This window comes from Dipteris shenzhenensis, chromosome 9 (assembly GCF_047967505.1).
Source record: "Dipteris shenzhenensis isolate YYH24624 ecotype China chromosome 9, Dip_SZ_1.0, whole genome shotgun sequence".
Classification (NCBI taxonomy): domain Eukaryota; kingdom Viridiplantae; phylum Streptophyta; class Polypodiopsida; order Gleicheniales; family Dipteridaceae; genus Dipteris; species Dipteris shenzhenensis.
Genome location: NC_141604.1, coordinates 45590954 through 45735132, shown reverse-complemented (window position 1 = coordinate 45735132; position 144179 = coordinate 45590954). Strand labels below are relative to the sequence as shown.

The 144179-nt window shown below is 42.7% G+C and overlaps 1 protein-coding gene across 2 annotated transcripts; it reads left to right on the top strand.

The window, feature by feature from the left end:
* Positions 1–37636: 37636 nt before the first annotated feature.
* Positions 37637–129006, top strand: LOC147898718 (two pore calcium channel protein 1-like). 2 transcript variants are annotated; one of them, XM_087379358.1, is made up of 14 exons: positions 37637–37944; positions 45323–45466; positions 45729–45836; positions 45987–46079; positions 65979–66106; positions 66466–66526; positions 73182–73442; positions 120569–120708; positions 120821–121094; positions 121225–121279; positions 121379–121535; positions 127378–128087; positions 128215–128385; positions 128581–129006. In XM_087379358.1, exons 1-12 carry the CDS (start codon positions 37651–37653, stop codon positions 127976–127978), a joined length of 2316 nt encoding a protein of 771 aa, XP_087235484.1. In that variant the 5' UTR covers positions 37637–37650; the 3' UTR covers positions 127979–128087; positions 128215–128385; positions 128581–129006. The 2 variants fall into 2 exon arrangements, with proteins under 2 accessions (XP_087235484.1, XP_087235485.1); XM_087379359.1 differs by lacking the exons at positions 65979–66106; positions 66466–66526; positions 73182–73442.
* Positions 129007–144179: the final 15173 nt, after the last annotated feature.

Here is a 144179-nt window from a genome sequence, read left to right as displayed (position 1 = left end):
AGAAGATTAACAAGAGGTGCAAAAGTGCATGCATCTTGGTTCACATCCATAGTTTGAATGCCTTGCATTCTCAACATGCTTTTTTGGTAAAATTTTTAAATCGATTCATTTTGGTGAGCTACTATAGCTATGAATTTCTTGAGAGAAGGATTAAAAATTTCGGTATTCTAAAACCTACAAGAACTAATCAAGTTCAAAATAATCACTTTTGGAGGAGAAGGACTAGTTGTGGATTGTTTCTTCATTTGAATGGTTTGGGGGAGTATGGATTGCAATTTTGTAGCATAACGCAAGGAAAATCTTAATGCAAGAAATGTAGCCATGCTAAATAAGACCTGTTTGACGGTATGCAAGAAAACTCTTGATTTCTCTACACACTTTGGTGGGAATAATAATTTTATCCATGTTTGTAACTATAATTTGATCTTGACCATCAATGGATTATTGCTCATCATAGCAAGTAACAAAAATATTTGTTGGCTACAAGGTGATGATGAACTTCCATTATTGCTTAAGATCAATGTAGTTACAAATTGATTCATAGAAATTCATGGTAGGTAGGTTGACAAACTATGCTTTTAGTTCATATCTTAGTATTTTTATTTCATTGAACATCACGTAACTAGACGAGGATTAAAACCATATCAAGGAATACTAGAGATAAGTAAGGATTATTTACACAAACTTATTGAATATCTTTTTGACTTTATCATGCCCAGTTTATCTTAACACCTCGCTCATCCTCATGAATTAAAGAATAATTGCCAATCGACAATTTGCTTAGAAAGAGGATTCTTTCCCATGAACCATAGATACTATTTCCTTCAAACCACCACATATACTATTTCCTTCTGACCACATCTTTAAAAAATTTCACCAAATTGTATCCACTGCTATTTCTAGTTTTGCAAATTCTTTAAAGCATTTTATAGTGGCCTTCATAGGTGCAGATAGAATAAGAGTTAAATGCCTAAACCCTAAAACCTAAACCCTATATCATATATCCTATACCCTAGACCCTAAACTCTATACACTAAAACTCAACACCCTAAACTATAAACCCTAAATCCTATATCCTAAACCCTAAACCCTAAACCACATATCCTAAATTCTAAAGCCTATACCCTATATGCTAATACCCTAAAACCTAAACTCTATACACTAAACCCTATACCCTACACTTGAAACTGTTTCTCGCCATGCGTCATGCGTGAGTGTCAAAAAATATGCATTGCAGTGCATCTATCATATGTGCATACCTTTGATGGGTATGAAAATTTGCATAAGCCTCAATCATATCCACTTTAATTCTCATGCCAATCATGATACCGATTCGATATCATTTGCATGGTTGGTCATGTATTTTTCATTATTTCTCACTGCGCATCATACATGAGTGTCAAAAGTATGCATCACAGTGCTTCTATCATATTTTCATGTCTCTATTGGGCATGATACTTTGCACCAATGTTAATACAACCTACTTTAGTACCCTTGAAAAGTATCATACCAATCATTGTTGGGCATGCATGTTTCCTTGTTTCTCAACATGTGCCATGCATGAGTGTCAAGAAATGCACATCAGAGTGCCTCTATTGTATGTGTGCATCTCCAATTGGTATGAAAATTTGCACAAGATTTAATCATACCTACTTTAGGACACTTGCAAAGCAACATATTGATTGGATATTACTTGCATGGTTGGGCATGGATTTTTCATTATTTCTCACCATACATCATGCATGAGTGTCAAGACATAGACCAGGGTGGCTCTAGCATATGAGTATGTCTCCGACAGGTATGAAAATTTTCACAACCCTTAATAATACCAACTTTAAGGCCCATGCAAAGCATCATACCTTCAGATATCATTTGCATGGTTGGGTGTGTATTTTTAATTATTTCTTACCGCTCATCATGCATGAGTATCAAAAGTATGCATCGCGGTGCTTCTATCATATTTACCTATCTTTGTTGGGTATGAAACTAGTGTTAATCACACCTAATTAAATGCTTGTATAGATTATCATACTTACTGGATATCATTTGGATTGTTGGGCATGCATATTTCCTTGTTTCTTGCCATGAGTCATGCATGAGCATCAAAACTATGCATAGCGGTGCTTCTATCATAACGTGACACACAATGTTGAGGGAGAAAGGAGCAGAATTACAAAGAGTAATGTACATGAGGAACAAAAATGGACAGACAGAGGCATCGAGAGAAAGCGAATCTAGGCAATCCTCAAAACCAAGTAAAGAGAATTAAAGTGATAAATGAAGCGATTATGGCCAATGCATTGGGATGTAAGTGTTGTCATTGACTTTCTCGACATGAAGAAATGTAGAGAAAATGTGTGGCAAAGGAGGAAGTGAAAGAAATGGATACCTTCTCATAAGATTCTCTTTCTTTCTTAAAAATGATAAGAAAAGGCAAAGTCTAGGACAAAAGATCAGCCCTCTCATAAATGGGAAGAGGATTTACAATAATGCATATTGCATTACTAGAGTATCACAGGGCACACATTAGGATTTAGTAAGGAGTTAAATTTAGCATTCAAGAGAACATAGGAAGGTCCAAAATAAGAAGCACAATTGTAATGGTAGTAGCAATTTTGAAAGACTTCATAGAAAAAAATGCTTTCCCTCAACCCCATTTATCTATCAAACTTCTTAATGGTGAAGAGGTCATTAAGAAGCACTTTCCAATGAGATTGAGGAAAAAAGAAGTATTTGACACTATTAGATATGAATTAAGGAAAAGATAGAATCATGTAGCTTCTTCTCATCCTTTGTATACTATTTGGTAGAAGAACTTTGGACATTTTAAAATCCCAAAGAGGCAAAAATGTCAATCTACAATGAGTGTGATGATTTAAGACGATCAATTAAGAGTGCACCCGGTCCATAGCAAAGGGAATCATACAAAAAGAAGCAACAATATCATCATGGTTGGATTTGTTCGAAATTCAAGATAGAAATATGCATTTTGGAACGAGCAAGCTATTTTGCATCCAGTCAGTACTTTCTAAAGATACATTTATATGGAGTGTTATTGCATGGATTTAAGTTCTTCACAGATGTACGGATTGATTCCTTGCATCCACACGATAGCAACCAAGCTATTACATCCACTATGCATGCAATTCATAGTGTATGTGTAGAGAAAGGTCACCTACCATCAACTTTGAGGATACAAGTAAATAATTGATGGGGAGCAAACAAGGATGTTTTCATGTTCTCTTTTGCTCGATGCTCATTGCTCATCAAATCTTCATTGAGATTAAAGTTGTATTTTTGTATGTTGGACTTAGACATAAGGATATCGATTAGGTTTTTAGCACAATCTCAAGAGAGATGAACTGCAAGGATGTGCAGACAATGGATGACTTGATAAGAAGATGTGGGAGGCAAATTGGTGGCCATAAGGAAAGTACAGTATAATCCAAGCTTAAAAGAATGCATGATTAGATCAACTCTATTTGACCTTTCCTACAAAAGGGTGGTGATGCTCTAAAAGGTCATAGCAATCCACATTACCTTTGCTTTTTAAAAAAGATCAAAAACCAATAAGACAATGGCAATACTATTTTCTTGATACAAAATGGGAGTGTGAAGATCCTAAAAATCTCTTAACTTCAACTCCAAGCAAGGAAATGCATCTAAAACATTAAAAGAATTTGGACTCAAAAAGGGCCCTATAAGGGAACCCTTGGGCTGGTGACATGGAAGAATAAGGTGAATAAAACCCAATAGAATATTGTATGGTGGAGGGCAATAGAATATCGGAAGTGGCTTGACTTCTCTATTTCTTTATTCAATGGCCCAAACAATGAGGTGGAGCACCCACTTGCTGCCTCAACTCTCCCATCACGTTTTTTAACTGTAACCAAACTAAGAAACCTAGTTTCTCAACCAAACTTGAACCATTTGACCTGAAACCAAATCCTCCCATCCAACTACCACACTCCTTTAATTCTCTCTCATTCCTCTTGCTTCCCCCTCATTTCTGAGCACCATTTCGAATTTTTCTTTGCTCCAGCCCTCTTTTCAAATTTCTTGCTGGCTCTTGAGCAGGAAACTTCTTTCTCTATTCTCCCTCTCATGGGATGGACTCTCATGCCAAAATCTCATCACTTCTCTTCTCTACTTGTATTTCCCTCCCATTTCAATCTCATTCTTTCAAAACGTTTAAGATATTTGAATGAGATTCAACCTACCTTCTTCTTTCTCTATTTTGGGTGCTTCTCCTTCAAATCTTGCCACTTACTCTCTCATCTGAGATTCTCCCATGATTTGAAATCAATTCATTCAAGAAAACAAGGCAATCAATGTCCTGAGCGAGCCATGAATGATGCAAGGTGTTTGAATCTTAGAAGGAGCTACTGGACGAGATTCTTAGAGAAAGGATCAAGAAGATTGACTTTCAGGCATTGCAGTTGCTGATGCATGAGAATCAATCTTTCTTTTTCCCATCTCTCAATACTAGTTACTTTATATGCTGCAATCTCTAAGCGTGCATGATTTTGAACCATTTGTGAAGGTTTGGGGTCCATCCAGACACCTTGTATGGAGGTTCAGGTGAGATAATCTTTGGAACACTGCAACACAGTGATTATGATGAGATTTGTTTGTTAATGATGTAACTTTGAAGAGACAATTAGGTTCGTAGTTCATTTTGTGTAGTTGTGTTGTTTTGTTTTATTTCATGGTTTGAAAACGTTGAAAAATTTGTTTGTTTTGTAAGAAATTCCATGAGAAATGAGTCTTTTTCACTCTTACTATCAATGGTTTTCTACAGAATATTGCTTGAAATAGATTTTGAGATGTTTGGGAGCATATAATTTGTTTTGAAGAAAGAACCATCAACTTCATCAATCCTGGAACACATTTGGGACCACTGGGAGGGACAAGTTTGATCACATTTTTCTTTCAAAGTTTCTTGCTCCAAGAATCAGGTACTGTTTATTCATGTAGTTTTAGAATGTTTTTAGTTTTCAACTCAAATCAGGGTCTATCAGAGCAACTTGCATGGAGATTCAGGTGAGAAAACCTTTAGAACAATGTAAGACAATAAAAATAATGAGATTTTATGATGCAACTTTGAAGAAGCAGTTAATTTATAGTTTGTTTTGGTAATTTTGTTGTTTTCTTTTAATACATGATTTAAAGAGGAAGAAATATTTTTTTGTTTTAAAAGATACACTCTTATTATTGAGTTTTTTTTAGAGAAGATGGTTAGAAATAGATTTGGAGGTGTTTGGAAGCATATAATTAGTATTGGAGAAAAATCCATAAATTTCAGCATCCTAGATTACAAGAGGGACCATTGAGGAGGCTAAGTTTAATCACGTTTTTTCTTCAAAGATCCGTGTGAGGTATTGTTCATTCACATAGTTTAATAGTGTTTGATGATAAGTAAATGTTTTTTTGAATTTATAGATTTCAATCGTTAGATTTTGCATGCAATTGGGGTTTTTATTTTTGCTTGGTTTGATACTTTTCTAAAACATGTCATGTTTGTATATTATTTATTGATGTCAATGCTATATTATTTTAGGTGGAAAGTGCATGAAATCATGCAAGCTGCTCAGAATAAAAAAAAGGTGGATATCCATTTTCAAATAGATGTAGAGAATACACCATTTTTAAAGAGGAATGAATCCTCCTTAGCAAGTGGAAGTGATTTAGTAGCTCTTCGAAATCAAGGAAAAGCACATATGGATTTCTAGTTAGAAGGGAAAATACATCCAGAAGATCCACAAACTGGTTAGACTTCTCAATTCCATGGATTGACCAACTTAATAAAGTTCCTCTATAAAGGTGAGAATGGTTTGTTAGGATATTGTCGAAGGTTGATTGGTCATGGGGCAAGTAGCCTTCACAGCCAATATCAATCTTTGCTTAATGAAAGAGACAAAAGGATTGCAATGTTGGAGGCTTGGAATCAACATTTGGTATCATCTATGCAAGCGACAAGTGTTCAAATGTCTGCATATGATGGCATAGAGAAGAAAAATCAAGAATTACAGAGGTAAAGGTTCAAACATTAGAAGCTCAATTGGGAGAGAGCACTACAAATGCAATTCACTTACAGATGCAAAACACAGCTCTGAAGGATGAGATCAAGAAGTTAGAGAAAACATTATCATTCATGAAGGATACTCTAATGGGTCCAAGCCTACGTAAGAGCAAATTGTGTCCAATGGATGAAATATCCAAGAAAAGTGGTCACTGGAAGCGTTGAGTGAGAGCTTGTAGGAGTGTTTTAGAACTCATGTCTATCCATGATGAACACTATGGTGCTATGGGTGAAGTGTTTACAAAAAGAATGTTGGAGTCTGTTATACAACATCCAAAATTCAAAAGTCTAAAATCAGAGATAACATCTGAGTCAATGAACAAAGTTGTGGAGCATTTCAATGCAACTAGTGTACAGGGAGTTTGTGATATTGCAAGGATAAGTACAAGGGCATATCGGCTCATATTTAAGAGCTTAAAAATAGCATGTCTTTCTGTGGGAGCAAAAGTTAAAGCCCTGCTTCTTATACTGAATGATGTTGATAAGGCCAGGCATGCACTCAATTTGGGTGTACTTGATTTAGTCGGTGAGCCCCAGTGGTAGGGGCATGTGTAAGGGGCAAGTGGCAGGGAAAGTGTGACAGTGGCAGGATGTCCTAGGTTCAAAATCATAACATTTGGTTGGGTTTTGTACGCTAAACCCTCAATCTTATTTTTCATTCCCTAAAGCAACCACGTCCATCATTTTCATGCCAAAAACCCCCTGGAAACCCTAAATTCGACATCATGCGACTAGGGACTCTGGTCGCATGATGTCGAATTTAGGGTTTCCAGGGGGTTTTTAGCTTGAAAATGATGGACATGGTTGCTAGGGTGTCAGAGGCCTCCCAAATTTGATTTAGGGAATGAAAAATAAGATGTGGATGTCTTGGGTTTAAAAGTCATAAAATTTGCTTGGGTTTTCTACTCTAACTCCTATTTTTTATTCCTTGCCAGTTGAAGAAAAAGCAATGATTTTTGTTCCTAAAATGGAACCTAGAATTATACTGATGATTTTGAATCACATGATGAAGTTGGCAAAGTTACATACCTTTTTTGCCTCATCATGGAGTGCGTCAACTACTACAGTGTCCAACTGGACTCCCTTTTGTGGTTGATCTTGAACTTCATGTTGGCTTGAGGTGCCAGCTTCTTCATCTCTGTCCCTGAACAATTCCCTCTTCAAACTCATGAACTGCTCATTGGACATGTCATACTCTGGTGCGGCATCCTTGATTGCCTTCTGTGTTAGTGGATTGCCTCCAGATTGGTGAGGCTCGAATCATGAAAGCATGCAATCTCATCGATTGCTGGATTCACTGGAGCATCAAAGTCAATGACATCATCAAAAGTGTCATTCGAGAGCCGATAGAGCACCTCGTCCTCTTGGAGACCGATTTCTTCCATCACTTCCAATAGGGTATGGTATTCCTCACCCTCAATCTTGATTGGATCAATCGAAGCAAGGTGTGGCTTGCTTGCTACCTCATCTGGATTATAGGTAGAGGATGGATATACAAAGTCGGATATGAAGATAAGATGTCCTCGCTTTCAACTTGCTCCTCAGCTAGGCTAATAGTATGCTCCTCAGGTTCCAAGTCTAGGTTTAGGTCATCTCCTCCACCACTTGTTGATGGACTTGCTCCACCACTTGTGGATGCAGGACCCTCGGGCTACTCGCCAACATCCTCATCAAACTTGCTAGTCACAAGGAGAACGGTAAGGGCTGCATCTCTCTTGATCAAATGAATTGGGGAAGATGAATCATCCTCGATGGGAATAGCGTACTCACAGAGAGAGAGAGGGACATTATCCATGGCCCTACCTAGTGTCTTCTTGAAGTTAGCACTCTGGTCAAAAGAGCTCAAAATATCCAACGAAACCCATTGGTGAGGGGAGTTAGCAATCACGGCAGATTGCCCATGGATAAGTCTAACAAAAATTTGAAGAGAGGGATTATTAGCAGGATAAACCTGATCTGTAGAGGCATGGGAATCAGTGGATGAAATCCACTAGTCAAAAGCCTCTCTAGGGGAAGCCATGAGTGTAGGAGGATGCTTGAGAAGACGAAAGAGGAGGCTGTGGAATGCAAGGTTACTCAAGAGTGGGAAACTGAAAATGTGAAAATGACCTTAGAAGTGTACTTTATAAATGGACATTGCCCTTAAAAATGCTCTTAATTACAATATTTTTATATTTATTGTTTTTCTTTGGAAAGCCTCTCTCTCTCTCTCTCTCTCTCTCTCTCTCTCTCTCTCTCCTTAGCTATCTCCCTCTCCTCTTTCTCACTCTCTCCCTCCCTCTCTCTCTCTCTCTCATAGACCCGCAAGGTCTTATGAGGATGTTAATATATCTTTCTTTCTTTCCCTTCCTTTGTGTCCCTCATTGCTCTCTCTCTCTCTCTCTCTCTCTCTCTCTCTCTCTCTCTCTCTCTCTCTGACACTCGATGATCATCTTGTTGCCATGTTGCCCTTAGCTATCTATGTCATGGACATTGATTTTACATATACACTTTTTGTATTTTGTTAGCAGCTCCACCCTTTGGATCAGTTGTATATGGGTTTTTTTTCAATCTCATAGTCTCTCAAAGACCTTAATTAACTTCCTTATTTTTCTCTTTCTCAACTTAGAGGTGCAAATGAATCAATGCAATCTTAACTCTCTCTCTCTTCCCATTCTCTACCTCTCTCTCTCTATCCCACTCTCCATCTCTCTCTTTCTGTCCCCGTCTCCATTGTCATGGACATTGATTTCATGTATACAGTTTTTGTATTTTGTTAGCGAATCCACCCTTTGGATCAGTTGTATCCGGGTTTTTTTTTTCAATCTCTTAGTCTCTCAAAGACCTTAATTAACTTTCGTATTTTTCTCTTTCTCAACTTAGAGGTGTAAATGAATAAATGCAATCTTAACTCTCTCTGTCTCCCTTTGTATCCCTCCCCCTCCCTCTATCTCTAAGAGGCCCTTTGTGTCCCTGACTACTCTCTCTCCCTCTCTCTCTCTATTCATACATCTAACTCTGTCTCATGGCCAGGTGCATTATTTGTGTCGCTTATTGTACTCTCAACTTCTCTCTCTCTCTCTCTCTCTCTCTCTCTCTCTCTCTCTCTCTCTCTCTCTCTTGCATGCTCTAATTGCTATCTATCTCGAGATCACACACTCTCTGTCTTGCACAATACAGATATACAAATATCCACACAAATTTAAAATTACAAATATTTATCGCTTTATCATTCATAGACCATAGAGAGCCATCAATCTAGAGGTGCATACTTAATTTAAAAAATCTTAACAATAAATGAAATAACACTTTGTATTATATATGATTTCTATTCATACATGTAACAATGCCTCATTGCCAAGTGCATTGTTGAAGCACTAAGGATCCAAGAAACTGGATATCATATGAAATACCTGCCATCATGTCTCTACTATCTCTAGAGTATGGGGGGGGCAACAATTCTTACAAATGATACTTGTCTCATCCCTATATCTAACTTTGCGATTATCAAGTCTAAAATAATAGTCTTGGGGAGGGCTTGCTATTGCCAACTGTAATTCTTCCCTAATAAATCGCATGGTCCACTCCTCTTCCAATTCCAACATTAGATCAGGATGTCCTTGCCGATAAATTGATACCTCGATAATAGGTTTGTGAGTCCCATTGTGCAAATCATCATCCATTGCTTCCCATTGAAGGTTCTTCCATCTAAACCTTCTATATGTGAAAGTCATGCAGAGATTTTGCCTTCCAATGAAATACCTGCAAAATTTGGGATCTATTAATACATAGTATCCTTATCATTTTTTATACAAACAAGAACTGTAAGATTTGCTCACCAAAAAGTCAAATCTAAAGTGTTCAATCGACATTGTACTAAATCTTCGGCATGACATGTTCTTGTTGTCCATCCATTGTCAATAGCTCAGATGGCCAGTCCATTTCTAAGCTCTTGCAAGTGTAAGTAATCTTTGTTTTCCTGAATTGCCTACAACTTGCAAAGAAATCAACAAAGCATGGAAATGGAAGAAACCAGCTCAACCTAGCATTTCTTCCACCAATAGTTAGCTTCATAGCATTTCTCACATCATTAAACATTCTATTTCTATATGATTCACTTATCTCCATGCTTGGAAGCAGCCATTCTAGACTATCAAAAGAGGGCAAGGGAAGAGATTGTAATCTACCATACTGTCCCTCTTTATCTAGCACAATGAAAATTGAGTCATAGAAGAAGATCTTGTCCTTTTTTAATTATGATGGTGTGCAACCTTCATACTGAAGACTCCCGATCTCAACATGGAGGACATGCAACACCCCAGTTACGCATGCTGTAGGCTCCCACTCTTTGTAAGTAGATGGATATAAGTTTGTAAAACAAATACAAGGCATAAGACAGTAGTATCAACGTCCCCAAATAAATGCAAATACTCTAAAAAGAAAATGAAGTACTAATACACTTTGAAAAACTTACAATTGGGCCTACGATATGGTGGAATCTTTCATTCGGATGCACATATATGTTTGCATGGGTAAAGACATGCTAAATATATACTTGTGTCACTATGTTACTGCCAGGAGAAATTTCAAAATATAAGATCCTTCCCTTCCAATGTTTGGAGATGTCCATTGCATCCTTCCGACCCACTTTGTAGCACCCACGATTAGTGGGTTGCATTGTGATCCAAGAATATTTCTTGTAGAGCTGAGGAATCCATTCCTCATGCCCATCCTTAACATTCTTCAATACAACAGACTATAAACTACTTTTGTATCTTTCATTTTCTACTTCCATAGTTTCTGCCCTTATACCATATGATTAAAATTAGCTCTTTCTACTTCCAAAGACCCTCCAAATTTATGTCTTCTATTCTCTCTTTCTCTTTCTTTGCAAGTCTCTCTCTCTCTCTCTCTCTCTCTCTCTCTCTCTCTCTCTCTCTCTCTCTTTGTCTCTCTCTCTCCCCCCCCTCCTTCCTTCTCTCCTTTAACTAAACCTCTCACAAAAACAAGCAAAATATTATTACAAAAAACATAGAATACTTTTCTCTCTCAGTCTGTCTTCCAAGGTACCCCTCACACAAGCAAACATCAAATTTTTTTGAAATACTTAGTTACGATATGCTCTCTTCTTGCTCTGTTTCTCCACAAACAAAGAAAACATTATCAATATCATATCATTCTCTCTCTCCCTCCCAAAACTCTTTGATTAGGATCTCTTTTTCTTCCTTCTTTCTCAAATACTTCTAAAACCTAGCAGTTTGAAATAGAATCTATGTCTCTCTCCCTCATTGCAAGCGACGCTTATGACAAGCCGGTTCCTCCAACGCTTCTCCAACGATGAGCGACTCTCAACGCCATAGTAGCCGTGCGACCAAATAGCTCCAATAGGCAGTGGCCCGCATTCATTGACCTCACAGCCGGCCTCCTTCAAGCATTTGTGACTAACCACCTCCTTCCTGTGCTTCACGGATGGGCAACCTTTGCACCGACAACACCAACGAGCCTGCTAGAATGTGTGTATTGACAACCATAATGTTCATCCGCAAAGTGATCTAGCTCGTAGAGCTCAGAGATAGCCGGAATCGTTACACAGCCCACGCACAGCTACGCCATCAACAAGCTACCACCAACAGCCTCAACTTCTCACCGTGCTCCAATGCCATCCTCCAAACGGGTGCCTTCAGAATCTTCTAAAGCTCCTACACCTCCAGAAGCCTGCTTGTTGGCAGCAACAAACCGGCCAGCCAAAGAGAAGCATAAGCTCCCCTTCGACCTCCTAGCTTTACCCACCATATTACAAAGGTCCCCAAACTGCGCCTCTCGACGGCTACCCCGAACGACACACACAGAGACTACACAGCGCCAAGCTCCCACTGCACACATCGTCGCGACCTCAACTGTGACCTCAATGACCCAAGCTACAGCCTGTCAACAACTTCTGACGAGCGCCAACTTGACCTTAGCTCCAGCAACCCTCGAATTTGCAGGTCCTTTGCATCGCGAATGATGTTGCAGCCTCTCCAAAAGCAATGCAGATTTGAGCCGACCTTTAACCTTTGGAAAATGTTCTAAGCCATTGGAAATGCCACATAGGATTGGTTGAGGTTGATTGATTTAGTTAAGTTTGGTGATTAGTTTAAGAATTGACATGTGGCTGAAGATAGAATTTGACCCAAGATAAGTTTTACCCTGGTTAGCCAAGGTGTGGTCAACAAACAAATAAGGTTGGTCAAACTAATTGTGGTTAAGCTAACCCATAGTTAATGCTTAGGGTTAGGTTAATGCCACATCATCATGCCACCTAAGCACAATCCCTTTGTAAGCACAATCCTGCAAGCATCATATGAATGCCTATAACACATCATAAGGCCACCTTCTTCTTCAGAGAATCTTCGACAAGCTGTAACTTAAGCCGTAACTTGCAATCCATGAAGAATTTGGACACGCTCCAAAAAGGAAAAGTGATCGTCTTTTTGAGCTCTACGCTGTCAGATCAGAATCATTGTATGCAATTAGACACTGCCAATATTGAAAGAAATCAATTGGTAAGACCTTTGCAACAAATGACAAATCAAAGCATGAATGCACATAAGTATGCCAAAAGCACAAGTGCATGAGATGACCATAGCACGAAGCATGGCATCCACACATAAAGCATCAAAGCACATGGAAGAACAAAGCATCATGCATGAAGCTACACAAGGAAGAAGATTGCAGATTGTAGAACCAACATGTCAACTACATAGCATCGTCATCAAGCCATGAGCCAACAGGTGACATCAATGGAATGTATTGAGAAACAAAAACCTTGCCAACCTTGCCTATATTTTGTAATCAAACCTGACCACCTGAGAGTAGCTATGAAAGCACCCAGGGGAGGTATTGACATGTAAAAGCCACACTTGACCACCTTAAGTAGAATGCATGCACTAAGGGGAGGTGATGGATTTGTAACTCACATCTGACCACCTTGCAGTGGCCAAACAAAGGATCATGGCACCAAGGGGAGGTGTTGAGAGATATGGTGCCATGAGCACATAGATTAAAGGGCAAAGGTATGTGATAAGGAATGTATTAAAGTAGCCACCCTAAGATGTGGACTACATGATGTGGAGATGTGGATTGAGGATATCCACAAGGAGAGATGTGGATGAGAGGATCCCACATGGTTGACTATTCAAAGGGCACTCTCTATATAAGAGGCCTATCATGTATTGTTGAACACACATTGGAATAGATTGAGGGTTTCATACTTCCTGTCTCTTTCCCATGGCTTTTCATATTTGGTTTGATCCTCCATGATCTTTATGCTCATTAGGTGATAGATTAGGCTAGTATGATCCGCACTTTGACAGCTAGATGTACTTCAATCATTGTAAAGGTGGAATTCAATCATTGTGTATGCCATGGGTGTTACCTATTGCCTCGAGCATAAGTCAGAATTCAATTATTATAAAGGTAAAATTTATCATTAGAAAGGCTGTGGGTTATACCAATCACTTCGAGTGTCAGACTCCTTTGTACAAAGGCTCATTGAGCATTTTTATTCTTGTAAATGTACATCAATGTATAATTACAAGTGTAGCTCTAGCTATTCTTTGGAATCAGAAAGATTTTTCCATGTGCTTCTCTATTTAAATGTCTTAAAAATTTTGTGTATATTGTGAGTGCCATTATTTTTTAAATTGAAGTTTAAATACTAAGAGACTCTTGTCTATAGGGAAAAAAAGGAGAAAAAAGACACAAGGAAAGAGGGAAAAAGGAAAAAAAACTCGCCCGCAGTTTATGTTCCATCAACTATTTTTTGTTTGTTGTTTATTTTAAATAAAATATTTTATTTAAGAAAAAAGAGATTGATCTTCCATGGATTTAATTAATTTATTTTATTTAAAATATTAATTAATAAAAACTTTACCTTTTCCAAGGAGGATTCTTAAAAATAAAATTTAAATGAAGACTTCTCAAATACTGACTAAGGAAGAAATTATGTTTGCTAGTTTTTGCATTATTATTGTAATGATAGTGTGAGAAAATAATTTTTTAAAGGGAGACAATAGTGCCAGAAAGTTAACTTTTGATTTGGGAAGGATTTTGGGCTTTCTATAAAAAGGGGAAAATTTTTCCAAAATTATTGAATACAGTTTTATATGAATTGGTATCGATAACAGAGATCCAAATTGAGTCTAATGTCATAGAAGCTCCTTTGCCAGAAAATACAATTTTGCTTTTAATTCCTTCAAAGGTTGTCCATAGTGAGATCCAAAGCTGGCTGCCTTTAGCTTTGCAAGGTTCAGATTTACAAATAGCTGACAACATAGGGTACTTTTTCCACTTCTCAGAGGTCTTAGGGAGTTGACATTCCTTATGAGGATTTGAGCCCAATCCTCAAGAGGTTGTATGATTGCTTTAATTATCCAAGTTTAGGAGAGTTTCAGAGAATCCTGTTCTATATCAATAACACCTAAGCCCTTCTTGCTTGAGTTTGATACATAAGTCCCATCTGACCTTGGCTATCTTGCCACCCAAAGAAAAGATCTACAAATTTTCATTAACCTGTCAATTCCAGTTCTAGAAGGGGACCAAGAGTTGAGCTAGAAAATGATAATAGGGTATATCGAGTGGTTGAGAACAGTTCTTCTTCCAACCAGACTAGCTTGGAACCCTCTCCATTTCTCAATCTTGTTTTGGAATATGTTCAAGAACCAATCCCATCTCTGTTTGAGGGAAATGTCAAACCCCATGGGGATACCCAATAATCTAAAGACTGTGCCATGTTTGATTCTCTGGCAGCCCATGTCTTCCAAAAAAGCCTGTTCATCCCTTTTGAGAGTTGCATATCCAGTTTTGAAGTGATTGATTTTGGACGCAGAAGCTTTACAAAATATCTCTAAGGACTCCATAGCCTCTTTGATATCCTGGGTATCATTCATGAGGGTTAAGTTTGTATCATCAGCAAACTATTGGCTTATAAGGTGCTTGTGCCAAAGGGTAGCTCAATGCCTTTCACCTTTCCTTCTGGGCTCTGATGCTATAGAAGCCACACTAAAGAGTCTGTAGCAATTGCAAAAAGTAGAGGAGCAATAGAGAACCCCTGTCTTATAGACCTTTTAAGAACAAAGGTTTGACTCATGATCCCATTAACACAAATCTTGGATGTAGCATTAGTGCAAAGGAGTTTGATATAAGAGATGAACAGGGGGCCAAGGCCCATATCCGCCAAAGTCTGAATGATGAAGTCCCATTCAAGTCTATCATATGCTTTGTCAAAGTCAACCTTCAGAAAGCATATGTCTTGTTTTGTTTCTCAGGCATACTCACATCCCTCCCAAATATTGATGATGGCTTCAAGAAGATGTATGCCCTTTATGAAGCCTTTCTGCTCTGGGAGTATCCACTTGGCCATTCTATTCTTAACTCTCAAAGTCAGTGCTTTAGCAAAAAATTTATAGCTGCAGTTAAGCATAGTGAGAGGTCTCTAGTTTCTTAGCTCAACCTTATCTCCTTCCTTAGGAATAAGTTTAATCACACCCCCATTAATATGAGTAGGTAGATTCCCATTTCTTACACTCTCTTGCCATAACAGTAGGAGGTAGAAACCAACAGTGGGCTAGAATTTTTTGTAGAATTCATGACCAAGGCCAAAGTCACATTTGAGAAGGATTGGCTTGTGATCTGAGAGAAAAAGAGAGGAGAAGACCTGAGTCTGAAGAGAGCTAGTCTGTCTTACTAGTTCTTGAGAAGCATAGATCCTATCCAATCTAGCCTCTCTTCTGTTGGCTCCAACTTGACTATTGGACCAAGTGAAGGTACCTCTCATCCCCATGTCCATCAATGTGTTGCTATGATAGTGCTCTATTTATGAACTATGAGGATTTGGAAGTGTGATGCAATGGCCTGCTGTGCTAATATTTGTTGGAGGTTTAAAAATGCAGCTCCCATTTTTTTGATGCAGTCAGTAGTGTCACTGCTCTCATCATTTGCTTTTTTTACTATGTCATGGAATGCCTTGGTTATTGTGTTGTCTACATTCGTGAGGTATGATGTGCAGTATGCGGCTATTGCATATGGATCTAGTATAAATTGAGCATCAATATTTGCAGCCCATAATGGTGCTGTAATTTGGGAAATGGATTCATCTAAGCATCCGATGGCTTTATTTTCAAGAACAACGTTGGTCGCTTGAAGTTGGATCACAAAGATAAGATGTATTCTAATTTGGAAAGTTGCAATTTCTCTAACAATTTCTCTAAGCTTTGCAATGGACTAGGGATTGTATCATTCAGCTCCTCTTATACTTTACTGAGGGTGATATTATCGTAACAAAGTTTTTGCTCTAGAGGTTGTAGGAGAGTTGTTTTGTCCATCAATGACAATGGGAAATGGAATCTGCATATTGCTCTCCCCTTTTTCTAACATGCAGGCGTATGCCTGTGACATTGTACTACCTATAATGATTCAAGGAGTAACGTGAGGTCGTAGCATATGTATTGGTCAATGAAATTTGTAACAGCTTCATCTGGTTTCTCGTTATAAGTAGAGGCATTTCTAATACACAACAAACCATGGTCGTGCTCACTCCCACGATTTTGAAACTCGATTGCAAAGTAAATTTCTTATGCTTGCCCAAAAAATTGCTAAGATTTTAAGAGTTTCCTCAAAGCTCTAATGCAATGGTCATAATAACATGCACATTATAGGATCATCACGCATAAGTTGGTGGATCGGGTTGTCATCGATAGCACCGTGCTAGATTGGGTGCAATTTTTTCAATGCATTTGTCAATGCTACCCAGTTACTTTCTCCGCTTGTGAATGTCATGAAGAATGTTGGGGGAACCAGCTAGCACATCATCATAAATAATTGTTTACATTGACGCTGTAAGTAGTGCGGAGATGTTCTAATGATTTCAAGCTCACGATAACCCACATCTGATTGCAAAAGAAAATCTAGGTTGGGTTTTGTTTTAACATATGCGGCTGTTATAGCTCCACCATGCAATTGTGCTTTTCGCATCCACATCCACATTGAGATAGCAATGAAATGAATTAATATTTTGATCGATTTAAAGAAAAATTTTTGAATGTTCGTTGCAAAATGTTGGTCCTCTTGCATTATCTCCCATTGCGCAACTTTTTGGTAGCTTAGGAGTTGAACGTGTGCTAGTGTCTTGGTTCGCCAAAGAACAACGTTGGGTAATTTAACTCCTCATAGTATTTGTCTTTATATATACCTAAAGGTTTCTTGTTCTTACTAGGAGCAATTGCTGTGACACTTGAGGCTCTATCGGAAATTTCATTTGCATCTACGTACCCATGTACTAGCATATCTGTAAAGGGATCATCAATTTCATCATCTTGCTCTAAAGCTATTTGATTTTCTGTAAGCACTTGTTGTGTGTCATCACTATTTTGTTGGGCCTGTGCTTTGAGCTGGAAATGTGGGAGCCAAAGGCGGGATATTGTCACACCTTCTTGCTCATACAAGGATGTTTTGGCAAGCTACTTCGGTGCCTTCATAAAAACATTAGGGTGGAGATTGCCACTTACATACATGGTATGGTATTCTAGCTTCCTCATCACAATTCCTATGGGCCAATTATCATGGAAGCATAGTTTGAACACTCTCAATGTCAATGGTGACATTTATAATGCTACCCTTCAAAAAATATTGGCCAAAGTGCAAGTAGTGGCATATATGGCCGAATGCGCTTGCAGCGTAACTAGCCTTTCTTCAAGATCTCAAAGCATTTGCACCTCTTGGATTTGGTCATTTAGTTTCATATGCATAGGTGATGCCAAAGTGGGAATTCCACCTTGGTCGATTTGCTGCTTGCACTTGGAACAGATAGCACTATCACACACCACTATGCGCTCCTCTAGTATGTTAATAGTTTCTAGTAATAGCGCAATGTTTTTTGATACTGCTTATTTAGTTTGAACTTAAAAAATATCCTACTGCAGCAACAAGGTTGTGTGGGTGTGTCAGAAATGAGACCAATGAAAACTTGTATAGCTTTGTTGTTATCTACCCCTGGCCCCTTTCTTTTCCTTTTTTTTAAAAGCACATCAAACCCAATTTATATTATAGGTATTTAGATGCCGAGTCAACTAAGCAACCAATCGACCTGGTATTTTGTGCTACTTTGAAAAAGCTAGCCATTTTAGCCTGTAGCAATGAGGGTGTGATAGATGCAAGAAGCAACATTTTTGTGTCCTTGACTATTCTGCAATCTACAGGTGTGGTAGGTAGCTGCTGCTATTGCATAGTTTCTAATGAAGGCTAATCTATAGTTGCATTAACGGCACATTGTCTCCTTAAGTATCTTACGTGGTTTAAATTTTTTTGTAAAGGAACATAAGAAGCACCAAAAGAATTTAAAAATTGCCTACCGATGTTAGTTGCCCTTGCGGTAGACTTTTCTTCCAACATTTTTCTATCAAGCAATTTTGCTCTGCTGACCAGACATGCCGTTCGCTACTCTTTAAGGTTTGTCTAGTAGCTATTGCATCTATAAGTTTGGGTTCATTATGGTAGCCTGAGCATCATTTGTGGATGCAAGCTTGGTTTGGATAATGGGTTCAAAATTTGGTGCATGCAAGGGGTTGTCATCATACAGAATGTGTAGTGGAGAAGTGCCAAAATGTTGGCCATGCTTGATACAAATTTTCTTTTTTAACAACGAACAACATAAATAGGCCTTTGCAAAAAAACAATAGCCCATAAAATAATGAATTCACCCCCCCAAAGACCACCCTGTGCTGTTGGCTTGCTCATGCGTGTTGAATACTCATCATAGTTTTGCACATCGTGTAGTGAATGGAGAGTATTGGGTAACAAGTGTGTTTCCAAGCATTGTATTGCCTGCTCCTCATTACCATGCAGGAAAGTAAGAAATTACTACACAACTTCTTTCCAAAGTTCACTGGATGTTAGCTGTATTTTAAGCAAATATTTTATTATATTGAACAAGCAATCACCAGGTGTATACTTGAAAGCCAGTGCATGATCTAGATTTTGTTTGAAATTGTTTGAAAAGCACATCATCAAATGGTACATGGATTAACTACCGCATTGTTTTTAATTTATTTCCGAATCGCGAGGCCAACATCTATAGTAGTTGAAGAAGGTGCTTCCCTGCTTTCAATGATAGGCTCAAAGTGCAATGCATTTTCATCGTATAGAATTTGCAATGGCATTGCACTGAAGTGGCTACCATATCTTGCATAAACTTTTTTACACAATAGTGACCATACATGAATAGGCCTTTGCAAAAAGGACGACAAGTGCTTGAAATCTATGGATCTGATAAGGTGTGATCTGATAAGGTTTTAAGAGCTTGAAATCTGTGGACGTAGTACTGAGCAATAGTGAAAAGGTCTGATCTGATAAAGTTCCAATGTAGATGTTAAAGTTGTCAAACTCCGTGGCCATCACATTGCTTTGGAAGGTTTTCAAGCAGCCAAGCAAGAGTTCCCATAGCCTCTCAATAGCAGAGCTGAGAACATGATGAAGAACATGGTGGGCCATACATGCCAAACCATTGTAAAAATATTTGTTTTAGTCTTGCTTGTAGTCTAGCTTGTAGTCTGCAAATGTTTGGAGTGCATCGAAGTCACAAAACCCTATCTTAGAATCAAAAAAATTTTCCACAGTTGAGTCCAAGAGGGCATCTTTAACATGTAGAGTTCTTCCTCTCATTTGAGCCTTTCACAATCAAACCTAGGTGGATGAGAGTGCTTGGTGAACCAAAATTCTTTTTGTTTTGGAGAATTTTTTTTCTATTGATATAGCATATCATCATCCTTATTGGTCACATCCCATTGAACTATTTCTTGATAGAAAGTGCATATAGGGGTGTTGTAAATACATGTATACCTATAGAACAATGTAGGGAATGGAAACTCTTCACACAAAAGGAGCAACAACAATGGGCTTGTCTTTAAAGTTGGCTATGTGCTGGCTGGTATATATCCCATGCACCAAAATGTCTATTTGGACATCTTTTTGCAACGTGTTGTTTAGGTTGTCTTTAGTCTCAAGATCTTGTGCTGCTTCCAATGCTTGCAAATTGCATGTGTGTTGTATCCAAAGTAGGTTTAGTTGTACTTTCTTTTTCTTGAATAAAGGGCTTTCAAGAAATTAGGCCTAATAACGCCAGTCATGTAGTTATGTGTATATTACAATCTTCACTTTGTTGTAACCACGGCAATGCATCATGCAACCAAAAATCTAGGGACTAGCTGTTGCACTTACCAATGTCTACCAGAGCATTTTTAATGATTCTCCATAGTCTTTATGGCCCTTCATATGCCACCTCATGAATTTGGGAAAAGGGAATTCAAATTGCAAGAAATCAAGCCTCAATATCATTCACCATGGATGTATAATTGATGTTGGGTGCCAAAGGCACATTTTGGGTGCAAAATTTGGGGACTTTGTTTTGTTTCAATTGTTTCCTATAGGAAGAGCATACAATATTTTGTTTCAAGGGTACGTGGTTCATGATTACACCATGTTTTTGTCAATTATATTTTTTGTTAGAATTTAATGTCTTTCTTTTGCAAGAAAATGTTAAAGACCCTCAAGAAACACAAGGGTACTCAAGAAAGCTCTCAATTTTTCTTGCATACAATGATTGTTGTTTGTTAGAAGTCGTTTTTCATTTCTTGGACCCACTTTTTGGTTGCACATGATGGGTTGTTTCTTTCAATTAGATTTTGAATTTGATGCACTACAAGAAGCGAGAAAGGAGAACAAAGCATCTCGAGCACATTCACTTTGTTTATAATAGCTTACAATGTGTACCACTTGTGAAGATACTTGGCATTGTATTTACTTGCAATCTCTCTTGATGTCAACATATGGAAAGTTTTGACTATATCAAGTTGTTCATCGTCTTCTATTGGCCACATAATGTATGTGAGCTTTTATTAACTGCAACTAAGGGAACTATAATCAAAGATGCACAAGTTTTGACTAGTGAAAGGTTGTGAATAGAGGCTGCTTTGCACTAGGCCCCACCTTAAAGACTTTGCAAATGTCGAGTGTGATTGAATTCAACTTAAATAATTTGTTGTTGAATGTAGATGAGAACTTACTAAAACAATTAAAAAGCAAGGCCCTAGAAGTTGAACTTGTAGCTACCAAGCATGTTATCTCTTCTCATGGTAGAGGTTGCAAATGTGCACAATCTAATTGGTTAGAAAGCACATTCCAAGGAGTAGTGTATTGGTGTGAGGCAACCATGATATCATGGTAAATAATATCAAGAAATGAATCATAAATAGTTGTTGCGAGAAATTCTAGCAAGCATATTAGAACATCCATATTGGATGGATTGTTCTTGTTGAATCCTTGTTTTATTTGAAGACCATAAGCATGAAGGTCATATTTAAATCCATACATGTCAAATAAAACTCCACCTTAGGAAAGACACTATCTTCTTTCATGCTTTTGATTTTATTACTTCTTCGAGCTTTGAAAAAGAGTTCATGGTGCAAGCTTTTTGTTTCATTTAAAACTTGAGAAATAACTGCTTCTGAAGGAAATCCATACTTTGATATCATTGCAAAATACCAAGGCAAAGTTGTACTTCAAATGAAGTCTTCTCATCAAGCGTTTTCTTCAAAGGCTATCACAAAACTCAAAATATTAATTGTTAAACTATCACTTGGCTTTCTGTCCAAGAGAATTTTGTGATTTCCAATGAGACTGTCCACATGGAAATGCAGAATTACAGACTCGAGCTTCAAAAGGTTGTCGATATGCACACCCCATCTCTAAACAGATATCTCATTGCCCTCCTTCAATAAGATTTTCCCAAGAGGAGACTTGCACAATACTTTGCACAGTGTCACAAGAGCAGCAATATGGTCATGCATGGCCATGGTTGACAAGCGAACCTCCACATGTGTCACAAAGATTCTCGATGAGCTGAGCATTAAAAACTGTGAAGTGCAGCATACTTGAAACTTGTTGACAAAGAAAATATTTTGCAATAAGTAAGATAACACAAAAGTTGTTTGAAAAAAAGAAGAAAAGGCAAGTACCTTGGGCCTGTAGCCAAAGCTTGAAAACTGGGCTCACGAATGTATTCTTTAAGTCTTTCCTTCCGGTTCCTCCTCAAGGACGTCCTCAAGAATGATAAAGTGAAATAGGCCAAGTGTATTCTTTGCATGCATGAATGATACATTCTTCAAGACCTACATGACAATTCCATTGTCTATGTACTTTTGAGTCGATCTACATAACTATTTTTCATTTATTCATGACAAAAAGATGCACGCAAAACAAATTGGAGTAAACATTTCAATGGAGAAGTGGCAAAAAATGTTGGTTTCTTGTGAACTTGTACTTACCACAGCTCGATCTTCATTTCATGGGCCATCAATAATGATGATCTGGTAAGAAGAAGGGTCATTTGTGTCAAGTTTGATTATTACAAAAGCTATGGTGCCCATTAATAAACAAATTGACTTCATTGACGATGTGGCCAATGGAACATAGCAAACTAATAGTTGTTTTGCAATGAAAGACAATGGGTGCCCTAAAAGGCTCTGCCTTTATGATGGTTTCCATTGTGTCTAAATGCAACAAGAATTTTCATGTCCCACCTTCTCCTACTCCTTTTTTAGCAACAATGCCACCCTATACTCTCTTAAAAGAATCCAATTGCAAGGCACCTTTGAATTGGTGAATGTACCCTTGCAGAATAACTAGTGTGATAGTTTCATAACACCCATTGTGTGTCACATCAACTCAATTGTATGTTGGGTAACATGGGTCACAACCTTGTATGTGTTGTACTTTACAAGGTGCTTACCCTCAAATGCAAAGTGGTGGTGAATGAAGTCAAACAAGTCTTTGATACCAACCAAGGGGAGATAATTTGGGTTAGAAAACTTATTGTTGGCTAGTACCAAAATATTAAATTGAGTTGTAGGCCACAGTGTGCAAAGGGATTTCTTCAATGTTTCTTTCCTCATTTCGTTCTTTTGTTATAGATGTACTTTTACTTGCTATAATGCAAGGTTGCAAGTGAAATGAGAAAATATCCACTACTTGCAATGCATATGCTTATCTTATTGAGTAGAACAAACGAATGCAAATTTCTAAAATATTCACTCCTCAATCCAACTGAAATACAAAGGAAATCTTATCTACCTCTCTCTCTCTCTCTCTCTCTCTCTCTCTCTCTCTCTCTCTCTTCCTTTTTCAAGGAATAAAAAACTAAACCCTTCTTCTAATTTCCTAGGTAAAGGATAGATACAACTACTTTTCTATGATGTCCTTCCATTATTTTACTAGTGTGGTAGCATAACAGGACATAAAAGTGTCCTTTTGATTTTTTGGCAAAAAAATCACTTCTTTATGTAATGTGTTTTTTGACAAGTCCCTCTCTTGAGCATAAGGTAGACTCATGTTACTTTTTAATTTTAGTAGGAGCACAAAAAACCATTACATATGATTACAAAATGCTCACAAATATATGGTAGCACAGCGTTTTATGTAGGCAATATTCAAATTTAAAACTTTGTCTAGCATGCTTGAAAATAAAAATGATTCCAATGAGCTAGCATTTTTTACAAAGTTTTTATAATTATATCAAACACCTAAGGGTGAAAAACGTTTGTTAAAAAATAATTTTGGCAAGATTGGTTTAGCAAATAACAAGAGTGGTTAGCCTAATGGGTTGCATCGTGAGTCGTATTCATAAATACGCATTTCTTTATATACTACCTATAATACCCAAAATTTGTCATATCTTAACAATACTAGCATAGTAAAAAGCCACCACATCACAATAGAGTCTACAATTCAAAGAGCTTAAGTACTCTTAATCTCAATGATTTGTGACTTAAGTCTTGCTTTTATAGTTTTAAGGTATCCTATATGTAAGTGCTATACATATAAGTATTTCTTATTTGTATAACTCCTTCTTGATTAGAGTCACTCTATAAGTATAATTTACACATTTGAAGGTTCTTGTAATATTAGTTAACCCTTACATCTTGAAAATAATATAAATTACAACACAATGAACAATAAAAATAAGGTTCTAATTTGGTGTTCTACATGATATTAGGTCCCCTATCATGGACAAGGAGCTAGCAATGATGCTAAAGGAGCTTGAAGATCAAAGAGCCAAAAGGGACAAACGGCTCTGCAGCATGCAGAACACATTGAACATTGAAAAAGACCAGATGATGGAGGAACTGAAAGGGAGAATGCAGAAACGAAAGCGGTGATGCAGCAGCTGTGATAGAGCTTCAAGGCCAGGAAGGATGGGGCAGAGAGTAGCCGAGGTAGAGAAGACAATGAGCCAGCTCTCCAGGCCAGGAAGGATGCAGAGAGCAGCCACAGTGGAGCAAGTTGCAGTAGCCACAGTGGAGCAAGTTGCAGCAGCCACAGTGGGGGTGGTTATTTTGAAACACTATTGGAAGTTCAAAGAGTAAGCTACAAGGCCCTGCAACAAGATTACGATAGGGTTGTGGACGAGCTTGCAATGGCTTTTGAAAGTTTTAAAAGGTAGTCCATCATCGTGAGAGATTTCCAAACTAGAGTGGAAGTCTTGGAAATAGCCCATGTTGATGTTTTTGAGCAATTTAAGCAGCTTCAACACATGCTAAGGGATTTAGATGAAGCTATTGCACAGAGCAAGCAAAGAGTGGAGGAGATGAAGGAGAACATCTGCAGCCTTAGGATGAGGGAGGAAAGAAGCAACTTCATCATGTATAGAGCAAGACTATGGTATTGATGGTCACAATAATTAAATTGGATGCCTATCCTGCTATGCAGTAGGGTCTAAAATGCATGATCTGCCATACCCCCATCATAGATGACTACATGATCCGATGGCTTGTGTGCTACCACCCTGTGAAGGTTTTTTGCTTTGGGGTGTTTGTGCATGCAAGGTCGCTATGTAGAGAATGTCATTTGCCATTGCCCAAGTCATGGATAGGTCAAATGTGCCTGCTTACTACAGCTATCTATGATGAGAAAATAGATGTTGAAACTCAATTTGCCATTTGGGCACAAATGTAAAAGACAAAGAGCTCAAACTAAAGAAGGCCAAGGCCAAGCCTGAGCCTGTGACTGTGAGGAAAAGGAGCCTAAAGGGAGGAGCCAGCCCCCTTCAGGAAAAGAGCAAGAAAGGCCGAACCTACAACCAGCAAGCTCAAAGCAAGGAATGAGGAAGCGACATGGAGGGGCCAGGCCCTTGAAGGAAGGGACTAGCCCCCTTCTTGAAAGGAGCAAGGAGGGTCAAGCCTACAAGCAGGGAGCTCAAAAAGGCAACCTGCTCAAAGCAATGTGGAACCAACCCCCTGAAGGAAAGGAGTTTTTGAGATGTAATCTGAAGGAAAGGAGTATTTGAGATGTAATCTGTGTAATTTGTGTGTAATCTATTGAATTAGTAGGTAGGTAGCACTATGCAATCAAATGCGGTTTTGGGCTATGGTTCAGCCACGTCATAATTCAAGAACATCAATTCAATGGATTTTCTATAATTAAACCTAATTGCCATCGACGATTCAAAAAGGAGGTTGCTCTCAATGTTCTCATCGGAACCTTGCGAAGCTTCCTTGAATCTCTTCTTCCCGTCACTGGTGGGATCCTACTCTTTAGTCTTGCCTCTTCTGGCCAACCATCCTCCCAGATTCTCTCTTGGTTTGCCCTATCTTATGCTGCAACTTTCCTTTTGTGCATTCAAAAACAATCTAATGTTGGATTCCATTTTGGAAATCGTTCATCTTGGGAACAAATTTTTTGTTCTTCACAAGCTTTTGTCAGAGAAACCATCGGCCGTTAACTTCGCTCTTGATGTTTCAAAATGCACCATGAGTTCAAGAAAGAGCACGATCTAATATTGCCTCTCAAACTCATCTCATATCTATTCGACAACTCCCCACGAGATCAATGCTACTGTATTAGATTTGAAGGCAAGGTTAAATGTGCATGGTGTTTGCTTCACGATCATTTTCCTAATCATTTATTGATTGACTCCGTATGATTAACCTGTTGTTTTCTCGATGCCTCTTCTTCAAACTGTGCACAGCTTCTTTGCCTAAACTTGGAATTTGAATAGGTCAAACTCTAGACTTCAGTCAAGGATGAGACAATCCGTTTTGCGGGTACCGTGGCTCACTGAGTTTTTGGTTACTTAATGGAGTACAGGATGATTCTTCCTCCATCTCAATACATCTAGTTTTTGGCAACTTGCAGCAAATTAAAACAAAGAGTGGACGTACAACTTTCATCTACTTGCATGGAGCGATTGATTCGGACTATCAACTTGTTTCTCTATCAATGGTGAGGAGGATCTAAAGCCCAGACCTGCCCTATGAATTGTTTTGGGAGGAATGCGTACAAGCTTTCGTCTCGATGGCCATTGACGAAGACACAGAAACTGTAGTGCATAACATTTGCTGCGTTAGCCCTATTGGCTAGCTTAATCTTTTTAAAAAAAATTCAGTCATGTTACTTTTTAGTTCTCACTTAGAATGACCTTCAAGATTGCTAAAGTTGATGGTTGCACAAAGTTTGCACGGAATCCCTTTCACTCTTTCAAAATTCAAACAAGCTTCTTACTAAGCTCTTTTTCTTACTACGGCTGTTACTAAAAGATGCCGATGCGTGGACATTGCTTTTCCCAAACTTGGAGACATATAACAACGTATCTATCTCTAACTATCTTGTAGTAGACCAAGAATTTGATCTGTTGTAGCAACTTGAAAACTTGTTAATAGGATGGAAATGTCCTCCCAAGGTAAGTCTAGAACTCAAAGAGGGTGAAGCTTTTGGCAAACTTGACAATAGTGCACAATCTAATATACTTGTCACTTCATGAGAGGTGCATCTCCTTCATCAACAAAATGAAGTCACTAGCACACGTCTCAACTGTTGTCACAAGGTGAGGCCTCTTGCTCAAGCATCTGCAATTGCATTCTCCTTAACAAGGATATACTCAATATCAAGTGTTGATAAGATTGAGTGAGAAGACAGCACAAGGATTGATGATCCATGCTAATCCAAAATTCCAATTTCCACTCTGAATCCTGATCAAATAGCATTGCCCCTTTTTATTGAAGCACATACACCATCGCAAGAAGTTCTTGGTCGTTAGTGTTGTATCGAATCTCAATACGACAAAGCTAGGGAGTACACTATTTTTATTATGTCACTCATGCATCCATGGCATGGTAATAGCTTTGCCGGTTCATCATCATGAGCATATGGGAGTTCATGTGTGGGTGTCTCTTTCACCGCACTGTATCTCGCAATCAATTATTGGTGGGCATTGGTTAGCTATGGACATTTGATTCCTTGCCAAGAATTGATTGGGAAAGCAATGCGTTTAGCAATTTCTAGGCAAGACAATAGATAATCGGCAGAACTACGAGAGCAACTATGCTTCAAGGTCCAGCACAAAGTAGGACTAAAGACCGATCAATAAAGGATGTATCATGACACGACTATGAGCATGGGACATAATCAACAAGGGCCTAGAGGCCACTTAGTGTGGGCTTTAGTAGAGAGTAGCAGGATAGTCGGGCTTCATATCATTTTGGCATAGCAAGTTGATCAAGATAGCAATCATTGAGCAAAATTGGGATAACATATCTAGGCAAGCAGCAATCGTTGATGGGCTCGGAGCATGCCAATGACCAACATAAAAAACTTGATGGAGATGTTTAGTTGGCCGATGATGACGGCAATCTCATTCGAAAAATGTGATGAGACCATGTGGAAAAAACTTATGCACAGACAAACATATGAAATGATAATTTGAATGATTTACATATAGATTGTACTCCTAATCACATTGTGTAAGAGTTGGGGAGCATTTGCTTCGATGCTGGAGTTGTTGGAGATGACTCAATGTTTTCTAGCCCAAGCTCTTCTTCTTCTTGGCATCTTGGGATTGTTCCTCCCTCGTAAAAACTACTCTTGTTCTTCTTCTTCTTCAATGCATGGAGGAAATACGCATAACTTAAAGCTTGGATTGGCCATAGCAAATTGTTATGTAATAGGATTGCGTGGATGACATAAGCCCTAAGCCCATGTTTTTGGTAGGACGATTGAGAAAAAGTTGGACCTTGGAGTGCAAGTAATGAAATGATTGCTCGTCAAATAAGGTATAGGCGTTCACAAACTGCTCGTCAATGAAGGTCCCTGTGACATGAGAATAAGATTATACATCTCCAACCTAAAAATCTTGGTTCCATGATGCTAAGCCGCTGATTGTTGATGTAAATGGTTGCTCAAGAAGAAGCATATCCATGGGATGACCAAAGCTTTTCCAACTATCGAGATCAAGAGAAGACAATCCATTACACAAAGTGAAGGTATCTCATCAAATCTTGCTTGGGGATGAAAACAATTCTATGTGCCAAATTAAAAGTGGAATCCAATTATGTAGCATACAATTTAAGGCTCACTTTCCAATGCAATATACAAAGTACTATGTTCAAAGTACAAAGTGCAAATGCAAAATGCTATGTGTCAAGTGCAATGTGCAATGCGCAATTTACCCAAGGAAGGGCACGTTCTTTAGTCTTATAATTTTTGGAGAGAAAATGTGCTGACTCTTCCCCCACATGAATGTGTGGTTAAGTTTATTTGTTTATGGGTTGGATACAAAGTGCTATGTGCTAAATGAAAAGTGTTCTGTGCTCAATGCTAAGTGCAAATTCTAAATGCAAAGTGCTATGTACGAAATTCAAAGTGCTATATGCAGATTCCCAACTAAAATGCAGTTAGTTGATCAATGCATGTTCAATGTGCTACAGTTTTACTAAATCCTCAACTTCTTTCTCGACCTAGCTGCCTGCCCAGATCTAGTTAATTTTCTCCATAGTTTACTTGTTTGGAAATGTATCTATTTTATGACAACACTTTGCAGCAATGCAATTCATTCTAGTATAATAGCACTGGTTGGTTGCAGCTCAGAGGTTGGTTGTGCACTAGGATATTAACTGCCACCATTAGGGCAGTAGTTTGCTTCTATTATTACAAGGATCTTAACTTAACTCCACCACCAGTGTAGTGGTTTGCCACCAATTGGTTGCACACTAGGAATATAACTACCACCAACGTGGTGGTTTGCTTCTATTATTATTATTACAAGACAAGATGAATGGCCATACAATTCATTTGTTAGGAATTGTGGATTAGCTATGGGATTTCATATTTCTCAATGTAAGTGCAATTGTTAAGATATATATATATATATACATATAATAACATTTGTATATGTATATATATGCAATATTATAATATTTCCGAAGTGACTAAAGTGATGTTTCTCAGCTATGTGACTAGATACATGCCAAGGATCATAATGTGAGACGAAAGATTTCGATTAAATGGAGTTGAAGATTTGAAATAAAGTGGTTGGATAATGCTAATGAGAGGAAATGTCGCTATGCTAATGGTCACTTAGCATGGCAAGAGAACGCTTTGAGTCTAGAAAGTGTACAGGCATGCCAAGGACCGTAATGTCAAATCAAATATCTACATATATCTATATGTCTGTATATATCCAATTTTATGGATGAAGTGCTGTCGTTATGAGGCTCTAAAGTGATCAAAGTGATGTTGTACAAAGCTCCAAAGTTGTCAAAGTGATCCTTTTCCAAGACACGGACCATAATGTTAGACAAAACATTTTGAATATCTATATACATCTATATTAACTACCACCAGCGCGAAGGTTTGCTTCAGTCTACTCGCACATTATCTCTGCATATCTTTGCTAGGTTTCAACATGCTGATAGAGAAGACTACCCACCTCAGTCGAATGATCAAAAGTGGACATGTTAGATTGTATGACAGAAGAATGAGAAGGCTGGACTCAATGAACTCTCCCCCTGTTTAAGTGCAGTGCAGACGCAACTAAGAGCCCATTATGAAATCTACTCCCAAAACTCTGTACACCAATCCACCTACTGCAAATCTATGGCATACCCAAAAGACTTTAGAATGTTGATTTCTATCTAATAATAATGTTGGATGACCTCCTCGCAGCAGACCCGGAGATGAGGGAGGAGGACATGCTTTGTAACTGGCTATTTGATATGGAGGCAGCAAATACGTTGAATATTCATTTCCATGGCTATCATTTTTCCTATTTCTTTAAGGTACTTGTCAAGCTCATGATGTATGTTTCTTTTGGTAGGACATGGCTACAAGCAGGCATAGAGTAGCAAGCAATTGGTAAGAAGAGTGTGTGGTGAGGTCTACAATAGTGCATCATACTGGCCTAAAGAGCTGGGAGATGCTTGCTATAGAGAGGTTGATAAGATAGTTGGGAGTTTGAAATTTCCTTGAGCCGCAAAACGCCGTCATATTTTTGAAAAAGTAAAAGTCTTCCAAGCATTTCTTGGACTTGTGAACTTTCTCGAACTGCCATCATCCATGATCTATGGTGCTTGTAATACCTGATTTTGTGTCAACCTGCTTCCATGTTAATACTTAAATGTTTTAAGTAGCCCGATGGTTGAAATCTGGCAGTTAAAAAGAGGACATTTTCACATCCCTGTATTTTTGCAAGATGTCAACATATGATTTTTTTGGCCCAAAAGATGAGTTTTTAACATCCCTACATCTTTTTATTGTCAAATATAAATGGCATAATGTTACATATCAAATCAAATAACAAGGCATGATTTAGATCAATATCATGCCTTTTTGCACTATCTAAAAAAATTGTGCGCATCAAAATATGAATTTTGTGAAATTCTATCCAATTTTTTGCACCAAGTTTAAAGCAAGGTTTCCCATAATGGGGAGCGAGAAGACACTGTCTATTTTGGCAAAAAAAAAACCAAATTTTAAATTCCTCTAGCTTTTAATTGCACTCTGGGGATCACTCTTCATAAACCCATAAAGCATGTGCAAGCAAGCATGTATTAAAACTTACCCCTATTCTTGTAATTTACATTTTGTCATGTAAATGGTTGAACCCATGTATGTGTTTACATTTTAAAATATATACATATATAAATTACATTAAGTTGCTATTTTATAAATCCCCTCATGCACAGAAACAACATGTAAGTCCCCCCACTCAAAAATACCCCTCAATGCACAAAAGTGGTATGTTACATGTTTATGAGTGACCCCCTAGGATAATTGCCAAACCCAAATGGGGTCATGTTACAATAGTCCTTAACTTTAGACTACTCAATTTCAAGAAATGTGACACACAACCATTTTGAATACTTTATACTTCAAGCAATTATTTTATAAAAAACTTAGATTCTTTCTTTGCTTGCTTGATTTTCCAATCACTTCAACTAATTGTCGCTTGCTTTTTTGGGCTTGTTCGCTTTTTCTCGCTCGCTCTATTGACTGCCTCCACTCACTTCATGGAACAATTTCAACCATCATGCCACTTCCACTTTCACTTCACTTGTGGAGAGCCATGTTACAGCATCATAGGCATCATTGAGTTTTTCTTGAGGCCATGTTAATTAGTGTTTAAACAAAGCTTGCTCAATAATAGCACCACATCCATCATGTTCACCCCTGCAATGGCTAGACCCTAAGAAATTCCACATCATGTCTAGACCAGTCAAGGATTTGAACCTTGAGACAAAGTAGAATCCATGGGCTGATTTAATTGAGAGGCACCACCATCTGACCACACCCAATGTTGTTTTATATTTTCTACATGGGGATTTTTCTTTTTCAGCCATTTCCAATGCAGTAGAAAAGCATGCTGCACAAATAAGGTGTCATGTTCCCTATCATCTAAAATGTAGAAATGGTATATGCGTTGCATTGACCTGGACTCCTATGAGTCAGTAATCAGCAGATTGGCATGAGTCATAGAAGAATCAAGCAAATGATTGTATGTGATATGCACAAGAATTGTTATCTGCTTCTTGTAAGAGTGAGCACTTTGTATCTCATCTTGTTCTTGAAATGAATAATTTTCAGCAAAATCTATGACAAAGACTATAGTGTCATGGGGAAAAGTGGCAAGGCACGTCTTCCCTCATTTCATTTGGATAGACATGAAATTCTTCTTTTTCAGCTTCAGACTGCATTGCTTGAATTTGCCACAAATGCATTCAATGTGGTGCCACTCACGGTCTCCCTTTGAACAAACCACTGGCTCCCACAGAGTCCTTAGGCTACAAAACCTGCTCTCCCTTGCAATACATGATGAGGATCCAAGTGGCCTAGAGACCGCATATTCATCGGGGAGACATGGGCATCAATCCCCATGGAGCGATGCTCCAACACAACCAGATATCAAGTCATTCATAGCTTGCCAGGCCAAGTCAAATTCTATGTGTGTTTTGCAATAACAAACATTCTTGTCTTTGAGTTTCCTAATGTACCGGGGCTTACGATACTCAAAGTTCCTCTACCCAATTGAAATGTGAGGATTCTAATCCATAAACTTGAGATACAACTCCGTCTGTTGACCCAACATACGGGAACAATAGAACAGTGAGCCCTCTTTTAAATGGAACAACAGTATAGTGAGCCCCCTTTTGGAAAAAAAACGCAGTCTAATTAAAGTATATAATGAAGCAAAATAATTTTCAACCACTATGTTGGTTTAGGACAGTCACAAATTCAATCACTGAGTTGGTTTAGGACAGTCAACCACTGGGCTGGCTTAGAACACATTTAGGACAGTCGCAATTTCAACTACCGGGCGGGTTTAGGACAGCAGTCATAGTTTCAACCATCAGGCTGGTTTAGGATAGTCACAATTTCAATCCCCGGGCTGGTTTAGGACACGTTTAGGACAGCCAACCACCAGGCTAGTTTAGGACACATGTATGATAGTCACAATTTCAACTACCAAGCTGGTTTAGAACAGTCACAATTTTAACTAACGGTCTCAACTTCACATATTAGACAATAACAAGTATATTTCTTTTCATTTCTGAATTTCACAACAATATATTGGTTTTCATTTTTGAATTTCACAATTTCAATCAATAACTAATGTTTGTCTTGAACTAGCACTGGGCTAGTTTAGGACAATCACATTAAGTCCAAGCCATCCCGGTCTAGAAATTAAGTGGTATATGACCCGAAAAGTAGGAAATTAAATTTAACTAATTTAAGTACTAAGAAACACAGTAATTTCAACCAGTGGGACCATCAACAACTACTGTCTGTTTAACCACGTTGGTTCAGGAGGACAATCACATAATTGGTGATTGAGATGAAGCAGCCACGTTTGCATGATGTTCCAACCATTGGGCTGGTTTAGTAAAATAATAATATATTGCTTTTTTGTTGCGAAAATATATTGATGTTAATTTTTGCTCAACTACGCCATCGGGTTGGTCAACAACTAATATCTGTTCAACCATGCTAGTTCAAGACAGTCACATAACTGGTGATTAAACTAAACCAACCACGATTTAACTAATGTGTGTTCAACCATGTTGGTTTAGGACAATCACATAACTGGTGATATGAGCTGAAGCAGCCACGATTGCGTGATGTTCCAACCATCGGGCCGGTTTAGTAAAATAACAATATATTGCTTTTCTGTTGCAAAATATATTGCTGTTAATTTCTACTCAACCATGCCATCGGGCTGATCAACAACTATTGTTTGTTCAACCACACTGGTTTAAGACAATCACATAATGGTGATTGAGCTAAACTAGCCACGATTTAACTAATGTCTGTTCAACCACGATGGTTCAAGACAAGCACATAACTGGTGATTGAGCTCAACATGCCACCGGGCTGGTCTCAACAACTAATGTTTATTCAACCATGCTGATTCAAGACAATCACATAACTGGTGATTAAGCTGAACTAGCCTATGGTTGCATGATGTTCCAACCACCGGGCTAGTTTAGGACAATCACATTTAGTCCAAGCCTGGTTTAAGAAATGAAACAAGTAAGCTATCCCAAATCTCAATCACAAAAAACCACCGAGCTGGCACCACTAACCTGCATTGTATCAAGCATGTGTATGATGCGCCCTCAAACACCTTGCATCCCATCCGCTTTTTAGAGATGTCCTTTCTATTTGGAGAAACTCTCATATTTTTGTGCCAAAACATATTTTTGGGATCGAGATGATCGTGCACTGCTGGAGCCACGTTAGTCCTTCTGATTGACAACATTTTCAACATTGTATGCCCAAGACGTTTTTCCTTTGTTTCAAGGGACACCAACATAGCTAATGCCACCCTCTTTACGACTAGTTGATCTAAGCTGTGCACCCCTTTCACTTTCTGTAGGCCATTTCTCAAGTTAGAGAGCATCACCACTTGGGTATGCATCTCCCGAGGTGTTGGTAGGGTTGTTACCCTACAAACTTTAGGGTGAACTTGTGAAGACTCGAGACTGGTATTAACCTAAATGGCCTGATGTTGTTGCCTCAAATGCTCCCACCAATCGTGATACCAGAGCTCATGTTCTTCGCTCCGATGGCAATAATCGAATGCATACATCTACAACTGCTTCCTATTGTTGCTCTACAAGGAGTCTTCTTTCTTCTCGTTGTTTCTCCCTTCGTAAATGTTGCAAAAGTGTCTTCCGTTGCCGTTTCAATACCGTGCCATTTTGCTTTCCTCGACCTGCAATCTGTTCCTTGTGCCTTGACTAGGCTTTTCATATTGTCTCTCTCACATTCTCTATTTGCTTCTCTTGCAAGCCTAAATTTTCAATCCGTTTTGGTTTTCAACAAATAAAAAAAAGTTATGAAGCGTGCCCTCAAATGGGTGTGCATCACTTTAGCACAACATTGGAGGCCCGTTAATCCATGCCTAATGTTCTCATTTACATGTGCTCTTGGGTTGAGGAGAAGCTCGCGTAGTGTACTCTTGAATGATTACTTGGTTGCATGTATGTACAAAACAACAATTTGATGTTTTTGAATAAATTGCTATATCCTTTAGTCTTCAGGATGCATGCTTCACATGCAACATAGCACTTGTAATGCTTTAACGGTCTCATTCCATATCCTTATTCCATAATTTTTTGGTCTCATGTTCAATTTGGAATGTGTACTACAACTTGAAGACAAAGTTTACCGAATTTTATTGAGTAATGCATAAGTTATGGGTCATGCAAGATGCCTATATACAAAAAATTCCCTGAACCTCACCAAAAATGGCTACACCCGAGCAAACAATGACCCTAAAACAATGGACCCATCAAGCACTGACATCTTGTTTGCTAATATTATCAGCAAATATGCACAGTGCAAACCATCACTTGCACCCATATTCCTCACATGCTTCGCTAGTGAACATGCACACAATCCAAAATAAGAAATCACCCAAGATTTTTCATTTGAACAACTACGACCAAGAGAACCAGCTATGTCTCCTTTACTTACTATATGGCATGACTTCTACATCCATGAACAATAGAATTAAGCAAACTAGAAAACAATTCAACAAAGGCATGCCTGCTAACATCTCCATCAAACACTGCAAGCAACTTGGCTTCAACATCATAGTGTGATTCACCGACAAGAAAGAGTGCTCATGTATTTAACCTTGGAAAAGAGATGGAGCAACACATCCAAACAAACTGATTTCACCAACCTCTACAACTAACGTACAAAATTATGCCAAACAAACAATACATCTCATCATCAATAAGGAAGATAAACTCTGAATACTGCATGCTACTAGAAGACATATTGCTCAAAATATGTACAACATCTGCATGTTGTCTACATTTGTTCTTGTATGGTAGTGTAGGCACATGTAAAACCTTCACCTCTATTGCTCCTAGTCCAAGCTCTCCTTTGTCGGTACTCCCATTGTCAAGCATTAGATGCAAACTTGCTAAGAGCACTGCTAGCATACATTGGAAAAGAAGCCTACAACATAGGAGGCACAACCTTACACTTAGCCCTACATTTGCCTCTCATGACGCCTAATTACAGAAGTCTCTCACTTAAAAAATTGCAAACACTATCCACCATGTATAGAAACTTGGAACTATTAGTGTTTGACAAAGTTTCATTGATAGGCCAAAACACATTCAATGTTGTAGTCATGCGTATGCATGAAATCAAACACAACCATCTATTATAGATGTTCTTCTTTGTAGTGACTTGTGTCAAGCTAGCCCAACCAAGGACTCTTGGATCTTCTTGGAGCATCCAGCAATGCCACCTTCTTTTTGGAGAAACCATGTGTGATACTATGAACTCAAACAACTAATGAGCCAAACCAATAGTGTTTCTTGGAAATTTTGAACTCAAACAATTAATACTATGAACTCAAAACAACTAATGAGCCGATGTTTCTTCGAACTTTTGAACAAGATTCACATTGGTGAACACACAAAACAATGACATCGCTCGCCATCGTCGCGGGTTCAAGTCTTCTATTAGCGATGGGTGGGGCGGGGCTTTGGGCACCCCCCTTTTTGCACGTCAAATGATGCCCCTCCATGTGGACACACTAGCGGACTCCACTTCCCTAACTTGGGCGGGCGGCAGAGTGTAACCACCCTAATATTCAGCAAGCCTCAAAAATATTCATCAAGGCTATATGAAAAAACAAAAAAAATTCACCTTTTTGCTTGCTATGCATAGAAAGCCACTTTCATCTATTCTAGGATTGCATTGCAACACGCTCTTTATTGAGGAGTATTCGACACTAGCTCCATAAGGCACAAATTTTCATTCGATTCAAGTGGAAGCATGCATTACTTACTAACAAAGGCAATATTACGGAGCTCCATGTCCAAGTGTGGCAACTTATTAGAACCACTGTCATACACCTTATTTGGAAGCAGAGGAACTTGATTGTATTTCATCATGTCAAACTACCAGGCAATTTCTACTTGCTTGTTAAACCTAAGCTTAGCCTAAGTTGTTAGAAATTCTAGAGTTCTTAGTCTTAGATCTAGTGAATTGAAAATTGCATCTAGGGCGCTAACCTTAGCTGAAACAATTATATTTTCTTCTTTTTATGAATTTCTTTCTTAATATAAATTTCCATCTTTTCCTCAAAAAAGAAAAGGGAAATTTTGCATCAATTTATATGCTTTTGTTGTTTTGTTGGCCTCAATGTTTGAGAGGCATTTTGTGTCATCACAAATTTGAGTGCTATTATCAAGCATAGTATATAGCAGTGAATGATCTGACCAATGTTCCCACAAAAAAAAAAAAGAATGATCTGACCAATGTATGAAGTTCATTTTGCATGCTCTATTGTCAATCGATAGGACCATTATCGTGTTCTAGAATTGCCTCGCGTGGTGAATTCACGGATGTTGAGGGTGCGTGGGAGAAGCGTAAGCATTTTTAATCTTTATCCTGATCTTGATTTTGACGTGTGATTTGTGGGCAGCTGAGCATTGTGGACACTGTTAAAATTCTAGCATGGGTATTTGAATTTTGAATCATTTCCGTCAAGACATGGGTATTTGAATTTTGAATCATTTCCGTCACAAGCTGGGATTGGATCATCGTTGACTGATTCCAGCATCGACGTGCAATCATTCTCTACAAAACTCTCAGCTGAGATGCTCTAGTCATCAATTCTCACGAGATTCCAATTTTCCATTCAATCATTCTCTGGGATTCATTGCTCTACAAAACTCTCAGCTTAAATTCATCCATGGATCATGATGGTTTCCTCTGCTTCCGCAGTCTCAATCCCGTCCAACTTATTCAGACTTGCCGCTTTTGGCTCTAACCTATGTCATTGTAGCTTGTTGAATCAAACATTTTTCCTTTTTCAATCTGAAAATTACAACATCTCGCTCTCGACTTGCCTGCCTATCATGCTCCCAGTCCCGATCCCTGAAAACCATACCCACGAGCCCAGCATAATCGAGCCTTTCCTTCCTCAATCCTCTCCCTCTGATGAAGACTCCTTGCCATTGCATTTCCACAAGGCTGCTGCACTTGTTTATCAGGTTTTCAAGCAGCTTCATCAGTCTTGTTTCTTTACAGATCATCGTATACTGTTGCTTATCGTTGTACTTAGTATCCCACATCTTCGTCGATACATTTTCGCAGATAAGGTTTGAAATGAGGGAGAATCAATGAAACCCGAGTCCGAACGAGACATGTGTTGGCGTTTCAGATGCTCCGAAATATGTTTCAAACATTTAAGCGTAGAACTTGTATTTGAAAAAAGTTTAACATGTTTCAACTCGTGCAGACTTGAGACGAGAACTTATCTCGGAGAAGACGCTTACCGTAGGGACCAGCAATTGCAGAAGCGAGTCTTAATTGTTTGCTAGATAAGCTCTATTGCATCTGCTACATAGACACAGGTAGAATGCAGGGAAGGAATGAGCGCCGGTCTATTACGTTTTCATAGGTTCCTAGATCAAATATATATTCGCCGAGTCACATTGGTGCTCTACAGTTATAGACGTGACGCGCTAACCATTGTTACTGAGTCCCATTTGGAGCTACTAGCTTTGGAAGAACACCAAGCCGAAGGTGATATCCTCAGATTTAGAGACGAGCAGAGAAAAATAATACATTAGTGCGTGAATTTTGCAAATTTGGGTCCCTGAACATGGCAGGACCCCTTCGAGTGCACTATTTACCTATCATTACGGAGCGAACTGGCAAAAAGGCAGGAGTTTTTGAGGGGTGCTGATGCTTGATACCTCTGTGATAGCATTGCGTTATAGATACCACGTTAGAGAAAGCTGTGCCTCGCTGAAAATAGGGGTCACAGGCACACGGTGTCTCCGGATGCTTAACAAAGAATATGGGAATGCCTTTCTACAGGCTGGGCTGATAGGTTTGTCATGCCCTCGACCTGCGGTTGATTTGTGATACAAAAGCACACCTTCGGGCTGCTCGATATCAGAGTGTCCCTACCTGCTTTGGAGTGGCATTTGTCCTGGAGCGATTCCCTGAGATGTCAGCATTGCAATCATCCCTGAGTGTTGTTTTTACCCAGCACCTTTGCTGGAAGTGTTAGCTCTCCCGTGAGCAGTTCTTCCCATGCTTGTGGATGATTAAAGTCTGAGTTCTCTTTCTCTCCTCTGTGTGTTGGGATATGGGAGATGAGGGACTAGAGGGTTGGAATTAATAGTAGATCAGAGAGCGGGATCGACCTGGCTGTGTGAAGAACTGGAATTTTAAGAATGCAAATGTGTGTAATGTATGCAGAAATTTGACGTTGATTGGGCTCTCCAATGGGGGAAGAATGCCCTCGTGAGAATACTTGTTTCCTGTTTGACCTACATGCAAGGAGGGAGAGAGAGAGAGAGAGAGTTTATTAAAGTCTTCGTGGGTCTATGAGACTATGAAAAACCTGGTACAAACAAGCTGTGGTGGTGGAGCTACTAAACGAGCATCCACACCAATGCAAAATGTAGAATGGTAGTACTAAGTCCTAGTACAACATAGTCATGTCGGTGGTCGACTACATATCAATCTCATCATCATCATCATCATCATCATCATCATCAGGACATCAGGGTGGATGAGGCAACAGGGGCATGAAATCGGTGATAGAGTGTTGTCGGCCACTCACAGGTGCAGCCCTGGCACGTCTCGTGGTCATAGCTCTGCGTCTAACCAGGGCTACCGTGACCCCTGTCGGCCGGGCTGTGACTCTAAACAGGGAGGGGATGTCCCCAAGTGTGATATGTGTATCAACCCTCTGTTTGATTTGTTGGGTCATTGGCTCCGGGTTGGGGGTCCATGTGATCTGGCTGAAAAAACTCCGTGATAGAGCTCTGAGAGGGAGCAGCCAAGGAAAAAGTATGCTCCTGTCTCCGTGCTCGAAGTATCCTCTCGCGGTGTCTGAGTACCATAAACATCGTTGGTCTGGATAGGAGAGGAATCGGGCCAAAATCCCATAGCTATCTCTGAAGAGGCAGTAGAAACGCCCTCGGATCTCATCGTTAATAGGACACCTGAAGATGAATTGCTCCTTTGTCTCAACCTCTTGCATGTCACATAATGTGCATATGTGCCTCTTCCTGGGTAGTCGCTCTGCTTTGCTGCTCTTGATACGAAGTCTATGTGAAGAGACTTGGAACTGCCCAAATACGTGATGACCTGAAATGCAGCATCTAGCTGTAATGGGGGTGACCAAAACTCAGTTTGAATGATCTGGTGAGGAACGGATGGCTTACCATGAATCATCTATGATAACATGAGAACTTGTAGCCGCTCCACACGGGCCCACTCTATATTCGACAAGTCTGGCCCCAACATGGGTTGCCGTACATCCTCGTTGGACGGACCAAGGAATCAAAAAGCAATCCCTTGGTCTGTGGATCCTGAAAGTGCGAGCAGAAGCACTGTCTCTCTAGTCTGGCCAATGAAGCATATCCTCTGCTCAAGCGTGCCTACATCGCGGGTCTCATAGTGAAGATGGGTCCGGAAAAGACAACCCCAAGATAAGTTTATGATGAAACTATCTCAACAGGTGACCCATCAAATGCGAACTGCTCCTGGCGCATGACGGCTCGAGATTTATTGAAGATCATAACCTTGGTTTTACCCAGCTTGACCTTCAAATCGTGAGACTCACAAAAGGACTGTAGTGCGTCAAGGTGTCTCTGGAGCCCCTCTGCTGAGGAAGACAAGAGAGCCATGTCATCTGCATAAAGCAATATCCGGATCAACGTGTCTGCAAGACAACAACCTACCCCCCCCTATGTTTGCATCACTATCTCAAGCTCGTCAATGTAGAGGCCAAACAAGGTAGGTGATAATGGACACCCTTGTTTGACCCCGGTAGTGCTCATGATCTCGTCTGTCCACCCAGATCCTGCCTGGACTCTACTTGAAACTCTCCTGTAAAGTGCCATGACAGCCCAAATGATCTCCTGGTCGTAACCCAAACCTTGTAGGTGCCGCATGAGGCGGGCTCTCGGAACCGTGTAAATTCTTTGCGGAAATCCACAAAGTAACAGTGAACCCTCTGCTTCCGTGCCCTCGCCTCCTCGATGATACATATGAGCGTGAGAATGTGGTCCATGGTTCCATGATCACGCCGGAATTCGGCCTGTCTTGCTGCTCTAAGTCCTCGACACTCCGCAAATCTGTCGACCTTGGAATCAAGTACTGATGCGTAAATCTTGGACATGACATGTCCAATCATAATGGTCCTGTAGTTCTCCAAGCTCATGGGATCCCCTGCCTTGTGGATGGGTGAGATAGTGTTAATGGTCCAGGTGTGTGGAAACCCCAAACAAATAGCTTCATTAAAGAGCTTTGCTAAGATCGGGGCTAGGAGGTTAATCCCATATGCAATGAACTCAGTGCATAGTCCCTCATGATTCTTCGCTCAGCCATTATGAAGTTTCATTATTGCATCCTTTACCCCCCCCCTAGTGAAGAGGGTGTAGGATGTGGGGTGTGGCATATGTGAGAGGTTAGGGACTGGTTGATTTGGGATATCATAAAGTGTGCGTGCATAATCAAACCAGACCTGAGTGTCAGTGAGTGGTGAGGGGGACCGTCCCTCTAGAAATCTCCGCCAAAAGTCTTTAGAGTTGTTACTGAATAAAATATTCAGTAGCTCCTCCTCGTTCCAGCGAACAAAGTCTAGTTTCTTTCTGCGTACTAGTTGATGGTACTCGCGTAGCATCTCTGGTTCGCTCGGAAGACTGTTTTTGGTTTCGAATCTGAGCTGACGGCGTAAAGCCTTACACTCATCATCGTACCAGCTATTATAGGGTATGGTCCCAGGGGGTAGTGGGCGGGTGGAGCGGGTGGTGTAGGGGAAAGCGTGAAGGGCAGCCTCGTGTAGTGAGCGGGTGACCAGGGGGCTGCACGATCCTCTAATAGGGGTATGAAGTCAATATAGGCGAGAAGTATGTACAGACGGCTAGAGTAAAGAAGTATTATGGCGGTATCTCTTCAAATTGCTCATATGAAAGACATTGTTCATGCGCGAGTGGGCTGGTAATCTCAAGTTATATGCCTGAGATCCCTCTTTTGGATATAAGGCTTCTGAAATCTGAAATGGACCATAAAACTTCAGTGCTAGCTTGACATGTCTCATACTTTCCTTCATGAGTTGATCCTTCTTTTATCAATCTTAAGAAAGACCCAATCATCCTTGTCATAATACACTTCTTTTCTCTTCTTATTGGCAACCTGGGCCTTCTTGATATGTTTTTTTTTTTACTGCTTAATAACCTATGACATATCTTTAGCAAACTGGTCAGCAGCAAAAATCCGCTTCCCCAAATGTGTTACTGAGTGGGTAAAGATTGTCCATACGTGATTTCGAATGGGGCTTTCTTGGTGGAAGTGTGCACAGTTTGATTATAAGCGAACTCTAATACGGGTAAGAATTCTGGCCATCTTCTAGGTTGGTCATGAATGTAAGCTCGAAGTAACGTGATTATGGCTTGATTGGCATTTTTACTTTGACCATCCTCTTGAGGATGGAAGGCTGTAGTAAATTTCAGTTTGGCTCCAAGGTTTTCAAATAAGGATGTCCAAAAGGTACCAATGAAATGGCATTATTATCGGAGATAATTGATTTTGCAACCCATGTAACCTAAAGATTTCCCTAATAAATAACCTTGCTGTTTGAGGAGTGGATAACTCGTTTTTATAGGGGATAAAATGGGCTTGCTTACTAAGCCTGTCTATAATGGTGAAAATCTGCTTAAATTGACCAGCCTTGGACACAAAATCCATAGCAATATGTTCCACCTTTCATAGGGAATAGGTAAAGGCGGCAAAAGACCGACATTCTTGTTTGTCTCAGATTTAATGCGCTGGCATACATCACATTGTTGAACGCCGGCTAAAGCTTACGAGCGAAGTTTAGGCCCATAAAAGTACCTCTCAATATTATCAATGGTCCCTCTAATGCCTCTACGTCCAGAAGATGGACTTGCATGTAAGTCACTCATTGTTGCCACTTTAGCCCTAGTATGGCCTTGTAGGCTAGTTAGGGCCAGTTAGTCCTAGCTAGGCTTCTTAGGACATTTAGTCCTAAGTCACTCAGGACAGTTAGTCCTAAGTTGTTTGCGTCATATATTTACCACTATTATACTTTACCAGTATCCATTTGCATGTTGTTTGCTACCTTGCATTTCAGCTCTCTTCCATTGCTCCCCGTTTCCAACAGTGGTATCAGAGCGGGTTCTTGCTCCCGCCTGCTCTCCCCCCGTGCACATCTTCCCTTTTTGCTTTAGTTCAATCAGCTTGACCCGTTTATTTGCAGCAGAAGCAGCTCAACTTGGATCAGTTCAGTCCCGACCTCCTGTTCCAGAACCACCCGTGACCTTCAGCAAGATTTTCATCGCCAGTCCACCTATGTAGCTGTTGTTCCAGCTCCGGTCACCTGTGCCAGCTTGGAAATACTCCATTGACTGTTTACGGTGCCGCCAATTGACGTGGCTGCTCAAATTACCTCTTCCAGCGGTCTGTTTACTGATGCGACCAGTGCCTACCCTCTGTTCTGCATTTGCACCTGACCCTTGACTGTTTTTGAGCTTTGAAGCTGCCAAAACGTCTTCAAAATTTGCTGCAGACCATTTCGTATAGGGGCAACACCCCTTGCATCGTTTTGACCAGTCTTAGATATGTCTGTACACCTTCGTACAGCCATACAAAATCGCTGATGAGCCCCATCTGTACAATCACAACTATCAATTGTGCCATTTTTTGATAGACCTGCTTCAGGTTGTGCTGTTCGTACAGTCTATACGGCCTTTTTGGAGACCGCCAGCTTCTAACAATTGCCACTACTGGTTCAAAGTTTGCCACAGCGATTGTTAAGCATTTGGTTTGGTTTTGGGGCACATTGGCTTAGTTTACAGTGACATTTGCAGTCAAGATTGGGACATTTTTGAGACATTGACGGGTACAATTGCATTTGAGGCTTTGCTTGAATTTGCTAAGCGTAACTCATACAAGCCACTGTGGGCTGAGGCAAAGGGCTCGCTAGGGCCCTTGCTAAATGCTATACTAAGAAACTCAAAACTAATACTCAAACTCAAAAACTCAGAAATCTTGAGATGACAAGAAATGTAATAGAGTGCCGACGCCCAGTATGGGTATGGCAGCTCTAGATCGAGCACTTGCCGGTTTATGGAGTTTTAGCGTGGTGAGCTGGAGGCCTGGGGGTTGAAGGCAAGTCCGCATGCCCGGGTCCGTCAAGGTCCTGGTATCTTCTCCGCCTTCTTGGTTTCATTTGGTTCAGAGGGTTCACACTTGCAGTGGCACCGAATAAATAAGGTGGGGGGAAAAAGTTCTCCATGAGATGTCTGGTGGGTGTAAGTGCCTACACAGCAAAGACGGCTCTCAAAACAAAACAAAAGTGCCATTATGATCCTAGTACCATGGCAGCTCTTTGGTGGGATGCGAAGATATCACGTATCTAACTCTATCGGGTTGTCTGTCGCTGAGGTGGGGGGCATGGTCTCTGTGATCTCTGTATCCAATGAGCCATATTGAGGGTCTCTGACGGTCCCCTGTGACCAGAGCTGAGATAGGCTGAGCCTCCATTATGCGTGCTTTGGTCGACCTCTGCATCGTGGGAGGAGAGAGGTTGAGAGAGAGAGAGAGAGAGAGATGTGTAAAGTCTATATGTGGACAATAAAATCTTTATAATAGTTAACCTAATTAAAATTTGAATGCTAAGTATACATTATCACAGTTGAATCAGAGAAGTTATCAGTTACGGCATTACGTACAAATTTCTTAACACCTAATATTTCACATCAATCACGGGCATAGGCACACAGATTATCCTCCCAACCAACCTCGATGGTAGCAAGCTGTCAAGAAGATTACGTTACGAGAAAGCTTCTGCTTGCCAAATCCCAACGAACCCCAATTCCCTAGATGGATCTAGTATGCCACATGTCTTCATTCTAAGGTACCTCCTAAATGCATCATTTACCCCTCTCTTGGGGTATCATTGAATCATTTGCCCCTTGGCACATTCAATGCATTTAGACCCTTTAGCCTTAGATCCACCTAGTCTAGTGCCATATCACCCTCACCAAGGACCTTGACTTTAATTCCTTTCTAATCATTTACGTAAAGCTCAACAAATATAATACAAACATTGATCCTTTAAAGGAAAATGTCGACCGACCCTTCCGAGGTCATGTTACCTCGACTTGAGCGTAACATACGGTCATCTTTGTATCCCTCTCTTTCTGTGTTCGATGGCATTCTTTATAAGCTGCCCAGTTTTTAACAGTTCTCCCAGAAGGTTTGGAGGTTTATTTGGTCTGTTTTGAGAGTCGCAAAGAGATTTCCCTTCATGAACTTCAAATAACTGCTCGAAATATTTGAGCGTTTCATGTGAAAGGATTTGTGCTTTTGTTCTTACTGCAGTCAATGTCAGGCCATCACATGCCCCCTGAGGTTATCGAAAGCGAAGACTACGAGACAGCAAAACGAGCATTCCTGTTATACAACCGCTTCAGCCCAATCAGGATACTTGTCATCATTATTTTAATTGTGCTACCTCTTTTCCAAGTAAGTGTGCACAAAACAGAACAATATCTCCCTCTTAAATGTGATTCTGAGTGCATGGATGGCACAGAGAGAGAGAGAGAGAGAGAGAGAGCGAGAGAGTGGGAGAGAGATGAAGACCACCAGTTTCTCGTTATGTTTTATGTTGATACAACAATTAAAGCAGAGAGAGTTGAAAAGTACCAGGTTTTTTTAAATATTTTGTGTTGACACAACAAGTAACGCAGTTATAGCCGTTTTGCCTAAATCTATACTTACTGCACAGGAGCCACTTTGGTATAAAAGACAAATGTCCAATCACAGTGAAGATATAGAAAGATTTCCAGTCAGTGGCATTCACTATCTATCTGCACCTATTTTGCTTGTTATTCAGGTATGTTTATATAAGATTTCGTTCTTTAGGATGGTACAGATTTCAAGTGTGCAGTGTATGTGGCTTGCAAGCAGGGATTTAAGAAAACTGCATTGTTTTGTATTCGATATACTGTAATTCCGAGCTATGTTTTACTGATTCGATTCACAGGTTTTTTGCTTCATCCCCTTGACATGGTCCATAATCCTACAGTTCAAATTCTTAGGTTTGAAGACATGGAAAAATAAGGTGTCCATCTACAAGGTATGCCATTTCAACCCATGTCTGTGTGTGTGCACGCATATTTTGTAAAGATCTTAGGTTGGACGCATCTTTGGAAGTGTTAGAGCAATCAAGGTGAACACTGGTAAAGTCTGGGATGTAAGGAAACAATGGCAGCACACTAGACATGATGCCCTCCCATAAATTATGCACACACAAAATTGAATTGCTGCATGGAATGCTAATCACTGGCTACAAAATCACATACTGTAAATGCAGTAACTAAGCTGCTTACACACACGCTGAAGCATATATGCAACATCCTCAATGGAGGGGGTGTGAGGGAGAAGCCTTTGTGTGGCTTCACGCAAGATCTAGGGCTTCAGGTCTCGTATGTGGTGGCATTGACAGGGTGTGCCCGATCAGAGCTCTTTAACACAGATCCATAGCTGAGAATCTATCACTTGATTGGCTTCCCTAGAGTGAGTAGAATATTCCTATGTGACACGTGGCAAGAAAGGTGCTATGTGTGACACCCATTTCATCATGGATATATGTGAGGGATTCACACCTTATCCTCTCTAAATCTCTAACCATTACCATTGACATGAGATCATGGGTCATCTAACCTGGGGAGCTGTGCATGGGGTATTCTCCCTATCCTTCTCTAGACCCATATCTAGAAGGAAAGAGATTTGTGTGAAGCCGATCGAGTGGTGGGAGACATATGGCTACTCCACTTCTTGAGTGCAAGCTTCGACTCTCAAGCTTTTGTCTCGAGTGAGACACGTGTCTTGAGTCCTTTCTAGTTCAAATTTAAAAAATGTACTGATTTGTAATACTTCATTGAAGTTCCTCTACCAATTTTTAATACCTCATTGAATATCCTCTACCAATCTTTAATTATCTTGTAATACTTCACTGATTTGTAATACCTCATTGAATATCCTCTACCAATCTTTTATTCTCTTGCAACCTGCTGTAATTCTCTTGAGCCTTCCTAGTTTCAAAATTTAAAAATGCAATGATTTGTAGTACTTCGTTAAATATCCTCTACCAACTTTAATTCTCTTGTAACCTGCTGTAATTTGTAATTTGTGCCTCATATTTCTCAATTGGAACCAAAACAAGTGTGCAGCAAGAGCATGTGACACACTTTGGGGGGTCAAATCCATTTGTCATTATATTGCAAAGAATAGTCTCAAAGAATGGGACAAGCAGTTACAAACATCAGCAGATATCATTATATGACAAGAAGGCAGGATAGTCGAGATCCTGTGCAGGGAGACAATGATAAAATGATTGTCGTAGTAGTGATGCTCTGAAGAACTAGTATTTAGACAGAGAGGGATCACCAAAGACCTAATTATTGCGATCCTTTCATAGGGTCCATTGTACCCAAAAACGAACCTAGTAAAAAAGAAGATCACATCCCTGCCTTATTGGATGAAGACCAAACAGCTAGAGTTTGTTGCCAAAGCACGCATTGGGGAAACCAGCCTGAAGCCGCTGCTGTAGCAGAATCAGGAAATCATGAGACTTTGGGAAATGCCACACACACACCCACACACACTTTTTTTTTTGTAAAAGAAATTTTGCTTTAAGAAAGCATTTACATTCATAGCTGTCCCAAAGTGGGACAGTTACTACTCATGACTAAAAGCAGTAATAAACAACTTCCACTGGACCTGAGTAAGGTCTGCAAGGGAATTAGCATTCTGTAAAGACCGAAGCAAAGAAGCTTGAAAGTATGCGAAGAAATTCACTGAAGAGTGCTCATACAATTGGATGGTACGAGCACGATACAATGACAAAAGAGCCCAATATTAACACCAGGAGAAGAAATGATCATACTCTTGGATGGGAGCATACCTTCCAAACAACCAAAAATGCTTCCCAAAGGAAGTGGATGGAAAAGGAGCTCGTAGCCTTGTCATCAATCTGAAAAAGAAATATCGTGCAAGAGGACAGGTCCAAAACAGATGCAAGACGGTCTCTCGTGCATGAGAGCATGTGGGGCAAGTCGACGAAGCAATGTGCCTGGTGGCCAAGAAAGATCCGACCAGTAGATCCCCAACCAAACAGTTCCATAGGAAGACTCTTTGCTTGAGATGGAGTTTTCTGCTCTAGATGCGCCGAAGAGAAGTTCTCTACCAAGAAAGGGACTTATTCAGATGCCGAAAGTGATTGCCATGGTCCTGAATCCAAGGCCGTGGAAGCAAGAAGTGATGTGCTTTGGAGAGAGAGTGTTAATGCTGGTCCGAGGCAGGGGGAAGAGAAAGAGGTGCTGCTGCTGCTCCAGAGGTGAAGAGAGGGAAGGAGGGAGGCTGGCTGCACCAAGATGGGGGAGGGAAGAGGGATGCTGCATCAAGGAGGGAGTAGGGACAGAATTGGACGTGGGAATTTGTGTCGAATGAGGAAGGGGAGGCCCTTCTTTTATAGGCCCAACCCACAATCTGCCCAAGATGGCAAGTTTTGGGAGCTGGGCTGGCCCAATTTGGCATCTTTTTCAGCCCACCAAATGGTAGGCTGACCCCTACACTTGCCCCCTCCTATTGCCAACTGGTTGGGTGTTGAGGCCCACCTCTCACCCATGTGGCCATCACTCTGGGGAGTAACAGCAATATAAGAGTGGAGGCCGTTTTGTAACTGTTCACAGTCTAGAGTAGTGGCCTTGTCTAGTGAATGATGTCAGAAATTCGACTGTTGTCGGAATATGTTATAAGCAACATGTTGTCTCCTTTTTGGAGAGAGTTGTATGCTGTAAGCTGGGAATACAAACTAGTTGCAAGCCTTTGTCTTTTTAAAATGTTGTTTCGTCTCTCTGAATGCGCATTTCTGATTTGTCTCTTTTCGACTTTAGTCAGACGTGAATTCGACTGTGGTAGTTCCATTACTAGAAGTGGATGTGTTGTGGTGTTTTTCTCCCTTTTGAAGACACCAGTAACACTATTGGTGATCCTCTACTGTGTTCGAACTCCCAACCGGTTGCTGCTACATAGCAATTGTGCAAAAGAATGACAATAGTACGATTCAAAACGACTCGAGCAGCAAGAAACCAACAATAGTGACACCTTGAATGAATACAATCAACAGCGGAGTGTCTGCAGAAAGGCTACTTCAATACAAAACAAAGACGACACAGTAGCTCGACAAATTGGTGCATTCATGACACGAATTCATACGAAAATCCAAGTTCCAGCGGACTACGGTAGGAGATAGATTATGACTTTCTGCTAGCAAGAGCTCACGAAAAGAACACGCTCAAGAGTCTCTAGCAACCTCTGAACAAGTCAGAAGATTTGCGACGAGGTGCAAACGACTACAAAGCCTGTTCTCGGATTGGGTCTTCAACAGAAGTGGATCAACGTCGGACTGGTTTTGACTGGACAAAGCGACAGAAGGTTGTTTTGAAGAAGTTCATCAATAAAATCAAGATCAATACGATTACATCGACAACAAAGTACTACACAAGCTTTCAAATTATCAAGCTCCATCGACATTACAAGCAACTTAGTGGGCAAGACTGCATAATCCAGTGACATTAGTTCTCCTTCTCTTTTCTTTAATGGCGGATATCTCGGCTCATGTCAGATAGATTTTAGGAACCATTGTCACCAAGACGAATAGGATACGTCTACATCACACGTAATCGAGCTTGTGTTGAAGCAACGACTCAAACTGACTAGGATCAACACGATATATTCCACGATCCAGATTACACACCAAGTGGAACAAGCTCGCCTGACAGCTAACTCCACAACATTGAATTATATGAAGCTCGTGCTGAACTCAGAATGTTGATGATATCTACACCGACAGAGGAATTCCTCAAAAGAACTCTTGCAACCAATATAACAACAAGTGTTCAAGATGTCCAGTATAAAGAGGGCCAATGGGTGTATTTACGCATTATCAAGCAACGATTGAAGCAGGTGGGCAAGCGATGCCCTAAGCTATCCTTCAGGAGCTTCGGACCATTCCCTATTATTCAAAAGATCAACGATGTCTCAATGAAGTTACGCCTACCAAACTGTTGGACTATGCACAACGTGTTCCATGTAGCTTGGTTGAAGCCATATTTTGGACCTCCTCTTTCAGAGATTTCCGACGAGCAACAACCTGAAGTTCGTGATGAAGCCGAAGTTTTGCAGCCAGAACAGATCCTTCTTCATAAATTCAAGCATCGGTCAGGACGCAGGATCCGGGAGTTTTAAACCAAGTTCCGTGATCGAGGTACCCATGAAGCAGTGTGGTTGGACGAAGATTTTTTCCAGGAGTTTCCCCAAATATTGGCAGACTACTTGGAAGCAATGAACCTACCACCAAGTTAAGAAGGAGGGAATGTCACATGCACCCCTGCACTTGCATGCAAGGTGACACACTGGCTACATCGACAAGTGCATTATAGTTCCAATATAGGAGATTTTGTCGTATGCTGTGACCCCTTTGTGAGCCCTTGTCCAAGGACAATCAGGCACAAGCTACATAGGTCAGTCTCTCAGCCTTAGGTCAAGTTAGTAGTCAGTTCTTGACCACTGGTACCCACTGGAGAACAGTAGGTTAAGTATTTCCATCTTATAGTTTAGGTCTTAGCCTAGGTTAGGAGTCCCTTTAGGGTCCCCAAAGGCTGGACAGGTAAGCAGGGAAGCAGGCTGCCCAAAAAATCCCCTGGCAAATGAGCCAGGGAGGGCTTTTTATAGGCTGGTTGTAGGCCAACCAGTCTGTAAAACAGACTGAGTCGGTCTGTTTACAGACTGGGTTGGCTCAGTCCAGCCCTATAAAAGGGCCCCTTGGCTGCCCTGTTTTCTCATTCAGTTTGCTCCTGCCTTCAGTTCTCCTACAGCTCCACTTCAGCCTCCTGTGTAGCCCCTGAGATCCTCAGATCTGGCCCTGCTCTAGCCTCGGTCCCTTGGCCATCAGTTCAGCCTGATCTGAAGGTGACCACGCAGCACAACAGTCGGAGGTTTGGACCAGCAAACGGAGAGAGGTTTGGGACACTGTTTCCTCAGCTTTCTCAGCTCTCTTTTATAGTTTACACAGCTCACTCTCAGCTCTATATTTCAGTCATCTCCTCTCAATTCTCTCATAGGATCTATCACTTCTAGTTTTCACTCTCACTCTTGCAGTAACCCTCCATTCTGGTAGGCAGCACAAGCCTCTTCCTTGCCTTGCAGAAGCGTCCTACATCATCAGTGTGGACAGCATCAAGGTCTCGGTACTAGTCGGCGTTGCCTCTCAGGTCTTTGGGTCTGCTATACGTGTGCACAGTGAGCTCTTCAGAAGCGCATTGCGTGCTCTTTTGAAGAGTGTTCTTTGTATTTCTCAGTTCTCCAAGTATAAAGCAAATTCTCCCCTGATTGGGGGAGGGGGCCCTCAGTGGGTACAGGGACCCAATCGGTTGTCGACTCTACTCTCTCTCTACCCTCATCTCCTCTCTCTCTCTATGGTAAACAACGCTCATTCCTTGCTAAAGGTTTAAAGAAGGTCTTGTTGTGAATTACACGATCAGATAACCGTTGCATGCTACACAGCTCTTCTTTTTTGAATGATGTCAGCCGTGTGGGAACTACTTAGTCTATCTTCATCTAATTATAGAAGTTGCTGCAATGTGGAATTAATGGATTCCTCTGGTGTCCATTAGCTTGGGGATAATATGCTGTGGATTTTTTGTGCAACATCATGTGCATCCTTGTCATGTTTCTAATTGTTTTGTTAATGAAGTGGGTACCTCTGTCTGACACTATTTTAATAGGTACTCCAAATCTAGTCACAATATTGTGGTAAAGGAAATGTGCCACAGTTTTGGCTTTGCATGTCTTAAGGGCTACAGCCTCAACCCACTTTGTGCAATAATCAGTTGCACCCAAAATATATTGGTTACCTGTAAATTTTGCTGGTGGTTTGATAGGACCAATAAAATCTAGCCCCCACTTTTGGAATGGTCCCAAAGGGAGAATGGGCTGATGAGGCATTCTATCAGTATCAAGTGGTCGATCATCCCTCTAGCATCGTAAACATGCCTTTGCATAATTGTGAGCATCTTTTAACACAGTAGGCCACCATAAACCAGCTTGTAAGATTTTCTTACCTATAATGTCTCCAAAGAAATGTCCTACTACTCCTCCATGAGCTTCTGCCAGCACAACCTTTTGTTCATGATCTTGCACACATCTTCTAATGACTTGGTTAATTCCCCTTCTATATAAAACACCAGCAATAACAAAAAATGGCCTGCTTTGTAAAACAAGTTTTTTTCTTTGATCCCTACTTAATGTTTCAGGAATCAATCCATCAATAAGAAAAAAGAGCATATTATCATACCAGTTTGGGGGCTCCTCAATTCTTACCATGAAAATGCATGCATCAGGTAGTTCATCAGGTATACCTATTGGAGCGTCCCCTGATGTCAGTCTGCTCAAATAATCAGCAATGGCATGCTGCTTTCTAGGTCTATGTACAATTCTGTAGTCAAATTTCTGCAACAAGAGTATCCATCTGGCCAATCTGCCTGTCAATTGCTGTTTGTTGACCAAGTAAATAAGTGCCTCATGATCCACGTGGAAGTTGACCTTATTACCCAACAAATAATGTCCGAACTTATGCAATGCATAGATCATACCTAGGGCTTCTCTCTCTGTGACTGCATAGTTTTTCTCATGTTTTGTTAGAATTCTGCTTGCATAATACACAGGTCTGAACCATTTAGCTGTTTTTTGCTGCATGAATCTGAAGCATCAACAAAAACTTCATATGGGAGAGTCCAATGTGGAGGTTGGAGGATAGGAGCAAGCATTAGCATCTTCTTCAATATGTTGAAGGCATACTCTTGTGGTTCACCCCAAATGTAGGGTTCCGTTCCTCTCGTCAGTTTTGTAAGTGGATAACATATATCGACTAAATATCTGAGAAATCTGTAGTGCCACTTGATTTGACCAATAAATCTCTGAAGTTGCTTTATATTTTTGGGTGGCTTGGCTTTTTGGATAGCAAATCCCTAACAAGGGATCTATCTCCATAGCTTGTTAAGAGATGATATGTCCAAGGAGAATACCTCTACTAACAGCAAATGCACATTTGGCAAGATTAAGGCTGAGTCAGCCAACCTACATTTTACAAAGCATAAGGACAAATGATGCAAGTGCTCCATCCTTTTGCCAAAAACTAAGAAGTCATCAAGAAAAACCTTCATAAAACTTGTAAGGTAGGTAGCAAATACTTCCTGAATGTATTTCGGAAATGTTGGTGGAGCATTCTTGACTGTTGCATTTGACTTTTGTCATTCAATGTGTCATTGTGGATAGGTACCATTTGTTCCTCTTTAATCCCACTTAACTGTGCTTTGCTACTGCTGTACTTCTGTTTAGCTGTTTCCGAGCTTGTTCCACCAGTGAGCTCAGTTTCCTTTTTCAGAAGATATTTCTAGTTGGAGGAAGATTGCCCTGATGCTTGTGCATCCATTGTACTTATGCTTGTTTGAGTAATATTGTTTTGTTGCAGATTATTGCCTGCATATTGTTGTAGGACTGTTTTTGATAGAAAACTGTCGGACTGGGCTCCGACTTGCCTCGGATCAACTTTACCCTTGCCTTTGTTATTGTGGTGAGCTGTCTTTGCATGTTTTCCTGCTTTGTTGTCAAGTACTTGTTGTAAGGATTTGTTTCTAATTTGTACTTGGTTGGGCCAATTCATGGGCTTTGTTGTATCTTTTGGGGCATCTCCGAGCCCGCGCAGTGGCTTTGTACCTTTAGACCGTGTCACAGCCAATGCCTCAATGTTTCTCTGATTCCTGTATCCTTGTATATTATAATCATCAATAATTGGCGCCAAGTAAACCATGTTAACACCTGGTGGTAGCTGCTGCTGTTAGTTTTGGTTACCTCTTCCATTGTATTGAATGATAAGTATTCCTCTTTCTTCTCTGTGCTTACACCACAATTCACATTGTGGTCCTTGTCTGTGGCCATCCAAGCCACAATATGTGCATGCTTGATCTTGGTTTTGTCTTTGTTGATTTTCCCAATTTTGTTGATTGGGTCTTCTTGGTACTGTATTGTGGAATCTTTGTTGTCCTTGCCTGTCTACTGCAACCTGATTAGCTGCCACGGATGGGGCTTGATTTTGAATGTGTTAAATGTGTGGTGGGACTCGTCCTCTATAACTTGGATTGTACCAGCATCTCTCTTTTTCATGGTTGTCCTTCCCACAAAAGTCATAGTGAACTTTGGGTGGGGCTGGGGTGGCTTCAAACTCTGGAACTGGTCCTTGATCATTTGCTTCAACTTGGAGTGTTGTCTTGACAGCTTCTCTGATTTCTTCTTAGTCTTTGACTTTTCTTTGCTTTTGGACTGCTTATCCTTTTTCTTTTTCTTGGTGTGTTCTTCCTCTTCATTGTCTTCATCAGATGTTTCAAATTCTTCTTCCTCACTATCCACTTTCTCTGCATCAGTATCTATCTTTGTCTCAGAGTCTATGTCAGAGTCGGAATGTCTCTTTTTCTTTTGCTTTTTTGCCTTTGACTTAGTGCCAAGTCTTCTTTCCGCCCTTTGGGCTGCTTCAACCATGTTGTTGAAGTCATTAGCACCACCAAGCTGATCTCTACCAGCTATTGCAGTTCTCAATTCTTTGTTTAATCCTTTGCAGAAGTAATCTCCCAATTGTTCCTGAGTTGGTTGTTGGGCTGCAAAGAGTCTTCTATTCAAATTTCAGAACATTTGAGCATAATCCTCCACTAAGAGATCTTTTTGCCTCATGTTCCGAAGCTTCTTGAGGATATCTTCTTGCGTTTTTTCTTTCCGAAAACGACTTAAAACGCAGTTTTTAACTCATCATACGTGGCAAAATGAGCTACTCCATACTGCATAAACCAATTCATTGCCTTACCATTGAAGGTTTCTGCAAATTGCTCCTTTTTTGGTGTCGTTTGGGAGTCCGCCAAAGCCGCTTGCTGTCCTCCTTGTCTCAAACTACCCAACATGGCTGTCTGGGTCTTGGCCCTTTTTGCCTGTGAACTTGGCTGCTTTCCCTAATGGGTTCTGCATTCCTAGTGGAGCTGGATTTTGAGCTGGAGCTTTGGCTGGTACCCTCCTTTTTGGTTGTGCACGTAGTGGGTCGAAGTTCAATCTTCTTTGGGCTGCAACAATTCATATCCTTGCGCCTCGAGCCCCTCCCAGCCACACCCCGCACTACACTACCTATCATGATATACACTTTGATCATAATCTCTCACCTGATTACTCAGCCCACCTAGCCTCCCTCCTCAGACACATAGACACCATACCCTCTCTAGATCACCGAGCCACCCTTATCACCCACTCCCTTCACAATGCAGCCCGCCACATTTTTCCTTCCACTACTCGGTCCACCTGCCCTCCACCCGTTGGCTCCACCCCTTGCAATAGCTGGTATGATGACGAGTGTAAAGCATTACGCCACACACTCCGACTCACGACCCAACGAAACGCTAGGGCCAACCCACATCTCACCAGGGATTATCGTCGACTAGTCCGTCGCAAGAAGCTAGCCTTCCTGCGCCAGAATGAGGATACGCTACTGAACATTGTGTTTAGTAGCAACTCCAAGGATTTATGGAGGAAATTCCTAGAACGCCGATCCCCCTCCCCCCTCACAGACACTTCCCTCTGGCACTCCTACGCACGTACACTCTATGATATCCCTGATCAGCCTCCTCCCGACCTCTCAGCCACCCCCTGCCCCATTTCTTGCACCCTCTTCACAACCCAGGGAGTCACCCACGTAGCGCTTAAGCTTCACAATGGCCGAGCTAAGGATCATGAGGGCCTATGCACAGAGTTTGTTGCCTATGGCATCAAAACTCTAGCCCCCATCTTGGCAACGCTGTTCAATGAAGCTGTCTGCCACAGGTTCCCCAGAGCCTGGACCCTGAACACTATCACACCCATCCACAAAGCAGGAGATCCCATGGATCCAGGGAATTACAGGACCATCATGATTGGACATGTTATGTCCAAGATCTATGCATCGGTGTTAGATGGCGAGGTCAGTGCTCGTGCAGAGGTACAGGGGCTCAGGGCATCTGGATAGGCCGGTTTCAGGGCAGATCACTCGACTTACGATCACATTTTTACACTTAGAGGGATCATTGAGGAGGCCAGACACAGGAGACAGAGAGTATATTGTTGCTTTGTGGATTTTCGTAAGGCATTCGATCCCGTTTCCCGCGCCTGACTTGTCAGACGCTTGCAGGAGTTAGGCTACGACTCGGAGGTTATCTGGGCAGTAGTAGCTCTCTATGAGCGGGTGACGGGCCAGGTCAGGATTGGCACCAGTTGGACCCCAGAGATCACGAGCACTATCGGAGTCAAACAAGGATGTCCCTTGTCACCGACTCTATTTGGCCTCTACATCGACGAGCTCGAGACCACCATCAGGACACTCGGAGGTGCAGCTGCTCTCTTGCGGAGGCTGTCATCCAGATTCTCCTATACGCAAACGATGTAGTACTACTATCCTCTTCTGCTACTGGTCTTCAGCGACACCTGGATGGACTTCAGGTCTTCTGTGATACACATGACTTGAAGGTCAACCTTGGGAAAACCAAGGTGATGATCTTCAACACTTCTAGACCCGCTATGCACCGAGAGCAGTTCCTCTTCGCCGGCGACCCTGTTGAGATAGTTGACTCTTACACATACTTGGGCGTTGTCTTCTTAGGCCCGATCTTCACGATGCGCCCGGCCATGCAGGCCAGGATCAGCCGGGGCTACGCCGCTCTTACTAGGCTGGAGCGACAGTGCTACCACTCCCACTTCCAGGACCCGCAGACCAAGTCTCTCGTTTTTTATTCTTTGGTCCGCCCAACAGGCATGTACGGTAGCCCGTGGTGGGGAGCCGACCTTTCAGACACAGAGTGGGCTCGAGTCGAGCGCCTACAGATACTGATGTTTGCTCGGATGATCCGCAGCAAACCATCGGTACCACACCAGATCATTCTAGCAGAGTTCGGCGCCTCACCCCTACAGCTCGATGCGGCTTTCCAGGCTATCACTTATCTACACAGAGTCAGGGATTTCAGCTCCTCCTCCGACGGTCGCCTCCGCCTACCTTGGCTAGCCCTATCCTCCTCTATGGCCTTATCTGTTGATAGGGACCAGCGATGCTAGTATAGTCATCTTTCCAGTTGGTTCACCTGACTGGGCCTCGACTTAGACCGGTTGCCTCCTTTTCAGTACAGCCTCGACGCTCCACCATCTCCCCTCTCCCCCACTGACTAGGAGGTCAACCGGCTCATTCGAGCAGATCTGCTCCAACTCCACACGTGGCGGACATGGTTTCTTCACCTCGAGCTTCTTGTGAAGCTCGACTTCTACCGCCGACACTGCCTCCAGATCTCACAGGAGGGCTTCATCACACCTCCAGGTTACACACAGCTTCATCTACCACATGCGCTCCGGATCTCCCTCGGTCAGTTTAGGGTTTCGTCACACCGATTACGGATCGAGAGCGGACGCGCAGAGGGTATCCCAAGAGAGGGCCGCCTTTGCCCACTTTGCGACTTGCAGGAGATCGAGTCCGAGGAGCACTTTGCTTTCAGATGTCCTATCTATTATGCCATTTGAGGCCGGTACCACTGCCTCTTCGGCCCCCTCCCACACATGCTGCAGTTCCCGGATCAGCGATGCCTGGCCGCTTTCTTACATGAGATGACTCGCCACCGAGATACCTCTCTTCGAGCACGGCGACACACGCAGCACACATAGCGTGAGGACACCCAGCGGCCCATCACTGATTTCTTCCAGTCACAGGATACCTCTCCTCAGTCTAGCCGACGACGCGGATGTGAGCGAGAGCCAGAGCCGACAGCTGCGCCAGCGGATAGACTCACACATTCGGGTCCATGACATCTCGTCTCTGCTCTCTGCCTGCCCCACCGGGGTTACCGTTGCCCTCATCCACAGGGCCACCCGCCGCCCCCGACGACCGAGCTCGACTAGGCCGCGTGACGTCAGGCCAATCATCTATCGCAGGGTTTTTTCCGGCCTCCCATTTGACGGCCCCTCTATGATTGGTCTCTGATGATCACCACCTGCACATATATATTGTATCTCCCCCCTCTGCTCCATTTTTGGTGCCCCCCTCTTCTTTTTTGTATCATCTGGAGGTAGACACATATTTTTTGTATCAGGACTAGACACACCGTCCTTCATAACCTCTTTTTTGTAGAAACGGTTGGCTGGCCCGTTTTGAGACTGCCACCGTTATGCTCATTGTATCAGTTATCTTTAGTCTCATAGACCTTCACGGTCTCCTGACGACTTTAATAAACTTTCTTTCTTTCTTTCTTTCTCTCTCGACACGCATCTCAAGGCGCCTCCACACTATTGTACCGAGTCATTTATTGCTGTACGCAATCATTAATTGCAGTACGGACTCCCTTTTGCTGTTGTGCGGCTCATTAAATGCTGTACGAACCTTTTTTGCTGCTGTGCGGCCTCATTAATGGCTGTACTGATCAGTTTTTATGTTGTACAGAGCACTCCCTTGCTGCACGGGCTGATTGGCATGCACTCTGAGGTTTTTTGGCTGGTGGATTAGCCTCTTTCTCCTGTTTTTGGCCTCTGCACCCGTGATCCTTGCTCTTCTTTCTCTTCCGAGCTCCCAGTTTCTTCATTCCTCTCATTCTCTCTCTCTGTTTTTGACTGGGAACCATCTGTGCGCTGCTGGGGGCCTGGACAGAGGATAGGTGTGAGGACAACGCTCGCCCCTCTTCCAAAGACAGCAGGTACAATCATTATGACTTCCTTTTGGATTCCATATATCATTTTTAAGGTTTGTTATTGCTCTTGTTTGGTTCGAGGTTCTTTCTAGGCCATACATGTTGTAATCACTCACTCAACCACCACAATGGGTGTGCCTAGGAAGGAGCCACGGGGATAGTGTGTTGCTTTCTCATACCTTGAGACAATTTGAGCTTTTTTTGGGACTGGTGTTGATGCATTATCACTTTCAATGGGGCACAGTCAGTGTGGAATGCCTCAGCCTTGCCTTGGCAGTTGGGTTCTAGTGAGACTTGGGATTGGATGCATTTTGATGCCAAGTATTGGCTTGGGTAGTGGACTACTAGTGTAGTAGAGTGCAAGGGTGAGGCCTTGATGTAATTGCACAATTGTCATTGCATGAAGAATTAAATAAATCTCAAAAGGGGCACCAAAGTAGTTGGGGCCAATCTGCATCTCTTGCATTTGGTTTCTGAGCAGGGGCGCTCTAGCCTCCCTTCTAGTATTTTCAAAGTTGTTTCTAAGTGATATTTAACTATGACGGCCTGCCACAAGCTAGATGCAACCAATTGTAAGAACCTGGAAGAGCATAATAAGAAGTTTTGGGAATCATTGCTACCCATGAGTTCTTACAGGCATGTGGAGCTGTCCGAACAGATTGAGAAGTATTGTTGTGGGCCGCCAAAGGAAATCCGGGACTAATGCACCAAAACAAAAGTTTCTAACATGTCTCAGCCTATTGAAAATGCCACTACGGCTAATGTCCTCTTGCAGGGAAAGACTTCAAGGTTCAAGGGCAGCAACTAGGAAGCTCAAAAATCTAAGGGCCGTGGGCAGGAAACCCCTAGAAAGTTTAGGAGGTTTGAAGAGGTCACTAAGTGTTCTCTAAGAACGAGGCTGAGCAGAAAGAGCACTTGGCAATTGTTTTTGCAGAGCTTAGGAAGCATAAGTTGCTTATTAATGCCAAGAAGAGTGAATTCTTGATTCATGAGATCCACTTTCTTGGACACATAATATCCACAGATGGAGTCAGGATGGATCCTTCCAAAGTGGAAGCCATAAGGAATTGGCCACAGTTAAAGAATATCCATGAAGTTATGCTCATACTACAGGCGGTTTATCCGCTACTTTGCAGAGATAGCATCACCCCCTCATGCCCACTAAAGAAATTGCAGCCTTTGAAGAGCTTAAGGAAAAGCTATGCTTCGATCCTATCACTACCGATGTGCAAGTTTCAGCTGTCACCATTGCATACCACAATGAACTTGATGCCATGAAGGATCAATATGCCAATGATGATGACTTTGCAAGGATTTATGATCAGCTGGCTGAGGGCCAAAGACATGAGCACTTTATGCTTAAGGATGGTTTTCTGATGATGCATGGTAGAATTTGTGTCACAAAGCAGTTGAGGCCAAAGGTTTTGATGGAGAGTCATGCCCCCACCATATGCAGGACATAGAGACATTGAAGCCACAGTCAAAGGCATGGAGCAATTCTTCTACTGGCCAGCGTTGCGGAAAGATGTTGAGGCATTTGTGCGAACATGCATCACTTGTCGAAGGTGAAATATGACAGGCTGAAGCCGGCTGGATGCTACAGCCATTGCCTATTCTAGATAGACTCTGGCAAAGCATTGCCATGGACTTCATTTTGATCTGCCTCGTATACCGTCAAGTCATGATGGTATTTGGACCATAATTTGCAGATTCAGCAAATAGGCCCACATTATTCGAGTGCAGAAGAAAATTACAGCAGATCAGGTGGCGAGACTATTCCCATGTCTTATATTTTTAAACATCACGGGATGCCTCAATCCATTGTCAATGATCGAGACCCTTGTATGACCAGCCTTTTCTGGAGAGATCTCTTTGGGAACATGGGCACTATGCTGAATTTCTTATCCTCTTTCCACCCACAGTCAGATGGATAGTCAGAAGAGGCAAATTCTACTGCCTTGGATCTTTTGAAATGCTATGTTTTAGACCAGCAAACAAAATGGGAACAATTTTTGCCATTGGTTGAGTTTGCGTACAACAATATAGTGCATTCTTCCATAGGGAAAGCGCCCTTTGAAATAATAGAGGGTGAAAGAAAGGTACCTTCTGTTTCGCACACGAAAGAAAAGATCTTTGAAATAGATCAGTATGTGGAAAGTTTGGATGCAGCCTATAAGAAGGTGAAGGAAGCCCTTCAGAAAAGCTAGGTCTTGTTTGGTTCGAGGTTCTCTCTAGGCCATACAGGCAGTAATCAGACACCCAACCATAGTGGGCGTGCCTAGTGTAAACTACTCGGTGCTTTCTATCAATTCAAACAACGGATTTTGCAGAGGCGTTTGAATGAAATGATTGCGAGTTGCCAAACACATATACTTGAACTTAAGAGATTGCATTTAAGCTGGAATTAAGACTTATATAGCTTAAACACAAAGTGACATCATTGGAAATTGCAATATGATTGAGGGGCCAAGACGGCCCCCCCCCCCCCCCCCTTATCGAGGCTCACTTTATTCTTGAAAATGGAGATACAAGACCATGGTGCAATGCACCTTCCAAATTGATGAACTCAGTGAAAACCTAGGACCTAGATACAAGACTCAAGAGCATATGTACAAGGTAGACAACAAAAAGGAGGACTCCAAGCTCAGGTTTCAACTCTTGGCTTGCCCAATCCACAAGGAAGAAGCCTGCAACAATCACCACTTACATCCAACATTAGAGGCAAGCACTAGTTTCTAGAAAGATAGTAGAAACAACATGAAATAGTGCTGTAAATGAGATAAACTTGACAATACAGACTCCCTTCGTGACTTGACCCTTTTGTAGATGAAGTCCTTGATGTCTCTGAAGCTACCTTGGGTGAGGAGAGTGTGGAAATGGGGCTGGAATGAAAACAGCTTAGAAAAAATAGCCTGTAGGCTAGAGAGAGAAAGCCTTTATGGAGTGATAGCTGTAGAGAGAGAGTGCCAATGCTGATCCCAAGGGAGGGGATGTAAGAGAGGGGCTGCTGCTGTTCCAGAGGTGCAGAGAAAGGCAGATTTCTGCAAGGGGAACGGGCTGGAACAGTAGAGAGAGAAATTCCGCAGTAGAGAGGGAAAGACTGCAGTAGGAAAGAGAAAGGGGCTGTGGCTGCTCTAGGCTAGGAGAAGGAGAGAGGATGCTGCTGCTGTTCCAGAAGAGCTGAGAGGGGGCAGATTTCTGGAGAGGAGGGTTTGGAACTGTAGAGAGAGAATGTGCTGTTGTAGAGAGAGAAAGTGCTGCTGAGGTGAGAGAATGGCCTGGGGAGAAGCTGGCTGCACCCGAGGAGCTGGAGAGGTTTTGCTGCATCATCCAAAAGGAGGGAGAAGAAAAGTGATGAATTTTCCATGTAGGGAATGAAGGGGAGAGGCCTTCTTTTATAGGCTCAGCGCCCCCCCCCCCCAGGCTTAGAGTGGAAGGTGGACACTTGTCTCAGATTTTTGGTGGGCTGCAGTCCCAAAGAGGACAGCCCACAACCTGCCCCAAATCTACCAGATTTGGGGCCAGACACTTGGCCTGCATGCCCTGCCACTTGCCATGCATGCTACCACATGTGTGGGATAGGTGGACTGACCTGCCAGCTCAGATTCCATGTGGCAGTCTGCCATGTGTCAGCTGCCACGTGTCACTCCCAAAAGCTCAGGGAACATTCTCTTGAATGGTTCCTAGGTCAGTATGCAATCTGTCCATTTGATTGGTCCCATGTTTGGGTACTCAGGTGGGGTGTGGTTTTCAGATGTCCCTCTCAATGAGAGGCCATCACTCTTGTGGGTCACTAATGCCCATAACCCCAAGCAAAGGGGTCCACCCTCAAATGCTAGACCTAGTCCTCATTGTCAATAACTGAACAGTAGGAAAACATTTCATTTCTTAATAAGCATACTATTGAAAAACAAAAAGAAATAGTACCAAGCAAGTGGATACATGTTGAAGCAGGATGACACCTAGGAAGGAGCCAGAGGGACAACGTGTTGCTTTCTCATGCCTTGAGACCATCTGAGCTTTTTCTGGGACTGGTTTTGATGCATTCTCACTTACAGTGGGCACAGTTAGTGTGGAATGCCTCAACCTTGCCTTGGCAGTTGGGTTCTAGTGAGACTTGGGGTTGGATGCATTTTGATGCCAAGTATTGGCTTGGGCAGTGGACTGCTGGTGTAGCAGAGTGCAAGGGTGAGCCCTTGAAGTAATTGCACAATTTCCATTGCCTGAAGAATTAAATAAATACCGAAAGGGGGGCCAAAACATTTGGGGCCAATCTGCACCTCTTGCATTTGGTTTCCTGGCAGGGGCACTCTAGCCTCCCTTTCAGTCTTTTCAAAGTTGTTTCTAAGTGATGTTTAACTAATGGAAGTGGCTTGAAATGATGCAATGTGGCTGTAAATGGTGTGAATGCTAAGATAGTTACAGTTTACTGCCCTTTTAGTTAATTGAAGGCCGGTTTCAGATATTGTTGCATAGCCTCCTAAATTAATGCTCTTCAATGAGAAGATTGAGGAGCATAAACAGATGCAAATTGAAGTATTTCACCCTGAATTAGACTCTAAACGATGATCCACCTGGCTTCTTTATCATTTAAATCCAAAATGGGGTGAAGAGCATGCTTCACAAGTAAAGCAACTCCTAAAAAAGAGTGTTCTCCAGCTTTGAAAATATCATAACCAGCAAAATGACCTGTCCTGCCTTCATACATATGCTGATTGTGCTCTTGCAGAGCCACTATATCAGGCTGCAAGCCATTAACATATGTTCACACAAGCTTCCATTTCTGAGTGTAGCATAAACTCTATACATTGAAGGTCAAGCACTTGATTTGTTCAAGCATATTTACAGATGTTTTATATGTACAGCTGAGAATCTTCACAAATTGAAAATGCATTAAGTCTGCATGTCCACCTCAGGATCTGGGCCTCGTCCTTGAGGTGATACGACAACTTGATGGACAACAAACCAGAAACTTCCTCTTCTGAGAGTACGGCTCGCTGTTACAGCAGCCCAGGTAATGTCAATTCCTGAGTTTTCTGCAGGAGTATGACCATTGTAAGAACTACCATTCCATGTTCGTGGAGGTAAAGGTCTCCTAGCAGAGACAATTTTTTAAAGTCTGCCAAGTTTCAGTAGCATTCTTTTCCTTAGCTTTAGGCTGAGACATAGAAGGCACCGAGCTAGAGGCATTCCCATTGCTTATGACTTGAGCCTTTCCCTTATCCACTGCTGCATTTGCAGGCTTATTGCCTTTATTTCTGACCCGAGAAGGCCCAGGGGCATCCTTGTTTTGCACTGGAGAAGGCATGGCATCTGGGGGCATTTTATGCAGTACCAAAGGACATTGCAAAGCCACATATGCCCAAGTTTTTTGCACTCAAAGCATGCTCATGTAAAAAGACCCCATTTCAACCATAAAAGGCACTTCCCATAGCCACATTATTAACCATGACAGAGTAAGATTTTGGAGTGGGCATGTCCGTGTCCCAAAGAAACATAACAACTCCAAATTTTTTTAGCGACAGTCTCTCGAATCCACACACACACATTTTTTTTAGTGGAAACTTTTGATTGCTTATATTACAAGAGTAGCAACCTCAAAACTAGGTAGCCAAAATTACACACACACACATATCTCATACTTCTTGATCCATACAGATATAAGAAACATGTTGAGAAATTGTATCATGTATACTATGCCATGTATGTCATATGTTTTGGATTCTAAATATATCCATCGCACATGATTCATATTGAATCTTGAGTCTTGAAAGTTGTATTGCATGGCATTGGACAATTGTTAACTTTGTTGCAGGTGGATTCTATAAGGAATGAGCAAGGTGCTTGCTTATGCTCCAGTTGAAGTTGACGAGGAAGAGATATATGCGCAACTGCATAGGGATCTTGAGACCATAGATAGACAGGTTCCTCTTTCACACCGTAGGGTGGTACTTTCAGCACAAAGGGTAGAGGCTATGGCGGTAGATGGGGATACTCTCACCTAAGACAAAATCTTGATGGCCAAAGTCTATAGTTGAGATGGAGAAGCCACATGTCTCTTGACACTCAATCGGCTTTACAAAAATTCTTTAGTTGTAGACATGGATCTAGAGAAGGATAGACCCACACTATTCTGGTATGGAGTAAGCTTCATGTCCAGCTCCAATAGTTATCCTTTGTGGGCACCCTAGGAATGTAGACATCCCTATCTGCAAGTAGTTCTGCCTTATTGAAAATTTAGCCAACTTAAATAGTGGATTTAAATATACCTTTGTAAGACTAGAATAAGTCCAATCATACAAATTTAGAAATTTTGTTGTTTTAAATAATTGCAAGCCCATGGATGGGCATATATGCACGAACTACAGTCTTGTATCCACTAGAGATCTTATTTCTTGCAACCTACATAAGATAATTTTTTCTCTTTATGTACTGGTATCGTTATGATTATGGCTCTTTTGTATTGGTCATGGGTATTGTTGCCTGCTTAGAAGCTCCACCCCTTCAGCTCGTTGTATCGGGTTCTTTCAGTCTCATCGACCCTTTGGTCTTTTCAATACTTTTAATAATCTCTCTCTCTCTCTGTGCCCCCTCCGCTCCCCTCCCCCCAAGCCACCCCACACTCCTCTCTCTCTCTCTCTGATATACATTTCATGCACTCACGGACACACCTTCTGTGTGAGCACAAAGGTGTTCACACTTGTATGTGCACATATTGAGATGGTGTCTTGTAGGACAATGTTACTTCATTATCAAATGTATTTTGAAAGTATCTCCCAATCCAATTTCGGCAAGAGATTTAAAGCATTTTGAGTTTTTTCACTATTAAATTTATGCATACTTAACATTCATAACAGTGGTAGCAGCTGTGTTGAAGTGGCGTCAAGATTTTAAGCATTTTGAAAAAATTTTACCCCTTAAATTTATGCACACTCACATTCATAACAGTTATACAAGCTGTTTTGAAGTGGCGTGATGATTTTATTTTATCAAGATATATGTGCTTATAATGAAAAGGTCATTTTTAAACATTAAGTCTTGGGTTCTTATTCCATGCATTGCTACTGTCGAGATGTAGATACTGATCTAGGAGGATGCCAGCATTTGCAGTGGTTCACTTTATTTCAATTTCTTATTCATTTTCTATGAGGCAATTGCTATAAGCTTAAAATCTGCACATCCAGGTATGTTGTCTGATAGGATTGGGTTTGGGAATACTGCAAACAACTGGAGAGATTTTGGACATTGGCTTTCTTGATGCGTGCAATGTTTCTACTTATGCACATCTCTTTGTCCCGATAATATTTCAAAGGTATGCTCAAAATCAGAGATATTTTTGTTCTCACTACACTCTACAAGTTGATCTTTTACATTGTACACTAATGCAATGATATAAGAGGGTCACAACAATCGTGTTTGTGGGGCAAAAAGAAAATCGTTATATTGTGATCAAACTTAGACTGTACGTGTCAGTTTTGCTTGGTATGTCATGAGAATAATGTTTGCCCATTATTCTTTGTGCTCATGGAATTTCCTTAGATAAATTCTAGGAAAAATCTCTAAGTGCTTTTTGCAAAAAAGAAAAATCTCAAGAGTAATTCATAGTCTATAGATTGTAGGTTCTAGATCCCAAGATCCATTTTTCTAATGCATTGGTTTATGTTGTAATAGGACATTAAGAAGGGCGTTTTTCATGGCACTTAAAATGGTGCGTGATTTCATGGATATTGCGGTAATCTTCCAGCCAAGTCCTTGAGTGAGCATTAGGGCTCAGTCTTTTGGTCTCAATTCGCACTATGCATATGTTCAAAACAAAAACATCAATACAAAATGTGCGATGCATTAGATAACTTTTCAAGTCAACCGTTAGCGTAATTCATGTTTGGCTAGCAAAAATACATGGAGCACTCAGACTGAAAACAATTGTTCAAGCCAAAGGAAACTTACTAAAAATGCTGACGTCCTATCTTTCTAGAAAAAAAGTGCTCCTAATGGGTTTGTTCAGGTGATCAAGTCTACAGAGTCTAAGGCTGCTCGATCATTGGCCCTCCCCCTTTCTTCCCCTATCTAGCCCCCTTCCTCCATCCTTCCTCTTGCCCTCCTCTCCTCCTCTCTAATTGTTACTCTTGCTCACCTCCGCCCTGACCTGCCACTCTCTGCCTGCCTCCTCAACTGTTGGTTGCTCTTTGCTCCCGGACTCTCAACCCTCACAAGACTGTTTTAATTCCCCTGCTATGCACCCCCCTCTGTCCCCCCTGGCCTATTGCTAGTCACCTTGGAGCCGCTTATGGACCCTTGTGCCCCGTTCCCCTGTAACCCTCAGTTATTGCCTTGACTTCTTTACGGGCCTGACGACCTTAGGGGCAGCTTCTTTTTTTTGGGCCTCTCTTCACCTTCACCCCCCCTTGCTAGGTTCCTTTCCCTTGTTGTCCGCCGTCCTGGTTTGGTCTCTTTGTGCCCCCTGCTATTGCTAGTTCTGCCTCCCTGCGGCTGGTTCTGCCCTTGCTTAGGGCTCCTCATGCCTTTTCTGTAACGGGCTTCCACACGCCCATGGCCATGCTAGCTAGTGCCAGCGTAGGCAGCCAAGTCAACGGCCATGTAGGCATCCGTACAACCATTCAGGAAGCCCTGCGCAATCAGCAATCAGCACACAGACAATGGAAAGTCAACTCCACGTCATCGCAAGTCAAAAAAATGCAGAGTTGACTTTGTGGACAAAAGTCAACGCATCATCGTTGACTTTTTTGACCGACCTGGTCGACGGTTGGTGTTGACCAAGTCGGCCAGGCTGACCTATCAGCCTATAAAAGGGCAGCCTTCGTCCCTCATTCTTCATCCACTCCTCAAGCCTCCAAGCCTTCAGAGCAGCACAGTCAGGCCTCCCCATGGCAGACCAGTAGGGTAGCCTCAGCCTGTTCAGGGATCTAGTGAGGATTCACCTCCTCTAGGTAGTCTAGTCTTCCAGTTTTGTAGTGAGGGTTTCAGCCCCTTCATACAGTTGTATTCAGCCCTTTGGGCATTCATTATTCAGTTGTATCTATCTCCTCTTCGGAGGTCGACTACATTCTCTCCCTCTGATTCTCTCAGTCACATTCACAACTCACTTTGTGTATTGAGTGCATCATCTTGCAGTTGCAATTAGTATTGAGCAGGAGAGAGAGTGAGGATAGTCTATCTCTCGCTACATTGGTATCAGAGCTTCAGTTTTCTTTCCTGAGATAGGGAGGGTCAATATAGGGGCAGCTCTATTTCTTTATGGTCCAGACAAGATCCGGCAAGGACACCATGAGCACAAGTGAGCAGTCCAACACCGGGGGGGGGGGAGGGTTCAGTGCCTCAACCACCACCACCCCCACCACAGAAACCTGCAGACACTTCCATGTCTGCCATGACAGCCATGTTGCAGGCTATGATGCCAAGGCTATGATGCAGATGCAACAACAACAGTCCGAGGCTCTCTTCACCCGCATGACCCAGCTTCAAGAGATACGGGAAGATCGTGAGCAGGCCACCAGAGAGTGTGAAAGGGTAGCTCGGGAGGCAAAAGAAGAACGCGATCGGGAAGTCGAGAGGCTAGCTCGGGAAGCAAAAGAAGAACGCGATCGGGAAGCTCAAGAAGCCGGAAGGCTAGCTCAGGAAGCAAAAGAAGAACGCGATCGGGAAGCTCAGAAGCCAAAAGGACAGCTCGGGAAGCAAAAGACGAATGCGATTGAGAGGCTTGAGAAGCCAAGGAACTCCGGGACCGCGAGGCTCAGGAGGCCAAGGAGCTCTGAGAACATAGTGCTCTAGAAGAGAAGCAAGAACGGGATCGGCAACTTCTCGTTTCTCTACTCCGACCAACGGGGGGAGAAAAGGAGAGACTTCCACCTCGAGCCAAGCCTTCCTTTCCGGGGAAGCTCAACTTCACACGGTACGATGGTAAGCAGGAACCCTTAGTGTTGACTTCATGGCTTAATCAGTTGGAAAGTTATTTTTCAGTGATGCCGATGAAGGACAACGAGTGGTGCATCCTAGCATCCATGCACCTCACAGGCGAGAGGGTCACCTGGTGGCTCAAGTGGCAGAAGGACCACTATGATGCAGACGAGGAGACACCTCTCTACAGTTGGATAGCATTCGTGACAGATCTTCGATCACGGTTCCAGAGTCAGTTCTACGAGCTACGCCAGGGAGACACCAAGATGGTGAATCATTATGCCAATAAGTTCACTCAGGTGTTTATACAGTTGCAGTTGGAGGACAGTCAGAAGCTGAGCAAATTTCTCCATGGGCTGCATACATACATCCAGTGGTATGTTAGAAGTTTCAGGCCACGGGATTATGAGTGTGCATATGAGCTTGCTCAGAATTTTGAGCTCATGCACAAGGGTCAAGGATCCAAGCAGGTCAACAGTAAGAAGTCCTAGGATTCCACACCAAGTGATGGTGGGAATGGGCAACAAAAGAAGAGCTGGATGGCAAAGGATAGCAATGGCTATGGTGAGTACTTGGATACAGCGACACAAGCACTCTATGCCAAGGAGAACCGATGCTTCCATTGTCATGTGCCGGGCCATAATAAGAAAGATTGCCCGCATTACCAGAAGTGGTTCAGCAAAAGTTTCAACAACCTCAGTAGTCATTGAGGAGCTTGATGAACAACAGACTACAGGGACAACCTCAATAGTCATCCAGGAGCTTGAAGCTCAGCAGAAGGGGAGCCTCGTCAGTTATCCATTTTTTTTCAGTTTTATGGATAGATTGGTGGTCAGAAGGTCCTTATCCTGGAAGACTCAGGCAGTTTCGAGGACATCATCTCCACCAAAGCAGCTCAAAAGGCTCAGTTGCCTCTTACGCCAACAGAACCAATGACCTTGAATGGTGCATTTCCAGGGCAGCAGATAGAGAGCAACATGCAGGTAGCTTTAGCCACTCTGAAGATCTCAGGGTGGGTACACAATCGGCCACTCAGGGTTGCACCTACTCAGGCAGCGGACATTATCTTGGGAGCACGATGATGGCACCAGTTTGAAGTCCGATCATATTATCAACACCAAGGCTTGGATGTCGAAATCCCAGGCCATGGGTCCAAGTTCATCTATTGGAGCAAGGGTGTTCCACCTCGACCTTGGATATCAGTCATTCAAGGGATTCGAGGCTGGCGCTAACAGGAGACAGTATTACAGCTGGCAACAGGGACACCAAGATCGGGATGCCTCTCTCAAACCCAGTCTTCCTCCGTCCCTATCACCTATATGCACCGAGGAAAACTACAGGGAGCATCATCCTAGAATATTAACCCATAGCAAATATCCATACCATAAGTTAGCACCAAATCGAGGCATTCAGTACTTGCAAATCAAGATTGATGAGTTCAGCAACCATTTTCAGATTCAAGAACCAGGCATTCGGATCAGGATTTATCATCCAGGTATACCATAGTCAGTCACCTCCATCATCACGATAGGAAGCCTCTTTCGTACCCTAGTTCGAGTTTCAGCAGAAGGGGATGTCATGGGCACCCACACACCCGTGGCCATGCTAGCTAGTGCCAGCGTAGGCAGCCAGGTCAATGGCCACGTAAGCGTCCATACAACAATTCAGGTAGCCCCGTGCAATCAGCAAAGTCAATGGAAAGTCAATGCCACGTCATCGCAGGTCAAAAAATGCAGAGTTGACTTTTGGTCAAAAGTCAATGCACTGACTTTTTTAAATTGACGTTGACTTTTTTTGGCCAACCTGGTCAACGGTCTGCGTTGACCAAGTCGGTCAGGCTGACCTATCAGCCTATAAAAGGGCAGCCTTTTGCCCTCATTCTTCATCCACTCCTCAGGCCTTCACGCCTTCAGAGCAGCACAGTCAGGCCTCCCCGCAGCAGACCAGCAGGGTAGCCTCAGCCTCTTCAGGGATCTAGTGAGGATTCACCTCCTCTAGGTAGTCTAGTCTTCCAGTTTTGCAGTGAGGGTTTCAGCCCCTTCATGCAGTTGTATTCAGCCCTTTGGGCATTCATTATTCAGTTGTATCTATTTCCTCTTCGGAGGTCCACGACATTCTCTCCCTTTGATTCTCTCACTCACATCCACAGCTCACTTTGTGTATTGAGTGCATCATCTTGCAGTTGCAGTTAGTATAGAGCAGGAGAGAGAGTGAGGATAGTCTATCTCCTGCTACATTTTCCCTCATAGGCTGCTTCCCCTACCTGCAGCCTTCCCCTTACTCTTTATTGGGGATTGCACATGGCTCCCTCCCCTTGTATGCAAAACTCTGATAATGGATCACAAGTGTCGCTTACCACATTTTACGTGGCATCTTGATGGTGCAAACAAAGGGGATGTATTGATCAACCAATGATACTAGTATGAAACATTTTTGGGCAGCTTCTGATGGAAACCCAAGAGGGGTTGGGAATCACTGATATAGAGAAGCAGATGAGTGGCTTATTAGGCAAGCTCATTCTTGGAGGTTTGACTCTAGGCATTGGGCCTTGGAAGCAGTTTTTTAATTATGGTCTCCTTCGGAGCACTCTAAGGTATGGGGGGACTTGCCATGACATGCGTCACCCTTGATATAGAGCTTGAGGAGGAGCTAGCAATGTCTATGCCGAGGCCTCTCCTAGGCTAGCCCCATAGGCCCTCTTCTAAGATACTTGTTACGCCTTTCAAAGGATATAACTAAGGTCTAATGAAGATTAAGCTAATACATGAGGTTGAGACCTTGGGTCTAGACACCTCCGACATGGTTGTCTTAATAAAGATGGTTAGTACGCTATGAATATTCTAGGACAGGTATAGCATAAAAAAGGTTTATAAGCTGAGATTGACTTAGTCGTAACCCCTTAAGATAGGATAGGCCTCCACCCACCACTTTGCTTGCATGAACCACCCACTATCATACGGCATAGGAAATGTGCATGTAGCCACATGGAGGCACTTTTAGCAATAATTGAAGTGACACTTTTGGACTAGGAGTACCGTTGCCCTACAATTACAATCCAGTGGTCAAAAGTGTCAATTATAGGGCGATGGGTTTTCCTAGAGGGTTTGAATTGGAAGTTGGATGCATTACCAAAGGACAGATTATGTAATCTGCAACACCTTTCAACGACATCACACTCATGAGTGAGGGCCTATGGTATGGGACAGTTTTTTACTGTAGGAAGCTACCTGGCTTTGAAGGTCTTAATCTGAAACTCAGGGCTGGTTCGACTTAGCTCTTCCCTTTGTGTTCCATGTTGATCTTCGTTTATTTTGGAGTATATCTTTCTTGGAGTCTATCTCACCCGAGGACTAGCTAGGCCTATGGTTAAGGTGAGGTACAAACTAAGCCTAAAAGGTTGCTTTGCTACTCTATACTGTAGAGTAGAGATTGGAGGGAGCCAATTCTTTGGCATGCAGTGTGTACTGTGCATATAGAGGGATGCTTGGAGCCCTCATGTCTACTAGTTGGGCTCAGTGGGACGAAGGGCTAGTGTGTTTCTTTGGTGCGTGGAGCCCGCCTGCACCTATGGTGCTGGATCAAAGGGTCTATTGGCTCTCATTGGAGGTGCCATTGGTGAATTCTTATGATTGATGCATCCTAGTCATAGGATTGATGCATCCCATTTCGGTCCCCCTTGGACTGCGCCATTCCTACAAGATGGCAGGATTAGGCCTGTTGAACCCAACCAACACTAGCTCTTCCAATGTATAGATAAGCCTCTAGATAAGATCCATGGTTGACAAAGAGGGGTGATGCTAGGTGATAGATCCAGATCCCAATAACCGTCAATCCCCAAGCAATGACCCTGGCTGTGGGAGGGCAGGCCAGGCGCCATGTGGCTCTCCTTGTACCTATTTCTGCAACGATATTTGGATTTCCTTCTCAACTTTACATGTCCATGCACTTGGTTTCATTTAAATGTCTTTGTTCTACTCAATGCTATAAAATTTGTGTCATTGAGACCCATACAGGAGGTTTTCTTTTGACACTCTGGTAGGAATACTGCCGTTAAGATTATATCAGCAGGAAAATTTGCATTATTGGTAGCATGTTTTATAAAATTTAGAGTTCTTCATTTTCCTGTATGTTTTCACAGAGCTGCTCTCAATGTAATTTTGATGTGCATCATAATAATAAGACTATCTAATGGCCACACATCGTGCATGTGTTATAACTTTCCAAGGCAAAAAAAGACAATTCACCTTTTATGTGACAAGGGTTATGAAACAGCAGGAATGGAATTCAAGGCCACTTTGCCATAGAAAAGACTAACAATCATGAGCATGATACAATTCTGTAGAGAGTGTGCATCAAAATTATTCCTTGGATTATTGCATTGCACATTTATATAATCCTACAGGCCATCCTTTACTTAATTTTCTGGAAAGAGCATTGGTGGAAAACTTATAAGGATTTCTGCTTTTATGCAGGTACTTGTGATATTTTTTGTGCTACTCTCGGCATGGATTGCCACTTCTTTCTTTCATGAATATGCTTCCTACAACAGTTTTCAAATGTCTCTCCTGAACCTGTTCATCTTATTGACGACTTCGAACAGTCCTGATGTTTGGGCTCCTGTCTACTCAGAAAATCGAATCAGTTTCTTGTTCTTCTTCTCATATGTTACTATTGGGGTTTTTTTCCTGATGAACATGATGTTTTCTGTAATCTACAGCAGCTACAAAATCCAGGTGGGTCTTCTTCCTGGGAGTACCAACTCTGGTGTGTTATGCTACAATGGAGAATGATAAAGTGATTGAAATTGCCCATAATTTACAAAGTCAGAATGACACGCTTGCAAAATGGGATTGTAAGTTGCAAGGACTGTTAATTTGATACAGACAGCTCACATAGAGTTTTAAACCACATACATTCTGTTTTACTTTTCTTACCTGAAAGGAGAGAACAATTGGTGTTCTTTATTATATATTTTATCACATACTAATGGAATTTAAAGATCCTGTTTCAGAGGAAGACATAACCTAGAGTATATATGTGTGATGGAGTTTATGTTTTTCAATCGTGTGGGTAAGTGTCGTGAGGTTATTGTTTGCTTTGTTTTTAGAGGATGAGTGTGGGCATGTTCTCGGATTATCTGGATATATCTTTCGTCTGGATAACCATACATGTAAATTTCAGGTAGCATTGTCAAGTCTTTTGTCTGAGTTGTACTCGCTGATATTTGGTTTATTCTTTCTATATCTAGCGGTGCACTAAGAATAAACTTGTCCCAGAGAACACACACGGCCTGTAAGTGAAAAGACGCCCATCCAATGAACTTGTCTCTCGCCCATCACATGGTTGGTCCTGTATAGCCAGTCCAGATGGATGGCTGTGTCAGTCTGTAGGGTGCATGTGTGAGTGCCCCGCAGATCTTGAGTAATCTTGTGGTGCCCACGACGGCTGTTCCCTGAAGAATCTCAAATCACTGAGTGTTGTTGCTGGTCCTTTCTCCGATTTGGACAATTGTATGTATCTGAAGGGCCTAGTGGATGCCTAAGTCATCAATGAAATACTTGTTCAACTAATGGGCTCTCTATCCCTCTCATCCTGAGTCTTTGGGAACCTGTATGAGAGATCCTCTCATCTAGCGCCACGCTTTGATAACCGCTGCCAAGAGGGGAGAAGATGGAAGCCTAATGTGAGCATCCATGGAGCTCCATCTTGTGCTTGTCACCTAATCACTGCCTTTGGAGGAAGTGCAGCACTGAATCTGATGGGTAACAAAAGCCTTCCAAGGCTCAATGCCAAGAAGGAATCTTTTGATCACAAGCTTACCTAGTAAGGCTCTGCAATGATCGATGATGTTGAGGCCACCCTCACATCTAGGTAAGATAATTTAAGCCACTGTGGCCCTTGTGTCAGTGTGCCATCCGAGATTTCTTGAGTTAACCAATGCATGAGCAGGAGAAATAGTGACAACGATATTTCATAAGGTTTGCTGCGCTTAGAAGTCATTTATTTGGGAGAGACTCAAATGAAATACTCTCATCTTAATCCGGTGACGAAGCAGATCAATGTCTCTGTACAGGGGAGGTGAGGCAGGGGTGAGCAGAGAGGAGATGAACGAGGATGAAGGGCTGGCAAAGTGATAGGAAGGAGTGGCAAGAGAGAGGCTTTTTCTTGCTCAAACAGTTCGTTTTTGCAGGCTGCCTCAGTTCGTGGGCATATCCTGCATGAACAAGATTGCTTCTTTTGCAGCAAACATTGTGCAAACAGGCCGCCTTTGTTCATCTGCATATTGGGCAGATTCGTGGACGTTTCCAGACTTGGCAAGGCGCCTCACCTTTTTTTTTCATGAAAAAGACTTCTATTAAGTATGAAAAAACCCGTGTGAGCAAGCTCAAAGCAGAAATACATCATGATGTGCATGAGGAAACCCCCCTGAAATAGGGAACATAAAACTCAAAATGAGCTGGAAAGAAACCAAGGTTGAGGTTGAAAGTGCCACCTCAACCTTGCTGTAGTCTCTAAGAAAAAGGGGGAACCCTTCCATTCCCTAAGGAATATAACCCTCCTGGCTGAGGCTGCCCGAGTGATTTTTCTATTCCGGTGAAATTTCCAGAGGCTTGGCCAACATATCCTGTCCTAAGCTTCATGTAGAGTATTTACTGTACATCCAAGAGATAGAGCAGAGCTTTGGTCATGTGGTTGAGAGGGATAGATATTTTGCAGATGCGGCTAGAGAAGATCAGCCCTTTACTCTTTTCATCTGCGTATTCACACATGTTACCAGAGTGGAGGACCTACCATGCGTCATTGTGCTTCCCGACGTCCATTGTGGAAAGATCCTACATCAGGTAGAGTATCTTGCTCTTCCAGGCCATTGCTTTGCTTGTAGACAATAGGGACATCTTGCCATTGACTCATATTGTGGGAGTACATTAGGAGAGAAAGGGTGATGTCCCACAGGAGGGCCCTCAGCAAGGAGAACAATAGCAGAGACAACACCGGGTCCACTAGCAACAACAAGTTAGGGACCAAAGATAGGGAGGGCGTTGGCAGAACCCTCACAGGAGGTTATAAAGAGAGGCGATGAGGAGACATCGATAGGCTTAGCCCAGGAGTGTTCGGATGGAGTGGTGTCCATCTATATGTATGTGTGTGTGTGTGCACACACACACACACACAATCTCAGTGTATGCTAAATATACATCATGATCTATGCAGTGCGTTTGCAAGCAATCAAAGAAGGATTGCTGCAGAGAACGCTTAAAAAATCCAAACAAGGAAAATATGGGATCACCAAAGATTTTACAGTTCCTGTCCGTCCATAAAGTCCAGAGTGTCCAATAGCGAACCCAAAGAAAGAAAAGATGAAACTCTGGTCTTGGTGGATGAAAACCAAAGAGCCAGAAAAACTTTCCAAAAAGACTAGTCGGGAATCCGGCTCGCAGGCGCTAGCGAAGATCAATGAACTCACGAGAATATGAACAAAACCAGAATAAATGAGGCATAGTCTCCTGACGATTCAAGCATCTGTGGCAACGAGCAGGAGCAATGTATCTACGGGCCAACATCTGTCCAGATGGAAAAATGCCTAGAAGCACTTGCTAGAAGAAAACCTGTTGCCGAAGAGTAGTTTTGTAAGCCCAAAGCTGCTTTAATCTCATTCTCCACCACTTGGCTGTGCGATGCATTCGCCAAATAGAATTACCTTTCTCTGAAACCTAAGGTTGAGGCAAAAGGATTTTATACAATGCAGGCACCATAATCTGAGATAGCCAGAAGAGGACCCTGGTGAAGTCAAAGTCCAATCCTCCAACCTGTCCTAAAGTTCTAGAGGAGGAATCGGAACAAAAGGCGAAAGTATATAAGCAAGTTGTTGCCACAAAGCACAATAATGAGAGCCCAAGCCATACCGTGTAGCTGCCAGAGAAAACGGTAGCATAGAGCCATCATCTTGAATAACATCAGCAATAGAAGTGATGCCCTTAAAAGAAATAAAATAGAAACGACGAGGTTCTTGTAAAGCCAGTGGAGACTGAAAAACTGTCGACCAGTGAATGGTTTCAACTCGCAAAGAATTCCCCAGCAAAGATTGTCGACCATTCCATTCCAGATGAGAGAGGACGTGCTTCCAATCAAGAAGCAAATTGGAGACCAAAGGGCAGCCATGCAAAGTGCCATCGATGCGACCAAATAAGAAATCCCAATTATTGATTTGCCAGTGACCAAAGGAAGCAATACTGATATGTGTAACTGGAGATCTAATCATAAGAGCCCAAGGCTGATCACCTTGCAGAAATTGCAGCAACATTTTTTCCCTGTGAGCAAGGATGTGCACCTGGATATTCATGATGTTCAAACCACCATGCATCTTACGAGAACAAAGTTGATGCACTGAAAGCAGTCTGATACTTTTTGTGCCATGTTTGGAATGCCAAAAGATTTCCATATTGGCAAACATGAAAGAAGCAAGATCTGCCTTGGTGAACATGATCAAAGGTAAGTAAAATTGAATATATGCCACAAGGATGGATTGTACTATTTGATGCCAAAAGATTTCCATAATGGCAAACATGAAAGAAGCAAGATCTGCCTTGGTGAACATGATCAAAGGTAAGTAAAATTGAATATATGCCACAAGGATGGATTGTACTATTTGATGCCAAACATGCAAAGGCCAGGTTGCTAATTTCCAATATTCTAACTTTTTGCGAAGCTTGACCATCACCCAATTAGTTTGTTGACGACGAGTGAGACCCCACCCCAGAGGGTAACCAAGATGACGAACAATCTGAGCGGGTGGAATGATTTCCCCGGGCCACAAAAGACTATGCCAGTCTTTAGAATGCAATGGGAGCAGCTTGGACTTTTGAAAATTTACATGAAGACCAACTGCTAAACCATAAACAGAGAGAGCCTGCATCAAAACAGAAAGATCATTCTGCGTAAGGGAGCCTGTAGCCACGAGATGATAAATATATTGCAGCATAGGATGAGTAGCAATGGCATATAATAAAGCACCAAGGGGACATTCTTGACGGACCGATTTTAAACAAAAAGGTTCTTTCTAACACTAAACCTTGGTTTCATATATATATATATAGTTTTTGTTGTATAATGGACCCATTTATGATATGCACAATTTATGGCAAAGTATATCATTTATTTTTCTTATTTTATGTCTCTAATACTAAACCTTGGTGTGTGTCTGTGTGTGTGTGTATATATATACATACATACATACATACATACATACATACGTGTATATATATATATATATATATACGTATATATACGTATACGTATATATATATATATATATATAGAGGATTGAATGATGCAATAGCTATAGCTCTGATACCAATTGTTAAACTCTCTAGCTATTCTAGCCTCTACTGCAGATCACGGGAGAAGCACCGAGTTATTCCACCCAACCAAATCCTCGGGTGTCCGTCGTCACGGCACCCACATTCTGGTCTTGCTGTAGTCGCTACTAAGGATCAGAGACCCGTCACGTACGAATTCGCCGTCTGCTCTTCAGGTCTTCCGTTTGATCGTGGACCACGAATCCCCTCTCTTCTCCAATCGTTCGTCGTCAGCACGCTTTACGACTGAAATTCCGTCAAGCATGAACGAAAGCGTGAAGGTGAGGAACACTCTTGACGGGACTGCAGTCGTAAAGCGTGCTGACGACGAACGATTGGAGAAGAGAGGGGATTCGTGGTCCACGATCAAACGGAAGACCTGAAGAGCAGACGGCGAATTTGTACGTGACGGGTCTCTGATCCTTGGTAGCGACTACAGCAAGACCAGAATGTGGGTGCCGTGACGACGGACACCCGAGGATTTGGTTGGGTGGAATAACTCGGTGCTTCTCCCGTGATCTGCAGTAGAGGCTAGTATATATATATATATGTATGTATATATATATATATATGTATGTATGTATATATATATATACATACGTATATATACGTATATATATATATATATATATACATATATATATATATATATATAGGTATATAATATACGTATATATATATATGTATATACGTATATATACGTATATATACCTATATATACATATATATATACGTATATATACGTATGTATATATATATATATATACATATATACATACGTATATATACGTATATGTATATACGTGTATATATATACATACATACATACATACATACATATACGTATATATATACATACATACATATATATATATACGTACGTACGTACGTATATACATACATACGTATATATATACATACGTATATATATATATATATATATATATATATATATATCTATACATATATATATATATACGTATATATATATATCTATACATATATATATATATATATATATATATATATATATATAGTTTTTATTATAAAGATGATTTAAAACCTGCTCTCCCCAATTGGTTCTAGCTCCTCTTTTTTCAAAAATTTACACTTATACACATAAACACTTATGAGCCAGCCTTGTTTCTTCCCTTTGCTGATTCCATACAGCCTGCACGGAATCCGTACAGGTCTGTACAATTGGCGCTCGCTGTCCGTACCTTTTCTCTGCAATCTGTACGTCCGTACAGCTCAGGGTGGTTCTTCCCCTTCAGGGTGTTCTCCCTCAGGCTTTGCTCCCCTTCCTTCTCCTCTTTCTGTCTTCTGGTCCTTTTTCTTTGACTCTTTGCTGTTTTTCCTGTCTTTTGGACCCTCTTTTTGGCTTTTAGTTTCTCCTGTTTCCATACGGTTTCCCATCCTGTCAGCCCGTACATATTCCGTACTGTCAGTCCGTACCCTTTGTCGTACTGGCAGTCCGTGCTGTCAGTTTCTAATTTCTGTCCTGTCAGTCCTTTTTATTCCGTACTTATCCCGTACTGTCAGCCCTTTGCTTTCCGTATTGTTTAGCCCTCTTTACTTTCTGTACTGTCAGCCTTTCTCTTTCTTTCACTTCTGTACTGTTTTTGCTTCTCCTTCATTCCTTCTCCTTTGCTCTGCCTTTTTAGTCACTGCTGTCCAGCTCCTTCTCAAGCCTCTTCCGTTCTTGGGCTCTTCACCTTTTCAGCTCCCAATGGCGGATTGTCCTTATGAGAAGACCTTTCAGAAAGACAGATCACTTCCAAATAAAAAACAAAAGCAGGTTATGGGTCAGGATGACCCTCTCCATGCCTCTGCAAAGGCTCAATTAGTCTATGAGGTGATGCATGAGGGCTTTAAAGACACTCGAAAGAGTTGGAAAGATCCGGTTCCCACCACGGGCATCATGGTTGAGGTGGTTGACATTTTCCATCCCGTGAAGGAATATGCCAAACATGCCATCATTATTTTTTTCCTCGGACGTATGCCTGCTGCTGCAGATGTTGGTAACTGGTTGACTAGAACCCTGGGCGGTTGCTATGTCAAAAAAGTTCATTATGCCGCAAGGGGCTTTTTTGAAGTAATCATGGCAGATGAAGAGCACAGGCAAATTTTATTGGATCACTCTCCTCTTTTCTAGGGCAGCAAATGGTTCATGTGTTGCCCTGGTCTCCTACCACAGATAATCAGGCGTTGATCCGACACAGATGCCCTATTTGGGTGGAAGTTGTGGATTTCCCTTAGTGTCTGGCCTCTCTTTTGCCAAAAATTGCAGCCTCTCTTGGCAAAGTGATTTGTCCACCACGGCCTAATGACAATTCAAATAGATTTTGTATTTTGTGGGACACAGATAATCCAACCCCAGACTCTTATTCGGTTACAGTGAATAATGTTTCGATGGGCAGTGCCTTCTATAAACTGAAATGGGGTCTCTTTGCAGGTGCTTGCTTTGAATGCAAGAAGTTTGGTCATATGGCTTCGCAATGCCCTTCACATACTCCAAAGATGTCAGTGCAGGCTGATTTGTCTCCGCCTCTGAGCAAGACTTCTACTACTCCCTCTTTGATGAAGGCTAAGGGGGTCGAACAGTTTTTTGCTGTTCAAGACAAAGGGAAAGCACCGGTTGCTTCAAATGGTGATGTTTCTCCTTCTGTGCCTTCGGCCTCTCATCCTGAGGCAAAGGAAAAAACTTTGAATGATGCTTGGCAAACCCCAAGAAAAGTCTTTTCACCTAGGAGACCTTTGCCCTCCCGGACTTGGAATGGTGCTTCATCTCAGAGCAAAACATTAGCTGAGAATTCTGGTATTGGTTTGACTTGGGCTGAGGTGACAGCCAATCGTACCCTCTTTCCAGAAGAGGAAGTTGCTGCATTATTGTCTTCTCCTCAGGCTGAGTTTTCTTCTCAGGGCAGAGGCCCGGATGCAAGAATGCAAGCTGTTATTCGAGATTATGGTAAATCTTACACGCAGGTCACACGGGAGACCGTTAAGCATGCCAAATACAATTGCCAGAGTTTGACAGACCTCGGTCATCTTTGGCCTTTGTCTTTAGAAGAAAACTTGCTATTATGTCAAGCTGAATTTTGTCTCCAATCGAATGATTGAAGAAAGCTTGCTAAATGGGAGACCCGATCTAGGCAAAGGGCTTTTTTGGTTAAAGGTTGCTCTTCCAAGCAATTCTTTAAAAGTTTGCATTACAAAAGACAAGCTGCCAATATTTGTCGAATCCGGATGCCTCATGGTTCTTGGTCCTCATCTCGCTTAGAGCTCGCTGCTTTTTGTGTGCAGCACTTTTCATCTCATTTTGGGCATCTGGACATTCTTTCTCCTTAGGTTGTGTCTGCTCGCTAGCTTCTTTTGCAGCATGTCCATCCCATCCTCTCTAATGCTCAGGCTTTGGAATTGGAAATTCCTTTCACTGAAAGAGAATTGTTAGATGCTGTTAAATCCTGTGGCAGATGGAAATCTCCCGAATGGGATGGTCTCACTATGGAATTTTTTCTTGCTTTCTGGGATATCCTCAAGCACACTTTGCTGTAAATGGTTAATTCAGCCTGGGAAAATCAGCAAATGCCTATGTCATGGAAAAAAGGACTTATCAAGCTCCTTCCAAAAAAGCAGTTATGTGATTTGCTCACTGATTGGAGACCAATAATGCTCATACCAATTATTTACAAGATCATAGCTAAAATAGTTGTGGATCGTATTAAAGGTTATTTGCATGATGGGCTTCATCCTTCCCAATATGGCTTTGTTCCCCGTAGGCATATCACAGATAATATTGCAAATACTAATATTGGGATTGAATATGACAAATATACACATCAGGATGTTTTGCTCTTACAGGTGGATATTGCAAAAGCCTTTGATACAGTTCAATGGGATTTCATCTCGCAAACAATGCGAGCTTTGGGATTTGGAACAAAAATGCAGTAGATTATTTACTGGCTTTACAAGGATAGCAATGCAGCTTGTATTCTTTTTGGAGATCTCTCTGATGAGTGGACTCTTTGTAAGGGGGCTATACAGCAGAGATCCACTCCTCTCCTCTCTCTCTCTCTCTCTCACACACACACACACACACACACACACACACACACACACATACACACACACACACGAGTACAACACAAAAAATGCTCTCTCCCGCACGTGCGCCATACTATTTTTTTTGGGGTGGAATCTTTGATTGATTATATTATATGAGTAGCAACCTCAAAATAAGGTGCTACAATTACATCAATTGAAAATTTCAGTATATGCCAAAAAGACCTCATGATCTATGCAGTGGGTTTGCAAGCAATCAAAGAAAGATTGCTGCTGAGAACGCCTAAAAAAGCCAAATAGAGAGAAAGTAGGATCACCAAAGACTTTACAATTTCTATATGTCCATAAAGTCCATAGTGCCCAGTAGGGAACCCAAACGAAGAAAAGATGAAACTTTGGTCTGGATGGATGAAACCCAAATAGCCAGAAGAACTTTCCAAACGGAATAGATGGAAATCTCGCTCGTAGGCGTTGTTGAAGCAGATCAAAAAACTCACGAGAGCATGGACAATGCCAAAACAAGTGAGGCACAGTCTTCGAAGAAGCAGAACATCTGTGGCAAAGTGCAGGAGCAATGTGTCGATGAGCTAATAGCTATCTAGATGGAAACACTCCTAGAAGAACTCGCCAAAAGAAAACCTGTTGCCGAAGCGGTACTTTATAGGCCCAAAGTTGTTGTAATCTTTTCCTCTACTACTTGACTGGGCGATGCATTTGCCAAACAAAATCACCTCTCTCTGAAACCCAAGGTTGAGGCAAAAGGATTTTATACAATACAAGTACAGTAATCTGAGATAGCCTCAAAGGACGAGAAGAGGACCCTGGAGAAGTCAAAGTCCAATCTTCCAGCTGGTCGTAGAGTTCCAAAGGAGGAATCGGAACAAAAGGTGAAAGCATAGAAGTAATTTGTCGCCACAAAGGATGATAATGAGAGCCCAATCCATATGTAGTGGTTGCTAGAGAAAAGGGGAGCATAGTACCAGCATCATCTATAACATCAGCAACCGAGGTGATGCCTTTAAACGAGACAAAGTAGGAACGTCGAGGCTCTTGTAAAGCGAAGGGAGGTTGAAAGACTTTCGACCAGTGAATGCTTACAGCTCTCAAAGAATTCCCAAGCAAAGATTGCCGTCCATTCCATTCCAGATGAGAAAGAACATGCTTCTAATTAAGAAGCAATCAGGAGACAAAAGGGTAGCCAGGCAAAGTGCCATCAGTGCAGCCAAAAAAGAAATCCCAGTGATCGAGTTGCCAATGACCAAATGTAGAAATACTGATATGAGTGACCAGAGTCCTAATCATAAGAGCCCAAGGCTCATCACCTTGCAGAAATTGCAGCAACATTTTCCCCCTGTGGGTAAGAATATCCACATGAATATCCGTGATGTTCAGTCCACCATGCATCTTGGGAGAACAAATGTGATGCATCGAAAGCAGCCTGAGACTTTTTCTGCCATGTTTGGATCGCCACAAGATTTCCATAAAGACAGACATGAAAGATGTAAGATTTGCCTTAGTGAACATGATCAATGGCAAGTAAAATTGAATATATGCCACAAGGATGGACTGCACTATTTGAAGACGAACGTGCAAAGGCCAGATTGCCAGTTTCCAATACTCAAGTTTTTTCCGAAGCTTAGCCAAAACCCAATTAGTTTGTTGTCGGCGAGTGAGTTCCCACCCCAAAGGGTAACCAAGATGACGAACAAACTGAGTGGGTGGAATGATATCCCCAGGCCATAATAGACTATGTCAGTCTTTGGAATGCAAAGGGAGTAGCTCAGACTTCTGAAAATTAACATGAAGACCAGCTGCCAAACCATAAACAGAGAGGGCTTGCATCAAGGCACCAAGATCATGGGGCGTATTCTTCGGGGTAAAGAAAGAATCATCAGCATAAGCTTGAGCAACCATGCTGCGATTAGCATCCAATTCCAAGCCATGAAGTGATCCTGTAGCCACAAGATGATCAATGTATTGCAGCATAGGATGAGTAGCAATGGCATACAGTAAAGCACTGAGAGGGCATCCTTGGCGGACCGAACAATGAAGAGTCCACTCATCAGAGATATCCCCAGAAAGAATGCAAGCCGCATTGCTATCTCTGGACAGCCAGTAAATAACCTGCTGCATTTTTTGTCCAAATCCCAAAGCTCGCATAGTTTGCAAGATGAAATCCCATTGAACTGTGTCAAAGGCTTTTGCAATATCTACCTGTAAGAGTAGAACATCTTGCTGCGTGTATTTGGCATATTCAATCCCAATATAAGCATTGGCAATGTTATCTGTGATATGGCGACTTGGAACAAAGCCATATTGGGAGGGATGCAACCCATCATGCAAATAACCTTTAATCCGATCAACCACCATTTTGGCAATGATCTTGTAAATGACCGGCATGAGCGTGATTGGCCTCCAATCACCAAGTGAATCACATAGCTGCTTTTTTGGAATCAGCTTAAAGACCCTTTTTCCATGACACAAGCATCCGCTGATTTTGCCATGCTGTATTTACCATTTGCAGCAAGGTGAATTTAAGAAGATCCCAAAATGCAAGAAAAAATTCAACAGTGAGACCATCCCATCCTGGAGATTTCCATCTGCCACAGGATCTCAGTGCATCCAGACAATTTCCTTTCAGTGAAGGGATGTTCAAGTTCCAAAGCCTGAGCATCAGACAAAATTGGATGAATATGCTGCAAAAGAAGCTGACGTGTAGACACGACCCGAGAAGAAAGAGTATCCACATGCCCAAAATGAGTGGAGAAGTGCTGCACACATAAATCAGCAAGCTTTGAACGAGATGTTTATCCGGATCCGACAGATATTAACAGCCTGTCTTTTGTAGTGTAAACTCTTAAAAAATTGCGTGGAAGAGTAGTCTTTATCCAAAAATGCCCGTTGTTTGGATTGAGTTTCCCATTTAGCAAGCTTTCTGCGATCATTGGATTGAAGAGAGAATTGAGCCTCACATAAGAGCATACTTTCCTCTGAAGACAAAGGGCGAAGATGAGCAAGCTCACTCAAACTCTGACAAGTAAATTTGGCATGTGCTACAGTCTCCCTTGTGGCTTGCATATAGGATTTGCCATAATCTCGAATAACTGCTTGCATCCGAGCAACAAAAGCCTGCCAGGCATAATCCAAACTAATGTGTATCTGACGAGAGAGAGGCTGAATAGCATCAGAGACCAAGGCTTTAAAGTCAGCATGCTCCAGATAACTATTATTAATCAGCAAAAGCCTTCGGCAAGGCAATCTGTCAGTGGGAAATTCATGTAAGGAAAGCCTCAACCAAAGAGGAGCATGATCCAAATGTGTGAAAGCATGATCAACCCCAGATTGACAAGTAAAGGCATCACAATGCTGTGGATCAATCTGATACCATCTGTCCAAGCGTGCCCAATAAGAAGATTGAGCATTATGTTGAAAGGTATAGCCCGGAAGCATGGGCTGTAATTCCTTCTAAAGATCAACCAGGCGCAACTGAAGCAAAAAATCAAATCATGCGTGTGTTTCAGAAGCCAACATATGAGTGTGGCTTGAGGTGTTGTCACCCGATTGAGGGGCATTATTAAAGTCAGAACAAATGAAGGCATGTTGTCGCCATGGATAAGTATGCATGGCAGCCCAAATCAAAGCTCTATCACGAGAAGATTGGGAAGCATAAACCGACGCAAATTCAAAAATTTTCCCTCGAGCAAGGCATTGAACAATAATCCATCTACCATGGCGATCATTGAGAGCCACACCAGGTTGAAGGTCGTGCTTCACCAAAAAAACCACACTAGAAAAGGAGTGCTCTCCAGCATAGAAGATATCATAACCAGTAAAATGGCCTATATGTGACCAGCATACATATGCTGATTATGCTCTTGCAAAGTGTTTTCAGCAAGTGTTTTCCCATGAGAGGATGCACCACTTCAAGTCCGAGAAGGCAAAGGTCGCCTGGAAGAGATCAGTTTGCGAGGAGTTTGCCATCCATCAGTCAAAAAAATTTCCCTCTTCCCCTGAGGTGGAGAGGACAAAGGCACAGGAAAAGAAGCATTACCATTTGAGACAGCGGGGGCTTTGCCTTTGTCTTGAACAGAGAAAAACTGTTTGACCCCTTTGTTTTTTACCACAGAAGAGGCATTTGCATTCTTATTCAAAGGCTGAACCATTTCAGCTTGCACTGGCATCCGTGGAGCTCGGGAAGGGCATTGTGAAGCCATGTATCCAAATTGCTTGCATTCAAAACAAGCACCTGCAAACAGTCCCCACTTGAGCTTGTAAAAGGCACTCCCCATGGAAACATTATTCACAGTAACCAAATATGAAGCTGGAGTGGGATGATCCGTATCCCACAAAATGCAGAAGCGATTTGAATTTCCATTGGGTCGCGGTGGACATACCACCTTACCGAGGGAAGCTGCAATTTTAAGTAGAAGAGAAGACAAGCATTGAGAAAAATCCACAAACTTCTACCCAAACAGGGCAACGAGGCCGAATCAATGCCTGATGATCTTGGGTGGGAGACCAGGGCAGGACATGGACCATCTGCTGGCCATAGAAGAGAGGAGAGTGCTCCAGCAAAACTTGACGGTGCTATTCATCAGCCATGATGATCTAAAAAAAGCCCCTCGCTGCATAATGAACTTTTTGGACATAAGAACCACCCAGGGTTCGACTCAACCAATTCCCAACATCTGCTACAGTAGGCATCCGTCCTGGGAAGAAAATTATAATGGCATGCTTTGCATACTCCTTAACTGGATCAAATATATCATCCACTTCCACCATAATGCCAGTGGTGGAAAGTGGATCTTTCCAACCTTTGCGGGTGTCTTCAAACCCTTCATGCATAACCTCATAAACAAGTTGAGCCTCAACAGAGTCATGAAGGGAATCATCTGAATCCATCACCTATTTTTGTTTCTTGTTGGAAACCGACTTGTCTTTGTGAAAGGTTTTCTCATAGGAATAATCCGCCATTCGAGTTAAGGAAAAGGCTTGGAAGCAGCAACACTTTACAAGGAGGAAAGCACATCAGGTACAAAACTGTACAGATTTTTCTTGGCTGTACAGACAAAATCGTACGGATTTTTGACAGTACGTTTTTTTTTTTTTTGGGGGGGGGGCAGCAAAACTGTACGGATTTCTCCGACTGTATGGAAAAAATTGTATGGATTTTCCTGGCTGTACAGACAAAATCGTACAAATTTTTGACAGTACGATTTTTTTTTCCCCCCAAATTTTCTGACAGAGCGTACGGACACAAAACAGGCGTCAAACGGAACCTTGAGGGCGTCAAACTGAGGGAGAAACAAGCAGCTGCAGCGTCACGAGGGCTAGCACGGGATCTCTCTCTCACACTGTGAGACTACATACACACACACTGACACCTCTCTCTCACACACACACACACCTTAGATACACCACCACGCACGCGCGCGCGCACACACACATGTACATGTGTGTGTGTGTGTGTATGTGTACATGGGTGGAGTGCGTATGTGTGTGAGGAGCGTGAGCGCTTGGAAAGAGCGGAGAACAGATCGCCACAGCCCCGTTTCAGCTTCCCCCGTCTGACCGTACACCTGTACGGCTGCCGTACAGGTGCCGTACATCAGTACGGTACTTCCCCGGTCAGCATGACCCGATGCATGACACGATTGAGGCTCAACTAGTATATGATGTAATGCATGAAGGATTTGCAGATACGAGAAAAGAGTGGAAAGACTCGGTTCCTTCAGTTGGCCTCATGGTTGAGGTCAATGAAATTGTGGATCCAGTCAGAGAGTATGCCAAGAATGCAGTCATATTATTTTTTCCAGGCCGGATGCCACCTGTTGCAGAAATAGGCAACTGGCTGACACGCACATTGGCTGGCTCTTTTGTTCGTAAAGTACATTATGCAGCCAGGGGCTTTTTCGAGGTTATCATGGTGGATGAGATCCACAGACAAATGCTTTTGGAACATTCACCTCTCTTTTTTGGGCAGCAAATGGTGCATGTCTTGCCGTGGTCCCCCACAAGGGACTTTCAGGCTTTAATCCGACACAGATGCCCAGTCTGGGTTGAAGTTGTTGATTTTCCCCAATGCATGGCCTCACTTTTGCCTAAAATTGCAGCCTCTTTAGGTAAAGTGGTCTGCCCACCACGGCCAAATGGTAATTCAAACAGATTTTGCATTCTCTGGGATACTGATAATCCCACACCAGACTCTTACTCAGTCACGGTGAACAATGTGAACATGGGGAGTGCATTTTATAAACTCAAATGGGGTTTATTTGCAGGGGCCTGTTTTGAATGCAAAAAGTTTGGACACATGGCTTCACAGTGTCCACTGAACCAACATAAAATGCATCATGTCACCTTGCCAGTCCACATGCCCATTAAAGATGCTCCTACTCCAGTTGCCAATAAAAATAAAAGCAGTAAACAGCATTCTGGGAGTCAGGATAAAGGCAAAGATTCAGTAGCTACCAATGCGAATCTTACTTCACATTCATCTCCTGCTACTCAATCCTTACCCAAAGGAAAGCAACCTTCAACTGATGGCTGGTAGAGCCCAAGAAAGGTTATTTCTGCTCGAAGAATTCCACCCCCCCGCACTTGGAATGGTGCCTCTTCTAGCGGAAACACCCCAGAGATCAATACAGGAATTGGAATTACATGGGCTGCAGTAACAGCCAGCAGAACACTCTTCCCTGAAGAAGAGGTTGTTGCTTTGCTGTCCACTTCTCAGGCGACTACTTCTCAGGGGCGAGGCCTCGACCTTGAGATAGAAATGTAAGGCTGACCTCATACATTTTGCTGCTGTACATAGTTGTTACATTACTATAAATATCTGTATAAATGAGTGCTCACATCACCTCTTTTACACTCAATGTCCAAGGCATATGTGACAGTAGGAAATGGAAATCTGTGTGGCTGTACATCAACAGATTTCAGCCTGACATAGTGGCATTACAAGAGCACAACCAGCATATTTATGCAGGCAAGACAGGACACTACTGTGGGTATGACATTTTCTATGCTGGGGAGCACTCTTTCTTAGGGGTTGTCCTTCTGATCAAACATGAGCTTCAACCAGTCATTGCATTAAATGACAACAAAGGCAGATGGCTTGTTCTCCAATGCATTATAAGAGGAGAGGTGTTTGAATTTGCTTCAGTTTATGCACCTCAGTCATCTCGAGACAGAACTGTAATTTGGGATGCTATGCAACAATACCCGTGGAGATCTCACGCCTACATATGTGGGGATTTCAATAATGCTCCACAACAGGGAGACAACACTTCCAGCCACGATCATATGTTATCTCCTGAAAGGCATGCCTGGTCTCAACTACTTTTGCATTTGGATCTAGTTGACCTCTGGAAGGAATTGCAGCCTCTGTCACCGGGCTACACTTTTCAACATAATGCTCTTTCCGCTTATAAGGCACGACTGGATCGTTGGTATAGTGTTGCTCCACAACAAAATGGGGATTTCGCATGCAAAATGTGGATTGACTATGCCTTTGTGCATTCAGACCATGCACCACTATGGCTGCGGTTATCTTTTCATAAGATGCCAGATGATAGATTGCCACAAAGGCGACATCTAATCATCAACAACAGTTATTTGCAACATGCTGAATTCAAGGCAATGGTTACTGAAGCAGCTCATTGTCTTTCATCTAACAACCATCTTCATGTTGATGATGCTTGGGCTTCTTTTATTTCTAAAATGCAAATGGTGATTAGAGCTTATGGCAAGTCTTACATGAAGACTCTGAGCGAAACCATTGCTCAGGCCAAGTCTACTTGTCAAGACCTCACTGAACTTAGTCATCATCGTTCGTTGTCCATGCATGAGCAAACCACATTATGTCAGGCCAGACATTGTCTTAAACTAAATGATCACAGGAAACTGGCAAAATGGGAGACTACAGCAAGACAAAGAGCCTTCACAGATAAAGGTTGCTCTTCCAAAGAATTTTTCAAGAGTTTGCATCAGAGGAGAATCCAAACAGAAATTTGCAGAGTGCTAATGCCTGATGGATCATGGACTACTTCACGGTCACAGCTTGCCTCTGTTTGTGTGCATCACTTCTCTCAGCAATTTGGCTCTGTAGCTCCTCCCTCGCAACAGGTTTTGCTTGCACGAAATTTACTGTTGCAAAATGTTTCTCCAATCATTTCCCCTACTCAAGCTTTGGAATTGGAGGAACCTTTTACTGAGAGGGAACTGTCAGATGCCATCAAATCATGTGGCAGATGGAAATCCCCTGGATGGGATGGCTTGACAGTCGAGTTTTTTCTAGCATACTGGCCTATTTTGAAGCATCCATTACTATCTATGGTGAATGCTGCATGGCAACATCAGAAAATGCCAGACACATGGAAGAGAGGTCTTGTTAAACTCCTTCCTAAAAAACAAATTTGTGAGTCTTTGGCAGACTGGAGACCTATCACTCTTATGCCCGTAATTTACAAAGTCACTACCAAAATGATTGTTGCTCGGCTAAAGGGATTTTTACATGATGGGTTGCATCCTGCGCAATATGGCTTTGTCCCGCGTAGGCATATCACCGATAACATTGCTAATGCCTACATTGGAATTGAATATGCCAAATACACACAGCAGGATGTTTTGTTATTGCAAGTTGATATTGCCAAAGCTTTTGATACAGTTCAGTGGGATTTTATTTCATCGACTATGCAGGCTTTGGGTTTTGGCACAAAAATGCAGCAACTCATTAATTGGCTATATCAAGATAGTGAAGCTGCCTGCATGCTTTCAGGAGATATTTCTCCATCATGGACTCTTGCTTGCTCTGTCAGACAAGGATGTCCATTGAGTGCTTTACTTTTTGCCATAGCCACTCATCCACTGCTTCAATATCTGGATCACCTCTTGGACACTGACCAGCTGCACGGTTTGGAGATCCTTGGCAGTCGCAGCATGATTGCTCAAGCATATGCTGATGATTCATTCTTTACTCCAAAAAATAATCGGGCTGATCTGTCCATGATCATGCATGCTCTTTCTACATATGGATTGGCTGCTGGCCTTCGGGTAAATTTTCAAAAATCAAAATTGTTGCCTTTACATGCACAGGACTGGCACAACCTTTTGTGGCCTGGGGAAATTGTCCCTGCTTCTCAATTCATTCGACATCTTGGTTATCCTTTAGGCTGGGGACTCACCCGTTCACAACAAACTGATTGGGTGCTAGTAAAGTTGAGGTCAAAACTTGAATATTGGAAGCTTGCAACTTGGCCATTACATGTTCGTCTGCGAATTACACAATCCATTTTGATAGCATACATACAATTTTATCTGCCTCTTACTATGTTCACTAAGGCAGATTTGGTTTCATTTATGTCAGCTATCATGGAAATCTTCTGGCGTTCAAAACATGGCAAGAAAAGTCTCAGATTACTCTCCATGCATCGTCTCTGTTCTCCAAAGATGCACGGGGGTCTGAACATTCTAAATATTCAAATGCATTTACTTGCTCATAGGGGGAAAATGATGATGCAGTTTCTACAAGGAGATCAGCCTTGGGCTTTTATGATTCGCTCTCTCTTACTACATCTTCAGACATCTGCTTTTGGGAATTGGCAGCCTACTCAGTGGGAATTTTTATTTGGCTCTATCCAAGGCAAGATCAGAGGATGCCCTTTTGTCTCTTCTCTGCTTCTTGATTGGAAACACATTCTTTCCCACTTGGAATGGAAAGGCAGGGACTCTCTCTCGGGCAACTCTTTGAGGGAAGAGAATCTCTTTTGGTCTAAAGTATTCCATCCACCTTTGGCCATACAAGAACCCCGACGTTCATATTTTCTCTCCTTCAAAGGCATTTCATCTGTGGCAGATGTACTTCAAGATGATGGCACAATTCTATCCTTTTCTTTGGCTGCTCGCAAATATGGCTTGGGAGCTCATTATCGTCCTTTATGGCATAAAATTTCAGCAATGCTCCAACCGTACTTGCGGGTACCTCATTTAGAAATTCAGCATCGGCTTGAGGATTGGATTTTACGCTCTCCTTCCTCATATGTCCGTCCTTTGAAGCTTTCACATATCACAGTGTCATCATTGTATAGAGTGTTATTACCTCCACCTTGGATTTCCAACAGAGCAAATACTGTTTGGCATATGGATCGTCCAATAAAGTGGTGGAGAAAAAGGCTGCGTCTCCTTTGGCATTACAAAGTCCCTCTTCGACAACAGCTTTTCCTATGGTGAGTTCTCCTTGGCATTTTTCCATCTGGACAGTTACTCGCACACAGACATATTGCTTCAGCTGTTTGTCACAAATGCTCGCACTCTACTGAATCAGTGATCCACATCTTTTGGTCCTGTCCAAATACTTCTGATCTCATTGCTCTCATCAGACAGAGGCTTCGACAGCGATTTCCTACTGTTACTTTTGGCAGATTTTTCTGGTTGTTTGGATTTCATCCCCAGAGACAGGGTTTTGATTTATTTTTCGTATGGGTGCGATATTGGACCCTATGGACTTTATGGATGGATAGAAATCATAGAGTCTTTGGTGATCCACTATTTTCATCCTTCCTTTTTTTCAAACGATCTCTGCAACAATCATTCTACGATTGTTTTCAGACTCGTTTGATTGATCAGGATGTGTATACAGCCTATACTGAGATCTTTTCTTGAGTAGTAGCTACTTCGCTTTTGAAGCAGCTATGAATGTAATTATTCTATAGAAATAAAGATTTCTTCTCACAAAAAAAAAGTGTGTATGTGTACATGGGAGATCTTCTTGCAGCCTAGCTAGGAGTGTTGTTTCACTGTTTTTAGTTTGGTTGCACTAGCTGTTCTTTATTGGAGCAGCTACGATGGTCTTTTTTCAGCTGCTTTTAGTTTATGAGTAGTACCTGTCTCACTTTTTAATGAATGTACATTCTTTTTAATGAAAGGTTATTTTACAAAAAAGTGTGTGTGTGTGTGTACACACACACACATACATACATATACATATACAGGATGTGGTTGGGCAGCTAGATCAGCAGGAGAGAGAGGCTGAGACTCTCAGGAGTGAGTCCCAAGGAACGACAGCGAGCCAGGTGTGCATTTAGGACGAGGCTTCTTCCTTGTTTCAGCTAGATCCTTTGGTCAAGGACACCCTTCAACAGGATGCTTATCTAGAGAGGAACGTGATGCTAAGGAGGGATGTGGTGAGAGCCAAGATGGTAGGAGGGACTCAATTTAGGCTCCTAGATGTGATGGTGAGGATGATGGCAGATTAGATGGAGAGGGGAAAGCCTTCTCTGGCGGCAGCTTCTTCCATTTTTCCACCCCACCACAACACCCTGCATGTGGACATAGGCTTATACAAGGGTTACTTATGGCAATAGACAGCAGGTGCAGGAGGTGGCGTCCAAGCCACATAGATCTGTTAAACTCACTCCTCATCCATAAGGATTGTTTTTTGAAATGTTTGGGGACTAGGCGGTGTCATTTTCACCAAAGGAGGAGCATCATTAGACAAGAGCTTCACACATTTTTGATGGGCTGGGACATTGATTTCTTGTTCCTGCAGGAGAGACTTGTATAGCCAGGTATGGGAGGTTTCTTCGAGGATGGATAGGACCTTTTGGGCTCTTGTAGTTTGCATCTGCATCGCGGATACTTGGACACATGCCATAGAGGATTGCAGCATCCTAGTGCCACGCAGAGCACTCTAGGTTACAATGAGGATTGTTGAGGTTACAATAGGACTTTCCTCCATTTATGCTCTAATAAAGCAACAGACAGGATGGAGTTTTGGACTATCATTTATCAGACTCTTCCAATAGCAAAGCATTGGTGTATTGGAGGTGATTCCAATATGATAGACTACAGATGATAGGAGAGGTAGACATTCTTAGAGGAGAGGAGCAAGCGCTCGAGATGAGCTCATGTTCCATGTGAGAGGAGAGGATCCCTGGCACCTAGCTGAGTCTAGCCGCTCACCAAGATGTCTCCTCTTCTCTAGATGGGACAAACAGATGGATACCCACAAGTTCTTTAGGCTAGATTGGTTTTATGTGGATGAGTGGGCATGCGATAGACCCACATAGGTCATTCTCCAATCTCCCAACTTCTTTGATCTCCCATACATGTCATTCTTTTGGAGCAGTAGAGAAGGGAACAGGGGGATGAGGACAGGAGACTAGGCGGGAGACCCTTCACTCCAAATTTGCATACGCGTGGAGATGGGGAAGGGGAACGGTGACAAGGCGAAAACACAAAAGCAACTCAATCTAGAGGACTTCAACAAACGCAACAACCGGAGCGATTTGACAGTGGACAACATCGCGGCCCAGAAGAAAGGGGCCCACCCAAAGACCATGCCGCTCACCACATCCTCGACCTCTATGGTTACCACCACTATTTCACCACCATCATCTGCCTCATCATCTACGCCACCTCTCTCCTCCCCCTCTCTTGCATCATCATCACAGGTCTCCTCTCCAGTATCCTCAACACTGGCTCCACTGGCCACGGCTTCATAGTACTTTCCCCTCGTATCACCTCTACCTCTCAGTCAGCCACCCCCCTTCATCACCTCGTCCGACCTCGCTACTCCTACATACCACTCCCCCGCCCAGATCATGCTGTCCCCACCCTCAGTACAACTTCAGCAGCCCACCTTCATTCCAACCCCTCTCGAGATCCAGTTTCCACCTGGACCAGGACATCTTAGGCCCCCACCAGATGCTTGGGACTCCCTATTGGCTGAGATACACAGCATCCGGGCCCGTCAGGCAGAGCTGACACATTACACCCAAGAGCAGGTCCGATACACCCATGAGCAAGCCCGCATTATACACGAGCAAGGCACCCTTATCCAGGGACCCAGGCACGACATCACACAGCTTCGAGAGGAACTCGTGACCCTCAAAGCAGCGCCTGGAGGGACCCCAGTCACAGAGATGGAGGCACAGATAGTCACGATACAGTCGGCTATAGCAGAGACGACTAGATGGGTGGATGTGGCGAAACGAGAGCCCGCAAAGGCAACCGTTTTAGCCACCATACAAGAGCAGCAGCAGAGGGCTTCGAAGGCCCTCAACATCCGGATACGAGGGATCACGCGAGACAGCAACAACACCACTACGACGCCCACGGAGGAGGCAATCACCTTTGTGACCACCACCATGGGGGTCCCTGACCATGGCATAGAGGGGGCATGGCGTGTTGGGAGAGATCCCAACCGAGAGCAGCCCCTAGTCATTCGCTTCAGAGATTCACATGTCCGACTAGCGACACTTCGACGCCGAGCCGCTCTATGAGAGCGTCCCACCCTATCCATGGACGAGGATTTGACACCACTACAGATTGAGGAGCGACAAGTTCTTCTGCAGCAGCGGGATGTTGCCCGCAAGGAGGGAAAATGGGCCGTAGTTCGAGATGGTAGGTTGTTGACCGGCTCCCCGTCGGGCTCCCACCTGTACCCCCTAGGGGGACGGGGCCTATGAGACTCAGGTTTCGGAGACCCTAGATTGCACCATCTGGAACTGTAATGGTACCTTATGGTCAGACCTAGGGAACTTCTCGGAGTCTTATACAGGACGAGACATAGTCTTTTACATGGAGACACACCAGAGCCCGAGCGTCCACTACCGATAGTCAGTGGCTACACATGGGAGTCATCCTTCAAGGATGAGACGAGGGATACAGGATGAGTCTGAGGATCAGGTGGGGTCGCAGTATTGTACAGGTCTTCCCTCGTTGGAGCCATCTCCATTGAGAGGAAGGACGCACACTCCCGATTCATGTGGATCCGGATCCGACGCACAGACACCTGTGACCTTTTCATAGCAATATGCTACTTCCCGCCAGACACATCCCACTTCGCCAGAGTGGCACGAGAGGAGGGTGAGACATTGCCATACGCACCCTTATATGAGGATATCCCAGACCTTTTAGCTCGCGGGGAAGTTCTCCTTGTTGGGGACTTCAACGCCAGGACGAGCACGTGGCAGGCACCACTCCTGGACTTCCGAGACGACTCTATCATGCTACTAGACATGGACCTAGACGGAGCAGGTATGACCAAGACCTCATCGGACCGACACGGGCATGTTACACCATATGGACACGCGCTCCTTGATCGGGGCAGGATGCATGATCTCATCATCTACAACGGGCTTGACCTATGGCCCTCCTCAGGTGATTTTACTTGCTTCCCACACGGGGGGGGGGGGGGGCACGAGTGTGGTAGATTACATCATGGGATCCCCTACCTTCACTTCATATATCACCGACTTCACCGTAGCACGACTCCCTCCAGGAGCTGATCACACATACCTATTCTTCACTATCGCCACCCCACGCTTAGCCACACCACATAGGAAGCACGACACCTACCACGACATACACTTTGATCACAGCCTCTCACCGGGCTACTCTGGACGCCTAACAGACTCCTAACCTACATCGATCACATACCACTCATAGAGGATTGTGCTGCCCTGATTGGTCGCACACTCCACGAGGTTGCCCTCCAAATCTTTCCCCACACCACACGGTCCACTAGACCACCACCTCTTGGTTATGTACCCTGCAACAATTGGTATGATGTGGAGTGCAAGGCTTATCGCCGACAGATCCGACTTCAAACCAAATGTCACCTGTCGAACATACCGGACACGGTACGCAAGTACCGACGTCTCGTACGTGAGAAGAAGCAGGCATTTCTTTGTCGAAATGAGGAGAAGCTGCTGCACATCTTGTATAGCAACAACTGGATTTTTTGCTGAGATTCCTTGAGCGTAGGTCTCGATCACCCCTCACCGACACGAGAGTGTGGCACAAGTATGCACACCATCTTTATGATGTCCCACACTAGCCTAATCTAGATCTCATACACACACCTCGCCCCACCACTTGCACGCTATTCACCAGAGGGGGAGTCAAGGACGCGACATTGAAACTGCACAATGGCCGAGCTAAGGATCACGAAGGGCTATGCACTGAGTTTATCGCATATGGGATCGACACGTTAGCGCGATCCTAGTAAAGCTATTCAATGACGTTTGCCTTGGCTTCCCTTGCACATGGACACTCAACACCATCACCCCCATCCACAAGGCAGGGGATCCCATGGACCCGAGTAACTACAGGACTATCATGATTGGGCATGCGATGTCCAAGATCTATGCAGCTGTATTGGATGCGTTGGTCAGCCTGTTCGTAGAGATGAGAGGGCTCAGAGCAGAGGGTCAGGCCGGTTTCAGGCGAGACCACGGGACTATGGGTCACATACTCACACTCAGGAGTGTCATTGAGGAGGCCAGATCACGGAAGGAGAGGGTATATTGTTGCTTTGTGGATTTCCGCAAAGCCTTTGACACAGTACCTTGAGCTCGTCTCATCACACGCCTACAGACACTGGGATTTGATAAGGAGATCATCTCGGCAGTCATGGCACTATATGAGAGAGTCTCAGGCCGAGTTCGGACAGGCGCAGGTTGGACGGATGAGATCTTGAGTACCATAGGGGTCAAACAGGGTTGTCCCTTATCACCGACCCTGTCTGGCCTCTACATCGATGAGCTTGAGACTTTCATGGGGGCGTTTGGAGGGACCGGTTGCTCACTTGCCGGGATCATCATCATGATTCTTCTTTTTGTAGATGACGTGGTACTCGTCGTCCACACCCGAGGGGCTCTAGCGACACCTAGATGCACTGCAGGCTTTTTGTTTATCTCATGATTTGGAGGTCAACCTTGGCAAGACCAAGGTCATGATCTTTAACACCTCTCGAGCAAACATGCAACGGAAGCAGTTTACTTTTACTCTCGGTGGGTCACCAGTTGAGATCGTATCCTCATACACTTGGGGGTCATCTTCTTCGGCCCGATCTTCACGATGAGACCAGCGATGCAGGCCAAACTGAGCAGGGGATACACCTCACTGGCTCGGCTAGAGAGACAATGCTTCCACTCCCACTTCCAGGACCCTCGAACCAAGGCTCTTCTCTTCGACTCTTTGGTCGGAGCAGCCGGTATGTATGGCAGCCCTTGTTGGGGGCCTGTTATGTCAGAGATAGAGTGGACACGGATGGAGCGCCTGCAGATCCTCATGCTCTCACGGATGATCCGGGGAAAGCCGTCTGTACCACACCACATCATTCAGGCCGAGTTTGTGCTTCTCCACTCCAGCTAGATGCAACCTTTCAGACCATTATATATCTACACCAGGTTAGATCATATGGGGACTGCACATCAGGGAGACAGAGATTACCATGGTTGGCTCTCGATTCCTCCATGAGGTTGGCAGCGGAGGGAGACAAGCGATGCTGGTATGCACGGACTCACAGATGGTTTGTGAGACTAGGGTTCCACATCGATAGAATACCTCCTTTTCAGTACAGTTTAGATGCCCCTCCGGTACTCTCACCCACCATCCCAATCGGGCCACACACCAACCAGGTCATTCGAGAGGATTCCCTGCAGCTACATGCCTTTAGGACCTGGTTGGAGCCGAGGGAGCTTCTAGTGAAGCTGAGTTTCTACAGATATTATTGTCTTCGTATTTCGGAGGAGGGATTCATCACACCACCGGGGTACACTGAGCTTTATATGCCTTACTCACTACGGATCTCCATCGGACAGTTTCGGGTATCATCACACTGCCTCCGCATAGAGAGCGGCAGAGCAGAGGGGATTCCTAGGGAGCACCGCTTATGCATATTGTGCAACTTTCAGGAGGTCGAGTCAGAGGAGCATTTTATTTTCAGGTGTCTAGTGTACTACGAGATCCGAGGTTGCTACCACTGTCTCTTCAGAGATAGCTCCGGGCTCCTTTCCAGATTTCTCGCCTACCCAGATCAGAGATGCCTCGCGGCCTTCATTCACGAGGGGGTCCGACACAGAGAGTACTTACTCAGGCAATGGGGCTTGGCCACGTCATCAGACACCTCTCAGAGCAGGATCACAAAGTTCTTCCCATCGAGTGACATTGATCATCCAATCTTTAGCCGCATACGTGACAAAGACCCCGACCCGGCGATCGCAGCATGACACACGAGACATCGAGGGGACACACAGATCACTCTGGGGGACCTCCCGTCATTGTTTAGACCCGGGATACGTCCCATGGGAGTCATGGTGGCTCTGGTCTTGCGTCGAGCCTCATTCAGGAGACCGAGATGCACAGCACCCCTTGACGGGCGCCAGCATCCCATCACCGGCTATGCACCAGCCATGGCGACATGACATACGGAGGATTCCGCTCCACTCCAATCCTTTTCTTTTCATTGTTACATCCAGATGTATTTGATTATGTATTATTAGACTTAGGATTCAGCACGGGTGATGATGCTCATTTCAATAGCTCCACCCTTACTGTGATTTGTATCAGGTTTTCTTTCAGTCTCATAGACCCATCGGTCTTCCGAAGACTCTTATAAAATTTCTTTCTTTCTTTTTTCTTTCACATAGGTCATTCTTTTGGAGCAGCAGAGAGGAGAGCCTTGAGCCATTAGGATTCCTAACCTTTTATGCCAGGGGTTTCTCTTAGAGAGTCCACTGTGAAGATCTGGAGATCGAGACCCTTCAAATGGATCAGCAGCTCAAGATCTAGACCATTGCTTACAGGGCATCAATGCACTTCTCCGCCATGAGGTTGAGACTAAGAGGGGGAAAATTTTGGACAGAGATGGGGCCTCTTGAGCGAGCTTGGTAGCCGTGCAAAGATTAGATGAGAGGGCACCTTGAAGTCCTTGGGTGGCCGAAAGGATTGAGATTGCCAGAGTAGAGATTAAGGCATGTAGGAGGCGCGATCTGGGTACCGATCTCATGTTAGTGCTGCATTCTAGACTCAAAGCGGAGACAGATTTACTAGAGACTTCTTTCATACTTCAGACCCTAGACATTCGAGGGAGCGCATCAGGAGATTGAGGAGGCCGCATGGCACCGTTGGAGCTAGCCCATAGGATGTGGAGGCCACTGACTTTTATAGATCCTTGCTTGGCACTACTTCACAACCTCATGGATACATGGCAACTAGGGAGGAGGTTTGGAGTACAAGGAGAGTGTTGACGGAGGAGATGAGTACTAGTCTTATGAGGTCTTTCACTATTGATGAGCTTGAGAGACAGAAAAAAAGAAAGAAAGTCTATTAACGTCCACGGGAGACCAAGAGGTCTATGGGACAACATGAAAACCATCTAGTACATCAACTTACGGAGAGCACTTGGAATCTCCTAGGGAGTGCAAAGGCAGCTCCATTTTATTAAGTACTTACGTGATAACCTAGATAAAACATACACATATATAGCTGGCCATACATCAGTTTAAGACTGAGAGTCTTTTGGTTTTGATTTGAACTCTTTAATAAGTGCTAGTCCTGCCCGGTATACTGCCCATTTCCCATCTTTCCTAGCAGCCTTGACCTTTGCTAATTCCATTGCCTTGTTCTTGAGTTGAGCTTGTGTAAGATCCTCAGCTATCCATACTTTGGTACCTTTCAGCTTATAAGATTGTCGGAGAAGCTTAATCCGCCTATGTTTTGATTTTAATGTAAGGATGGCATGACCTTTAGAATGTTCAATATAATCTGGTCTGGAATCATCATGCTCCTCCTCATTACCAGCTGACCATTCAATGTTGGGCAGGGCTGTTTGACCTTTGTTAGTGTTTCACCAAATGTGTCCTCCTCTTTGTACCAGTCTTCTGGGAATCCCCCTATTCTGATTTTCAGTGCATTGTCCCATCTAGCTTCATGTTCTTTAATATCTGCTTGAATGTCAGTCTTACTTAATTTTGTGTCCACTTCCACACTCACTTACTTCTTAATTGCTTGAACCTCGGTATGCACTAAGCCCTTGACTATGGATACTAGCTAGGGGGTAGGGGGAGAAGCTTTGCAAACCTTCACAACTTCATCTATAACTAACGTTTGTCCAGGCCCTTCAAGGACCCAAAGTCTAGCTGTTATCTCTGCCAGTAATATCTTCAGGTCCCTCACTTCTTGCTGTGGGAAATAAATCTGTTCATGTTGCCCGAGAATGGGTTTGTCAAATCCCCCTCGGTAATACGTCAGTGGATATGGAGAGGGTGTCTTGGCAACTGAGGAATAGAGGGGTTTGCTACAATGTGAAGGGGTTATGGGACGTGTGCAAATGGAAGATACTCTAAGCATATCTAAACAGATTGCAGCCTGAGATAGTGGCTTTACAAGATCATAATCAGCATGCTTATGCAGGCCATACAAGGCATTTTGCGCGATATGGCATTTTTCCATGCAGGTGACAACTCTTTTACTGGAGTTGTTGTTCCCTTGTCAAACATGCCCTTCAACTTGTTGTGGCTTTTAATGACCGAGAAGGTCATTGGCTTGTTTTGCAATGTCTTTTACAAGGAGAGATTTTTGAATTTGCCTCAGTTTATGCTCCACAATCATCACGTAGTAGAGCATCAATCTGGCAAGATATGCTGCAGCATCCTTGGAGGTAAAATGCTTTCAATAATGCACTGCAGCCAAGAGATGACACATCTGGAAAGTGACATGGCCTTTGCCTATACTTTCTAGCATAATGGGCAGTCCACATATAAAGCCCAATTGGATTGCTGGTATATTGTTATTGCACATCAATATAGTGCATTCACTTTTAATATGTGGGCTGATTACGCCTCCCGGCATTTCGATCATGCTTCTCTTTGGTTGCAGCTGTCTTTTTATGATATGCAGAATGACAGATTGCGAGATAAAAGGCTGCTTATTACAAATAATAGTTAGTTGGAGCATGAGGCATACACAAATATGGTGCGCGATGCTATAGCTCCTATTTGGCCACACTATCGCGTAGATATTGATTATGCATGGATTGTCTTTGTTGCCCGTATGTAGCATGCGATTCATGAGTATGACAAGCACTACATGCATACTCTCAGGGAGGATGTTACCAAGGCTTAAAGCACTTGTTAGGACTTGATGGAAATCAGTCAACTCTGTGAATTATCTCAAGACGAGGCTGCTTGCCTCTGTCAGGCTTGCAATGCAATGATCGAAGAAAGGGCCATGCAAAGGGCATGCATCGATAAGGGCTGCTCCTCCAAGGATTTTTTTCAAGGATTAGATTAAAAGAGGGAATCTGCAAATATTTGCAGGGTTAAAACTGGGGATGGTGACTTGACCAATTCACGGGCACAACTTGCTAATGCATGTGTTGGTCATTTTGCTTCACTATTTGGGGATGTTGCTTCTCTGTCACATGTGATGATGTCTGCACCGCATAAACTTTTTTTTTTTTCAAAGAAAGGAACCTTCTATTAATGCTTGAAGGATTTCATACAAGACAACAGCCCCGAAGGTGCTGAGTATGGAAAAGACCGGAAAAGGCTGAAAGAAAGAACCGGCCTGTTCCATAGAAACCCAGCTCATTGCCTAGGGGATCTCTAGAACTGGGGCTAACAGCAGCCAAGTGGGGGGACTTTACAACCAACGAATCCCTCGTAGGGTGAAGATGTAGAAAACTCCTACAAGCCAAGCCTTGTAGAAACGAGCACGCCTCTCGATAGTCGCCCTGGAGCGTGGAGTCCCACACTCCTAGGTGGATCATAGTGTGTATATGATGTCCTGCCAGATGGTGACTAGGGTAATCGAGGGTGGAACCGGGTGCTCACCCATCACGAAACTGCAACGAGCCACCCAAATGTTCGACGCTGTGATGCTGGCTACCACCTCCCAAATGCTGTCCTCCCTAGGAGAAGGAGGAGCCGGGCTGTCAGGAGGGACTGCCTCATGGAGTGCTATCCTCTGGATGCTCTGACCCTGTATCCGGTAGGCTGGGGAGATCTCATTAATCTGAAACGCGTGTCCTCCCTTTGTCAACCAGGCCACCATCCCCCAGGTGTAATCTCTCTGAAGACTCTACATACATGTCATGATCCTAAGGGCTCCCATCCAAATCCTTGCTGCGCTACGACAACCGCAGAAACTTTTGCAACATGTCAATTCAATTCTGTCTCCTCAATAGGCTATCCAACTTTAACTCCCTTTAAAGGATAAGAATTGAAAGATGCCATCAGATCTTGTGGCAAATGAAAATTCTCGGGCTAGGATGGTCTTATGGTGTTCTTTCTTTCTTCATTATTGGGAAGTAATTTCCCCTGCCCTTTTGTTTATGGTTAATCATGCCTGGGAATCTCACAAAATGCTTGCTAGTTGGAAGAAAGGCTTGATTAAATTATTCCTCAAAAAGCATTGTGTGAGTCTTTTGCAGATTGGAGGCCCATTACACTCATGTCGAAGATCTATATGCTGGTTGCTAAGATGATAGTGTCTTCGTATCAAAGACTTTATGCATGAGGGTTTACACCCCGCCCAGTATGGTTTTATTCCTTGCAGATATATCATAGATAATATTGCGAATGCCTATGTGGGGATTGAATATGGCAAATACATTGAACAAGATCTTCTATTATTGCAAGTGGACATTGCTAAAGCTTTTGATACTGTGTAATGGGAATTCATCTCATAGACTATGCAATCTCCGGGATTTAGGGAAAAAATGCAGCTTCCATTTATGGGTTATCTCAAGACAACAAAGTTGCATGTATTCTGGCGGGTGGTGTTACTGCTAAATGGACTTTTTCTTGTTTAGTACATCAAGGCTTCCCCCTCAATGCTTTGTTTTATGCAATAGCTACCCATCCTATGCTTCGATATATGGATCAATGAGTTGCCTATGGGTGCTTTACATGGACTGGAGATTCCTAGAAGAAGGCCGTTGGTTGTTGCAAGCGTATGCTGATGACTGCTTCTTCATTCCTCTTAACACTGAAAGGGATCTTTCATGCCTTATGTGTGCTTTATCTCTATATGGCATGGCAGCTTGATGTCAATTTTCAAAATTCCAAGCTACTTCCTCTTCATATGAAAGATTGGCACCATGTTTCATGGCCAAGAGAGATTGTCCCACCTCGGCATTTCGTGCATCATCTTGGTTACCCTTTGGGATGGACAGTCACTCGTTGCTAGCCAAATTGATTGGGTGCTTGACAAGCTAAAGAAGAAATTGGAGTACTGGAACTTGGCTACCTGGCCTTTACATGTTCGTCTATGCATAATTCAATCAAATTCGGTAGTCTAATACAATTTTATTTGCCCTTGATGATGTTTGCAAAGCAAGGGATCTCCTCTTTCATGTATAATATTATGGAGCTTTTCTAGTGGTCACGTCATCAACATAATGCCCTCAAATTACTTTTTATGGATCACTTGTGCTCACAAAAAATGCATGGGGGATTGAATATTTTAAATATTCATATGCATATTCTAGCTCACAAGGGGAGAATGACGCTGCAGCTCATGCAGATAATCAGCCATGGGTATACATGATGCATCATTCCTTTTGCACTCGTCTACTGCAGCCTTTGGTCGCTAGCGGCCTACCCAATGGGATTTTCTCTTGTGTCACATTGGTGCAAGATCAAGGGATGTCTATTTGTCACTAGCTTGCTCTTTGATCGGAGGAAGCACATTCTCTCCCGCCTCAAATGGCATAGCTGGGATACCCTTGCTGGAAATTCTTTGCGTGCTGAGAGTCTTCATCGGTCAAAGGTGTTTTCACTTCTATTGGCCTGGCAGGAGCCGCACCACTATGCCCTAGGGAGGATGCACTTGATGATGCTAATTTGGTGCTTTCTTTTCCTACAACTGTCAAACAGTTTAGTTTGAGATAGCATTATAGTCCCCTTTGGCACGTATTATTGCAAGTTGCAGTTCCTCGTCTTGAGACTCTAGATAGTCTCAAAGATTGGTCCCTTCACGCGGATGATCGTGCTTGTCATTCTTTGTTGTTAGCAGACATCATGGTTGCATCACTATATAAGGTTTTGTTGCCTCCTCCTTGGGGTTTCTCTTCATGCCAATCGCATTTGACCCATGACACTGACTCCTCGATGGTGGCGGAAACGGTTGAGGCCAATTGGGACATGCAAACTTCCACTTCAGCAATAGATCTTTTGTTGGCATGCTATACTCGCAGTTTTCCCATGTGGACAAATTTTGGCATGTCGATACATTGCCCCTGCCACTTGTTGCAGATGTTTGTCCTTGCATGAGACTATGCCTCATTTATTTTGATGTTGCCCAGAATCTCGTGACTTTCTATTTCTGCTTTAGCAACGTTTTCAAGCTCATTTCCCTACTGCTTGTTTTGGCAAGCTATTCTAGCTGTTTGGTGTTCATCTAGTCAGGCGAGAGTACGATCTCTTCTTTCATTGGATTTGATTTTAAGCACTATGGGCTTTATGGAAAGACTAAAACCATAGGGTCTTTGGTGATCCAGCCCTGGCCAAATATCACTTCTTCTACGGCAATCCTTCTATGGATGCCTCCATGTATGGCATCTGGATTATCCTGTTGTCTTGTCTTATGATGAGATTCTTTGATGTTGTAGCTGGCTGTCCCCTTTTTGGGGATTGTGTTTTGTAATATAAATACACATGGATTTCACCCAAAAAAAGAGAGTGTGTGTGGTCTATGGATCGTAATGCCAAGTAGTGGCGTAAAAGATTGTAGCAGCTTTGGTCTTGCAAACTTCCTCTTCGCCAACAAGTTTTTCTATGGCAGGTGATGCTTGAGTTTATTCCATTTGGCCAACTCCTAGCACGTAGACATATTGCTCCTATTGTTTGTTGCAGATGTCTGGCTCAAAGGGAAGCCTTGCTCCACCTTTTCTGGCATTGCCCTATGACTTGTGACTTTTTGTTTTTTCTACAGAAGTGTCTCCGAGTCTGGTTTCCTACTGCTTGCTTTGGCAAGCTCTTTTGGCTTTTCGGGATTTACCCACAGAGGCAAGAATTTGATCTTTTTTTCACTTGGGTTTGATACTTGGGACTCTGGACTTTGTGGAAGGCAAAAATCATAGTCTTTGGAGATTCTACTTTTTCCAAGTTTCACTACTTTGGGATGTCACTCAAGCAATCTTTCTATGATTGTCTATGTGTCTGTCAAATAGATTACTTTGTTTACTTGTCTTGCATGGAAATCTTTTGACATTGTGATTCCATGTCCCCTCTTTGGAGACCGCTCCTTGTAATATAAACATACATGGATTTCACCCAAAAAAAAAGTGTGTTGCGATTTTTGCTCAGCTCATCCTTCTCTTGATTTTGTTTTTAAATGTGTTAAGAAAAACTATGTGCGAAAATCTTTGTACAAATGGATGCTCGTGTGTGTGGATGTGTGGATATATTTGTATGTGTGAGAGAATATTTGTTATACTATCGTCTACACTCACCATTGGTCGCTGATGCTGTGGGTGGAATGTCATGATAGCTAATTGGTGTATGTAATGGAGTTTATTTTTTTCAACCTTGTGCATGGCCGTCATGAGCTTCAAATTGCTTTTTTGTTTTGTTTTTACAAGATGAATTTGTGTGTGTGTGTGTGTGTACGCGCGCGCATTTGAGACTGTTCCACATCTTCTGTGGTTCTGTCCTCACTCGAGAGCTCTCTTGGATCGTATTTCACAGTGTCTTCATCTGTGTTTCCCTACTCATCGATTTGGAAAATATTTCTGGATCTTTGGGAGGTTGACTTCAGTGCAGGCTCAATACTCTCTCTTTTTTCATTGGGTTAGATTTTGGGCACTCTGGACTGTTTGGAAACAAAGGAATCGGGTTTTCTTGGGGCAACCATTCCTCCAACCTTAGGAGTTTTTCAGAGCCTCATTACGACAATCTTTGTATGATGCTTGTCGTGAGGATGACTTGGATGTATCTTCTTTAGAAGTGTTTTTCCACTGCTTCTGATTTTTTTGAATAGTCTATTCTGTAGATTATTCTCATTATAAAAAGCTTTTCTAATATAAATACATGGTTTTACCAAAAAATAAAGAAAGTGTGTGTGTCTACGCAGGTGCATGTGTGTGTGTGTGTTGCCCCACTTGCTCTCATGCAAGAGAGACGGTCTTGCATCTGTTTTGGACCTGTCCTTTTGCATGGGATTTCTTTTCCGACTGATGATAGGGCTTTGCACTTGTTTTCCGTCCACTTCCTGTGGGAAGCAGTTTTGGTTGTTTGGAAGATATACTTCTATCCCAGAGTATGATCATTTCTTCTCGTGGTGTTGATATTGGGCTCTTTGGTCATTGTATCGTGCTCATACCATTCGACTGGATGAGCACACTTCAATGAATGTCTTCCCATACTTTCGAGCTTCTTTGCTTCGGTCTCTACAAGATGCTCATTCCTTTGGAGACCTTCCTCAGGCCCAGTTGAAAGTTTTTTATTACTGTTTTTAGTTATGAGCAGTAGCTGTCCCACTCTGGGATAGCTATGAAGGTAAATGCTTTCTTAATGCAAAATTTCTTTTACAAAAAAAATAAAATGTGTGTGTGGAGGAGTGACCCCAAGCTATGGCGGATGCTGGCTGCAGTTATCTCTAGGTTTACGCCCCCTCTATACTTTCCTTCGGCTTTCAAATTGCTATCAGTGCAACTCTGTTGCAAGCGCGAGCCTCTCCTAGGTGTTTTCCTGTTTGCAGCGACCTAATTTCGACTTGCTGTCAAATTCGGTTTCGTGTTCGTGCAGCCTGGTCGTGGGATATCCTTTTGGTCGCAAACTTCCCCTTCTCAGCTACTCCCCGCCGCGTGCCCTCCAAACCTCTCCACGCTATGCATATCCTCTTCTACTGCCTTTTTTCTTCTTTTATTTTCTGCCATCCACCCAAGGTTTTGATCTTAGGGTTTGCGTGTGTGTGTGGGTGGCCTGCTCTTGCAGCTTTTGCATCGTTTTGGTGTAAATAGGTTTACTGCTCTCTTTTGCCTAACAGTTGCCCTCTTTGTACTTTCCTTTTGAGTGGAGTTTTCCTTCTCTGATTGCTGCTTATATGATACTTCTGCTCATAGTTGTTGCTATGTATACCTCCTCTTATATTAGAGTTTCTAGGCTGCCTATGTTACTCTGTGTACAGTAGTGTTTCAAGATTCTTTTGTCACATGATGGCTGGCTCTCATATGGATAAGACCTATAGCAGAGAAAGAGCTTTGCAGAATCAAAAGTAGAAGCATATAATAGGCAGGATGACCCTGTTTGTGCCTCGCATGAGGCACAGCTGGTCTTTGATGTGACGCATGAGAGATTTGAAGCAACAAGGAAGGATTTTGAAGGATCATGCCCCTACGGTGGGCATCATGGTAAAGGTCGATGAGATTGTGGATCCCATCAGAGAATATGCCAAAAATACAGTTATTATCTTCTTCCTGGGTTGGATGCTTGCTGCAGCAGACTGGGGATTTGGCTGACACGAACTTCTCTAGGATACTTTGTTCAAAAGGTACACTATGTAGCCAGGGGGTTCTTTGAAGAAATTGTGACAGATGAATAGCATGAGCAAATGCTGTTGGAGCATTCTCCTCCCTATCATTGGCAGAAAATGGTGCTTTTGGAGCATTCTCCTCTCTATTATGGACAGTAGATGCTGCATGTTTTGCCCTAGTCTCCTACGTAAAGGTTGTGGATTTTCCTCAACATCTGCAAAAGCTATTGCCAAAGATTGTAGCCTCATTGGGTAAGGTGGTGTGTCCACCCTGTCAACATGGGAATTCTAATAGATTTTGCATCCTATGGGACATGGACGTCCCGACGCAGGAATCCTATTCTATCACTATGAATAATGTTGAAATGGGCAGTGCTTTTAAGCTGAAGTGGGGTCTATTTGCAAGTGCCTGCTTTGAATGCAGAAATTTTGGCCATATGGCCTCATAATGTCGTCTAAATAAATAAACCAGGCACTACTATCTAGGATAAAGAAAAGCCCAAAGTCCCTCTTGTTGGCAATTGTAATGTTCAATTACCTTCGCTAGCTCATGCAAAAGCCAAGGAGGAAACTTCATATGAAGGTTGGCAATCTCCGAGGAAAATAGTCTCTATGAGGAGGCCTCCTCCCCCCCCCTTGTACATGTACTGGTGCATCTTATGGGCACACCCCAGCTGAGAATTCTGGCATGGGTATTACTTGGGTTGCAGTGACAACTAGCTGTACTCTTTTCCCGAAGGATGAAGTTGCCTTGTTATTGCCTAGCCCATAGGATCTGGTGTCACGTCAAGATCAAGAGCATAATCAGCATGGTTATGCAGGCCAGACGGGGCATTGTGTAGGATATGACATCTTCTATGCGGGCGAACATGCATTTTCTAGAGTTGTATATGTTTTGCAGCTCGTTATGGCTTTCAACAACCGAGAAGGTCAATGGATTGTTATGCAATGCCTTTTGAATGGAGAAATTCTCGAGGTTGCCTCGGTCTATGCTCCACAATCATCCCATCGTAGAGCATGTATTTAGCAGGCTATGCAATGGTATCCTTGGAGGCAAAATGCCTTTCTTTGTGGGGATTTTTATAATGATCCACAGATAGAAGATAATACATCTGGTCATACTCATATGCTTGCCTCAGAGCATGTGCTGTGGACCCAACTACTTTTTCAGTTTGGTCTTGCTGACCTTTGGAAAAAGACACAGCTTTTGTCTCCTAGCTATACTTTTTATCATAACGCTGAGTCAGCTTATCAGGCTGACTGGATCGCTGGTATATGCTTAATGCATCACTATGATGCTTTTACTTGTAATTTGTGTGTTGATTATGCTTTTTTGCATTTAGATCATGCTCCTCTCTAGTTAGAGCTGTCTTTTTGTGATGTGAAGCATGATAGATTGCTGGATAAAAGGCTGCGTCTTATAAATAACAGCCATTTACAGCATGAAGCATATAAAGACCCGGTGACTCATGCGATTGCTCTTTGGGTACAATCACATTCATGTTGAATATGCATTTTGTGCCTTTGTTACTCCTATGCATCATGTCATCCATGAGTACAGCAAGAATTACACTAATACTCTTCGGGAATATGTTGCCAAGGCTAAGAGCACCTGTCAGGAATTGACAGAAATCAGCCACCTCTGGGGATTCTCTCTTTCTGAAGCAACTTGCCTATGTCAGGCTACACATTTCCTAATAATCCTAGGAAGGTTTTGAAATGAGAAACCGGGCCAGGCAGAGGGCTTTCATGAATAAGGGCTGCCCCTCCAAGGATTATCCAAATGGAAGAACCACAATAAAAACTAACCATAAGAAAATATGTCGATGAAGTGGGAGTTTGCAAGTCCAAATTTTCTGCAATCTTTTATTCCACCATTGAGAAGGAGACACCATGGGCCAGATGCAATTCGCATAACAGAAACCCAAGGAGAAGGCAGCTAAACCTTATATAACGATGCAATTATGACATCAGCTAAGAGCAACGAACAACAAGAAGGGTCATCTGATCAAAGGGGCCAATCTTTGAGACGGTCTAGAATCTCAAGACGAGGCATTGGCTGAAAGTCATGAAGCATCTACAACAATAAATGCCATTGCAAGCCAACTTATCGCAATGCCCCGCAAGAAAAGATAACACCATTCCGGCATCGTCAAGCACATCATCTACAAGGCTGTGCCCTTGGACCAAATAAAGAGCGACGAGGCTCCTGCAATGCTAACGGATGAGCGAACACCTTTGACCAATGAAGGCATTCCGCACGCAAGGAGTTTCCAGTAAGAGAATCCCTATCGTTCCATTTAAGACGAGAAAGAATGTGCTTCCAGTCAAAAAATAAGCGAGTGAAAAATGGGCATCCCTTAATCCTGCCATCAATATGACCTAGGAGGACATCTAGCTCAGTAAGCTACCAATGACCAAATTCTGGAGTAGACAAATAAAAAGGAAATGTCACATCATGTAGACCCATGGTTGATCACCAGCATGTAGACCCACTTATTCTGGGGAGTGAAGAAGGAATCATCAGCATATGCTTGTGCAATTAGCGGCGTTCTTACATGTATCTCCAACCCATGCAGTGCAGATGTAGCTACTAAGTGATCTACATATTGAAGCATTGGATGCGTAGCTATTGCATAGAACAAAGCACTAAGCGGGCAACCTTGACGTACTGAACAATAAAGGTCCCATTCTCAATAAGATCACCCGCTACAATGAGATAGACCAATAAATGAGATGCTGCATTTTTCCCCCAAATCCCAAAAATTGTATGGTCTACGAGATGAAATCCCATTGTACCATATCAAATGCTTTTGCAATATCCATTTGCAATAAGAGATTATCTTGCTCAATGTACTTTGCATACTCAATCCCCACATAAGCATTGGCAATATTATTTGTAATATGCTGGCAATGAATGAACCCATACTGGCCAGGGTGTAACCCCTCATGCAATAAATTTTTCATATGGCTCATATCATCTTAGCAACCAGCTTATAGACGATAGGCATAAGTGTAATGGGCCAATCTACAAAAGACTCACATAACTATTTTTGGGAAATAATTTAATCAGCCCTTTCTTCCAAATCTGTTGTGTTTCCAAAGCATGATTAATTATATATAGTAACGCAGGTGAAATGGCATCCCAATATGGCAAAAAGAACTCCACTATGAGACCATCCCAACCCAAGGATTTCCATTTTCCACAAGATCTAATGGCATCCTTCAATTCTCAAACCGTGAAAGGAACGTCAATTTGCATGGCCCGATGGGAAGATGGAATTGGCGTAACATGTCAAAGAAGTTTCTGTCGTGCTGTGATTGCATCATTTGCGAAGGAACAACATTCCCAAATTGTTTAGCCAAGTGTCCAACACATGCATGAGCAAGTTGTGCTCTTGACTGAGTCCAATTACCATCCATAGTTTTGACCATGCAGATCTTATAGTGCAAGGATTTTTGCTTGCCGACATATTGCTCTAGCTATTTGTCGCCATGTTTTTCCTTCCGAGAGTCTATGCCTCATCTATTTTGGTGTTGCCTTGATTCTTGGGACTTCTTGTTTTTGCTACATTAGCGTCTTCAGGCCTATTTCCCTACTGCCTCCTTTGGCAAGCAGTTCTTGCTATTTGGAGTTCATCCTGCAAAGCAGGGGTATGATCTTTTTTTCCACTGGGTTCGTTATTGGGCACTATGGACTCTGTGGAAGGAACAAATTCATAGGGTCTTTGGTGATCCGCCATTGGCTAAGTATCAAACTTTTCGGGGTTCTCTTCAGCAATCCTTCTTCGACTGCCTGCATGTGCGGGATCTTCATTAGCTTGCTTTTCTGTCATATAATGAGTTCTTTTGATGTTGTAGTTGCAGGACTCTTTCTTGGGGATTGCTCTTTGTAATATAATGAAAAATGGATTTTATCTACACAAAAAGTGTGTGTGTGTGTGTGTGTGTGGAAGTGTAAAATGCCATCGAAACAAAGACTTTTTCTTTGGAGATGTATGACAAGCACATTGTCAGTGGGGGTCACACTTGCTAAACGTCGCATTGCACCATCCACATGTTTAAGATGTTAGGCTCCTTCAAAGACTGTTCTTCATTTGCTTTGGCACTGCCCGTGTTCTAGGATCCTCCTCAGGAGAATTTCAGATTATCTTCGGCTCCGTTTCCCGAGTCACAGATTTGGGAAACATTTCTGGCTCTTTGGCAGATTTATGAGGCCTTTGTCTCAATACTCACTATTTCTCTCTTGGGTGAGATATTGGGCTCTTTGGACAATCTGGAGTGAGCATAATTTGGCATAATTGGGTCGGCAGATTCACAAGTCATATGAATCTTTCCGAGCCTCATTGTGGCAATCCTTATATGATGCCTGCCATGAGGGTGATATGGATGCTTCTTGCATAGAGCTTTTCTTTTAATGTTTCTGATCTTTGGGATACTCTTCATTTCGGAGACCTCCCATCATGTAAATTTATGAGCATATAAATATACTGCACTACCAAAAAAAAAAAAAGTGTGTGTAGGGGTCACATACTCTAGCCTTTTCATTCCTCCATTCCATCTACAGGATCGTCTTTGAGAGTGGACACTTTCTTCAGTGGGCTTGTCATACCGTCCTTTGCAGTTTGCACATATTATTGTCTCTTCTCTTTATAAAGTTCTAGTTCCTCTGCCATTTATCTCGCAAAAGGCAAATCAGCTTTGGCATCTTCATCGTCCTGTGAAATGGTGGCGGAAACGTTTGAGACAGATTTGGCATTCTAAGATTCCTCTCCGAGCTTTGTTGGGTGTTCTTCCTCATGGATAGCTCTTGGTACGACGACATATTGCTTCCTCTATTTGTCGCAGGTGTCTGGCCCCGAGAGAGACTATGCCTCATCTCTTTTGGCATCATCCTTCCTCTTGTGCTTTCGTGGACTTCCTTGGGCAGATTTTGAGAGCTCGGTTTTCTCAGATTTCTTTTGGCAAGTTCTTCTGGCTTTTTGGTGTACATCCACCTAGACAAGAGTTTGATTTCTTTTTTGTTTGGGTTCGGTACTGGGCACTCTGGATTCTTTGGAAGAATCGTAATAGACTTGCTGCTATCACACTACACTGTGACACACACAGTGAAAGACTATGAGCACGAGAGTGCAAAGAGAGGAGCTCCCCGCCATCAGCTATCGCCATCACCCACCCCTCGCTCTCTAGCTGCCTCGCGCCCTGCTGCCTCGCGCCTTGCTGCCTCGTGCCCTACTGCCTCGGTCGTGCCCTTTGGCCCTGCGCCTTGCGCCCTTGCGTCCTACTGCCCTACGCCCGTACGCCCTGTGCCTTGTGCCCTTGCGGCCTGCTGCCCTGCGCCCTACGCCTAGGCCCTGCGTCCTGCGCCCTGCGCCCTCTACCTCGGCACCCTGCTGCCCTGCGACCTTGCGCCCTGCGCCCTGCTGCCTCGGTTGAGCAGGCCTTTTGGCAGCGCCCTGCCCAAGTCGCGTGCTGCCTTGGCTGCGCAGGCATTCTAGGCAGTGTCCCCCCTTCAACCAGGGGGTTTTTTCGCGCCCCCCCTTCAGTCTGCTGGCCGCCTTTCAGGTCCTCTCCATTGCTGTTTGCCCGCCCCCCCTCCCTTGCTTTAGGTTAGGCAGTTTCAGGGCCCTCTCCGGGACTGTTCGATTCGTGTTCCGGGGAGCTGAGATCCTGGCTGTTTCCAGGCATTGGCGGAGTTGTCTGTTTCAGCATTGAGCGATCTGTTTGCATCCCACGCAGGCTGAAGATCGGAGCTTTACAGGTTTCTTTTGGGGATTTACTTGTGGTTGGTTGCGAGTTCTTGGTGGATATTTTCAGCAGGGGTAGCTCCTCCCCTCAGGACAGCGTAAGCTGAGACAATGGAGGACACTAACGCCACTCCCGTCGCCGAACCTAAGGAGATTGAAGTCACAGTTTCTTTTCCTCCCGACATTGTGCAGATGATTGAGCCAGCAGAGGAGGGTTTTCGTTCTACACATATCATTGGCTTTCTACCCGGTAGAGGCCAACAGTTACGTGATTGGGTGTATACCAACATGGCCTCTTTGGGTGTCTCAATTACGGTTTTTCGATTGCTTGGCAGAGGGTACTTTTCTTTTGGCCTTCAGTCTGCAGAGCAGGCTCAAAGAGTACTTATGAGCTCACCGATTCAGTTTCAGAGCAGAGTCATCCATTTGTGGCCTTGGCGGAAGCACTTCAGTTCTACTTCCCCTGGACCGCGTCAGGTCTCCTTTTGGATTCTTTTCCCTGGACTTCCTAATGAGGTTAGCTCTTGTCGCAGAGCTGTGGAGCATATGGCTAGTGTGGCAGGTACAGTCATCCCTTCAGGTGCTAGACCTTCTTATGCTCAGTCACTTACTGGTACAGGTGTTACGAGGGTTAGACTCATTTCAGATTTCCCCCCTCCTCGACCTTTGCCTACTTTGATTTCGTACTCTACTGGAGATGGGGTCCAGATGCAGCAGAGGCAGTTTTTCACTCCTGGTTTATCCAGATCTTTTGCGAGTGCGGTCACAGATTTCGCTCAGTACCCAGACAGGCGTGAGGGTTGGGAGATCCTAGCAGAGGAGATTGAGCGAGATTTTCAGTCACCCATGCGTACAGGCACCTCGTCGCAGATTCTTCCTCTCCCTCTTACCTATTCCAGGTATAGAGTTAGGACGGCTCAACCCCCTTTTTCAGCTCTTCTGACTCCTAGACCTGACCCCAGGATGGTTGATAGAGATCTGCCCGTGGATTTTTGGTCCTATTTGGCTTGAGGGGTTTCCATAGACTCCCTTACTAGATTGGAACTTCTCCCGGTATTTTGTCGACGGTCAGAGGAGGTAGAGAAGTACTTGGGATCTGTTACTCTATCCAGAGAGAGGCACATTCTTCGTTTCTCCGCAGGCAGCTTTCGTTCTCGGGGGAGCGAAAGCTGGTCAGCTGAGCTACTTGACAGTGAGATCGATAGACAGCTTTTGAGTATGACTCAGTTTTCATCGGTTCAGCGTATTGTCGGCTCGCAGATTCACTCTTGCCCTAGGACTCTTCGACCTGGCTTCGGTGGCAGGGTCTTTTTGTTTCTGTTCTTTGAGGTTCAGGGAGACCTCGATTTGCCCAGGAGTGCTGGTTGGTTTGACTTTCAGCTCCTCAGTTCGCGCCAGAGTATTATTCCCTTGGATGGAGCCATTTTACATGAGTTGGGGCAGATTTGGAGCTTGATCAGAGACCGACTTTGGATTGCGCCATCAGAGAGAGTCATTTGTGCCGTTGCCACTGGCACCCCCTCACTTCCATCCGGATGTCTAGGCTGTCCATCATTTTTTGGAATGTGAGAGGATTGAACGGCCGCAGATTTATTTCAGATGCAGATGGTCGTAGATCGGGAGTTCCTAGATTGCAGTTGCTTAGGGACTCCCTTCGTTTTATTTCCTCAGGGTCCCCTCCAGACATTGTGCTTATCCAGGAACATAAGCTCTCCCAGGACAGGATTGACAGATGCAGATCCTTACTCAGAGGACAGAGTCGGACATATTGGAGCCCAGCGGATGGTACGAGGGGAGGAGTCTGCATATCAATCTCAGCCAGGTGGGCCCTAGAGATCACCCAAGAGGGTACACTAGTGGAGAGCAGGGCATGCTATGTTATTCTTCAGATTGAGAGCACAGTAGTTGGTGTTCTCAATGTGTATGCTCCCACGGATCCAGCCCGTAGACGTGCATTTTGGAGACAGCTCAGAGAGTCCCTTCCTCAGGCAGACACCTAGATTGTTGGAGGAGATTTCAACATGGTTGAATTCTCTGAAGACAAGATGGGCCAGACAGAGGGTGGACTTTCTGATAGGGAGAGAGTGGAGTGGGATAGTTTTGTTTTGCATGCTGGACTTCATGATGCAGCTCGATTGGACGACTTTCGTCACTTGGCTGATAGTCTCCAGTTCTCTTGGTCTGGGGTTTTCCATGGCTCTCTCTCTCTTTGGCTAGGCTGGACAAGTTTTATATTGGCCATTGGGGCCAGGCCAGAGGAGGACAGATTGGGATCCGCTCGGGTTATGTTTTATCTGACCATGCTCCAGTCCTATTACAGATTCTTCCTACCTCTCGATTGGAGAGCACATGCTTTGTGAGAGTTCCGGACTTTGTTTTTCAAGACACAGAGTTCGTGGAACGGTTGAGAGAGGTTTGGTTGATAGAGGACACTCCTGAGGATCAGGGCTGGTTGATGTGGGTAGAGGAGGCTTTGGCCAGAGTCAGCATGGCTTGCCAGTTGAGGGCAAAAGAGGAGAAGGAAAAGCTCAAAATCAGAGATCGGAACGCAAGAGCGGAGGTATCCAGACTTCAGAGATTGATTCAGAGTTTTCCTCATTCTCTTTTCATCAGAGGGCAGCTTTCAGAGGCTCAGGAGAGACTAGAGGAGATTCAGGGCAGGAGGGCCCAGTTCAGGGTTTACTCCCAGCAGACCTTCTGGATCCAAAAGGGGGATAGATGCTCTAGAGAGTTCTTCAGGGCAGTGGGTCAGAGATACTCTTCGGACAGTCTTCGTAGACTTGTGGATGAGGCCGGGTCTCTTCAGACGGATCCTCATCGTCTTGTTGAGATCACTTCTGATTTCTATTCCATTCTTTACATTGCGATCCAATCACCGAGGAGATGATCAGAGCCAGAGATGAGATTTGGAGTCATGTCCCCCAGATGGTCTCAGACAGGATGAGTCAAGTTTTGGATAGCCCGCTATCACTCCTGGAGATCACAGATGCGTTACATGAGCTGCCCAAAGACAGATGCCCGGGGGAGGATGGTCTGTCGCCACTTCTTTTTACAGCTCTCTGGGATACGATTGGATCTCATCTACTTTTGGCCTTTTCAGAGGCTCTCGATACAGGATCTTTGGGTGAGGCATTATGCACAGGTATGATTTGTCTCATCCCGAAAGGGGGAGACAAGACAGTCCTACGTAATTGGAGACCCATTACACTTTTAGGGACAGCCTACAAGATCCTAGCGAAGACCTTGGCCCTTCGTTTAAAGGCTATGCTGCCAGATATCATCAGAGCTACTCAGATAGGATTTGTCCAAGATAGGAGTATCTTCGATAATATCTTCACTTTTTGGGAGGCCACTCACTGGGCGAAGGAGAGTTAGCAGGAGATTGCAGTTCTCCTTCTCGATTTTAAGAAGGCCTATGACAGGGTGGACTGGGGTTTCTTGGAGGGCACTATGAGGAGACTAGGCTTTAGTGACAGATGGGTTTTATGGGTCTCCTCACTTTACTCTCACTCTTCTAGTAGGATGGTGGTCTGTGGAGGCAGAGGACCGGCTTTTCAGCTATCTAGATCAGTACGACAGGGATGCCCGCTTGCACCTTACCTTTTCCTTTTCGTAGCGGAGGCTATGGGATACTTTATGCAGTCTACCAGTCATGGCACTTTGGGCCTTCATCTGCCTGTCCGACAGGAGCAGGAGCTTCTGGACACTGAGTTTGCTAATGATACGGCACTGACAGTCAGAGGAGATGCATATAGGCTTGCTACTATGCGGATGCAATTGACAAATTCTGCAAAGCCTCAGGGGGACTTGTCAATTGGAACAAATCAAAAGGCATCTGGACTGGAGCTCAGCAAGATACCCCAGCATGGGGAGGAGACAGAGGCTTTGTATGGATACCCAGAGGCACCTCCACGAGATATCTTGGCTTCCAGGTTGGCATTGAGGTGTCCCCGACGCAACAGTTTGCCCCAGTTCTTGAGAGTATCCGAAGAAAGCTAGCCTACTGGAGTACGGCTAGACTCTCTTTGGCCGGAAGAGCGTTGGTACTCAACCAGGTTCTACTAGCAACTATGTGGTATGTTGCGTCATGTTGGTGCTTTCATGCTGACTCGATTCGTCAGGTGAGGAGATTGCTTCGGAACTTTCTGTGGAGTGGTGGTGATGGTTCTGAGGACACTAGGGCCAGAGTTTCATGGGATACTATCACTTTACCTTTCTCGCAGGGAGGACTTGGGATTCTTGATCCGGAGATGCAGAGCAGAGCCCTTTTAGTCAAACTTCTTGTTAGAGGTTTGACTCCAGGAGATCGACCGTGGAAGCAGTTCCTACTGCATGGGATTCACCAGTGCACCCCCAGAGCAGCAGTTCAGTGGGCAGGTAGAGTCAGTTGGATCTTCCTGACGGACCAGCATTCTCAGCCTTCCTCACCACTTGTGAAAAGGCTTGTTCAGATATGGGATCACTTTCGACAGCACCTCATCAGAGCAGTTCCCTCCTCCGGAGAGGAAATTGCCCGATAGCCACTTTACCATAACCCCCTAGTTCGGTACCAGGGATCTTCCCTTGGTACAGAACTCAGGACTCCCTTGGTCAGATGGCATGCCCAGGAGGTTGTGACAGTCGGAGATTGGTTCAGGGAAGGTGTGGAGATGTCAGAGGAGGTGATCAGAGATAGACATGGGCCACTTGGACAGATTGCTGCCACCAGATGATCATGAGAGCTATTCCTCAGGAGTGGAGGGATGTACTTACAGATCCAGCCTATGTTGATCCTATTTCTACTTGGTCAGGTTATTTTAGTGAGGCTGGGCTATGTATTGGAGCTCGCTTAGGACCGGCACCGTTTATTTATTTTGAGACGGACTCCTCTCACAGATCGTATCCCACTCAGCCCATGGATCGTCAGGAGCTTCTTTGGCAGAGAGTCAGGGTCATTGGTTGCCTGGGTAGGGAATGGGTCACAGATCCTTCCAGGTTGACCCTTGCTGAGGATATTAGATGGAGACTTTGGATCTTTCAGGGTCGTCCTCTTGCGGAGCTTGACTGGGACCCAGGTGAGTGGGCATGGCTTGCTCCGGTGACAGGCGATCGTCCTCTTTCTTTCTTCCAGTACTCGACGAGGGCAGGTTACAGGCTTCAGCGGAGAGACTCTCATCACATTCCATCTGCCTCCCAGCATTGGCATGCACAGGGACTTACTGCAGAGCTCTTGCGGAGCTACTGGACTCACTTTTGGGGCATCAGTAGAGCCAGGAAAGTCTCCTACTTTCTTTGGCTCACTATACATAGGGGTATACCTGTGGGTACTTGGCTCCAGCAGATGGGTAGACCCTCCTTGTGTATGCGTTGTCAGATTGCAGAGGAATCTAGCAAGCATTGTTTATGGAGTTGCACCAGCTCTAGAGTGGTATGGACAGGTATCTTCAGGTTGTTCTCGTATGTTACTTCTGAGTCCTTTTTGATGACGTGGGGCGCTGCTCTTTGGGGGAGAGGATCTGGAGCCTTTACTCTCTTTGAGGCAGAGCCAGGAGACCTTGGTTTCTTCATGCAGCGACGCGAGAGACGGGGTCCCACGGAGGCCAGCATCATGGAGCTGCAGGATTTACTTTTGGTACCGATACCAGCACAGGATTCCATGCCTATTTCAGCTGTAGGGTCAGCCTGGGAGGTGATTTCCAGCATTACCCTATGGCGGATATGGTGTTCGCGATGTTCTTTTGTACTTGGGGACCATTTATGCACAGAGGCTGACACTCTCGCTTCCATTTGGGCAGAGATTATTTTCACTCTTAGGAGTCAGTGGGAGCGGTGTACAGGCACCTCTTTGGCAGCTCGTGGGAGACTTATATCCTTCATGAGGACATGGGACTGCTCTTTATTATTTCACTTGACCCCTTTTGGGATGTCGTGGCATTTTAGACCACCTGCATGGCTTTTTTGCCACATTGTTGAGGCTAGGGATAGAGTACTTTCTCTCCCACCTGTTGTATGATTTGTTTTGAATGGAATATATCACTCTTATTTAAAAAAAAAGAATCGTAATCATAGGGTCTTTGGTGATCTTGTTTTTTCCACTTTCTCTTTCTTCAGACACTCTTTGCAACAATCGCTTTTTGATTGCTTGCAATCTCGTGTCTTTGATCATGATGTATATTTTTCCTACAGTGAGATTTTCTCTTGATGTATTATAGCTCTCCCTTTCTGGAATAGCTTCTTTGTAATATAATGACTCAAAGATTCCACACAAAAAAAAAGTGTGTAGGGGTCGCAATGATATTGGTCTGCCTGACTTGAGTAAAACATGAGTAGGAACTGCCAAATGGCAATGTTTCTAAGTTATAAATGCAACCGTAGATTGAAGACATTTTCAATTGACGAGGTAAACAAGGGCATTGCAGAAGAAACTTTGTAATCCATGTTTTCCTACTCTAGATGGGAACGGAGCTAAAAAACCGCATACTAGCACGGAAGGGGAGTTTACAACAAGCTTTCAATCTTATTGACACAAATGATCAAGGATGGATTGATGCAGGAACTATGACAAAACTTTTTCTCGCAGTTTTTCAATATCAGTAAGGAAGCAATTATTTTCAATCTTTACATCTTATAATAAAAAGGTCGGATGTGTTGGTTTTATTTAAGCTTGGCAAAGTTTTGATGGAGGATGTCTAACTCTCTCAACAGACATATTCCACATGATCGCTGTCAAAGAATGAAATTATTTCTAGCGTTAGACAAGCGTGGCGATTTTAGAATCAGTGATAGAGAGTTTGAAGACGTTTGCAACATCATTTCCCGTGAAGTTGACAACCATGAAGCTGTGTCACTACTATTGAAGACATTGGGCACCTATATCCCTGGGTTAAGCTGTTTGAGCTTTTCTTATCATCCTTTATTTCGTTGTGTTGTGTGGAGCATCACTCTTATTGGTCTTATTGTTGCTGTTTATGGCACTTATGTAAGTCAATTCCCATAAATATCAGCATCAAATATAACTCTCTCATCAAAATTTCCAGCTGCTTTTGTGTTTTGGATACTAACTGTGATATAATTCCTGACAAAATTTCTCAAATTTTTTCTTTTCGCAGCTCAGTATTCAGGCTTCAAATTCAAGCCTCATAATAGCTCTTGAATATGCTTTGGGTAAGTGCTGCAAAGACTTGCAAAGTAAATTCTTAGGAAAAGGATTCCAGGTAGCTTAAGCTGAAAGATCACTGATCAAGACATAACCTTGAACTGCAGTTTTTATTTTGGTTTTGGGTGACATCATCACACTCTTAGCCATGGGTTGGACTCACTACTGGAAAGAGAGTCTAAATCGTTGCAATCTCTATATCACATTAGCGACCGTCATTCTCATCATTGTCAGCATCACTGTGTTTCCAAACACAAAAAACTGGTAAATGGTTCATTTTTCCAAGTACAATATCTCGTACAGCCTTCTTGTCAAGTGAAATATCTTGTAATGTGCTTTGATGTCTACATGTTGACACTTAACCAAGAAGGCTAGAATATCAATTCAAAAGCATGACGTGCTGAAATCAACCCTTTTTCTCAAAGAAGGGAGCATTTCGTTTTATATATGCAATGTTTCTCCAAATTACGCAATTCACAATGGCTGGTATCGAGGGATACATCTCACATTCCTCTACAAGAGCCAGCCTTATATTGTAAACATCACAGGTTGATATACAGGGGCCAAAAGAAAGTTGTTAGCACAAACCTGTGCCATCTGCTAGATGTACTGTAAACCATGGATTGGTTGTGTTTTTTTAGAGAGTTTGAAAAGGAGAATCCATATGTTGGTCAACCCTGCTATAAACAACCAAATCACCTCCTCATTGCAATGCATCCTTGCCCTCCTTGTTCAGAGCATTTATGGTTCGGAACTCGATAGTAGTTTATCCTATTTAAACTGCAAATTTCTTCAACTGTATTCAAAGCCAAATTTTAAGTATCATGATTAATCACACCCAAACAAATATCATTTGCTTATTAGTGAAAACAAAAGTAGCGAAAAAATTGAACATGGTTGTTCTTATACCACTGTTTAAATGACTATAGATTTGAGGGAGAGACACTTTTTTATTGTAAAAGTGAACTTTTGATTGATTATATTACAATATTTGAGGGAGACACACACACAGTGTGTTGTGTGCACGTGTGTGCATGTGCTTTTATGTGTGTGTGTGTGTGTAAATATATGTATGCACATTTATACCTATTTTATGTGTGTGTGTGTGTGTGTGTGCACGCGCTTTATGAAGATGGCACAGCTTGTTGCCTCTTATCTAATGCCCTCTCTTCTTGGACCTTGGGCCGCTTGTTGGTCAAGGATGTCCTCTCAATGCCCTGCTTTTTGCAATCGCTACTCATCCATTGTTGATGCATATGCATGCCTTAGTTTCGCAGCGGTGTTTCCATGGCATTGATGGCACACCTTTTGTAAGCCAAGCTTATGCAGATGATTCTTTTTTCTTTCTACAGAACAGCCATAAAGCAAACTTTATTTTCTTCAACCACTTAGCAATTCTCATAAATAAACTTCAACAAGGGGAGACTAGAATGCCCCTGCTCAGTGAAAAGAGTACACAATGCAGCCAGTGGCCCCAAATGCCTTGGCGCCCCTTTCGGTATTTATTTAATGCTTCTGAATGGAAATGCTTTACACGAGGGGCTGACCCCTGCACTGTTCTTCTCATCAAATCCTCTATTTGTCTTTTGGGCATCTAATCCAAGTACACCACTAGAATACCAGTAGCAAGGCAATGTAAGGCATCCACTTCTGAACTGACCCAGCTGAAAGGCACCCAAGCATCCAAACCACTAGCAAACTGTACCCAAGCAGCCTCAAGGCTATCACATGCATCCACACTGTCCTTAAAGCCTTTTCCTAGGAACATCCTTGCCTCTGGGTGCTTGCTAGAATCTGAGAGTAACTAGAAAGGACTGCAAAACACCACACATGCACTGCAAAATGATTCAAAGCAAGAAATGCAAACAAAAGGGAAGCCCAAATCCAAATACCCTCTGTCTGTGGCAGAGGGACGCGTCGCGCCTATCCCCTTACCAGGCTCCCAGCAGGGTGCAGGTGACTTTCAGCTTCAGGGAGATGATAGAAAATGAAGAAAGAGAGCAGAAGGGGGCAAGAAAAAGGCTGAAGAGGACACCGGCCTGTAGATCTATCCCAAAGCTTCGACCACGGGATCTGTGCCTCGAAAAGTGCACCCTAGCAGCCCGTACAATAGCCTAGGGGGATGTGCCTCAGCTCCGTATAGTCCCGTATGGCTATACGAACCGCAATAAATGCTCCATACCTTGCCTCGAGATCAGCGCCAGCAACCGTACACAGCCTTGGGATGCGTGCCTACAGCAAGGCTGCCTTGAAAAGCATGCAAGAGATGGAAGAGCAGCTAGAGCAATAGCTGAGCCGCAGCAAGAGCCATCAAATGCAATGAAAAACTGAAGGGGGAGCTTTTGCTAGACCTGCCAGCCTCCAAGAGGGTGAGGGGAGAGAGATGGTAGGTGGTAGATGGGCATGCACCCATATGCATGACACTTGGCCCTTCATTAAAGCTCTAACCCACCTGACCAAGGACAACGTTGGTTGTTTTTGGGCCCAACTTTTAGACCCCTCTCTAGAGCCTTTGCCTTGCCCTTTGGACTGGTGCACCTAGAGTTTGTCCCTAGGAACTTCTAGGAAGTGTGTACTTCCCCTAGCCAGTCCCTCACAACCAAACCATTACTACACTTAACCATGGTTAACCCTCGGTTAAGCGTGGTTTGAGTTACAAAAATACTTTACATTACTTTTCATGTCCCCGTGACACCTTGCATGGCATCAATCCTTTGACAATGCAAGTAATTATAATCACTACTAGTTAGAGACGTATTTTGAAGAAGAGTAGCCCCGTTTCTCCACTCTGAGTCTGCTTTTTCTTTTTTTCCAACTTATTTTAGAAGGCATATGAGTCATTAGGGCTTAAGGACATTAGCCTCCCATTCTTCACTAGCTCTCTTGTCAAATGCTCCTTAAAAGATAGGGAGATGTCGTGCAAATTGCGTTTGGATCTCATAGATAAAGAAAGATTTCCAGACTAAAAGGTGCTTTGGTATTTTGCTAAATTTGTCCTTGTATTCGTGGGCTCTTCCATAGCTCTGAAGAATAAACCCTTTAATCTTATAATAAAAAGAGAGTGTGTGTGTGTAGATAGAAATATGCATGTAGATAGATAGATAGAGAGAAAAAGAGAGAGAAAGAAAGAAAGAAAAATATATCAACATCCTCGGGAGACCTCACGGGTCTATGGGACAAAGCACACACAAAAAATGACGTCTTACAACATCTGGATAAACCAAAGGGTCGAGGAGTGCACATGGCATCTCAGCTCGAGGTTATTATAGCACACATCTAGATTCTAGTACTAAGATAAAAATGGCCTTCATTACATCAGTTTAAGACTGAGGGTCTTTGGGTTTGGATTTGAAGTCTCTGGTGAGTGCTTTCCCATCTCTGTAAACAACCCATTTACCTTCCTTATGAGCTTCCTTCAATTTAGCTAATTCTGTGGCTTTCATCTTGAGCTAAATCGGGGTGAGCTCCTCTGAGATCCATATCTTGGTACCTCTTAATTGATTGGTTTGCTAGGTGGTTATTAGCCCTTTTTCCCTGTTCTTGTACTTCTTCATAGACATCCCATGTGTTGATTTTGTTGTCCATTTTTGCTGTAATTTCCTGTTTTACTGATTTGACCTGAGTGGTAAGTCCGTCCTGGACTTTGGTTACCAGCTTTGGTTCGAGCGCTGCTTCCCTTTGTACCTGTAGTACGTCCTGTATGATTTTCTGTTTTCCTTTTTTTCCATATTGAAAACTTTCATCTCTAGAGAGGCGAGTCGAGCCTTAGCCTCTCTGAGTTCTTGCTGTAAATAATAAACTTGTTCCTGTAGGTTCAAGCCTGTGAGCTTGCTATGTTGCCTTTGATAATTCAGATCATCAAGAGAGTGATTCGGGGCAAAACCAGTAATGGCAGCAAAGGAGAGTTTCTTCATTGGAGGGGTCGAGATAACAAATTTATTCTCCATGGAGGCCTTCGAGAACCCTGTAAGTAACTTGGAGGCCCCTTTGCTGTCTCTAACACCCCTGACTGAGCCTGGGGCTCAGCTCAGCTTGGGGCTAAGAATGGGCTGCTGTTGTGCCCCCCCCTAAGGTGGAGACCAGCTGCTCGGACCCCCCCCCCCCTCCCCCTCCCCGCGACTTGACCTTGGCGCAGCGACCTGCCTGTGCACCTGCCCCTGCTTGTGCGCCGCCGCCCTGTCCTGCTACTGTGTACGCCAATGCTACTGCAGCAGGCGGGGGAAGGGGAGGAGCTAGGTTAGGCTAGGCGAGAGGCTAGGGGAGAGAGAGAGAGAGAGAGAGAGAGAGAGAATAATGTTTGCAGGAGGCCTCACGGGTCCATACAAGTTATAAACAAAAGAGGATAAACACCGATATCAGTTATATACTAAGAGTCTCTTAGGAGTGCATATAGTATCCCCAAAAGGTTATTATAGGTTAGCTATAATCTACTACGTGAGATAATCAGCCTGCATTACATCAGTTTAAGGCCGAGAGTCTCTGGGTTTGGATTTGAAGTCTCTAATAAGTGCTTTTCGATCTTATAAACCATGTTCTTGCTTTGTGAGTGTCCTTCACTTTGGTCAATTGTGTGGCTTTCATCTTGAGCTGAGTTGGGGTGAGCTCCTCCGGGATCCATATCTTGGTGCCTCTCAGCTTATTGGTTTGCTTGAGAACCTTGCTTCTTGCCATCTTATCATTGAAGACCACTTTGGCTTGTGTCCCAAGTTGGGCAGCACAAACTATATCCTTTGAATCCCACTCAATCTGGGGGCTTGCTGCTATAATATGATCAATCTTTTCTGTCATGCTCCCACATGCCAATCTTCGGGTAATCCTCCTATGTGTAGACACCGGGTATTAGCAGCCCTTTTTTCATGTTAGTGTATCTCTTCATACACGTCGCTTTTGTTGATTTTATTGTACATTGTTGCAGTAATTTCCTGTTTTATCGAATTGACCTGATTGGTAATCATGTCCTGGACTTTGGTCACCAATTGTGGTGTAGGTGCTGCTTCACTATGTATCTGCAATACCTCCTGTATGATTTCCTGTTTTCCCTTGTTTACCATGTTGAAGAGTTTCATCTCCAAAGAGGCAAGCCTAGCTTTAACCTCTCAGAACTCTTGCTCTAGGGAATAGATCTGTTCTTGTGGATCCAGGCCCATTAGCGTGCTTTGTTGCCTTTGATAATTCAGAGTTTAGGGGGGGGAAGCCGGGGCAAAGCTAGTGATGGCAGCATATGACAGTCTCTTTTTCTGAGTCAGAGTCGGGGTGGCAAGAGGAGAGTTTGGTTGTTTCATCTTCTTCATATTGGCTCGTCTGAAATCAGTACTCCCCCAGGCTGTACTAACCCCCTGAGTAGGGCTGGGGGGTCAGCCCTATCTCAGGGTTGAAGAAAAGAAGGGAGAAGCCCCCCGCAAACTAATGGAGATCCCCCGACCTGTCTCTGTCCCGACCTTGCTCGAGGTTACTGCGTGAGACCCTCCCTGAGTTAAACTGCTGTGCTCCGTGGTGAACTGGAGTTAAAGGTGGCTGATGAACAACGCGACTCGCCACTTGTTGAGGTGCTGAGGCAGAGGTTGAAAGGTGGCTGGAAGCTTCTGGCTGAAGCAAGAAGGCTAGATGGGCTGAGCGGGAGCGGAAGGGCTAGATTGGGGCTGAGAGAGAGAGAGAGAGAGAGAGAGAGAGAGTTTATTAACGTCTTCGAAAGACAGAGAGAGAGAGAGTTTATTAACGTCTTCAAAAGACCGAAGGAGGTATGAGATCAAAGCCAAGGGGTGGGGCCACTAAAGCAGCATCCCAACCAAGGCTGATGTCTGAGACTAGAGCGATACACCGTGCTGTCGCTTGCAGGAGAGTACACAAATGCAAAGGACAGAAGGGGACGGAGATCCCTATCAAACTCCCACCTTTTCCCGCCTCTTTTCTTTCTGGTCCATTCACATCCGTGATTTCATCGTCGCATCAAATATCATTGTATTTTAAATCTCTGCACTAGTGTCTAGATGACATTTCCTTATGAATGGCCTTTTTTAACTCTAAGAAGTGTATCTTGTAGCATAGATCATGTTTCTTTATATGATTGAAACATTTTTGGGTAAAACGTTTGTGACAAACCTTGCAGGATGTATTTGCTTCTTACAGCACGAATGCTTGCCCTTTTGACAACCTTTAAGATATTTTCTCGATGGCTTCCTATGGCACAAACTCTTGGGGAAATACTTCCTGCCACACTACCAATTTTAAATGTACTATATTCAATATGTTCTCTATTCTCACTCCTTGGAGTGCAATTCTTTGGAGGACTTATTTTTATTGACAATCCAGCATTGGAAGGCACTTCCTATAGTGAGCTTGGATTTTGGTCACTAAATTATAATGACTATGCATCTGCAATGGTCACCAATTTCAGTCTTTGTGCGGTTAATAACTGGTTCATCATCATGGATGCCTTCGTTGCAGTGACAGGAAGTGACTTGGCAAGGATATACTTCATTGCTTTCTGGATTTTCGTTGTAGCCTTCATCTTAAATGTATCCATTGCATTTTTCGTTGAAGCATTTGTGAGCCAAATGGAGAAGATAAATGCTAAAAAAGCAGATGAAGAGGCACATGCAGCTGGACTGCAATGTGAAGTAAATAAACTTGATCAGAGACAGCCGCTTCAAATTAGCGGGAAATCCTTGAGTTGCTATGACATTTATGCTGACCTGGTCCAGAGATAGGGGTCAAGCATCAGATAATTGTAAGAATTCCACCATCTTACAAGCCGCCTTATCATTGCCAACCTTCAATCCTCAGGGACTAACAATCTTGTACGAATAGGAGTTGTGGGTATATTATTTAACTTTGGATCAACGTTTTGACCTGCTAATCAAAGCAAAATTTTCCTGTTGTGCTGCTAAATTAATGTCCTTAGAAACACTTTTGCGTAATCTTTTTGAGCCTCTTTATATTATAGGACACTCATAAGGGTTGACGTGGTGCTCGCTGGGAGATGGACAACAAAAGCGGAACTCACAAGGTGCTCAAGCATGAGAACATGCCCAGGAGGTTTCGCTTCAAAATCTTGGGAGACATTCATTCTATGGAAGACCTGCTGCATGTTGTCAGAGCAATCTATGCTGCAAAGGTAACTCACATCCAAAACTCTAGAATGTCAGATTGTGGAAAGCATCTGAAACAGGCCTCAGCCAAGCAGGTCTATCGTTCTAGTTTTTATTATAACTCTCTTATAGATAGAGAGGGTTAATGTATTGCTCTAGTTTGGAGCGGGAACTTAGGATGTGCAGTCGCGTTATGATTAGGAGATCTTTCATGTCTGCAGTTTTACTCGCTCTGGAGTTCTGCTGCATTTCAGAGGAGGGGTGGTTATGGAGCTCTTATGATTTGTCCTATGAATGGTTTGTCCTTCTCCAATGTTAAGACCATCAGTTAATGTACTATAAGATTAACACGACATGATATGGCTGGTCAATTTGAAGATGGAAGCGGATCTTTAGCTATGAGCCTATCATACTTTGCATGCCGCTGTGAAGGTTGATTCTGAAGCGATAACTATGTGGATCTGCTTGGAAATCTAGCAAAATTCCTGAAAGGCATTTAGCGGTTTATATTGATTCTGGTGGCTGTGACGTGTTGCCACAACCCTTTGTGATAACCATTAAGGTTTTTGGGCATGCATGTGCTCCACCTGATATGCACGCACATACCAGCACTCGCACTTCCACATGGACTTTTAATTGCACTTTAATCTGCGTTTAAGACCAATCATGTATACTTGTACACTCACACAAACTTGCATTGAGTACGCACACTCGTGCTCGCAGGACAGACATAGCACATAGGAATTTAACCCTTTCATTGCTTTTGGATCTGTGCCTACTGGCATTGTTAATGCAAACTCTCCTTACTGCTGCGTCCCAACACACACACGCACACACACAGACTTGATCACTCTTTATGACCCTGTTTACATGCAAGTCATTCAGATTATGCTCAATCACAAAGTAGAGGAAATTCAGAGGCTCGATATGTATGCGCTAGCAGTCTTATTGTCATCAATTTCGTAGCCAAGCTGTAGTGATGATTTTAAATTCTTCCATTACGTGACAACGCCCATGCATCTTCCTATTGGAAACATGTCGAAGAAGCAGCATTATTCCCCCCGCCAGTTCCCCTTTGGCACTCTATTCCAGCTCTTAGCTCCCCCCTGTTCATATCTTTCTCTCCCTTCCAAGCTAGTGGAGAAGCATTTTGTTGTACTCGCAAAAACGCTTACTTTGTGGTGACTTTTTTTCTCTATCTACAAGGCCTCCTCTTAGCGCCTAACACCTGATCTGGATGATTTGACTTTGGGCTGCTGCTCCAGAGGGTCTTTCTGAGTTGTGGTTGTCAAGAATCCTTTCGTCAAGCAATTTTTCGTGGATACTCGTCGAAACCCACAAAAGCTGGTACATCCATTGTTGCATATCTGCTAGCACCTTACATTTATTCTCCCTGGATCTTTAGCTATACACGGAATCTTGTTCAGCCATTACTTCCATTGATGTTGCACCTCGTTTTTTTCAGGATCGTAAGCTCTTCTTCTACTCTTAAATGTGACTTGTATGCTTGTACTTCTCTACAGGAGCAATCAAAACCAAAAAATATTAGCACATGTCGATAAGTTCTTTTTTAGAGGCTAGTGCTTGGGCTACTTGTTGGCCATTCGGCATCCTATGCCTAGAGTTTTACAAGAGGTGGTTTACCTCGGCTGAGAAATTTTCCCTCACCTAGCCTACCTAGTTATCATTATGGGTGACTTTTATTGGGTACCTAAATCTCCTAAATATAGTGCAAAGTTAACTCTGCTAGCACCTCCCTAAAAAAGATGTGCATTTGCTACACAATAGCATTAGCCATGCTCTCCAAGTCCCACTTAAGCATATCCTAAAAAGCAATATAAAATTCAATTTTTAGACCATCAACTACAAGAGCCTTTTCTTTTTCATGGAGCAAAGAGTCTCCCAAATCTCCTTATCTGAAAGTGCAATGTTGCATCTATTTACCTTTGAGCATTGAGAGAGACAAGCTTAATCCATTAACATTGAACCTGTGGGTTTGAATACCCATCAACCTATCTAGTAATCAAAGAGCAAGATTAGCGGCCTGCGATCCATGAGGATTTTTGACGTATCAAGGCAACAATGTTATCATCAGCCTACCATATTCGGGATTGTAGAGTAGAAAACTCATTCCAAGATACGAGATTGCCTCAATTTGATGTTTTCAGAAGATGGTGGGCTCCGACATCTCAAACGAGTTTCGACTCAGACATGCACATTCATTTGAATTGGATACATTAATGTTCTTGGCATGGCAATGCATATATAGAAGAATAAATGTCTGCAAATAGCCAAGACAACCACCTCTAAACGTACGTGTTTACAACTCTGACTTCAAAGATAGCAAGATGCATAAGTAAAAGCTAGTGCTGAAACGACACTAACACATTTAACAAGTCAAGAAGGCATGATCCAAATGGTGACATAGGAAGGCACTGAGGTCGAAATCTCGAAGGATGAATCAAGGGGAGATCTCGTGATTTCCAGCACTCTTGGAGAAAACCAAGCTAATTTAACAAGAATCAATCGTTGACTACCATTCGACCTAATTTAAACAAATGAAGGGGATGCAAATGAGCTGTTTAGGGATCCAAAAAGCTCAAGAAAATAAATAATCAAAGAGGAACTCTTAGATGGAAGGACCAGGAAAAAGTCCAAACAACAGCATTGAAAGTAATCCAAAAGACACAAGCCAAAGATGCACAGACAAGAGTTTGGCAACTAGTGATTTTGCATAAACGAACCAATTTGGAAAATTTGAAACCTAGTCTGACCAACATTTCGACAACAAGTCCAAAGGAAAGTCTTGGTCTGAAACCTAATCTGACCAACAGTTCGACAACAAGTCCAAAGGCAAGTTTTGGTCATAGCTCGATGTTGAGTCTAAGAAAGGAAATGACTGAAGATCAAACAAGTAGTTGGGAGATGGCGAACCAATCAAACTTTAGGAACAGGGGCCAACTAGCTAAAAGAAGGACAAAGAAAGCATGTTGGCCGAACTGTTCCATGCCCTTAAGCAAGGATCTAAAAAGGTCACATTGGATCAACTCTTGAGTTTGGCTCCCATATTTCGTAAGAATTTCTTTAAGCAACTACAAGAAGGAAAATAAGAGCAAAAGAAACTAGAAATTTTATGTTAATTAGATTACCAGCCATCATTAGAAGAACCACCAATGTTGCAAGTAGAACTAGATGATGTGGACTGTAAAGTCCTAACAATCATGCAATGTAATGGTCAAGAAATATAGGGAACATTTCTAGATGGGGGCTCAGGTGTGAATATCCTCTCGCACAGTATGTATGAGAAGATGGGTTTAACGGAGATGGATGAGGCACCTTTTAAGGTTAAAATAATTGATCAAGGATGAGTTCAACCACTAGGTATTGTTTGCAATCAGCAAATTATAATTCTAGACATGCCATTTAAAGTAAATCTTGTGTTCCTCCAAATGGAAACAGGAGATTTATCCTATTTGATGTTGTTGGGAAGGCCATGGTCTAAAACAGGCAAGTGAAATAGGATTGGGGTGCCTCTAAGATCATAGTTTGAAGCTGGAAGAAGAAGAAACTCCACTTGGACATGGTCTCGAAGGTGGTACTAGAATAGGAAAATTGACCATTGGTTGCGCAGTGCATTACTATGCTGTCAAAAATAGACGATGATGAGGAGAAGAATTTTTTGATGCAAATCCATCCATCCATCGTTCCACTCTTTGAGGTAGATGTTGTTAGATATGCTCAATGCCCCACCCTCCCAGTAACCACCAGTGGTCCAAGGTGCTCAAGTTGTAAGGCCCCCATATGAGGAGAAGCCATGTGTGAGCTCGGGACACTGGATGGATTTTGACTTGCATGTTAGATGAGGTCTATCAATGAGACTGTTGATGGTAGTAGAAAGGTGATTGTGTGGGAGCCCCTTGCTCTTGATGGGGTTTGTGAATATTCCCTGAATAGTCCATGGACGACTAGTCGGTTCCACTGAGTAGGTTGACTGGTCGGTTCCATCGACTACATTGATCCGACTACCGCCCTCATAGCTATAAAGAGGCGACCTCCCTAGTCCATTGGACCAGATCAGATCTTTTAGTAGAGATCTTTCAGCTAGTAGCTCTTCACCTAGTATCTGTCTAAATCGCCATCTAAGCTCCACTATGGGAGCGCATGGGTGGACGGAGCCATCATCTGTACTACATCAATATTGAAGGAAAATTTTGTTCGTCTTGAGTTTGTTGTGTACTCTCTATTCTTTGTTCAGTTTCTGTTCCACTGTGCCATGTAATTTAACATGGTATCAGAGCCCAAGCGGCTCTAAGGATCAAAGAGTAGAAGAGAGGCGAGGGCTTCAATAGCATACGAAGTGATGGCAACAGGAAGCGATTTGAGTTCAGCAGCTATAGCTACACTAGCTGCACCAACAATCCAGGCGTTGAGGATTCGCCCACCATCCTTCACTGAAGACAAGCTAGATGGTACGAACTACACTTTGTGGAAGTTTAAAATTACTACTATTTAGGATTCATATGAGCTTCTAGGGACTGACCCAGAACCACAAGGAACCCCCGACCCAGCAAATCTAGGGAGTACGATACCTCCTAATGTTGACCTTCTACGAGCTTGGAAATGCAAGAACGCAGATGCTCGGTGTGCCTTGGTTATAAGTACTATTGATAGTGTTTTGATCTTGATTCAGCATACATCTAAGGCAACTGTGGCCTGGAACATATTGAAGAGTCAGTATGAGACGTGGAATCAGATAAGGATCTAGAACCTGGAGAATCAATTCGCAGCTGAGAAGTTTAATGAAGGAGAGACAACGGAGGCGTTCATAACCCGAATCAAAAATCTGCGTGACCAAATGGTTGGTGTTGGGATACAAAAGACTAGCGAAGAGCTAGCTCAACGGTGTCTTTGGATATGTTCACCAAGGTTTAATGGACAGGTAACAGCGCTTAACACTCAGGTGAGACCCCAACCATTGTCATTTGAGGAGTTATGTGCTTTACTTATGAGGAGGAATTGAGGCTTAAAGCTCGAGATGGAGGCGGCAATGGGGATGTTGTGTTCTCTGCTACTACGAAAGGCAAAGGTGGTTCCTCCACCAAAGGTGAGTCCTCTACTAGTGGTGACAAAAAGAAGAAGGGTGGCAAGAAGAAGTTTTAGGGAGAATGCTTCTACTGCAAGAAGAAGGGCCATGTGATTGCAGATTGCCGGGTCAAGAAAGCAGATGAAAAGAATGGTACCCTAAAGAAGACAGATAAGGGGAAAGAGATAGCTAACACAACGGAAGCAGAGTTGGATCTATTTCTGGCCATTGAGGAAGATTATTCGCGAAAAGGATCAAGCTTTTGGTAAATTTAAAGAATGGCTATAGCTTGTTGAAAATGAAACAAGGAGAAAAGTGAAGAAAATCAGATCGGATGGTGGTGGCGAGTTTGTTTCTACAGAGTTTGGAGATTTTTGCAAGAGCAAAGGGATCAAGCGACAAACGACGACATCACATACATCTCAGTAAAATTCGGATGTTGAACGCCGAATGCGGACCATCGTGGAGATGGGGAGGTGTATCTTGAAAGGTGCTGGACTGCCAAACCACTTTTGGGCTGAGGCTATCAATACTACGGTTTACATTGTTAATCGTAGCTATACAAAGACACTCAAATGTAAAACACCACATGAGGCTTACAACGGTAAGAAGCCATCTATCTCCCACTTCAAAACGTTTAGGTGTGAATGCTATGCACATGTACCAGACAAAGAGAGAAACAAGCTACAACCAAAAAGCACCAAATGTATCTTCTTAGGCTATTGTGATGAGAAGAAAGCCTATAAGTTGTATGACCAAGAGGCAAAGAAGATCATAACAAGCCGCGATGTGGTGTTCAGGGAGCAGCCACATGCAGTGGAGGTAGAGAAGAGCTCTTCCACTTTATCATAAAGTGAAGAGGTAATTCACAATGGACCTATCCCAGGAGCTATAAAGGAGGAGGAAATATCAAATGATGAAGGTATAAGTCATCAACCTGTTGTTACACCACCAGAAAAGCCATTGCCGTGATAGGTAAGGCAACTCTACGACCATGATAACCAGATGCCTATGTCTGTTGAGCAGCATGCAGATGGACCAAGGTGGTCTCAAAGAATCAAGGAGCAAAGAAGGGCTTCTGCTCACATAGTCAATATGGCCGTGATGGTTGAGATTATTGCAGAAGTAAAGGAGCCTGCGAGTTTGGAGGAAGCACTTGTAGACCAAGATTGGAAAAACGCTATGCAAATAGAATATGATAGCATCATGGAGAATGAAACTTGGGAGCTGTAGATCGACCACCTAACAGAAAGGTTATTGGCACCAAGTGGGTTTGGAAGGTAAAGTACAAGGCCGATGGGACTTTGGAAAAGTACAAAGCCAGATTGGTTGCACAAGGATTTTCGTAGGTTGAAGGGTTTGATTTTCAGGAATCTTTCGCTCCGACTGCTAGAATGACATTATTCGCACAGTACTATCGGTGGCTGCTTATAAAAAGTGGTCAGTTTATCAAAATGATGTTAAATCAGCATTCTTGAATGGTGACCTCAAGGAGGAGGTGTATGTGGCTCAGCTACCTAGGTTTGAGGCCCCCCATTCTGAGAATAAGGTGTGTAAGCTGAAGAAGGCTCTGTACGGGTTGAAATAGGCCCCAAGAGCATGGTACCAACAGATAGACAAATTCTTTCATAAATTAAACTTCAAAAGATGTGCCTCAGATGCTAACTTGTATGTGTACAAGAAAGGTGGAAAATTTGCTATTATTGTTCTATACGTGGATGATCTCCTTATTACAGGTGACTATGAAGACATGATCCAACATACTAGAAAGGCATTGAGCACAGAGTTTGAGATGACAGACCTAGGCTTGATGCACTACTATTTGGGGATTGAAGTCTGGCAAGAGCCAGGCAAGATCTTCCTCTCTCAGTAGAAATATGCAAGGGAGATCTTGAAGGTATTTGGTATGTGCGAGTGCAAGGAGATAGCTACACCTATGGAGGTAAATACGAGGCTATCTATGGAGGATGCCTCACCACCAGCAGATATCAGGAGGTACAAGAAGTTGGTCGGCAGTCTCATCTATCTGTGCAACACAAGATCGGACATCAGTTTTGCTGTTGGCATTTTGAGTAAGTTCTCCAATAAGCCCCGGGAGAATCATTGGAATAAAGGGATGTGGGTGCTTAGGTATGTGAAGGGCACTCTTGATTATGGCATCACCTATGGTACGGGCACTTCCTTGGCTGGTCATTATGACTCAGATTGGGTTGGAGATGTTGATTCTAGGAAATCATTTTCTGGATATTGTTTCTCTTTAGGTTTAGGTATCTTCTCTTGGATCAGTAAGAAACAACCAACAGTGGCATTGTCTTCTACCAAGGCTAAGTACAAGGCAACATGTTTTATTGCTTATGAAGCAGTGTGGCTGAGGAGGATCTTATGGCACATGGGAGTGCAAGAGGATGAGGCAACTGTGCTGAGGTGCGACAATCAAAGTTGCATGGCCATTGCTAAAAATTTAGTGTTTCATGCATGCACAAAACATATAGAGATTCAGTATCACTATGTGTGTGATTTGATCAAGGACGGGATAGTGGAATTGGTCTACTGTCCAATAGAGCAAAATGGAGTAGATATCTTCACCAAGACACTCAGGAAGGATCAGCTTCAGGGTCATCTTCAGAGACTCGACATTGGGCTGAGAAGGTAGTTCACCTACAGGTGGACATTGAGGGGGGGTGTTAGATATGCTCAATGCCCCACCCTCCTAGTAACCACCAGTGATCCAAGGTTCTCAAGTTGTAAGGCCCCCATATGAGGAGAAGCCATGTGTGAGCCCGGGACATTGGATGGACGCTGACTTGCATGTCAGATGAGGTCTATCAATGAGACCGTTGATAATAGAAAGGTGATTGTGTGGGAGCCCCTTACTCTTGCTGGGGTCTAGGAATATTCCATCGACGACTAGTCACTTCCACCGACTAGGTTGACTAGTCGACTTCACCAACTAGGTTGACTGGTCGATTCCACCAACTACATTGATCCGACTACCGCTCTCATAGCTATAAAGAGGCAACGTCCCCAATCCATTAGACCAGATCAGATCTTCAAGTAAAGATCTTCCAGCTAGTAGCTCTTCACCTAGTATCTGTCTAGATCGCCAGCTAAGCTTCACTGTGGGAGCACACGGGTGGATGGAGCCATCATCTGTACTACATCAGTATTGAAGGAAAATTTTGTTCATCGCAACAAAGTGGCAGTAGCCTATCATGTAATGTTGTTAGAGCCAGTGGAAGTCTGGCAAAGATCCGACAAAAAGTAGGTTAATTCGAAATCCAAAGAAGATCTAGATGAAGACTTTGCCCAACAAAAATGGGGCGAAGATGTCATTCGTAAGGCAGTAGAAGCCTGTGAGGAGAAGATGTAGAAAATAGCAAGGGTAAAAGAAGATGAGTTGGAAGAACTAAATCTGGGCATGGCAGAAAAGCCACAGATAGTAAAATTGAGTGTGCATGTGGAAGGTACTTTCGAAATAGAATTGATGCAATTACTAATGGAATTTAAATATAGTTTTGCTTGGGAATACACGGACATGAAAGGCATAGATCCAAGCCTAGGTGTTCATCACATTAATTTGAAAAAGGATGCAATTCCAGTAGCACAGTAGAGATATTGAATGGATCCCAACTATGCTTTGTTGGTCAAAGAAGAAATTGATAAATTGGTTAGAGTAGGTTTCATATACCCGGTGGATAAAATGACATGTCTTTCTCCTATAGTCATGGTTCCCAAGAAAAATGGCAAATTGTGGGTTTGTGTGGACTACTAAAACTTGGGCACAACCACTATAACCAACCCCTTTCCTCTACTTTTGGTGACACAATGCTAGATGTAGTAGCGGGCCACGAAGTGCATAGTTTCTTAGATGGATTCAACGGGTATAATCAAATTCAAATGGCTGAAGAATATAAGGACAAAACATCATTTCTCACAAAATGGGGCGTATTTGCAAGCAATGCCATGAATTTTGGATTAAAAAATGCTCCACCCACATTTCAAGGATTTGGATACAAAGAATTTTCGCACCATACCTCACTACTTTCATGAGAGTGTTTCTAGATGATTTCAGTGTGTTTGGAAAATGTCAGGGATCCCAATTGAGCCTAAATTTAATGAAATGTGCATTTGTAGTCCATCAGGATGTTTTACTTGGACACTTCATTTCAGCCAAAGAAATCATTATTGATTCAAGGAAAGTCGCCACAATCAAAGAGACTAAAGCACCTAGAAAAGCCAAAGAAGTCATGAGATTCATTGGGCAAGTAAAATGGCACAATAGATTTCTCAGGTATTTGTCCTATGTCTGCCAACCACTATCAAGATTGGTTAAGCCCAATGAATAATTTATTTGGAGAGAAGAGCAACAAAAAGCATTTGAGTTACTCAAGAAAATGTTGGTAGTAGCACCTATTCTTATTCCACCAAACTGGACCCATGAATTTCATGTTTTTGTGGATGCATCAAACCTTGCCATAGGGGCGGTATTAATGCAAACCTTGAAAAAAAGGTGGTTCTAGCTAGTTTACTATGCCAGCCGTACCTTGTCACTAGTTGAATAGAACTATTCAATTATTGAAAGGAAAGGATTGGGCATGATATATGCCTTGCAAAAAATTTAGCACTATCTTTTGGCTAACGTAGTGGTCTTCCATGTCGACCACTAGTCACTATTATACTTGGTCAACAAGTCAAACCATCCGGAAGCGTATCAAGGTGGATTTTACTCTTACAAGAATTCAGTTACAGAACAGTGCACACTCTGAGAAGACAACACCATATTGTGGATTACCTGAGTAGATTGGAGTCTAGAGAACATCCCAGACAAGGAATTCTGGATGACCTACTAGATGCATCTTTGTTCCAAGTGGAAGCTATTCATGGAACAAATTGGTGTGACACAATGTTGCACTTTCCAACAGACGGAGCGTTTTCTGAAAATTTCACAAGAGATCAAAAGCGCAGAATGTCTCTCAAAAGCAAACCATTTATGATTATTGTAGGAGCACTGTATAAAAGAGGAATTGATCAAATACTTTGACGATGCATCTTATGAGAAGCATGCAGTTTTGTAGGAAGCCCATCAAGAGACATTCGGTGGTCATTTTCCAAGTGATGTGACAGCAAGAAATATTTTTCAAGATGGATTGTGGTGGCCAACAGTCATTAAGTATTCACACAAATTTGCAAAGAAATGTTGAACTGCCAAAGAGATGGGCAACCATCAAATGCTCACATATTGTTACTAAATCCAAATTTACCACTGGAGCCATTTCAAAAATGGGGCCTAGATTTTGTGGGACCGTCCAAACTAGCTGCAAATTACACTTGGAACAAATACATTTTGGTAGCCACGGATTATTTCACTAAGTGGGTGGAAGCACAAGCTCTACACGACAATTCATCAGATAGCACTACAAAGTCCCTATATCGCAATATCATTACACAGTTTGGATGTTCAATAGAGTTGGTATCGGACAAAGGAGGACACTTTCTAAACAGAACCATTAAAAATTTGATAAAAGTTCACATGATTGTTCACAAAATTGTATCAACATACCATCCAAACTAGTCGGACAGGTAGAAAGTTCCAACCAAATCATGAAGCAAATTTTAAAATTGACAGTTAATAGAATGGACTTGGACACAAAGCTAGATTCAGCATTGTGGGCATTCTAAATAGCATTCAAGGTGCAAGAATGACACCCTTCAAGTTGGTCTATGGAGTTGAGGCGGTCGTGCCCATGAAATTTGTGACCGCCAATTTACGAGTTTCAGTAGAGAAGCTAAGTCCGAAGGAATCAGTGGAATTTTGACAACATAAATTGAATTACTTGGAAGAAGATTGACTGGAAAGTTAATATATTGCACAAGTCTCCAAGAGCAAAGAAAATCCTAGGTTGATAGAAATTTCAAATTTAAATTATTCAAGGAAGGAGATTGGGTACTAATGTTTTATAGAAAATTGGGAAATTTCCCTAGAAATTTGAAATTGAGGTATGATGGACCATTCAAAATTGTGAAGGGTTTATGCCAAGGTAGATTTTGACTGGCTAATATGAATGGTAATATATCAATGAAAGCAGTTAATGGTTTCCTTGACTAAAGCCCTTTTTCGGAGTAAAGAGCAAGTACTATCTAACTTTGGATCGGTTGGTCGGACATCAAACTTTTGGAGATTTGACTGTTGAGTACATTGGGCCTATAAGACGGAAAATCATGCAAGGGAGTGACGATAGTGACACTTCACACATGCAAGCATTTTAGCACAGCAAGAGTCAGCACCACACTCTGTTCACTGCACTTCGTTCACAACAGTCATTCCAAATTTCCCGTCATTCTGTGCCTTCTTCAACTATCAACAAATCATCCTTCTTATTCCCATTGGTTTCCTAGCATGCAGACCAACCTCAAACCCATTGTTGAAGAGCACACAATAGGAGAGGGAGCTGCATGCAGCTCATCAAGTTTACAAGTGATGGCAATGGCATACAACCTATCAGCATGTAAGCGAAAAGTGGCACAAGCATCACAATGGTCCCCGCATAGTCAAGTGAGCACGAATGTGGATGACAAAGTTGTGGAGTCACGCTGATCTATGAAGAAAAGGTCAACATACACTCCTAGTTATGATTTCCAAGATTTCAAGATACAACTAGCCCCTCAAACATTGCTTGGTTGTATAAAATGGGATTGCATGAATACTATCATCTTCCATGGTGGGAATGGGCAATGAATATGGAGGCCTAATACCAGTTTGACCATCTGAGAGATACTAAAGGAATGATGACATTGGAATTACTAGTATCATTTGAGCTAGTTGCTCAAGTTTCCAAATTGTTGCTGTTTCCAAATGCACTAACTAAAGCCTCGAGCCGATCCAAATGAAGCCATGGTAAAGGAGTTCGAAGAGTAGGTGCATTCAAAGGGTTCTTTTTATGTTAAGAATGCTCTAAAGGGTCAATGCCATGATTAGTCCAAGTGGTTTGTGGAAAGAGTATTATTGTTGACCAAATATGATTATATTTCTAAGGATAATCACTTATTGATGCATTTGGCCGAGCTGGGCAATCCAGTAAATTGGGATAGCTTCGTGCATGAAAGAATCATGGGAGAGATTAGTGGCAAGGATAAGCGGATGAGTACCACACACAATAAGCTCCAGTCAATATTGTATGCCTTGTTTATTTAGATTCCAGAGGGTCCCAAGCCATGCCAGTGTTTACCATTTTCAGATGATGAAAACGAACCAGATAACAAGTACATCAAAGAGGATTTTCAAAGGCAAGAGACAGTTAAATTGCTGAAGGAGGCTAGATATGAGCAGTCAAAAATTGGAGGAGTAATGGGACGCCAGAAGGACCTTCAATCCCCATTGGAAATCACTCACCAACTGAGAAACCTAGAATCAGTTAAAATGCTCAAGCTTAAATCAGATGTAAGACTACCCACAAGAGACCCTGCAACAAGGATGAGCATGAAATTAAGGGACAAGAAAAGTAGCACATCCAAGACACTATGCCAGAAAAATCCACTTAGGAGAATACAAAAAATTAGAGATGGGAGAGTAATGAGGGAACACCCCCAGTGTACAGGAAGAGTCACCACCACGATCACCAATGGTACAGGAGAATCCAAAGAACAAAGAACAAAGGCCTGAGGACAATGATGAAGAACAAATTACATTTACTGATGCAGATGAAGCCATCAACCTTTTACAAATATTTTAGCTCCAACAAAGGTAGAAATACAGAGGAATACATAATCTTTATTTGGAATGGCAACAATTAAAAGAAGACACTGATATCTTGCTTCAAAAGTATCAATGTTTAAAACATGATCTACAATACAAGGTTGAAGAATAGAAACTGTTAGCAAATTAGTATAAAAAAGGGAAAATGCAACTAGAGCAGGATGTAGATTAGCTTAAAAACAAATTGATTGAGAATCAACAAAATGTAGAGGCAATAAGAAAGTGGTCAATCCAGATCCAATAGGGACTGCTTAGAGAAATGGGAAATTTAATAGAGGAACACTGCAAATTATTTTCTAAAAACTTATTGTTAAAAGAAAAAATTACTGCACTTGCCCCATTGAATGACCAATTGAAGAGCATGTAAGATGAAGAGGAGTTGGAAATTGCAGGGACATTTATGCCTTCTACAACATTGTTTGAAATGCAAGATAAGTTGATACATCATATGGTTCAGCTATGGGCACAAATGGGAAACAAACTACTTCACTTGCAACAACAACAACTAGTTTAACATTGGGATGACCACATTCAAAATTTATCTAACTTTTTATTAAATAAAGAGGTGCAAGAACTAAAAAAGGAAGTCTATGCATTAAAGATTAAGCTAGCTAAGATACAAGTGTCTAAGGCAATACATTCCTTAGCTCAAGAAGATTCAAAAAAATTGGTAAAAGAGGAACCTGAGACTTCGTCAGCACAATTTATGTCCCTTGTTAAGACTTTTTTGGCTTTTAGAACATTTGATTTTGAAGAACCAGTGGCTCCAGTAAAACAGAATATAGGAGCAAAAGGTCTAGCAGATATTGAAGTAGCTAATACTTTATTAATGACAAAAACAGAGACCCTAAAAGAAAAGGATGTGGAAATTCATAACATTGAAGATGATAATATAGACTTTAATCTCAATGGAGTGGATAACTCCCTTGACATCTTAATTCAAAAAATTTCATCACTTACAAATGATAACTAAACTATGGATGACGAATACCCCACTGACATAGATCCAATGACACCATCTTTCAAACTAGTGGACTATGCAGACTCCAATTTGAAAGCTCATGAAATTACCCAGGATGATGATCTGAAGGTAGCACAGACTACAAAAACAACTACTAGTATATGAGAAATTTTCGAATTCATTGTTAGTATTTCATTTTGTTAGTTTTCTAGTCTATCCACAGTTTATAGTACAAATGTCAAAATAGATACAGAGTCTTAGTCTTTTGTAAACCATTGGCACCATTTTGTTATGGAAAAATCTAGTTTAACTTAAGAGATCAGTAAACAGCTGTGTATGGGATCTATTAGTATCTTGGTACTGCACCAAGCTATGCTAGCAGATACCCACATAGTCTCGATCAAATGGGATGTTACATCAAATATAGGAGTTCACTACTTTTTGAAAGTTAAAATTTAAATTTTGAGGTGGGTTTAAGTCAAGAATTCCAGGTGTTATGGGGTAAAATAAGTAACCCGACTTTAGTATCGGAATGTTCAAGAGTCTTAATTAGAAGTTGTAATTGAAATACCAACCACAAAGTCGGATATAGCAAGAAAGTAAGAGACAGACTGAGGAGAAGAATACACAATGTGATGTTCTTGTAGTAGCTATTTGATGAATACAATTCTTATTGTTGTCTATCTTGTGCATTATGTTTCCATTACTGCTTTTCTGAGTGTAATGTTGCATCTATTTCCTTCTTTACCCACTTGATTCCCTTAGCATCCCAACCATGGCTGTGGCTAGAATGCACTTTTTAGGGTCTTTTTTAGCACTTTTAGAGAATGCTCATGATTGCACATAGACAATTATATTTTTGGGCACTTTTCATACTTTTTGAGCATGCTCATGATCACACAGAGACATGATTGCATAGAGACACTCATGTTTTGTGTTGAAAACTAGACTATCACATGTGTTCAAGGGTATATTAGGAACCCCTTAGCACCCCAAATAGTGGCCCAAACTATCTACTCTTAATTCAACATTTATCACCCCATACTTTACTATACTACAAAAGTTTTATTGTAACAGTCCAACCAGATTCACCATTTGGCAAGAGAATGTGAGAAAAGAGAAATGGGTTTGTATCATTACAAAATTTATATTACAAAATCTGGCAAAAGAATATTAAGACCAATTTCAAAAGCTTGATGCAACTAAGAAATCAAAATATGGCGATTGGAATTCCAAAACTTTTGTTTCTTGGAAAAGTTTGCAAAGCATGTTGCTTTGGTAAACAAAAGAGAATCAATTTTGGCAGAAGTGCCTCTCAAGCAAGAGGTATTCTTGATTTGATACATACAAATGTATGGGGTTATGCACAGACTTGCAACATCAATGGTTCAATGTACTACTTGACTTTCATTGATGACTACAATGGCTATTGTTGGATCTAGTTTTTGAAAGAGAGATCTAAATTGTTTTCCAAATTTCAAGAATTCAAAGACATGGTTGAAAACCAGACATGAAAAATTGAAGTCATGAGATCAGAGAGAGGAGGTGAATACATGTCTTTAGCATTCATGAACTTTTGTAGAAGTAATGGCATTCAAAGATAGTTCAATAGCTGAAAGGAAGAATGATGCTTTAGCAGACAGTGCTAGAGCAATGGTTATTGAAAAGCATCTTCTGAATCAATATTGGAAAGAAGCAATTGCCACTACAAACTACTTGCTTAATCGGCTTCCAATCGATGAAATGATTTAGGGTATGATGCCTTATAAAGCATTCATTGGATACAAGCCATGCATTGGCCATCTCCGCATAATTGGTTACATAGCATGTGCCCACATACATGACAATCATCACAAAAATTTGGATGTTAATTCACATAAATGCATCATGGTTGGCTATAGTAAAGAAAGCAAAGTAGACAAGTTGTATGATCCCATCAACTGCAAGGTCATAACGTCTAGAGGTGTTATCTTTGATGAAGAATCAGAATGGAAAACATCAAATACCAAGGACATGGACACAT

Excerpts from the sequence above, each read along its gene's own strand:
- LOC147898718 (XM_087379358.1), top strand. The coding sequence starts at position 37,651 with ATGATGGTTTCCTCTGCTTCCGCAGTCTCAATCCCGTCCAACTTATTC. Across the intron at positions 46,080-65,978 it reads ATAAGGTGTCCATCTACAAG|GTATGTTGTCTGATAGGATT; the intron begins GTATGCCATTTC and ends CTGCACATCCAG. Across the intron at positions 66,107-66,465 it reads GTCCCGATAATATTTCAAAG|GACATTAAGAAGGGCGTTTT; the intron begins GTATGCTCAAAA and ends ATGTTGTAATAG.